The sequence below is a fragment of the Myotis yumanensis genome, unplaced genomic scaffold (genome assembly GCF_028538775.1).
Source record: "Myotis yumanensis isolate MYYU_CA2020_CCGP unplaced genomic scaffold, mMyoYum1.0.hap1 SCAF_1, whole genome shotgun sequence".
In the NCBI taxonomy this organism is placed as follows: Eukaryota; Metazoa; Chordata; class Mammalia; order Chiroptera; family Vespertilionidae; genus Myotis; species Myotis yumanensis.
The window spans coordinates 90034168-90142334 of NW_027223752.1; the positions used below are offsets into that span (position 1 = coordinate 90034168).

At 40.8% G+C, this 108167-nt stretch overlaps 1 protein-coding gene across 1 annotated transcript; it reads left to right on the forward strand.

Annotated features, from left to right (window-relative positions):
- Positions 1 to 29180: 29180 nt before the first annotated feature.
- On the forward strand, positions 29181 to 104323 carry G2E3 (G2/M-phase specific E3 ubiquitin protein ligase). The gene is made up of 16 exons (XM_070427366.1): positions 29181 to 29275; positions 29510 to 29611; positions 49257 to 49297; positions 61448 to 61545; positions 63431 to 63532; positions 67101 to 67225; positions 68245 to 68410; positions 75621 to 75727; positions 76380 to 76496; positions 78026 to 78150; positions 78258 to 78390; positions 80720 to 81027; positions 82083 to 82264; positions 88700 to 88872; positions 99849 to 100036; positions 101169 to 104323. The coding sequence occupies exons 3-16, from the start codon at positions 49261 to 49263 to the stop codon at positions 101423 to 101425; spliced, it is 2118 nt and encodes a 705-aa protein (XP_070283467.1). The 5' UTR covers positions 29181 to 29275; positions 29510 to 29611; positions 49257 to 49260; the 3' UTR covers positions 101426 to 104323.
- Positions 104324 to 108167: the final 3844 nt, after the last annotated feature.

Here is a 108167-nt window from a genome sequence, read left to right on the forward strand (position 1 = left end):
TCAATCCCCAGTGGGGGGCATGCAGGAGGCAGCCGATCCATGATTCTCTCTCATCATTGATGTTTCTATCTCTCCTTTTCCCTTCCTCTCTGAAATAAATAAAAATATATCTTTTTTAAAAAAAAGTGCACACTTCCTCTCTCCCTCTCTCTTCTCCCTGCCACGCAATGGGTTCCTGACATTCATTCCTGTGGTGGGGAAGCACATCCCTGCATCTGTGTGGCTTATGGCCTTGTGAGCCTCCACTCATGGACTATTAGACTTTATTTATTTTTTCTTTTAAATATATTTTATTGATTTTTTACAGAGAGGAAGGGAGAGAGATAGAGAGTTAGAAGCATCGATGAGAGAGAAACATCGATCAGCCGCCTCCTGCACATCTCCTATTGGGGATGTGCCCGCAACCCAGGTACATGCCCTCGACCGGAATCGAACCTGGGACCTTTCAGTCCGCAGGCCGACGCTCTATCCACTGAGCCAAACCGGTTTTGGCGACTATTAGACTTTAGTTAACTTGGATACGAAACTACTCCTGACTTAACATGAAATGGAAGCTCCAGATGCAGGCCTGCTCTTGGAACTCCAGCTATACCTTTTCCAGGACTGGCTTCTCCCAATAAACTTTGGTTTCATTAATCATTTTTGTCCGCGATTTTATTCTTCAACTTCGTGAGAAACAATACCAGGAAGAACTTCAGCTCACCATTTAGGTATCAATAGCAATCAAAACAAACTGAAAAAATGCTCTATATCTCAAATAGCAGAAAAATAATATAGTATTTTTGCTAATTAACTGGCATACTTCTATGGTACTTTTCCACCCACATCTTTTGGCTTCATATTCTTTGAATTTTTCCTCATATGGCAATGATTTCACAATATTCTCTTAGAAAAAATAATGGTACTGCTACAAGTTGTGCCCTACAAGCAGGAATATGAAATATGTCCTATCTCATGCATTTCCTGTTAATAAAGAAAAATGAGTGCTACATTTATAATGGCCTCTGCTCCATTATCAAATATACTAAAGGCCCGGTGCATGAAAATTTGCACTGGACAGGGTGTCCCTCAGCCAGGCCTGCTCACAGTCCAGGAGCCCTCAGGGGCGGGAGGTGACCCCGCCATCAGGGGAAGGCAATGCCCCCATCACACCTCTGCTGCTGCCACTGCCGGCAGCGCAAGTCTCGGCCAGCCCTGGTTACCTGAGCCTCAGGTGGCCCTGGGTAGCTGGGCAGCTGGGCGGCTGACATCCAAGGCTTGCCTGCACCTCAGGCCAGCTCTGGGAGACTGGGGGGCTGAGGGCAGGTCTGGCCACACTGTGCACCTGCCACTGTCCCCCCCCCCCCCCCCCCCCCAGCTGGGCTGAAAGGACTGTGGGACTCCTGCGGCATGAGCAAGGAGCCTGCCACCCCTGGTGGGTTTGAAAGGACTGGGGGATTCCGGTGGGGCTGAGGGGACTGGGTGCTGCCATCTTTGTGATGGTGTGACAATCAATTTGCATATTCTATCTTTATCAGATAGGATTCCTAACAGGAGAAAAATTTTGTTTCGATTGGAGTCAGTAAGAACCAGATTATACAATTTCCCACGTGTAATGATTGGAAGAAATTTACACAGATTAGTTCTAATTGATATTATTTCCAGCATATTTCTCCTCCACTACCCACATATCACTAGTGATAGCCCACCATTACCATCCCAAACAGAGGAGGAACACAGCAGGCTTAAAGAAAAAGGGCAAGGAAGGACTCTGAACAGTGCTTACTCATCTAAATAACATTTCATAGAAAACAGATAGCAAGCAATCATACTGTCCCAATTATTTACTGAGAATGGTTTACCACGAGCAAACCATTTTTATTCTGAGGAAGGTTTTATGCTTGTAGTGGTTTTTTGACATCTGCAAAGTTGTGGAAAGTTTACTCTTCAGTACTTCGGGGGAAAAAATTTTGCGTATTTTCCTCCTTTCCTTTGAAAATCATGCTAACAGGAAATGATACAGGATTTTTCGACTGGAAATGCACAGTGTTTCCCTTGGCAGGATGGTCTCCTGGGCTCTTGTCCCATGGAGTCGAAGAATGAAATCACAGACGAAAGGTGGCATAGCAAAGGTGGAAATTTATTGAAGAACAAATACAGATTCCCGTGTGGGGAGGGGGATAGAGTCCCACTGAGTCCCTTTTCCTTATCTATATATATAAAAGCCTAAGTGACCGAATGACCAAAATGACCAGAGCGACCAGTCACTATGATGTGCACTGACCACCAGGGGTCAGATGCTCAATGCAGGAGCTTCCCCCTGGTGGTCAGTGTGCTCCTGCTGGCAGCCACTCACTCCCTAAGTAGTCTTCCAGGTCCAATCTCCAGAGAATGGGACAGGCACTGACGGACCAGCACCACTGGTACAATCCTGACAGCACTGCCAGCCTCCTGGAAGTCAGCCTTGGGCACCGTAGCCACTTCCCCTACCTAGATACTCTGCAAGGAAGAAACAATATAAAAGCAGCCTCCAGGTGGCTCCCGACAACCGGCGCAAATGTCAGTGGGATGGATCTGGATCCCGGGCCAGCAAGGGCATCTCACCACCTGCCTAGAGGGCTGAAAATGTCCTGCGCTCTCCCCCATCCCCCCATTGCCCCTGGGACCCCACCGTGCACGAATTCATGCACTGGGCCTCTAGTAGTTTATAAAGGCTGCAGATCTTTGTGCCTTGATATCTTTTCTAATTGGTCACTATTCCCCTTTGATTTGGTTTCTATGGCAACTCCTGAGCTCAAAGGTGAACCTCACATGGGATGTGTCAGGCTCTCCTCCCTCAAGGTTCTCCCTCTGGGCTTTCTTCCTCCTTCTTTATTTTGTAAATATAGACATTTTGCTACTCTCAGCTCCCTTATCTTATGAAAATGTAACTGCTGCCTCTCCCAATTCCCTTGTCTTATGGAATGTAACTACTGCCTCTTTTCAGCCTGTGCTTTTTCCATGGACCCTCTTAATTTTAAAAATTCCCTAAACCTGCTTATTTCACTCCTAAAAATTCCTATTTCAGTAACAACATACACCAGACTCTAAATGACCGAGAAGAATTTCTGTGTGTGTGTGTGTGTGTGTGTGTGTGTGTGTGTGTGTTGAGGATGGAGGGGTAAAGAAACAGCTATAGAACTAGCAATGTTCTGTGGATCATGGTGTGGAGAAATGACCTCTCCCCAAAAAATTAAAACCAAAACTAAAAGAATAACATTTCAGGCCTGGAATTTTAGGTGTATGGAGACAATAGGTATTCTCATAACTGCTAAAATCGTATCGGTGGACAGTCCTTTTAAAACCAGACAATCAAGGGGTCCTGGCTGCCTGTCACTACTTGAGCCATGTAAGCAGAGACAGGGTTGAATCATATATGAGCATTTATTCCAACAATGCCATCACTGTGGGAGAGCAGCAGGTCATCCACAAAAATCTGCTCTGCAATCCCCCATAATATATAGGGGAGGACAAAGATTACATGGGAAAGTAAGGATTACAGGCGTGAAGAAGTAGGCAATGGGGTCTGGAGTGGGACTCCATTGTTTGGGCAACAAGGTTGTTAATCTTTCCATGATAGTAGGAAGTTCTTTTTTTAAATATTTTATTGATTTTTTTACAGAGAGGAAGGGAGAGGGATAGAGTTAGAAACATCGATGAGAGAGAAACATCGATCAGCTGCCTCTTGCACACCCCCTCCTGGGAATGTGCCCGCAACCAAGGTACATGCCTTTGACCGGAATCGAACCTGGAACCCTTTAGTCCACAGACCAAGGCTCTATCCACTGAGCCAAACCTGTTAGAGCTAGTAGGCAGTTCTTGAATGAGAATGGACCTCATTCCAAGGTTGACTGCCAGGTCCAAGGTTGATTCCCAGCCAGGTTAGAATGTCCTTTCTTTAATCAGAATAAGGCAATCACGGTTAGCAGAGCATGATTAATATCTCTTCTAACTATAGCTAGTCCCCAATATTCTATTTTTGCCCCTAACAATTTGTTATTGTGAGATCAGTCGGGAGCCAAAAACCAGGATTACAGGCTTTATTAGGGGAAAGAGACCCGCCGGGCTGTCTTGCAAGGGGAGAACAGAAACCTGTGCAGAGGTGGGCACACCTTTTGAGGGGCAGAATGGGAAGGAATGGGGTCTTAGTGTACTTAGCGCACGCTGATTGGTGGCTTAATGTATGGTCCATATAGGAACAAGGGCTTAGGGTATTTGGCAGGTATTGATTGGTGGTTCAATGTATAGTCCATATAAGGTGCCTGGTTAGGTACTCAGGTATTTCCAGGCCGCAGGTTACGTCATACTCTGCCCACCAGTTGGGGGAAGGGAGGATCTATAAGTTATTATTCAGTAAAGAAACGCTGATCAAGCCATTGCTGTGTCATTAATTCTAAAAGAACATGTCCAGTAATTCAGTCCATCTGATGATTTCCCATGCTTTGGGAATATTTGCTTCAGTGTGGCACACAGAAAAGTTATAGCAGATTGGACACATTTTGAGCCACAGACAAAATATTCAAAGTTCAAGTACCTATTGAATTTTATTTGCCAGTTTTCATGGCATTTATCATATCATTATCTAAATGGTGATAGTCATTAAATCCAACCATAGTACACATTTTATATGAGAAAGGCACCAGTATATTGGCAAAGACCCTCATCAAACCTTAGTCAGGCTCCTCTGAACACTCCTCAACTAGATCTGTTTTTCTTTATATCACCCTATTTTAGCAAAAAACAAAACAAAACAAAAAAATAACACGTTAATTCAGTTTATCAAGACTCCCCACTCTGAATGTCCAATCACCTTCGATGTCTGATCAAATTCCTTATCCCCACACTCCCTTAGGTGATAGGAGATCGCTCCGGACTGCCTTCAGCAAGAAATCTACCAAGCGGGTTTAGCCAGAATGCCCCTGACCCTGATGTTTCCTCTTAGCAATTTTCTATCCACTGACCCCACACTGCTCCTTGGCTATAAGTCCACACTTGCTCACGCTGTATTTAGAATTGAGCCCAGTTCTAACTGAGGTCTATCTTCCCCTTTGCCATGGTTCCTGAGTAAAGTCCGTTTTTACTGCTTGAAATACTGCCTAGCTCTGGTTTTTCTATAACAACATGGAAGCTTGCAATCATTAATTTGCAGCAGAAAGTAATGAACACTTGCACCAACTTGGTAAGGCCTTATGAACAGTACTTGAGTATGTTAAAAAATCAGACTGACAGCTTTGAAACACATCGTCCTCTGTTTATCCATAAAACATGTATATGATTGCTACCAGAAATGCTAAGCTTCCTTTATGAATGACCCTCTGTCTGCCCCTCTAGAGAGTGAGAAGAGGGTTCAGATTGCAGCCCATTCAGTTCTTGGCTCCTCTGCTGAGACTGCCAATTAGAGCATTTTGTGATATGGACATCTGTCCGCTGGACTGGGACCAGCTCATCTCACAAAGCAGTTGTCAAATGGTAGCAACTTTCCATGACAACCTGTATTGGATTCAAACCCATGCCCTTCCTTGGGTGACATGGCTTCCTCTTCTACCACTGAATCCCAGAATTTAGGCACACTAATTTTCAAAGCAATCTAATGATAAAATCCTCATTTCTTTTAATTCATGGAAATTTTACTGATGCTTGCTTTTATTATAGAAAAAGTATCCACTAAGTGCATTTTTATTCTTGGAAACCTTGGCACTTTTCAAGTCATTGTGAAAAAATATATATATATGTAACATTGTTTCAGTGAATGCTTTCTGAGTACCTACTACCTGTTAGGGAGTGTGAAGATGCTACCAGTTTCCTTTCTTTTTCCTGAATATATTTGCTGAATAGCTGAAAAATTCATTTTGTCCCTTCTCTATAACTAGTTCTTTCTCTGCTTTTTCTTTTTTAATTCAGCATATAGTACAAGGTAAGAGGAGCAGAAACTTTTATAAGGCAAAAGGTAATGTTTGAAGTTACAGCAGTTTGAATATAGTTTAGTTTCTCAACTATATGTAATTACTTTGAAGAGAAAAATCAGAAGAATAGGTTTATTGTTATATTTTTGCCAGTGGGTGTGTGAAGTGATTTAACTTACAGGTAATGATTATGTAATTGTATTGATACAGGGCATACAGCCTACCAACCTTAGCGAATCATCCACACTGACAGGAGGAGGTGTAAAAATTCTGCCTGCTACTTTTCTGTTTCATATCCCTGCCTTTACAAAGGAGAGAAGTCTTGCTCACAAGTTGGGGAGGGCAGTGATAAGTGACTCATCAAAGCTCCAAGATCACAAATATAAATGAATCAAGACAATGTGTCAATTCTAAGTGATATAATTTTAAAATGAATTGGGTGGCGGTGAAACTACCGTGCCCAAATGCTGACTGAGTCATAAGAGATACAAGGCAAATGGCTGGAAGAAGGTACCTACCATTCAGAAATGAAGCTCTATCTAAACTTTACAAAGCTGAACGAAGATACAAATTAATCTTACTGATCTCTTCCAGGATGTTGGTCCCTGTTTTACCTCTCTTGGATATTTGTTGCATAAACCAAACCATTCATTTGGACAGGGAGGAGCAACATAAGATATAAAGGTCTAGGGGTAGCACTGTATCCTGAGGTAATTAAAATTTCTATTTTTGCAGCCATGGCACCTGCAGCCATAGCTGATTAAAAGTACAAAAATTTACATCTGGAGAATAATTGTGCCAAGGACAATGCTTGACCAAATGTAATTAGCCGAATTTAGATAAATTCTCAATGTGCTTTCTTTAACTTGAATAGAAAAATCACACACTTCATTGAACATGAATGGATTTGAAAATGAACATTTGAATTATATGTGAGGATACTTTCCCAAAATAATAGGCCCAATATATTTCGATGTGCTAAGTAGAAGCTCTTGTTGACCCAAAGACTGTATCAGCCTTCTGCTTATACTCTCAAATTCTATTTGCTGATTTTTGTTAATATTTATAATAACAGAAATAGTAGGTGAGGGAAAGAAAGAGAATAACAGATCCATTTAAATCTTTATTCTTTGTTTTTTCAGTGCTTCTTGTTCTTTTTCTTAGGGATAATTAGAGATAAATGGTATGGTATTATGTTTGCTCAGATAGCAATACAAAAATGCCTATTTCCATCATTTTCAGTAATAGACTTTCAAGCTATATTTTCTTCAAAGTTGATCCTCATTATTCCAGTAATATTTAAGCTATTAATTTCTCCAGAGAGTGCTTTTTGAAAATGGTAAATTATAAGACAAATCCCAAAATTACATTTTCTTTAATTTACAGTATTGTTCAAGCTCTACTGTTAGCATAAATGAATAGTCTGAGCTGCAGTCTGGAAAAAAAGCCTTGTGCATTAAACAGTTGGCTTGGAAACAGAAACATTAAGAATATGATTGAAATTTTTTACAGAAGATGAAATAACAGCATGCGCAAATGCTCATTTATGATAATTCTAACATTTCTGCTAGAGTTATAGAAAAGTAACAACATTTACCAAAACAAAAAAGGAAGAAAGAAAGGTGAAGGGCTTCACTTTCTAACCAACTGCAAAGATATCTGCAATGAAAGTGATTTTCACAGTTATATAGATTTCATTTTTTTCTAAGTTGCAAGTTTACCCTTTGAAGGAACACAAAGGGCTTTTCAAAACAAAAGTCAACTGAAGCAAAAGTTATCATGTTTCATGTTTAAAGTTGTCATGTTATAAAAATACAACAATAGCAATAAATATAGTCAAACAGCATGTTATTCTGATAGATGTTGAAGTCTATAAAGGTTTATAATCATCAGCTATTTATCTTATTATAAAAAGACATGAATTATGCTAATGTGTGATGAAATCATATTAAATTTCTCCCAGAGTATATCTGTTTGCTTTATTTTTTTTTGTCTTTGTTAGTGGTGGGGGGTTTGAGGAAGATAGATAATACTTTTTATAAAATTATGAAGAAGACTAGTCTTCTAAAAGCTATAAATAATCTGAAAAATTGTCAGTGATAACCACCTAAGGCCTAAGTAAGCATTTGTAATTCTTTAAATGAAAAGCTTCAAATTCACTCAGAGACTAAGAATATCACTTCCTCCATCTAGTGGTAACTTACTGTAATTCTCTCAAATTCTAAAATAACATTTCAACCTCAATGTGGGTTTGGGGGACAAGAAGAGATAAACCAAAAAACTTATATATTATATGCATAGTCCAGGACAGGAGCAATAGGGTAGTGAAGAACTGGGGGAATGGGGTAAGGACAGGGAGGAGGGGTAAATGGGGAGAGGGTGGGGAAATGGGAGATATCCATAATACTGTCAACAATAAAAAAATGTATTTTTTAAATGTCATTTTGTTTTTATATTTATGCTAGGGTCATATAATTGTATTTATGTAAGAAATTAAGCTATATTTTGTTATATTTCTGAAAGATTTTACTACAGTCTAAAGAAATGTGGCATTGCTGTCTACAATATTTCACTCTTAAGCCAAAATGAATCAAACATAGTCTTTGTTTGAACCTACTTGGGGAGACTTGACATATATGTATTAAATGTGAATAAAGGCTGGTTTTAATTATCAAGTGAGTGATAAAGGCACATACTACAAGAACTCTGAGGAAGGTATGGTCTTTAATTGTCACCATTGGATTCGAGGAATACATGGAATTGAAATGGTCTTTAAAGAGATGGTAGGAATTACAAAACCAGAGTAGACTGAAAAAGGTATTCCAGGAGGGAGCAACAGTTACAAACAAAACTGGAAAACAAGAATTTAAATGGCTCTGACATTTTTTAAAGACAATGGGTAAATCCTTTCCCTGCAAAAATGAGTCCATATGTATAATCAAGAGGGGTGAGAGTAGGGTACAGTTATTACAGATTTGTTGTAGAGGGTCTTGATGTCAAGATTCTAATACTGAACTACATATCATTAGGTTCAATCCCGGGAATTATGATGGTGGCATCCATGGATCATCTATGGTTCATAATGAGCTTTTTGTGTTCAATAATTTCTTAAAATAAGGAAGTTTTTCTGTGCATGAGCATACATGCATTTCTCTATGGAGAATATCCATAATTATCATCAGATTCCCAATGGGATTCATTGCTCTTATAATAGGCAAATATTCCATCCTTTGAACAGCAAACTGACATGTTGAGGTTTGAGAAGATTCCTTTGGCTTGGCCTGTAAGATAGTTTGATATGGGCAGTTAACTTATTATTTAAGCTGGTAATAGTCCCCCAGCACAAGCAATACTGAAACATCTGCTGCCCTGGTTGTATGGTACTTTGTTCCTCCCCTCTCTGGGCACTTAATACTTCCCTATTAGATGTTCTAAATCTAGAGCTGGTTCTATGATAATTTGCAGACCCATATAAGTGATCCCTTCAAAAAATATCCATAAACATATCTAAAATTTAAGGGTAGTGGGTGTATCTTTCTCACCATTGATGTCCATTCTGACTGCATTTCTATTTGGAACTCAAACTTCATAATGATAGCAGTAATCATAAAAATTTTCATTTGGCCCTAACTGATTTGGCTCAGTGGATAGAGTGTCAGCCTGAGGACTCAAGGGTCCCAGGTTCGATTCCAGTCAAGGCCATGTACCTTGGTTTTGGGCACATCCCCAGTAGGGAGTGTGCAGGAGGCAGCTGATCGATGTTTCTCTCTCATTGATGTTTCTAACTCTCTATCCCTCTCCCTTCCTCTCTGTAAAAAAATCAATAAAATATTTTTTAAAAATTTCATTTGTTAATCTAAAAAAACAAAACAAATGAACAAACAAAACACAAAAACAGACTCATAGAAACAGAGATCAAACTGATGGTTGCCAGAGGGGAGCAGGGTAAGGGGATGGGTGAAAAGGTGAAGGGCCAAATTCTCAGTGATCTTGTGATAAGTTTGTACGATGAAAGATGATTGCAGACGTAGCGTGGTGATCACATTGTAAGGTATATAAATGTTGAATCATTATGAATCATTATATTGTACACCTGAAACTAATATAATATTGTATACAAACTATACCTAATTTTTTTTAAGTTTCCACTTGTTGAAGTCTATACGCCAGGCACAAAACTAGGTACATTTGTTCAATGAATTGAGTGCTCGTTATTTGCCAGGTAGGTTATCAGTAATTCTTATGATAATTCTGCTGAGAGGGGGTGTCCTCAGGGGCATCTACCCGGGCTCTCAAAGATTCCGGTGACATAGGTGTATATGATGAGTTAATGAGTTAACTATATTCCCCAATTAACTATATAATGAGTTAATTATATTCCCCAATTTTATAGATGAGGAAACTGAAGTGTAAAGGGGTTAAGTAACATTACCATAGTCACCTTGTTTATGCCTAGTACAGCTTTGATTTCAACCCAGATCTTTCTGATTCGATAAGATGTGTCAAAGGTGGAATTCAAAAAGTATTTGGCCAGGCCCTAGCTGGTTTTGCTCAGTGGATAGAGCATCGGCCTGCAGACCGAAGGGTCGTGGGTTTGATTTCTGGTCAAGGACATGTACCTCGGTTGCAGACTCTTCCCTGACCCAGGCCCTGGTCAGGGAGCATGCAGGAGGCAACCAATCGATGTGTTTCTCTCACATTGATGTTTCTCTCTGTCTTTCCCTCTCTCTTCCACTCTCTCTAAAAATAAATCAATGGGGACATATCCTTGTATGAGGATTAACAACAACAAAAAATAAGTATTTGGCCAGGATGTACAATTTCTGAATGCATGTATCTTGTCCTGCCATAGCCATACCTGTCCATTTTGTCCCTTGTTCAAACTACCCCTACCCTTCCTAGTTCCCTTGCAAGAAGCCCAAGGGATAGGTACAGAGCCCAAAGCCAGATAAATGTGCTTTCTTTATACACTGTAAAGCTTTTGTCCAAAACCCCAGAGTATGAACTAAGTAGGAACCAGTACCCAAATCCCTTTTCATAGCTTGATGTTTCTCAAACTCTTTTACTAAGAAACTGTTTAATTGGTATGTCATATTAAAGTACCTCATGATCAAAAATATCATGGAAATATTGCATTGTATATTTGATAGATCCTCCCTTCCCCCAATTGTCAAAGATCACATTAAATCCCTCTGGGACAGGATTGACAAAAGACGACGTAACCAGCTAGAAAGGGGTATGCCATTTTTGGCTCACTTACTCCATTGCTCCTCCCACTATTAGGCCCACTGGTATTTATTCTTTTAATTTTGCTCTTTGGCCCCTGTCTCATGCGCTGTTTCACTAGTTTTTTGCAGAACAGAATGCAGGCGTTCGCCAACCAGAAGGTGGGAGAGATCTATATGGCCTTGAATTCAGAACCTAGAGACACCTATATCACCGGAATCTTTGAGAGCCCGGGTAGATGCCCCTAAGGATACTCCCTCTCAGCAGGAAGTAGCTACAGAAGACAGACCTTCGCCCCCTGACCTTGCCCGGCCTCTCAATTTTTTTACTATTACCAAAAGCCTGGAATAATAGATCCTCCCTTCCCCCAACTGGTGGGCGGAGTATGACGTAACCTGCAGCCCAGAAATACTTGAGTGATTAACCATGTACCTTATATGGACTATACATTGGACCACCAATCCACACTTGCCAAATACCCTAAGCCCTTGTCCTATATGGACAATACAGTAAGCCACCAATCAGTGTGCGCCAAGTACACTAAGCCCGTACCCCTTCCCATTCCGCCCCTCAAAAGACGTGCTCACCCCTGCACGTGCTGCTGTCTTCCCTTTGCGAGACAGCCAGGCAGGTGCTTCTTCTCTAATAAAGCCTGTAGTCCTGGTTTTCACCCTCTGTCTGATTTTTCAATATTTTCCTCTTGGCATTTAAAAATGCGTATTAACAGATTAAAAACTGAGACATCCTGCAGAAAAGAAAGATTGGGTAAATCTGCTCAAGACAGTTTTTCTCAAACTTGTTTGACCAAGAACTCTTTTACATAAAACTCCCACTAATACACTGAACAGAAGCCCAGAGTTTCGTAAACTCGGGCTATCACAATGACAGAGTTAGTACCAGCTACAGTGCCTGAAAGTAGACTCCCTCCAGGCTTCATTGGAACAATGGAGCTCCTTCAGCAACTACAAAATGGAGTTTCTCTGACCCCAAACATTTCACATGTTCACTTTTCCCAAATGCAGCATGTGCATTAAAATATATATATATATATATATAATTGCAATCCTCACACTCACAAAAAAGTTACAAGACAATTAAATTCTAGACGAAACGTGACCAGACCACTGCTTCAACAATTTACAATGTAAGCATCAATTACTTGTTAAATATTTCAAAACAACAATAACAATGCAATCAAATCAGAAAATAATAAAATCTAGGCCCGCATGACTCCTACCAGCCATAATCTATAGCAAAGAAAACAGAAGATGGGGAAAGAAAAAGCACTTCTTGGTTCCAGCATCACTGGGGTGCGAGTCAATCCAGGCCAGTTTACCGCCAATCCCCCGTCTGTGGGCTTACATTTCGCTTGGGAGGAAGAGCCCATGAGAAGGTTAACTGTGACCCTGGAATCCCATATCCTAGAGAGGCGGGGGAGCAGATGGGAAATCTATCATTTATACACATTGCCTCTCTCAGGAAGTACTCGAAACACCCCTGTTTTCTTTTTCAAATTTTAGAAATTGCATTTGGGTCACCTCCACTTATGAAGTCTTTCCTGAACCACCCACTGCCCCCCGCCCCCCAAATTCATCACCTACCATTTATTTCATATATTTAAAACCTCAAATTTCCTCTTTCCATCTCTCTCTGGTCCCTGCATTCCTGACACCCAAGTCTGAATTGACAGGGGTCTCCCTCTGGGAAACAGTTGCAGTGCCTTCTTATGAGCATAGCACACCTACATTTATATCAGGCCATTCACCAAGTCCTGGTGATTCATCATCCCCAGCAAGATCTCAGGATATCCACAGTCTATGGCTGCCAACAGGTTGCTTTCTTCTCTAAAAAATCTCAGGCCTATCCTTCCATCTTCTTAGCAGAGGAAGCCCCTTTGTCGCTGAATTTGCCACAGTTGAAAAGAATGACTCAGTGGGTTTCTGAACCAGACCTGCCGGTAGTGATGTGGCTTAAAAGGCCTAATGTTGCCCTAACCGGTTTGGCTCAGTGGATAGAGCGTTGGCCTGCGGACTGAAGGGTCCCAGGTTCAATTCTGGTCAAGGTCATGTACCTTGGTTTCGGGCACATCCCCAGTAGGAGATGTGCAGGAGGCAGCTGATCTATGTTTCTCTCTCATTGATGTTTCTAACTCTCTATCCCTCTCCCTTCCTCTCTGTAAAAAATCAATAAAATATATTTAAAAAAAAAAAAGGCCTAATGTTATTTGATACCCATGTGCTCATGATGCAATCTAGACCTGCATTGCTGTTGTCAGCTGAAGTCTATATAGCGGAAGTCACCTGTAAAAAAGAGATAGATCCAATAAAATGAAAGAGAAACATAGCAAGAGTTTCATGATTGCAAGCTGGGGAAATGAACATTTTTGTAGTAGGGAAACTAGAAGGAATTTATCATGAGAGTATTTTTATTTACCATTATTTGGTAATTTAATGAACAGTATGAAAGGGCCGGCGGGGCACGTGGCCCCGCAGGCATCCGACAGGGAGGATGGCGGGCAGCCATGGCCGAGGCAGCGCCTGACCAGATAGGCGCAGGCCCGCGGACGCCCAGAAGGACCCGGGCCGCCCTCCTCGGCCTCCGAGTCACTTTCGGGCCGAGCAGCGGGCGACCCAAGGGCCAGGCGGGGTGGTGGGCGGCCCGCCTCCCGGTGACGCCCACGGCGGCAGGCCTTGCATGGGAGCCGAGTGGCTGGCTTCCCATCCATTAAGGGACCTCCATTTTGTATGGAACCATGTGCTCAGCGAAGGCTCCTTCCCCCTCGGAAGGAGCCTCTGCTAGCCACACCCACCATTTCTCTGGACTAACCAATGGAAATCAAGGGAAGTGCACGCCATCGCTATGACCACATCCTGTGTAATGGGTCACCAGCTTGCACCTGGCCAATCGGCGGGGGGCACAGCCCCCTCTCCCGCCCCTACTCCAACCCTCTATGAAACCCCTGGTTCGAGCAGACTGCCCTCTCTCTTTGCCACCTGCTGCTGCGTCAGTAAGGAAGGTAGAGGAGCTAAGCCCGGGCTTAAAATAAAAGACTCTTTGCTTTTGCATCGGATTGGATGGCTCCCTGGTGGCTTCTTGGGAATCTTGAAATCTGGGCATAACACAGTACTTTGATTCTTGTTTGGTAGAAAATACAAAAAGAGTTAATGATGTCCTTAACTTTAAAAGACAGTCTCCCACCTTCCATAATTTATTTTGATACTTTATGTATCCCACAGTATTTGCTACTAACACTACATAATGAGTGGCAAGCTCAAAGTTACAATAAATTATGCATAATTTAGTCTTTTGGAAAGTCTATAAATACAGTGTGAAGTGTTCAGCTTGTTATTTGATACAACATCTGAAATCAGATTGCTTGGGTGCAAATGTTTATCCCCATATTATAATTGTGGTGTGAATTCTGAATTTATTTTGTTTGCAAAGAGCATTTTATTAATTAGTTACACCAGTCTCAAGGGTATTTGATTTTTTTAGAGACATCAGTATCAAAACTTCTGCAAATATAAAGTAACTACTTTTTAAAAGAAGAGAAGTTTTATTAAATGATTTTTTAAAGTATCATTTGGGGAGCATAAGTGCTTCTAAGAGGTATATTTTCCAAACATATCTAAGCATTGAAGAATTTACTAATTTTATTATTTATTGCTTTTCATTATCATCCCATGTTCTTTCTTTAGACAAAATCAGAGTGCAAGGGTCTTAGCTTGGTGTTCAGTTATTAAGAACTAAAATATGTAAGAAAGTTTACTTTCCTATATGGTAAAATTATCTATAATTCTTGTTTTTATTTTATGTGTTGTCAAACTATCAATTGTGACAAATCTTTATATAGGACTATGTTGCCTCCATTTGTCCCCATTTAGGGATATAATTTTTATTCTTAAAGGGCGTATAGTTCATGTGTTTTATTATTTTTTTCATTGCAAACTCATGCTTATTGAAACTTTATATATGAAATTGATTTGAGGACTATATTTAAGGTGAGTTTCTTCATGAAGATTTGAATTCATACCTAAAAAAAAATGCCTGTAGGAACTACCAACGGGAACCACTCTTAAAAATAAATTCTCACCTTGGATTTTGGGTTAGGGGGGACACACAGTAGGAATTCCTGCTCCAAACCTACATAAGGGCTAATTTGTGGTTAGTAATACTCAAAGAGATTTTTTGAAATCCCTTCACCCAACATTCTTCCTTTATTCATTTATTCAGCAAATATATTTTGAGTGCCTACTCTGAGTCAAGGAAATAGTTAGCTACAGAGGAGACATCTGAACTTGCCAGGGTTCTCTTAATCAATTATGATTTATCATGCTTCTGTGTTTTTGCACATGTTATTTCTGATGCCCCTGATTTCAGGACCTAATTTAAATGCCACATCCTCTGTCAAGCCTTCCATGACCCCCTTATGGTGTGTCTCTCCTTCCTCTGTGTTTCCTTAAATATTTGCATATAATTTAACATAATACTTATCACAATAGAATATTCAACTTAGCCTACATTTATTAAGTGTCTACTATGTTACACAAAGGCCCTTTTACAGAGCTGCAAACCCAAAAGCTCCAAAGTAGCATTGGTTCAATTGCTCCTTAAGTTTACACTTGGATAGTATTATAAGCATAAAGTTGATTTAAAGCTTTTCTATGTCCTGTTATTTATCTTTGTAACAGGTCTCCCTGCTTCTTCTCTTGACCTACATGAACTCTATTCTCAACACAGCAGCCAAAGTTATATGTTTAAAACATCAGTCAGATAATGTAATAAAATTCAAATCACTATTGTGGCCTAAAGGTCTACATAATCTGGTCCCCAGCTACCTCATCTCTTCCCATTCTGTCTCCTTCACTCCCTTTCAACAAGTTGGCACCCTTCCTATTTCTAGAACACATTTCTGTCTCAAGGTCTCATTCCCTCACCTTATTAATATATCTGTTTAAATATCACTTTATCAGAAAAGACGTTAATGATCTCTCAACTTAAAGTAAAAACTTCCTCCTCTTTGTTACTTTGCTCAGTTGTGTTTTTCTTCACCGCACTTGCTGTCATCTGACATATTACATGTGTATTTGTTTACTTGCTTATTTTGTGTCTTTCACTAGATTGTAGGCTCCATAAGAACAGAGACTTTGTTTACTGCTCTGTCCTCAGGGCTTAGAACAGTACCTGGCACTCAATAATTATTGTTGATGAATTAATGAAATTTTTTTTAAAAAGAGCCAAGACATAAACATCTTAAACCCTGTACTATTGGATTTTGTTCAGTTGAGTCCATATACTCATTCTGATTATAGCCAGGATATTAGTAAATAATGTTAGCTATATGACTTATGCTTCTGTTTATAGAAACACAGGATTTATCATGTCATTTTAATAGGAAACATTGACTACGAATTGTAGATATAAGATGAAAAAATATCATACACTTAAAAAATACAGCTTGAAAAAGCTGAGACATAGAAAAACTAATTTGCAATATTTCAGAGGATATAATATAAAGTTTTTATTTATTTTATTTATTATAAATTTGTTCAAAGATATTTAAAACTTTTTACTATAATTAAAGGCTGGGGAAGCACAAATAATGAATAACATATAATGTTGGGAATAACATATAATGTCATGATCATTCTTGATACTGTTTTATCCATTTCCAGGTATCTTCATCTCTTTGCATAGATCCAAATATCCATCCGGTCTCATGTATACGTTCTTTCTGTCTGAAGAAGTTCTTTTAACATTTTTTATAGTGCAGGTGTGTTGACAATGAAGGTCTGAAGAAGTTTTGAAATACATTTATTTCGCTTATTTTTTCCCCCCCATGGGTTATAGAACTCTGGTTTGACAGTTGTTTTTCTCTGAATGCTTTAAAGATGTTGCTCCACGGGCGATCCACCCTCTGAGCTGTTGGACTATGGTCTGACTGAACGGCCCCCACCACCGACAGCTGTGAATTACTAAATTCTTTTAGCCAAGAAATCTTCTCTCCAAAAGAAATCTGGCACTGAAGGCTAAACAAACATGACTGATAAAGCAGGAATATTCTGGTAAATGTGAAAAACAAAGAACATCTCTCCGAGGCGTCTCAGGGCAAAGTTTAAAATATACTGACTTTCAAGATGAAGAACGAACTCCTGGGCAGGCAGTGGAGCCCAAGCTTTTAGGGCTGAGATCAGAGGCCCTGCTGAAGCTTCAGGCCTTCAACCTCAACCCAAGACTGAAACAGAATGAATACTTATGTAACGCCCTGGACGCAAGCCGCTGTCACAAAGAACCAAGAGACGCTTCTCATGCAAAAAGCAAAGGGTTTATTGTTTCCAGCATGCTGGGACCCACAGCATACTCTGAGCACAGAGCAGCGGCCACGAGCCCCGACCAAGAGTTTAAGCACACATTATATACTTTTTAGCAAACGGGGGAAGTAACCTGAGGTCATTCTACTGGAGATCTGGCACCGTGTGAGTCAACATACAACATACATCAATCTGCTTTCAGTGGGGAGGGAATGTAGTTTGGAATTTTTCACTAATGATCTGGTTTTCTAAGTGAGTTAATGCCTGTCTGGTTTCTTATCAGGCCGTTTGTCCTTCAGTTCCCTCCCGGGCTGCAGCCATCTCCCGTAACCTCCCTGGCTGCAGCTGTCTCCCATAAAAGTTGTTTGTTCCATCTGCCCCTTCTGACCTTTCTGATTACTCTGGTGCCTGTCACTTACAATTCCTTGCTTTCTTGGAATTTGTGCATGATTGACTAAGTGAACAGAGACGACTATCCATCTGATCAGCACAATAGCTTCAGTAGCTGGAAAAAGCATGGCTTTTGAATTTGTTGCAAATATCTGAATAAATTCCAATACAGGTAGGCATTTCTGTTGTGGGAATTATGTCATTTTGTCTGTTATTTGAAGTATAAATATGTTACAGGATTAAATAAAGCACTTTGGTTAATTATGAAGCTTCCCCCCACCCCCATCGCCCTCGGGAGCCACACTTCCAGATCTCTCCAGAAGCCAGGCTGTGCTGGGCCTCTGGACCTTTGTTCCCACGGTTCCTGTACCTAGAATGCCCTTCACAACTCCACCGCCACCTCCGCCTGCTAGACACCCATCATACACCAGACTTCATGAGGCATTATTCTAGGGCAGTGGTTCTCAACCTTCCTAATGCCGCGACCCTTTAATACAGTTCCTCATGTTGTGGTGACCCCCAACCATAAAATTATTTTCATTGCTACTTCATAACTGTAATGTTGCTACTGTTATGAATCATAATGTAAATATCTTATATGCAGGATGTATTTTCATTGTTACAAATTGAAGATAATTAAAGCATAGTGATTAATCACAAAAACAATATGTAATTATATATGTGTTTTCTGATGGTCTTAGGAGGCCCCTCTGAAAGGGTCGTTCGACCCCCAAAGGGGTCGCGACCCACTGGTTGAGAACCGCTGCTAAAGAGGATGGCGTTCAGAGAGTTACCAGGTTTGTAAACAAATGGAGATTTGAGGGAGATGGTGCACCTGGAATGGGTGTAGGGCTATACTTTGCACTAGGCCTCTTTTTCATTTGGCTGTTTCTGAGATATGTTTTTATTATAAACTGGTAATCAGATCAGTAAGTGGGTTCTAAATCTGAGTTCTAAACCTCTGATTTATAGGTTTACAGAGTCCTCTCCTCTCCCTCATCTTCATTCCTTACTCCATCCAAGTTTTTCTTGAGCTCTAGTTTCTTTGAGATTTTCCTCTCTCTGCACCACGGGGCAGGTGAGATAAGAACTGTGAAGAATGTGCATATGAATCACCTGCTGGAGATGACAACCTGGACTTTCAACTGACATCTGAAGTCCAAGGAGGGGGCTGTTGGAACCCTCAATCTATAACCAATAGGTCAGAAGCACAGGTGATAACTTGGACTTTCAACTGGCATCTGAAGTTGGGCTCGTGGAAATGAGCCCTTGGCCTATGGAATCTGATGCTTACTTCAAGCAGACAGTGTCAAATTGAGTTGAATTGTAGGACAACCCGCTGGTGTCTGAGAGTTGCTTGGTGGTGTGGGAAACCGCCCCCCACCCCCATCCCCGACTTCCACATATACACACACGTTGAAATTGGGCCAGAACCTTTAGGCCTCATTGGACATCCTTAAGTTTCCTCTTAGATCCCCTTGGCTCACTTTTTGGTTCCAGAGCACTAGCCACACGAACTCTAGGAAGGTATAGCCTGCAGCACCGTATCTGAGCTGCAGCAAGGCTCACACTTTCTGCCAGACTTCCCTTCTGTCACCATGGGGGATGCCTTTGGGAGCCGGCTCAGCCATCCTGGTGCATCTAAAAGAACCCTTGATAAAAGGGAGGGCAGGAGTTTGAGAACAAATAACCTTCTCTTCTATCTCTCCAGCAGGTGATTCTTATGCACATTCTTCACAGTTCTTCTCTCACCTGCCCCATGGTGCAGAGAGAGGAAAATCTCATAGAAACTAGAGCTCAAGAAAAACTTGGATGGAGTAAGGAATGAAGATGAGGGAGAGGAGAGGACTCTGGTGAAATGGGAATTTTTGGACTGGAACAAGGGGTGTTCCCCTGGGCAGACTGGTTCCTGGGCTCTTTATCCTCCAGAGTCCAAGAATGAATTCATGGACGAAAGGTGGTATAGCAAAGGTGGAGATTTATTGAAGAATAAGTACAGACTCCCGTGTGGGGGAGGGGGAAAGGGTCCCACTGAGTTCCTTTTCCCTATGGCTTATAAAGGCTGCAGATCTTGGTGCCTTGATATCCCCTCTGATTAGTCACTATTTCCTTGGACTGGTTACTATAGTAACTTCTGAGCTCAAAGGTCCAACCTCACATGGGACAAGTAAGGTTTTCCTCCCCTCCTTCCTTATTGTTTTATATTCCCTTTGGGGTTTCTTCTTCTCCTTTTGGATGAAGGGCTTTCTTCCCTTTATTTTGTAAATATAGACCTTTTTCTGTTCCCCGCTCCCTCATTCTATGGAAATGTACCTGTTGCAGCTTTTCAGCTTCCCTATTCTATGGAAATACACTTTCTGCTGCTCTGCAGCCCTGTGCTTCTTCCATGATCCTCTTAATTTTTAAAATTTCTAAAATTTCCTAAATCTGCCCTAACCGGTTTGGCTCAGTGGATAGAGCATCAGCCTGCGGACTCAAGGGTCCCAGGTTCGATTCCGGTCAAGGGCATGTACATTGGTTGCCAGCACATCCCCAGTAGGGGGTGTGCAGGAGGCAGCTGATCAGTGTTTCTAACTCTCTATCCCTCTCCCTTCCTCTCTGTAAAAAATCAATAAAATATATTTTTAAAAATAAATAAATAAAATTTCCTAAATCTGTCTTTTTCACTCCTAAAAATTCCTGTTTCACTGGCATTCTCTGTGGGCTATTGTGAGCATTTTATACATCTTTTTTTTTTTTTTTTTTACAGAGAAGAAGGAAGAGGGACAGAGAGTCAGAAACATCGATGAGAGAGATCGATCAGCTGCCTCCTGCACGCCCCCCACTGGGGATGTGCCCGCAACCAAGGTACATGCCCTTGACCGGAATCGAACCCGGGACCCTTGAGTCCGCAGGCCGACGCTCTATCCACTGATCCAAACCGGTTCGGCTTATACATCTTCATATCCCTCTAATATTTAGCGGAGTGTAGTTATTTAATAATGTTTAAAAATGAATATATGGAAAAAAGTACGGTAAAAACAAAAAATATATATTTTTCTGACCTATAGTTGACTATATATAAATTCTTATGGAAGATCTAATGTATTAGCTGTCTAAAAAAATTGCTTCTAAAAATCCATTTAAAATTAGGAGCCTGGAAAAACACCATGTGTAGTATTTGGCTTCTAGTTAGGTTTTTTATTGAAATAAGTCAATTACTCTACAATGAAAATTTTTATTTACACCTTCCTTGTGCAAACAAAATGTTGATTGGAGGAAGAGAAGGATAGCAGGAGGGAACATGAATAACGGCTGGCCAGGACTCCCCTCCTGCTGACTTTAGTCTTTTCAAAAGGCAAATGAGGAAGTATAGACTTTATTTAGTGGAATTTTTAATAGTTTTTAAAGAGCTTAGTTTCAGTGTAAAAACACTGACAAGGGCTATTGACATTCATTCACTTGAATAGATGGAAACAGTGAAACTTTTATTTCAGAATGTTATAAACAATAAATTTCATGAATATTTATTGTGAAATCTACCAAATTATAATTCGTTACAGTGTATTGTTCACCTAAAATTTCACTGTCATAAAGTCATAGCACAGTCAGAATCAGGAATGTCTGATGTAAATATTTACTAAATGAATTAGAATTGTTAGAGGCAAAAATAGAATGGTGGGAACTAGCTGTGGTTATGGGAAATATAATCATGCTCTGTCAACTGTGATTGCCTTATTCTGGTTAAAGAAAAGACATTCTAATCTGACTGAGAGTTGTGTGCCTGGGAGTCAACCTTGGACTCAACCTGGGAGTTAACTTTGGAACGCAGTCCATTCATTCAAGAACTGCTCATTGTCATGGAAAGATTAACAACCTTGTTGTCCAGGCAATGGAGTCCCACTCCAGGCCCCATCTTCCCCTTCCCTGTAATCCCTACTTCCCCATTTAATCTTTGTCCTACCCTATATAAGCAGCTGGCTTATGGGAGGATGGGAGAGCAGATTTTGGTGGATGACCTGCTGCTTTCCCACACTGCTGGAGTTTTGGAATAAATGCTCATGTATGACTCAATCCTGTCTCTGCTGAATTGGCCAAGTAGTGACAGGCAGTCCAGACCCTTTGATTTTCCGGTTACAGAATCAGGAGAGGTTTCCCCACTATTCTGACTCCCTCTGATACCACCAGGCTTCCTTTCTATTCTGCCACACCCAGAGATACTCTAGGACAGGGGTCCTCAAACTACGGCCCGCGGGCCACATGTGGCCTGCTGAAAACATTTATCCGGCCCGCTGGGTGTTTTTGCCACCGCTGTGTGCATAGGAATTTGCTCATAGTTTTTTTTTAAACTATAGTCCGGCCCTCCTAAATCTGCCCTAACCGGTTTGGCTCAGTGGATAGAGCATCAGCCTGCGGACTCAAGGGTCCCAGGTTCGATTCCGGTCAAGGGCGTGTACCTTGGTTGCAGGCACATCCTCAGTAGGGACAGTGAACTGGGCCCCTATTTAAAAAGTTTGAGGACCCCTGCTCTAGGAGATAAGGGACCCCATCCTCCCATTACAGAATTTACCAAGCGACCGAAAAATACATAAGAGTACCCGGAGATACAGGAAAAAAACCCATTTATTTCCAGATGTACTAGTACCGTGACTCAGGGGAGCCTGTTTCCAAATCCTGAGTAAACCAATATGAAGGAAGCTTTCTCTTTATACCCTTTGGTTTCTTTGTTCCCCAAATAAGGAACAGACTTCCTGACAGGCTTTGCAAAAAGCCAGGTGTGCTGGGATGGGGCCAGTGCTGATAACCTCCTCCAGGGGTTGTGTATGGTTCATGGTTTATGGCCTCAGTAAAATGTAAGTATTTAGTTAAATAGGTCTTGCAAGACCAGATAATTAAGGAAGGGGCAGTGACTAGACTACAGGCTAACAGGAATGTGTATTAGGGATACTGATTAACCAGGTACAGAGTCAGGCTACTAGCCCCCCCCTCAAAATGTCTTATTTTCCTCATCACTCCAACAGAGAAAAGAGCTAACTAGTGTTCTGTTATTAAGAGGGAAGTGCGCATACAGTGCATTCAATCGGATCTTCAATAAAGCCTTAGGATAAAAGTAGGTGTCCTCAGAAGGTGGCAAGGGGCCTTGGTGTTGTGGCGAAAGACCCAGGAGAAGCGACAGCCAACACCCATCAGGAAAGTAAAACCTTTATTACACAGTGCTGCTGGTCCAGGGGACTTTGATCCAAAGCCTGAACTGCCAATGTGGGGAGGTTTTGATACATACATATATCTTCTCGTGATGGGCCCCTCAGGGTGGGCTTTGTAGCTCCATCCAAGTCAGTTAGAATGGGGAAAATTACTGTTTAACTAGATACTGAACTAGGCTACAAGCCCCCAAAGTTGCCCCCCTATTTTCCTTCTCATCCCCCCCCCCCCCCCCCCCCCCGTCTTGTTCCACAAACTAGCCTTAGCCTCGGGGATTACAGAAGACTCAGGAATTGGGGATAAGGTCATCGACTGCTCTAGCTATTTCCTGCTGAAGGAAGGCAACGAAAAGGGGGGTTTAGCACGCCGTGTCTTCATCATCTTCCCCAAGGGGGTCGTAAAAGTAATTCGGAGTAGCTTGGGCAGAGAAGTTCTCCCAGTACCAGTCTGGGGTTTCCGGCGACACTTGTATAAAAACAGAATAAAACTGTTAGAAAAATGAAAACAGTGATTATCCAAAAATACCAAAATCAGGTCGGTCAGCCTGACCTGCCATCTTCTTGAAGATGATCTGCAGTGGGTGGTTCAGGTCAGAGGTCACCTTCCACTCTGGATGCTGATTGTCCAGCTGGTGGGCTGTTTTCACTTGGGAGTGGTGGATCCAGGTGTACAGTCCTCAAACTTTGAGAGCTGAGAGGGTGATTAGTATAACTGGATAAGGTCCCTTCCAGCTTGGCTTAAGGGGTTCCTTTTTGCAATCTTTTACCCAAACCTGGTCCCCAGGCTTGTGAGGGTGCACAGCTGTTCCTAGAGAGATGGGAAATCTATCAGTAACCCATCTGTGGATTTCAAGGATAGTTTTCCCAAGTCCTTGTAGCTGTTTCTGAATTTCTAAGTTCCCTACATTCCTCAAATCTCCCTTTGGCCGAAGTAAGGGGGAGGGTCTGCCATATAGAATTTCAAATGGAGAGAACCCTACCCTGGCCCTCGAGGTACAGCATACCCACAGGAGCACAAATGGTAAGATATGTATTCAGGGTAAGTTTGTCTCCTGGCACAGCTTAGCCATAGGCTGCTTGAGAGTCTGGTTCATGCGTTCTACTTTCCCTGAACTGTGGGGCCTGTAGGCTATATGTAAGTTCCACTTAATTCCTAAGGCCTTAGCTACCTGCTGTACTACTTCAGTTACAAAGACTGAGCCATTACCTGACCCTGTGGTTAATGGCATTCCATACCGTGGAATTATGTCCCACAGTAATGCCTTGGTGACTTCTCTCGCCTTCTCCATGCAGGTAGGATATGCCTCAACCCAGCCTGAAAAAGTGCCCTAATTCTGTAAAGCCTACCTCTAGATTTTCAAAGGGAGCCTGCCCACAGTGCTGAATTCCTATGGGTCCTACAGGACTCTGCCTTGCATTGTTTTGTGCACAGAGGAGGCAGGCTGAGAGACTGAGGAGCATAAGAAGGGGAAACGGACAATTAGATAATATCTTCTTAACAAGGCTTCTAGAGCCATCTTCCCTAAATGGGTAAGTTCAAGCTGCTGGAGAACTACTCTATGAGCTAATTGTTCTGGAACATAGACCCTAAGATCTGGGAGTATCCACCAACCTTCCTTCATCCTCTTACCTCCTTCTCGTTGGCCCATTCTTCTTCTTGAGGGGTGTATTTCGGAGGTTCAGGTAATTCAGGATTCAGCATGATCCACGATAGCGCCGCCCACTCCTTAGCAGCCAGCTTTGCTGCTGTGTCTGAGCATCGGTTCCCTTCTGACACTATTCTTTTCCTCGCTGATGTCTTTTACAATGGATGACTGCTACTTCCTTGGGTTCCAAGACTGTTTCTAGTAACTCCAAGATTTTATTCTGATTTTTTAGTTTTTTTCCTCTAGCCATCAGGAGCCCCTTTCCTTGTATATGGCCCCATGGATATGCAGGGTAGCAAAGGCATAGCGCGAGTCAGTGTAGATGTTGGCACACTTATCCTTACTGAGATTTAAGTTTCTGACTAGGGCCCAAAGTTCTGCCCTCTGTGCTGACCATCCTTCAGGCTGGGCCTGTGCCTCTATTATCTCAGAGTTTGATATCACTGCATACACGGCTTGTCTTTTTCCTTTATCTAGGAAGCTACTGCTGTCTGTGAACAATACTGATTCTGTAGAGGCCTGTCTGTTAGATATGGCCAGCTGGAGTAAACCTCCTCTAGGACTTCTAGACAATCATGCTCAGGGGTTCCCTCTGATTGAGTCATCCAAGCATGAGTCAGCCAATGTTGCCCCTTAGCTTCCATTAGGGCAGCGGTTCTCAACCAGTGGGTCGAGACCCCTTTGGGGGTCGAACGACCCTTTCACAGAGGTTGCCTAAGACCATCAGAAAACACATATATAATTACACATTGTTTTTGTGATTAATCACAATGCTTTAACTATGTTCAATTTGTAACAATGAAAATACATCCTGCATATCAGATATTTACATTACGATTCATAACAGTAGCAAAATGACAGTTATGAAGTAGCAACGAAAATAATTTTATGGTTGGGGGTCACCACAACATGAGGAACTGTATTAAAGGGTCGCAGCATTAGGAAGGTTGAGAACCACTGCATTAGGGTGACAACAGCATGAGGCACTTGAACATTTAAGTTCTGCTAGCGTGAGCTTGTCTGCCTCTTTCACTAATAAGGCTGTAGCTGCAAGGGCCTGAGGCCTGGGGCCACACGGAGGCAACCAGGTCAATCTGTTTGGAGAGGTAGGCTACTGGCCTCTGCCAGGGTCCCAACTCCTGAGTCAGAACTCCTAGGGATACCCCGTTGTTCTCGTGAATGAAAAGGTTTAAGTCCTGTGTCACACCTGGGAGCCCTAGGGTCGATGCCTCAGTGAGCTTTGCCTTTATGGTCATGAAGGCTTTTTCCTGCTCAGGACCCCAGTTAATGGATGCCTTTTCCTCTCCTTTTAAGGCTTCATAGAGGGGGCTTAGCTAGATCTGAGAATCCTGGGATCCAAATTTGACAGAACCCTGCTGCCCCTAGGAATTCCCAAATCTGTCGCTGGGTGCTGGGGACTGCTATGGCACACACTGCCTGCTTCCTTTCAGTCCCCAGTCTTTGTTTCCCTCAGGTGATTCGGAAACCTAGGTATTTGGCTTCCCTCTGACAGATATGAGCTTTCCTTTTGGACACCTGGTAACCTGTTTCAGTTAAGAGTCTTGGAAGGGTTCGTGTTCCTTCCCAACACTGAACTCTCATGGAACTGGCCAGTAGGAGATCATCTATATATTGGAGTAGAACGCACCCCAAGTCCTGACCTGGAAATTTGGACAAATCTGATGCTAGTGCTCCACTGGAGGGAGTCGGGGAGTTCCTGAACCCTTGTGGCAGTCTGGTCCAGGGGAACTGTTTCTTAGCCCCTGTGGTTGGGTTTTCCCACTCAAAGGCAAACAGGGGCTGTCTGGAGGGTGCCAGCTGAAGGCAGAAAAAGGCCTTCTGCCCAGACCAGTGGGAATTCCTTCCCTAATTCAGGCTCTAATAGTGAGTCCTTTGACTGGGAGGTATAAAGTCTCCATTCTTCCTCCCTAGGCACTGCTAAAGACAGGATCATTGGAGAGGTCTCCTCACCTAAGTGCAGTTGTACTGAGCTATCCGGGGCTAAGGTGGTTTCTGCTCCCATTTTGGCTGAAAGGTCTCTGTCCATTAGAGGGACCGGGCAGTTTGGCAAATACAGGAATTCATGAACCACCTGGTGGCCGCCTAGCTGACATCGGAGGGGGCGGCAGAATGGTCTGTGGGTGTGGTCCCCGGCAGCTCCTATAATGGTGACCTCCCGTCCTGAGAGGGGAGCTACTTTCTGAGTGCTCTTTCTGAGTACTACCGAGTGCTCTGCCCCTCTATCAACCATAAAGTTCACAGTCTGGCCCCCAATTTTCATTTTGACCATGGGCTCATGGGGGCCCAGTTAGAAAGAGCCCGATCTGTCCTAGTCGGAGTGGGCTGTCGCTAATTCGATGAGGTCTGCCTCAGGTGGATCTGGCGGATAGCAGCTGGGTGGTTTGGACAGCCTTGCCTGCTTTTTCTGGCAGCTCAGACATTCATTCTTCCAGTGTCCTACTCCTTTACAATAGGCACACTGGTCCCGTTTAAGACCCGTCCTTCCTTTTCCTGACTTGGCTCCTTGCTGTCTCCCTTTCCTTCCTGCCTGAGAGTTCTGGGAGTTAGCTTCTATGACAGCCACAGAGATCAGGGTTGCTTGCAATCTACCCAGCTGGGCTTATGCGCCTGAAAAATTGACTCCAGGAGATCAACCATGGCCTGAGATTTTTCAGAATAAGTAGGAGTGTGATGCTTCTAATTTAAGAGATTGGTTGTAGTGAAAGGCTGGTAGTAAAAGACTGCTCCCCCCTCTTGTAGGTTCCCATCTTCTCCCAATACTGTGGGACCCGAGTTTCTCGGAGAGGCATCTGGAAAGCCAGGGGTGGCCTGGGTCCCTGATCAGCTGAGCGCAAACGTCATCCAACTGGCTCCGGAGAGTCCGGTTGGGGGTGGGGGGTGGGGATGGAAGGAGGTAGTGTATCTAAGCTTCCCTGACCAGGCAAAGGAGCACTGGGTGCCACTTGAGGCACATATGGAGGTGGTAAAACTGGCGGCACTTCCTCAGGGTGGGGTGGGGGGGGGGGGGGTTCCTATAGAACAGGGGCTGAGCTTCCTTCTAAGGGACCTGCTTCTTTTCTCCTGCCACTAAAACCTTATTCAGTCCCTTCTTACACACACAGAGCCAGATCGAAGGAGGCCTGTGCTGAGCTATTTCTAGCTATTGATCTATGTGAGAAAACTGATCAGGATGACCAGGGTCACCCGTGATGACCTCAAAGAGGGCCCTGACAGTTGGGACATCTAGGGTTCCCTCTGAGGGTCAACCCACACCATAGGCTGGCCATTCTAATTCACAGAATTTTCAGGGAACTAGTTTCACACTATAATCCCTGGCAAATTCTTTCTGTAAAACCCAATATTCTATAATATTATAACTAATAACATATTTGACAAAGGCTCCTATGTACCTTCAGCATAAAATTTCCCTTCATGAGAGAGAAAACAAACATTCTAGGCATTTCAGAGCCTATTGGGTTGATCTAAAGCCAATTCTAGATCAAGAGGAAGTTTCTTAAAATTCAAACCCTTCCAGGATTGTCAAACTTGATTTTACCAAAAGATTATATATCAAAGTGTATTAGACACAAACATCCTTATAACTTTCAGAAATAACCAGCTTTAGAAACTACCTTCATTCTCCTTCAAAATGCATTTCTATGCCTATGCTTTCTTTATTACACTGAAGCGATATTTTCCTTAACCTTAATTTTTAGGTGACATGTAAGTAATTAACATTCCTTAGATTAGCAATACATTTATATAATTTTTGTATTTTTTTTGTTTACCATTAGAACAATATCTCATGTAGTGTGCTCTATACATAGTATTAAGTGTATGAATAAATCTGTCAGCTAAAAAAAAAAAAAAAAAAGGAATATATTGTGCAATCCTTGGAAAAGGCAAGTGTCACTGTTGCCCCAAGAATCTCACACATTATCTTTACAATTATCTTGTAAAGTGATCTCTTATGAGAAGAAAAAAAAGAATTGTCGGTTTTTAGCACTGATGGTGGGAATTTTTATTTGGGACCAGTTCTGGTCCTAAACTTAGTTTCAGTCTGCGGCTGAAATAAGGGTGATGACTGCACTTGGCTTTTAGTCTTCCTCAACCACGGGAGGGAGCGAGGTTAAAAGTCCTGTCTCGGTAAACCCCATACCAACCCTGGGGAGGGTGTTTTTACTTCTTGCTGTTACTGCTGTCTACGGACGGGAAGACACTGCTTTTATTCTCTCCATTCCTTGAAGGAATGAAACTTCAGAAACAATAGGGTCCTCTGGGGAGCCACCGGGCAGAAACGCCGACCCTGCGCCCGACCTCGCTGTGCACCGAGACAAGGAGCTGGACGAAAGAAACCGAAGGAACTCGGACACAGTCGGGAGGGCAGCCCGCGGGGGGCGCGCCGCCGCCGCAGCTGCCGCCGCCACCTCCCGCACCGCCGCGTGTTCCGCCCCGAGGGGCGGGGCCGAGGGCCTCTTCCGGGTTGCGGCCGGAAGTGGAGATTTTGAATCTTGCAGGCCGTTGGATGGGGATGTTGCAGTTGTTGCAGCGCGAGAACTGAAAAGTGGCCCGGCGCTTCTGGAACTTCTGGCCGCGCCGTGGTGAGCGGCTGGGGAGCGGGACGAAGCGGAGGGTTCCAGGGCTCGGCCGGGGGCGCCGGGGAGCGGGGGGCCTCGGGCTGCCTGTGGGTGTCGGGGTGGCGGGGCCGCCTGGAGGGACTTGGAGAGGTCGGGGCGCAGGGGAGCTTTTCCCCGGCCGGCGCTCCGGCCGGTTGGCGCGTGCGAGGCAATTGTGATAGTAACGAGCCTCGTGTTTAACCTCTGACTTTTGTCTAGTCTCTGACCTGCTGGTCATGGCTGGTTAGCATTTTCGCCCATTCGGCTCGCGTGCTGAAGCTTCGACAGTAGCGGCAGCCGATTGCGAACGCGTTGCCACAGGTAGGAGAACCCTCCTTTATCGAAGATGGAAGGTTGGCACAGGTTTGGAATGCGGAGGTGCGCGGCGGAGCTCCCGGTTCTTCCCGAGGGGCGCGGCCGCAGCAGGCTGTTCTTCGGCTCCGCGGGGAAGTGACAGGCTGTGGAATGCCCGGTAGGGGTTTAAACTGAAATCTGAGCAGCCTTTGTATGTAAAACCCGGATGTTTTGCTTCCACGCTTGGCATTTTTTTGTACCGCAGAAACCCGAGACTCTTGCCCATTTAAACCGGCTCTAGTAAGAGCAGCGTTCACAGGGGTCGCATTCGATTACTAACAATAGGGATGAGGTTTAGTTGGTGCCACAGACAGACATGCCTCTAGTCTAGCCCCTCTGTTCATTGGCCAACTGGGGTACTGTCGAGTCGCATTGGGAATACTCCTATTTCCAGCGTGGGGTTTTCTTTGTTTTGCTTCGTTTTTATTTTGGTGTTTTTTGTTTTATTTATTTGTAATGACGAACTACCTAAAATAGCAAACTCTGTCTAGCCCCGTAGCAAAGTCTTGCCTTCTGGAATCGTTTAAATGTATGTCGTAAGTGAGTGCTGTACGGGTCGGCTTTCGCTCAAGCGGACACTAAATGAGTGCTTTACGTGTGTGGACATTTTATATCTTGCCTTGTTGAAAACTTCAGACTAATTTTGTCTTGCTTTATAGGAACAGGTATTTTCTGTTCCTTTTAAGATTTTTAACACCAGGGCATCATACTATATAAGTGTATAAGTAGCTCTTACAAGGTAGGACTTTGCATTATTCAGAATAGACATTCCTTCATCTAGTGCTGGCCACTCCCACTCTCCCATCCCTGCTAATGAATTTTTGTTTCATTATTAGCTTGGGGGGGAGGGGAATAGGTTTAAATGTTCTGTATTTATGATCGTTGAAATTTAAACATTTTGTGTAAGACTACAGCAAAGACATTCGCTATACTTTCCCATGAGCTATTCTCATTTTGTGTAAGCTACCAGCACATGGTAATTTTTTTTTAAACATTAGTGTCTACATTTTAATGTATCTTTTCCTTATCTGGATTCTTTTCATTGATTTTTTTGCTCTGTCTCCCTAAATGAGTGAGTTCCAAATTTTATTGCATACACATTACCTTGAAGGATTTATTAAATAACTAGTGGCCTGGTGCACGAAATTTGTGCACATTAAAAGGGAATTAATTAGAGGAAATATATTAATATTGCTATTTTCCCTTTCTCTATAATAGAAGTGTCCAGCTGGCCCCACCCCCATTGGGCGACACCAAGACCTGGCCGGCCCAAGCCCCATCAAGCCCCGCGGGCAGGGGACACAGTCTCACGTCATGGCACTGGGGGGGGGAGGGGGGCGCCGCAGCCTCAGGGGGCCTCAGGTCGCCCACCCTGGCCCGGTGCCACACAGCCTCAGGTCTCTGCTGACCGGCATTATAGCATGATGGCATGATGACCATTTGCATATTACCTTTTATTATGATGATGATTCTAGCACTAGTCAGTTGCTCAGTGGTTAGAGCGTCAACCCAGGGACTGAGGGGTCATGGGTTCAGATTTCAGTCAAGGACAAGCTCCATCCCCAGCGCTGCGTGGCCTGGGCGCGAGGCAACCAATCACATGAGATGCTTCTCTCTCTCTCTTTCTCACTCTCTCCCTCCCTCCCTCCCTTCCTCCCTCTTTCCTTCCCTCCCTCCCCTTCTTCTTCACTTCCCCTTCCACTCTCTAAAAAAAAGTCAATGGAAAAAATATCCTCTGATGAGGATTAATAAATGCTGATTACTTGGCTTCATCAGAGTAGGTCTGGAGGATGGGGTTGGGGAATCTGTATTTATTAATGATAAATTTAACTAGAGAGAATTTGACCAGAGTTTCAAAAACTCTGACATGATCTTTCCTAAAGAGGCTTTATAATATATTGATTAAGGGCATGGAACTGGAGTTAGTTCCATGTCTACCACTTGGTAGCTTTGTGACTAAGAAAGCCATTTAACCTTCCTGTGCTTTGATTCCCTCAGCTGTGTATAACAATATCTGCCTTGTAGGAGTACTGTGAGACTCAAATGAGTTAATACATAGACACATTGTAGAACAATGTGTGGCACATAGTAAATGTTACATATATCTCTTATTGAGTTACTAAGCATTGTACAAACCACATTATATACATTATCTCAATCTTCACAGGTAGCACTGCTATATGTACTACTTTCAGATAAAACTGAAGCTAAGAGGGGCTCAGTAATTTATTCTCACACAACTAATCAAATGTTTGAACTGGGGTCAGAAACTAGATTTAATTAGAAAGTTTATGCCTTTTTATTTTATTTTTTTCATTTTTATTGAATTTATTTGGGTGACATTGGTGAACAATTATACAGGTTTCAGGTGCACAGTTCCATAACACATCATATGTACATTGTATTGTATGTTCACCACCCCAAGCCAGATATCCCGCCATCACCATTTATACCCCTATACCAGCCGTGGGCAAACTACGGCCCACGGGCCGGATCCGGCCCGTTTGAAATAAATAAAACTAAAAAAAAAAAAAGACCGTACCCTTTTATGTAATGATGTTTACTTTGAAATTATATTAGTTCACACAAACACTCCATCCATGCTTTTGTTCCGGCCTTCCGGTCCAGTTTAAGAACCCATTGTGGCCCTCGAGTCAAAAAGTTTGCCCACCCCTGCCCTATACCTTCACCTTCCCTTCCCCCACCTCCCGTTAGCAATCACTACACTGTTGTTTGTGAGTTTTTTTCTCTTTTTTTTTCTGAATCCCACCACCACCACCACCACCACCACTACCACCACCTAGCTCCCCAATTCCCCCTGACCCCCAGCTGTCAGCCTGCTTTCTGTGGGTCTGTCTCTATTTTGCTCGTTAGTTCATTTTGTTCATTAGATTCCACATATCAGTGAAATCAAATGTACTAGTCTTTCTGAGAGTGGAAGAGAGAGGGGGGCAGAGAGAAAGAGAGAGAATGAGAATGAGAATCATGAATGTGAGAGGCACATCCATTGATTGCCTCCTGCACAGGCCCCCTCTGGGGCAGGGCTTGAACTTGGAACCCAGGTAGGTGCCTTTGCCCAGAAATTGAACTCAGGCAACCCTTCACGGTGCAGGCCGACACTCTATAATCAGTGAGCCACACTGGCCAGGGCTATGCCTTTTTAAAAAAGTAATGCTTCCTGCCCCTTTCTGCAGTCTGTCCTTACAAATGTTGCTCCATAAAAATCTCTGATGGCTTCCCATTGCCTACCGAATAAAATTCAAATTTCTTAGCTGTTTTTTTACAAAGCCCTTCTAAATCAGGTTCCAACCTCTGTTTTGAAGCATCATCTTCATAATATTCCACCACCTTTTTCCAACCTGTGACGTTTTATCCATACTACAGTTCTTCAAATCTATTCTCTATCATTTTTATGCTTACTTATCCATTGACCTTTTTAAATTTCCCCTTAAAATTTTCAAATACCTACCTAGATTTCCCTAGCCTAGGCAGAGTGCTTCTTCCACCTTGGATTTTAGTTGTATGCATTGGTAACACTAGATTCTGAGCTCTTGTCCTCTTTGTCTTTTTACCTGCAAATTCTTGATACAGAACAGTGAGTCCTTATTCTCTGAAACTATGTTCAATAAGTGCTAACATTGTATCGTGTTAATTCTGAAAGAATAGAATTCTGTGTAGTGTAGTAGAGAGATTTTAGTCATATATGGTTTGTAAATTCGACAAATATGGAAAAATAAGTACTGAAATCATTGGCTCAGACCTATCAAGTGGGAAAAAATTAAGAGCAATATTTGCTTTATACATATTTTCACACTAATCCTTATAGCCATTTTATTATTTCCATATTAAGATGAAAAAACTGATGCACAAAAATATTTAGTAACTTAAAAATTTTCTTTTGGCATTTAATTTCCATCTAGTACAATTTTGTTTTAACTATAGGAATGAATTAAGTGTAATTTAAAAATTAACTTTATAATAGAAAGCCTTATTTGTACATGAATTCATTTTTGCATCAATTCTAAATTAAGAAAATATTGAGGAATTGAAAACAGATTTGCCTCCCCCCCCCCCCCCCCACCGCCCCTGTTTGAACATTTAAGATTGTTACCTGACCTTGCCCTCAACCTTTTTTTAAAAAAAAAACCTGTCTGACAATGCAGGGACATCATTCTAAGGACCAGTGGGTAGAGGGGTTAGTCTAAGGATGCTTCCATGCCACATACCATCTCCAGCCAAAGTGGTACCAGGTATTTAAATCAGAGCTGAATAGCTGATGTGGGCTAGGCTATTCACATTATTTCTCTTGAATTTGGAATTGGAATACCAAACAACTATTGGGAGCCAAACTAGAAAACTTTTCATGTGCTGAGATGACAATGGAATCAAGAAGAAACACTAAAAAGAGGCATAGGGAGCCAATACGAAGAGGAAGAAGGCAGAAAGCATGTTTCCTGAGAACTAGTTGTAAAGTAACTCAATATAAACTTGTAGTAACTTTATTACATTTTTTTATTAAGACTTTTTTAATGAGCAATTTTAGGTTCACAGAAAAATTGAGGGGATTATAATAGAGATTTCCTATGTACCCTCTGCCCCACACATGCATAGACTCTCTCATTGTCAATATCTCCCACTAGAGTGGTACATTTGTTAAAATTGATGAACCTGCATTGACATGGTAATCACTCAAAGTCCATAGTTTAAATTGCTGTTCACTCTTGGGTGTTGTACATTCATTGGGTTTGGATAAAAATACGTAATGACATATCCATCATTATGATATCATGCAGAGTATTTTCACTGGTCTAAAATGCCTCTGTGCTCCACCTATTCATCCCACCCCCCAGGCAACCACTGATGTTTTTACTGTCTTCATTGTTTTGCCCTTTTCAGAATATAATATAGCTGGATCTTTATAATATATGCATTCAGTGCTGTATATTTACCTCTGAGCATTGCTTTCACAGCCTCCCGCAAAGTTTGATATTTTGTGTTTTCATTTAGTTCCAGATACTTTGTATTTTCTCTTGAGATTTCTTTTTTGACCCTTGTGTTATTTAAGTGAGTTGTTTAATCTCCGTGTGTTTTGGGATTTTTCGGTTATTTTTATGTTACTGATTTCTAGTTGTTTTTTTGCTTTTTTTTCTTTATTGATTAAGGTATTACATATGTGTCCTTATCCCCCCATTGCCCTCCACCCCCACCCCCACTCATGCTCTCACCCCCCTGGTGTCTTTGTCCATTGGTTATGCTTATATGCATGCATACAAGTCCTTTGGTTGATCTCTCCCCCTTACCCTCACCCTTCCCTACCTCCCCTCTGAGGTTTGATGGTCTGATCGATCCTCCTGTCTCTGAATCTGTTTTTGTTCATCAGTTTATGTTATTCATTATATTCCACAAATGAGTGAGATCATGTGATATTTATCTTTCTCCGACTGGCTTATTTCACTTAGCGTAATGCTCTCCAGTTCCATCCATGCTGTTGCAAATGGTAAGAATTCCTTCTTTTTTACTGCAGTGTAGTGTTCCATTGTGTAGATGTACCACGGTTTTCTAATCCACTCATCTGCTGATGGGCACTTAGGCTATTTCCAAATCTTAGCTATGGTAAATTGTGCTGCTATGAACATCGGGGTGCATATATCCTTTCTGATTGGTGTTTCTAGTTTCTTGGGATATATTCCTAGAAGTGGGATCACTGGGTCAAATGGGAGTTCCATTTTTAGTTTTTTGAAGAAACTCCGTACTGTTCTCACAGTGGCTGCACCAGTCTGCATTCCCACCAGCAATGCAAGAGGGTTCCTTTTTCTCCACATCCTCTCCAGCACTTGTCGTCTGTTGTTTTGTTGATGATAGCCATTCTGACAGGTGTGAGATGGTACCTCATTGTCATTTTGATTTGCATCTCTCTGATGATTAGTGACTTTGAGCATGTTTTCATATGTCTCTTGGCCTGCCTTATGTCCTCTTTAGAAAAGTATCTATTTAGGTCCGTTGCTCATTTTTCTATTGGATTGTTTATCTTCCTTTTGTTAAGTTGTATGAGTTCCCTGTAAATGTTGGAGATTAAACCCTTATTGGTGATAACATTGGCAAATATGTTCTCCCATGCATTGGGCTTTCTTGTTTTGTTGATGGTTTCTTTTGCTGTGCAGAAGCTTTTTATTTTGATGTAGTCCCATTTGTTTATTTTCTCTTTAGTTTCCATTGCCCGAGGAGCTGTATCAGTGAAGATACTGCTTCGGTATATGTCTGAGATTTTGCTGCCTGTGGATTCCTCTAATATTTTTATGGTTTCCTGTCTTAGTGTATGTTTAAGTCCTTTGTCCGTTTTGAGTTTATTTTTGTGTATGGTGTAAGTTGGTGGTCTAGTACTGATTTCTAGTTTAATTCCATTGAGGTATGACAGCAGACATTGTATGATTTCTATTCTTTTAAAGTTGTTATGGTCTGTTTTATGGCCCAGAATGTGGTCTGTCTTGGTGAATATTGCATTCAAGCTTAAGAAGAATGTTGGATGAAGTTGTCCATTATGTCCAGTTGATTGATTGATTATGTCCTTATTGATTTCTTTGCCTGTTGGATCTATCCATTTCTAATGGAGAGGGTTGAAGTATCCAACTATGGTAGTGGATTCATCTGTTTCTCTTTGCAATTCTAGTTTTGCCTCACATAGCTTAACACTGTTGTTAGCCACATACTTGTTAAGTATTTTTACACTTTCTTGCAGTATTGATCTCTTTATCATTATGTATGCCCTTATTTATCTCAGATAAATTTTCTTATTTTGAAGTCTGTTCCGTCTGAAATTAATATAACTTCTGCTTTTTTTTTGGTTAGTGTTGGCAGGGAATATTTTTCTCCACCCTTTTACTTTTAAATATAAGTATATTTAAAGAGGGTTTCTTGTAGGTAAAGTCTGATTTTTTAAAATCCATTTTGACAAATCAATCTTTTAATTGGTATATTTAGACCATTGGCATCAAAGTGATTATATAGTTAGAGTTATATCTGTCATATTTATTACTGTTTTCTATTTGTTGCTTAGCTCTTCCTACTTTTATCTGCCTTCTGTGATTTTAATTGAGCAATTTATATTATTTTCTCTTTTATATATATTTTAAAAACTTTGTTAGTGGTTGCCCTAGAGTGCAGTATACATTTATAACTAATACATATTCAAATACATTGTTGCTATTGTTATTTTGAACAAATTATTTGTTAGATCAGTTAGGAATAAGAAAAAAGTTTTTATTTTACTTATTCCTTATTTGATGGTCTTTCTTTGTGTAGACCTGAATTTCTCTCACAAGAACTCCTTTTAACATTTCTTACAAGGCAGGTTGACTGGCAACAAATTTCCTTAATTTTTGTCTAAGAAAATAATTCTCCACTTTTGAAGCATAATTTCACAAGATATAGAATTCTAAGTTGGTTTTCTTTTTTTCCTCAACACTAAATATTTTACTTCACTCTCTTTTTGCTTGCATGGTTTCTGAGGAGAAGTTGTTTGTAATTCCTACCTTTATTTCTTTATAGGTAAAGTGTTTCCCCCACCTCTGGCTTCTTTTAGGACTTTTAAAAATTACTTATTTTTCCATAGTTTGAAGTGATATGCCTTGGTTTGGGAGCATTTATCCTGCTTACTGTTCTGAACTTCCTGGATATGTGGTTTAGTTTCTGACATTAACTTATTATTGTTTCAAATATTTCTTCTGTTCCTTTCTCTCTTTTCCTTCTGGCATTCCTGAAATGTGTATGTTATACCTTCTGGGGTTTTCCCCCAGTGCTTGGGTATTCTGTTCTAATTTTTTTTTCCAGTCTTTGTTCTCTTTTCTTTTTAGTTTTCTAAAGTTTCTGTTATATCTTCAAACTCAGCAGTTCTTTGTTCAGTCTACTGATAATCCATCAAATGCATTCTTCATTTCTGTTACAGTATTTTTTATATCTTTAGCATTTAGTTTTGGTGCTTTTGTGGGATTTCCAACTCTGCTGACATTGCCCATCTGTTGTTATTGTATACTGTCTACTTTATCCACTAGGACCCTTAACATGTTCATCATAGTTGTTTCATATTCCTCTTTTTTTTTTTTAATATTTTAATAATTTTTATTTCTTAAAGTATTACAAAGAGTATTACATATGTCTCCTTTTTTCCCCCCCTTGACATTCCCCCGGCCCCTACCCCCCGCCCCCCCGCCCCGTGTCTTGTGTCCATTGGTTAATCTTATATGCATGCATATAAGTCCTTCAGTTGGTCTCTTAATCCGCCCCCCAACCCTCCCCAGGCTTTCCACTGTAGTTTAACATTCTGTTCAATGTTGCTCTGCTTCTGTATCTACCCCTGTTCATCAGTCCATACTGGTCCCCTTTATTTGTCCCAACCTCACTGGATTAGTCTCAACCTCACCAGGGCCGTCTGAGCCTCACCAGGGCCGTTTCAACCTCACCGGGGTCGTCCCTACCTCACGGGGGCCGTTTCAACCTCACCGGGGTCGTCCCTACCACACCGGGGCAGTTTCAACCTGACCGGGGTTGTCCCTACCATACCGGGGCCGTTTCGACCTGACCGGGGTTGTCCCTACCAGGCCGGGGTCGTCCCTACCTCACGGGGGCTGTTTCAACCTCACCGGGGTCGTTCCTACCTCACGGGGGCCGTTTCAACCTCACCGGGGCTGTCCCGACCTCACCAGGGCCGTTTCAACCTCACCGGGGTCGTCCCTACCACACCGGGGCCGTTTCGACCTGACCGGGGTCGTCCCTACCTCACGGGGGCCGTTCCAACCTCACCGGGGTCGTCCCTACCTCACGGGGGCCGTTTCAACCTCACCGGGGTTGTCCCTACCACACCGGGGCCGATTCGACCTGACCGGGGTTGTCCCTACCACACCGGGGCCTTTTCGACCTGACTGGGGTCGTCCCTACCTCACGGGGGCCGTTTCAACCTCACCGGGGTCGTCCCTACCTCACGGGGGCCGTTTCAACCTCACCGGGGTCGTCCCTACCTCACGGGGGCCGTTTCAACCTGACCGGGGTTGTCCCTACCACACCAGGGCTGTTTCGACCTGACCAGGGTCGTCCCTACCTCACGGGGGCCGTTTCAACCTTACTGGGGTCGTCCCTACCACATCGGGGCCGTTTCAACCTGACCGGGGTTGGCCCTACCACACCGGGGCCGTTTCGACCTGACCGGGGTCGTCCCTACCTCACGGGGGCCGTTTCAACCTCACCGGGATCGTCCCTACCTCACGGGGGCCGTTTCAACCTCACCGGGGTCGTCCCTACCTCACGGGGGCCGTTTCAACCTCACCGGGGTCGTCCCTACCTCACGGGGGCCGTTTCAACCTGACCGGGGTTGTCCCTACCACACCGGGGCTGTTTCGACCTGACCAGGGTCGTCCCTACCTCACGGGCGCCGTTTCAACCTCACTGGGGTCGTCCCTACCACACCGGGGCCGTTTCAACCTGACCGGGGTTGGCCCTACCACACCGGGGCCGTTTCGACCTGACCGGGGTCGTCCCTACCTCACGGGGGCCGTTTCAACCTCACCGGGATCGTCCCTACCTCACGGGGGCCGTTTCAACCTCACCGGGGTTGTCCCTACCACACCGGGGCCGTTTCAACCTCACCGGGGTCGTCCCTACCTCACGGGGGCCGTTTCAACCTCACCGGGGTCGTCCCTACCTCACGGGGGCCGTTTCAACCTGACCGGGGTTGTCCCTACCACACCAGGGCTGTTTCGACCTGACCAGGGTCGTCCCTACCTCACGGGGGCCGTTTCAACCTCACCGGGATCGTCCCTACCTCACGGGGGCCGTTTCAACCTCACCGGGGTCGTCCCTACCTCACGGGGGCCGTTTCAACCTCACCGGGGTCGTCCCTACCTCACGGGGGCCGTTTCAACCTGACCGGGGTTGTCCCTACCACACCGGGGCTGTTTCGACCTGACCAGGGTCGTCCCTACCTCACGGGGGCCGTTTCAACCTCACTGGGGTCGTCCCTACCACACCGGGGCCGTTTCAACCTGACCGGGGTTGGCCCTACCACACCGGGGCCGTTTCGACCTGACCGGGGTCGTCCCTACCTCACGGGGGCCGTTTCAACCTCACCGGGATCGTCCCTACCTCACGGGGGCCGTTTCAACCTCACCGGGGTTGTCCCTACCACACCGGGGCCGTTTCAACCTGACCGGGGTTGTCCCTACCACACCGGGGCCGTTTCGACCTGACTGGGGTCGTCCCTACCTCACGGGGGCCGTTTCAACCTGACCAGGGTTGTCCCTACCACACCGGGGCCGTTTCGACCTGACCAGGGTCGTCCCTACCTCACGGGGGCCGTTTCAACCTCACCGGGGTCGTCCCTACCACACCGGGGCCGTTTCGACCTGACTGGGGTCGTCCCTACCTCACGGGGGCTGTTTCAACCTCACCGGGGTCGTCCCTAGCACACCGGGGCCGTTTCAACCTCACCGGGGTTGTCCCTACCACACCGGGGCCGTTTCAACCTGACCGGGGTTGTCCCTACCACACCGGGGCCGTTTCAACCTCACCGGGGTTGTCCCTACCACACTGGGGCCTTTTCAACCTGACCGGGGTTGTCCCTACCACACCGGGGCCGTTTCGACCTGACTGGGGTCGTCCCTACCTCACGGGGGCCGTTTCAACCTCAACGGGGTCGTCCCTACCACACCGGGGCCGTTTCGACCTGAATGGGGTCGTCCCTACCTCACGGGGGCTGTTTCAACCTCACCGGAGTCGTCCCTACCTCACGGGGGCCGTTTCAACCTCACCGGGGTTGTCCCTACCACACCGGGGCCGTTTCAACCTCACCGGGGTTGTCCCTACCACACCGGGGCCGTTTCAACCTCACCGGGGTTGTCCCTACCACACTGGGGCCGTTTCAACCTGACCGGGGTTGTCCCTACCACACCGGGGCTGTTTCGACCTGACTGGGGTCGTCCCTACCTCACGGGGGCCGTTTCAACCTCACCGGGGTCGTCCCTACCGCACGGGGGCCGTTTCAACCTCACCGGGGTCGTCCCTACCTCACGGGGGCCGTTTCAACCTGACCGGGGTCGTCCCTACCTCACGGGGGCTGTTTCAACCTCACTGGGGTCGTCCCTACCACACCGGGGCCGTTTCAACCTGACCGGGGTCGTCCCTACCACACCAGGGCCGTTTCGACCTGACTGGGGTTGTCCCTACCAGGCCGGGGTCGTCCCTACCTCACGGGGGCTGTTTCAACCTCACCGGGGTCGTTCCTACCTCACGGGGGTCGTTCCTACCTCACGGGGGTCGTTTCAACCTCACCGGGGCCGTCCCGACCTCACCAGGGCCGTTTCAACCTGACCGGGGTTGTCCCTACCACACCGGAGCCGTTTCGACCTGACCGGGGTTGTCCCTACCACACCGGGGCCGTTTCAACCTCACCGGGGCCATCCCGACCTCACCGGGGCCATCCCAGCCTTACCGGGGAAACAGGAAGTTTGGCCCTCTGTCCCCTGCCGGCGGCTCCCCACCAGACAAAATCTCCAGGCGTTCCTGGTGGTTGAACCTCCAGCACTCCTACCCTCCACCAAGTGCACAGACTGCCTGTCTGCTGTCCCCCAGCGCCCCACAAGAGACTGGGACCAGTGGGCATGTTTGTGCGCTTGCTGGTACAGCAGTTCCACAGTGCCGGCCCAGTCAGGCCCAGCTCTGGCCGGCCCCGGATCCGACTCTGCCCCCCGATTGCGTCCCTCCCAGATGCAAGGAGCTGAAATCTGCAGCCTGCTGGGATGGGCTCTGTACTTGGTGCCTCTGCACATCCTACTCAGTCTCAATGCGCTTCTTTCTATGCGAGGAGTTGAAATCTGCAGTTTGTTGGGTTGGGCTCTGTACTTGGTGTCACATCCTACTCAGTCTCAATGTTCTTTCTCTCCTTCCAGTTGTAGAGCTTCCACTGGGCCAACTTTCCCATGGTTCTGTATGATAGGTGTTTGTCTGATATTTGGTAGTTTCGATGTTGTTGTGTGAGGTAGCACGCACAGGTCTCTTCCTTATGCTGCCATCCTGGTTCTCCTGGGTCTGCTTCTTGAGTGTGTCTCCCATGGCTGCGAGCAGTTGAAGTCTGCAATTTGTTGGGATAGGCTGCAAAAGCGCAGGTGGGTCTTTTTGTGCACCTGGCACAGCTTGGATGGGGATGTAAATTGATTAGGGCTGAGTCTCAGGGAGTCGCCATGGCGTAGCAAATAGCACTGGCTGAGTCTCCGCGGCCCCTTGAATCTCTGCCAGGGCTTTGTGTCCCCCAGTGCCGGCGAGCAGCTGTGCAACAGAGTCTCTCTCGCTTTCTGATGGCTGCAAGGCCGTGCTGCCTCTCCCCGTAGGGTCTGGTGCCTCATGATCCCGCCTGAACCAGCTCAGTGGATTTGAAAGTTTGCAGAAGCAAAGGCGTTTCTCCTTGTGAGTCTGGCACAGCCCAGATGGGAATGTAAATTGCGAAGGGCGGGGTCACAGGGAGTCGCCGGGGCGGAGACTCAGCAGCCCCTTGCCTATCCAGGACACCAGGACTTTTCGTCCCCCAGTGCAGGTGAGCAGCCGAGCGCCAGAGCCTCCCTCGCTTTCTGACTGCTGGAAGGCCGTGCTGTCTCTTGCCTTGGGGCCTGGGGCCTCAGAGACCCGCCCGAACCAGCTCAGTGGATTTGAGAGTTTGTAAAAGCACAGTCATTCCCTCTTGTGCCTCTGGCACAGCCCTGAGGGTAGGGCGGGGTCACAGGGAGTCGCCAGCGTGGAGGAAATAGCGATGGCAGCGTCTCCGCGCCCCTCGCCTCCCCGGGACACCAGGACTTCTTGTCCCTCAGTGCCGGCGAGCAGCCGCATGTCAGAGCTTCCCTCGCTCTCCGACCACTGCAAGGCCGTGGCCGCCTCTCCCTGTGGGATCTGGGGCCTCAGGGACCCGCCCCGAGCAAGCCCAGAGGATTCGAGGGTTCGTAAAAAACCGAGAATCCATTTGCAGCCCGCGTGGCGTGTGACTGCGTACCTCTGGTTTTGGTGCCTCCGTAGCTCCCACTCAGTCTCACTGCGCTTCTTTCTTTTCTTCCAGTTGTAGATCTCCCACTGGGCCAACTTCCCCATGGTTCTGAGTGGCGGTTGTTTACTTCATAGTTGATAGTTTCAATGATGCTGTGAGAGAGCAGCACACACAGGTCCGCTCCCTACGCTGCCATCTTGGTTCTCCATATTCCTCTTTTGATAAAATTCCAACATCTCTGCTATGTCAGGTTCTGATGCTAGCTCTCTGTCTTTTTAGGTTGTGCTATTTGCCATTTGATATGCACAGTAAGTTTTTCTTGATAGCCAACATGATGTACAGTGTAAAAGGAATTGTTGTAAGTAAATAGGCTGTTAATAATATGGTGGTAAGGTATGGGGGAAGAGGAAATGTTCTATAGCCCTATGATTAGGTCTCATCTTTTCAGGACCCTATGCTCCTGGACTATGAACTTCACAAGTATTTCTCAGTTTTTTTCTCCCCCATTGTGTGGGTCAGGATGGCTAGAATGGGTTGGGGTTGGATATTTCCTTTACCCCAGATCATTTAGGCTCTGACAATACCCGGGTAGTTTAGGCTCTGCTTAATTAGTTTTCTTGAGACCAGGACATAGTGCTTTGGTGTCTTTCAAAATGATACCTTTTCCCCCTCCCCCTGCCGAAAGTACAAGGAGATTTTTCTCTAACATTTACTGTGGATCCTTGTCAAGTTCCTGATGATAAATCTCACAATATTGTGAGAGGGCCCCATGACTGGGTCCCTCTAGAATTTTTAAATATCAAAGTTGTATGCACTGAGCTTCCAGCAATTAGTCAATTACAGTTCAGGTTTTCCTACCCTTGCACTAGATCCCACAGCAGTTATAGCTGATAAGTCTCTGTTCAGGTAAGCGGTGACTCCCAGTATTCCACTAGGAGTCATTTTTGTATCTTCAGTCTTGGGGACAGTGGTACAGTGGGGCCTTGACTTACGAGTTTAATTCGTTCTGAGACCAAGCTCGTTAAGGAGCTCATTAACTCAAATTACTCTATCAATTCAATGCAAAAAATCAGCCGAGAGACAGCTGGTATCTCAAAAAACTCGTTAGTCGGGACACTTGTAAGTCAAGGCCTCACTGTATATCCCCGGTCCACCCCTCTCTGTCAGATCCAAAAGGTGTTACTCATTATTCAGTCTTTTCAGCTCTTGATGTTAGGATGGAGTGGTGACTTATAAGCTCCTTACATGCGGCTTTTCCTTAATTTATTTTTAAAATTACTTTATTGATTTTTAGAGAGAGAGAGACGTAAGAGCAATACATAAATATCTCAAATGCACCAGACGGTGGATAAAACCTGCAACCTAGGTATGTGCCCTGACCAGGAATCAAACCCTCAAAGTTTTGGTGTACGGGATGATGCACCAACCAACTGAGCCACCCAGCCAAGGCTGTGTGAGTTCTTTATACTGTATTTTAGATAATAGCCCCTTGGAAGTATTGTTTACAAATATCTTCTGCCCTATAGAGATCCCTGGAAACCTCTGTGGTGTAGGTAACAGAAAATAAAAACTTGGGCTTCACCACCACCTACTGGAAAACAAAAGAAAGACCTCTAATTATCAACCAGCTAAACAGTGAGAGTCAAATACTTAAAATATTTCGTGACCTGGCTTGGTGGCTCAGTTGGTTGGAGTGTCATCCTTTACATCAAAATTTTGAGGGTTTGATTCCCAGTCAGGGAACATACCTAGGTTGCAGGTTTGATCCCCGGTCAGGGTGTGTACTGGAGGCAACCAATCGATGTTTCTCTCACATCAATATTTCTCCCCCCACTTCCTCTCCCACTCCCTCCTTCCTCTCTCTCTAAAAATCAATAAAATATATCCTTGGGTGAGGAGATATAAATATATATATATTTCATTTCCACAAATATCCAGACAGAGATTAATCCATCAGTCCAAGGTAAGAAGGGAGTTCAGAAAGAAAAGGAAAAATCTCAAGAAGGTGGATGTCCTCTTTACGACCCAATCTCCTCAGTCTCAGAGTACCACCTCCGTGGTGGAAGTGGCAGGCTATGGGTTACTCGACCAGTGTGTTCCCTGTGCTGCCTTCCTGTAGCCAGAAGCACCTGCAGGGCCACTCCGTCTGAGTTGACCCAGCTGCCTCTACCATGCTCTACCTGAATGGATTAGGGAAGGTATGTGTGGTGGGGGAGGTTTTGCATATCTGCAGTTACATTCTTTCTAGTGGGTTTAGCTGCAACGACAACAGACTACTTAATGCTGGAAAGTTTTTTCTGCCTTTTTACAGTCTTTCAAGTGAGGATTTTACTGCCAGGGAGCCACAGGAGAATATGATGGATAATTTCCAGGACTGCAGATTTCTTTGACCAATAATGATAGGTGGTAGAATGCTGCCACCCTTTGCAGTACTTCTCTGCCCTTGACCCTGGGCTCAGCCTCAGTGTGTGCCAACTGCCCAGGCCTGATTGCTGCCTCTGCCCCTCTGGTTTACCTAGTGGGGGTTGCACCTCTAGTGTTCACTGCTATTGCATCTTCTGGGGCAGCAGAGAACTCTGGAATGCATCTATGGCTCTTGTCTCTGTCCTTTCCTCATCCTGTTGCCCTGTTCATTCCCACCTTCAGATGTCTTAATGCACATATCTCTCAAACGTGTTTGTGTGTTGAGCAGAAAATCTTTTATTGAATTATAGCTATCCAACTTCAAGGGTAAAGACCTGAAGGTCTTTTCGTGCTGCCATGCTGCTGACATCTCAGAATCTCTGTTTTTGTGTTTTTGCTAATTCATTGGGATATTTTCCACATAATATCATGTGTTCTGCAAATAGAGCTATTTTGCTTTCAATTTGGATGCCTTTAATTTCCTTCTTGCCTAATTGTTCTAGCTAGAACTTCTAGTACAGTGTTGAATAGAAATGGTGAGAGTAGACCTAGTTGTTTTCTCCAGATTTTATGTGGAAAGCTTTCAGTCTTTGACCACTGAAGTGTATTAGCTGTGGTGCCCTTTTATCATGCCAAGGAAAATCCCTTCTATTCCTCGATTGTTGGTTTTTTTATCATGAAAGAGTGTTGGATTTTGTCACCGTTTTTTTTCTGCATCAATCAAGATGAACATGTCACGTTTTGCTTTTATTGTTAATGTGATGTATTACATTATTTGACTTTTCTTCATACGTTGAACCACCCAAATCAAATATTCCTGTGATAAGCCCCACTTTATCCTGGTGTGTAGTTCTCTTAACAAAGATTCAGTTTGCAGGTATCTTGTTGATGATTTTTGCATTTATATTCATAAGGGGTACTGGTCTGTAGCTTTTCTGTGATGCCTTTAGCTTTGGTATGAAGATAAATGCTGGCTTTATAGATTGAATTAAGTGTTTCCTCCTCTTCTGTATTTTGGATCGGTTTGGAAAACATTGGTGCCAGTTCTTAAATACTTGATAGAATTCATCAGTGAAGTATTCTAGGCATGGACTCCCTTTAGTTTGGAGATTCTCGATTTGTGAATTTTTCAGCATTCCTTCTTTCATTTTCTTGTTGGCCATGTTGAATTTCTTTTCTAAAGTGTGCGTTCAACTCCTGGATATCAAAACCAGATAAGGACACTACAGTAAAGCTACAGGCCAATATTCCTGATGAGTATGGATATAAAATTTCTCAATAAAATACTAACAAACCAAATTCAACAGCACATTATAAGGATCATACATTATGATCAAGTAGGTAGGATTCATCCCTGAATGCAAAGATGGTTCAACATATGCAAATCAGTAAATGTGATACATCACATTAATAGAACGTGAAATAAAAATTAAAGTCATCTCAATAGAAAAAGCATTTAACAAAAAACATTCTTTCATGATAAAAATTCTCAACAAATTAGGTATAGAAGGAACATGCTTCAACATAATAAAGGCCATCTATATATGCAAGCTAGCATCATACTCAATGGTGAAAGGTTGAAAGCTTTTCCTGTAAAATTAGGAAGAAGACGGATGTGTACTCTCATCATTCCTATTCAACATGGTACTAGAAATCCTAGCAGAGGAGTCAGGCAAGAAAAACATAAAACATATCCAAATCCAAAAGAAATAAGCAAAATTGTCTGTTTGCAGGTGGCATAATCTTATATATTGAAAGCCCTAAAGATCCCACCAAAAAAAACTGTTAGAATAGCTATCCAGCTGCCATGAAAGGGAATTTGGCTTACTTTATTGCAGTAGTTAGTTATTGCTGTGTAACAACCCCAAAACTTTGTGACTTGAAACAATAAACATTTATTGTTTTTACCATTTCTTTGGGTCAAAATTTGAAAGCAGCTTAGCAGTGTGATTCTGGCTTAGGATCTCCTAGGAAGTTGCTCCCAGACTGTCAGCCAGGGTGCAGTCAGTCCTATGAAGGCTTGATTGGGGCTGAAGGATTCACTTTTAAAATGACTCCCTTATAAGGCTTTGAGTAAATGCCTCACTTCTTTGCCAAGTGGACCTCTTTAAAGAGCATCTTGAGAGTCCTTTATGACATGGTAACTACTGTAGCTTCCTCCAATGCTGATGACCCATGACAGTAAAGTCACAATGCCTTTTATGACATAGTCACACATTGTCATTTCTGCCAGGCTTTGTGGTGGAAGTTGCTAAGCGCAAGGAAAGGGAAATCAGGCTCCACCTGTTGAAGGGAGGAGACTCAAACTGTGAATATCACTAACAGACCAAGTTGGGGTAAGCAGTGGAAGAGACTCAAGAATACCTCTAGACAGTGGCTTTCTAGATTGCTTCGTTAAATTGTTAATGATGTTAAGTTATTGTTAAGACTTGAGCTGTTATTGAGAGCCTTGGCCGGCCCTCACAGCCCCTCGGAGCCTCGGCAGGTCCTCGTAGCCCCTCACAGCCCTCGCAGCCCCTGCTTCGTCTGGAAGGTCATCCAGACAGTCGTCCAGAAGGTCGTTCTGCTGTTCGGTCTAATTAGCATATTAGTTCTTTATTATATAGGATATACTTACACATAACATTGTCGTCCCCCCCGCCACCCCCCAACTTAGGGCATCTTAAAATTCATGTACTGGAAGGAAAACAAATGATAAAAATCCAACTAAAATGTATGAATAATCCTTAATTTTTTGCTGAAGCTTTGTTTTGGAGATGGTTGTTTGAAATAAAGCAGTCATTAATCAGATGCTGGGGAATAGAAAGAAGGCTAAGTGAATTAGTCAAAGTATGAGTTATATAATGTCTTTAGAACATCCAATTTGGGGTTAACTTTTATTTTTTATATAATTTTAAACAGAGAAAAGTTAAAATAATAGTATAAGGTACTTTTATATATATTTTATCCAGATTCACTGGAGTTTTTTTTATGACATTTGCCTTATCATCCTTCTGTTCTAAATAAAACCACCAGTGATGTGTGATAGGTTTTTTGTTTTGTTTTGTTTTGTTTTGTTTTTCTCTCATTGCAATGAAAGAGATTGCTGACCAGAAGAACTACAGGGCTTCTAACCAAAGGGTATGTAAATGGTTGAGCACTGTACTGGAATTAGAATGTGACTATAGCAGTCATATGCTTGCAGTTCTATATAGAATGCTGACAAATATAACAGCCACAAATATAGCCGGATGAAGAATTGTTTTTCAGGCTACTTAAATATGAATAGCATTGCTATTGATGATGTGATTTTTTTTTCTTAAACAATAAACAAATCTTGGTAAAGTTATGAACAAAAATAACATACAAGTTTCCTTGACTTTACATAGGAGTAGTAGTTTGGAAATATTCATTTTGTCCTAAAATAGCAAGAACAAAAAGATGATATTTATAAATAATGGAAAGACTCATTTTGTCCTAAAGTAGCAGGGGGGAAAAAGTCTATATGTAAAATGGCTCAGGTTCTGGGTTAATGTAATTATAGATAGGTTTGAGGGTTTTTTGGTTTGTTTCTTTGTTTTGTTTTGTTTTAACCTACCTGAATCCTGAATATCCATCTGGAAATTCAGAAGTTTAGACCAGGATTTTTTCAGTCATTATGCCGTGGCACACTGGTATGCCGAAGAATTTTTAAAACGTGCAATACCTGACTATTTAGTCAGGGTCACTGACCTCTTCTCCCTTAGATTGTCAAATAAAAAAGTGACAAGGACCAAGACAACAATAGCTGTTGATGTGAATGAATCAAAATTATATCTGTGTTTTGTCATATTGACAAAAAATACTATGTTTTTTTTGTGTGCTGAAGAATTTAGTAAAAAAAAAAACTTGAAAATTGCTGGCCTAGAATGTTCTTTGTTGTGTAGGACTGTTGGGTGCATTGCAGGATGTCTTGAAATCCTGGCCCCTATCCTCTAAGTACAAGTAGTTATCTTAATCTTTTGATAACAACAAAACATTCCCTCCAATTTTAACAATGTCCACCACCTTTTGTCCAGAACTATCAGTCTTAGTTGTATAAAAAGTGAGGAAGTCATGTATTAGAGTATGAAATAATATGCAACTTATTTGTAATTATGCACTGACTAAATTTAAAATGGATAATTTGAAACTTTTAAAATTAAGCTGGCTGTATTATGTTCTTATTTTTCCTAGTAAAATGAATGAAAATAAACCAAGTGACTCACGGACTCTCGGTAAGTAACAGTATTTAAAATATTTTCAAATACAATTTAAAATATTTTACTCATGCTTTTTTATAATAAATCTCTTCAAAATGCTACTCAAACTATAGAAATGAATTCCCCGATTCATGCTTGCTTCATATATTCATGTATTAAAGTATAACATTGTGTGTGTGTTAATTTCAACAAAATTTGCTATAGGAAGAAAATTTGCTATATTTTATTTGTATTCTCTATATGTATTTATCAGGCATTGTTTATATCTTAATAAAATTATTTATTTAATAAATAAATTTTTTCACATTCCTTTACAAAAGGAAAAATGTAGGTGAGAACGATTTAAACAAAACATGAAAGTTTAACATGAAAAGCAAAAGTTAACTTTGAATGGTCACAACAGTCTCCTCAAATAGATACAGACCTTTGCTTTTAGTTGTTTTTTCTTCATTTATATATTGAACTTAAACAGTATTTATTGACTTGTTACCATGGAAAATGAAAAATTTAAACAGTTACTTTATTTATTTAAATATATTTTGTTGATTTTTTTACAGAGGAAGGGAGAGGGAGAGGGATAGAGAATTAGAAACATCAATGAGAGAGAAACATTGATTCAGCTGCCTCCTGCACACTCCCTATCTGGGATGTGCCCACACCCAAGGTACATGCCCTTGACTAGAATTGAACCTGGGACCCTTCAGTCTGCAGGCCAACGCTCTATCCACTGAGCCAAACCAGTTAGGGCTAAACTGTTACTTTATACTCTTCTGCTACCACTCCTCCTCTCATCTATCCCTTTATAGATTTATTTTGTTTTAAATATATTTTTATTGATTTCAGAGAGGAAGGGAGAAGGAGAGAGAGACAGAAACATCAATGATGAGAGAGAATTATTGATCATCTGCCTCCTGCATGACCCCTACTGGGGATCAAGCCCACAACCCTGGCTTGTGCCTGACCTGGAATCAAACTGTGATCTGGTTCATAGGTCGGCACTCGACCACTGAACCACACCGGCCAGGCTATAGATTTATTTTTTTATTCCCTTTCAATTTAACATATTACACTTAGAACTCTATGGCTTGCCTATCCTTTGTAGAGAGTATCTGTGGACTCCACATCATGTTAGATAAGGAAATTTGTGTTCTTTTTTTTTTTTTTTTAAATATGTTTTATTGATTTTTTTTACAGAGATGAAGGGAGAGAGATAGAGAGTTAGAAACATCGATGAGAGAGAAACACCGATCAGCTGCCTCCTGCACATCTTCCACTGGGGAAGTGCCCGCAACCCAGGTACATGCCCTTGACCGGAATCGAACCTGGGACCTTTCAGTCCGCAGGCCGACGCTCTATCCACTGAGCCAAACCGGTTTCGGCGGAAATTTGTGTTCTTAAACTTCCCTCTGCTTTCCTGATTTTACTTACAGACTTCTATCAACTATGCTAATAGTTCTGAAACTTAGTAACTCATAGAGTACCTTCATATATTTGCCAGATGTAAATACTACCTATTCTGTTATTACTTAATTTTTTTGCTAGGATTGACTCAATTTTATATATGTACTAGAGGCCTGGTGCACAAAAATTTGTGCACTGGGAGGGGGGTCCCTCAGCCTGGCCTGTGCCCTCTCGCAATCTGGGACCCCTCGGGAGATAATGACCTGCTGGCTTAGGCCTGCTCCCCGGTGGCAGAGGGGAGGTCCAATCCCTAGTTGCAGCCCCTGGTCGGGCTCAGAGCAGGGCCGACTGGGGAGTTGGGGCGCCGCCCCCTGTCATGCACAGAGCAGGGCGGATCGGGAGGTTGCGATGCCACCCCTAGTTACGCTCAGGGTAGGGCCGATTGGGGGATTGGGGCAACACCCCCTGTCACACTCAAGGCAGGGTCAATAGGGAGGTTTTGGCGCCACCCCCTGTCACTCACAGAGCAGAGCCGATCAGGGGCTTGGGGCGCTGCCCCCTGTCATGCACAGAGCAGGGCCGATCAGGGGGGTGGGGCTCTGTACCCTGTCACACACAGAGCAGGGCCAATCAGGGGTTTGGGGAGCTCCCCCCTGTCATGCACAGAGCAGGGCCCATCAGGGGGTTGAGGAGCTCCCTCCTGTCACTCACAGAGTAGGGCCAATAGGGAAGTTGGGGCACTGCCCCCTGTCACACACAGAGCAGGGCCAATCAGGGGGTTGGGGCACTCCCCCCGTCACACTCAGAGCAGGGCCGATGGAGAGATTATGGCTCTACCCCGTCACACACACAGCAGGGCCCGTCCGGGGGGGGGGGGAGGGGGTTGGGGCGCCGCACCCTGTCACACACAGAGCCGCAGGGCGATCAGGGGGTTGGGGAGCTCCCCCCTATCGGGCACAGATAAGGGCTGATCAGGGGTTGGGGTGCCTTCCCCTGTCACGAACAGAGCAGGGCAGATAGGGAGGTTGTGGTCCCGCCCCCTGTCACACACAGAGCCACAGGGCGATCGGGGTTTGGTCACTGCCCCCTGTCACGCTGATCCTGGTGCCGGGAGGCCTCGTTGCTCTGCTGATCCCGGTGCTGGGAGGCATATTACCCTTTTACTACATAGGATAGAGGCCTGGTGCACGGGTGGGGGCTGGCTGGTTTGCCCTGAAGGGTGTCCTGGATCAGGGTGGGGGTCCCGCTTGGATGCCTGGCCAGCCTGGGTGAGGGGATGATGGCTGTTTGCCCTTCAGGGTTTGGGTCCCCACTTGGGTGCCTGGCCAGTCTGGATGAAGGTCTGAGGGCCGTTTTCAGGCTGGCGGGTGACTGAAGCTCCCAACCTCTTTTTTTCTTTTCTTTTTTATTCTGGGCCAGCTTTAGCTCTGAGGCTCGGCTCCAGCTATGAGACCTCCGCTGCTGAAAGCAGGTTTCTGGCCTTTGTTTACCTTCTGTATTTGAAACAATGTTGCGGTCCTGCTGGCTGAAGCCTGGCTGACTGAAAGCTGGTTTCTGGGGTTTTGTTTAGCTTCTATATTTGTTACAATGTTTCTTAGAGAGCAGCTGAGAGGCCGGCAAGGCAGGCGGGGAACCTGGCTTCCTCCATCACTGGAGCAAGCAAGTCTCCCTGTTTGCGTCAGCTGCCTGGCTGCCGGCCGCCATCTTGGTTGGCAGTTAATTTGCATATTGCCCTGATTAGCCAATGGGAAGGGTAGCGGCCGTACGGCTAATTACCATGTTTCTCTTTTATTAGATAGGATATCCTATATAATAAAAGGCTAATATACAAATCAAGTGAACAGCAGAACAACTGGTCGCTATGACACACACTGACCACCAGGGGTCAGATGCTCAATGTAGGAGGTGTCCCCTGGTGGTCAGTGTGCTCCCACACGGGGAGCACTGCTCAGCCAGAAGCCAGACTCACAGCTGGCTAGCCCAGCAGCGATTGTGGGAGCCTCTCCCGCCTACACTGCAGCGCTAAGGATGTCCAGCTGATGGCTTAGGCCCGCTCCTTATGGGGAGCGGGCCTAAGCCATCAGTCAGACATCTCCTGAGGGCTCCTGGACTGTGAGAAGGTGCAGTCTGGGCTGAGGAACCCGCCCCACCCCCAAAGCGTGAATTTCGTGCATTGGGCCTCTGGTATATATATAAATGTGTTTATTTCATAATCTACACTAATGAAAGAGAAAGATGTAAATTGACTTTCCCTTCATGACGCCCATCAGCCAATCAGGAGTGGGTATGCAAATTAACCCAACAAAGCTGGCAGGCCTGTGGGCAGTGCGCATGCACGCAGACTACGAGCGCCTGGGGGCAGGGCAGGATGCTTGTGTTGTTGCCATGGCGACAACGCAGGCATTCTGCACCACCCCAGCCGCTCCGGGCCTCTGGACAGTGTGGGAAGGTGGAAAGGTGGCTCTGGGCCAGAGTGAAGGAGGAAAGGCAGCTCTGGCCGGAGTGAAGGCCGTGCCGGCAGCCAGGGGAAGGAAGGCCTATTCTTGTAGGAATCTTCATGCATCGGGCCTCTCGTTATGAAATAATATCATTTGCTATAGTAGAAGATGATCTTACATACAATGAAGTCAGAACAATTTTACTGAATTCTAAACATTAAAATTAAAAAACAACAAGTACAAATAAAAACAGAAGTAATCTATTTATAAAATCCATGCCGAAAACCTATCCTGTCCTGTATTCAGGGTCTGCATACTGGGTGGAGGCAGGAGGGGAACAAATTGAAAGCTGCAGGCTCACAGTATATACCAGATGCAGCTTCATCTAAGCATATATCATGAGGACTCCTCTTTTGTAGTGTAAGCTAATTCCTTGTGTTTCTCTTTCTCTTGATAGCTGCATGCCCACTTACAGTAAAAGTGTAGGCACTAGGGATGAAGACATTAAGGTGGGAGCTGCTGTTGTAAAATGTCCAATAAACAAATGGCAATTTGCTGGAGTTAATATGATCAATTACTTTATATGGGGCAAGGCAGGGGAGCTAGACTCTTTTAAAAGATTGGAGGAAGGGGCTTTCAGGTATGGCTTATCTCATTAAACTGGAGTGAGGAAGGTAAATATAGAGGGGATATTTTGCAATATAATATTGGAATCTATTTTGTGACTAGCCTAGATAACAAATATAGAGCACCTTTTTAACATATAACATTGATTGTTGATTAGTTAAGGCAGGGATAGGGAACATCTAGCCCATTGTCCCTATAAGGCCTGCGAAATCATTTGGTCTGGCCCTGCCAAGACATTATGGGTGAGTTAATTAAATGTTTAACCAAATATAGCAGGCTAATTTTGCATGGCCTGGGAACGATGTTATAAATATCCAGCTCACCCTTGGCTGGAAAAAGGTCCCCATCCCTGAGTTAAGGTAAATAAGACTAGCTGCTACTGTTATAGGTGATCCCTAAAGTCTTAATGGTTTAACACAATAAAAATTTATTATGTGCTCATGTTACAGTCCAGTGTGGATTATTTAGTGGAGGTGGGGCAGACAGGGAGTTTCAGCTCTGTGCACTCATTTAGAGAGTTAAGCTCCTTCCATCTTGTATTGATCTACCACCTTGAGATTCTCGGAGGCTTTTCTCTTCAGCTAGTAATTTTCTCATTGTTTTATTAGTATGTTATAAATTTTCTGTATAAGTAAACATCATGAGATATGAAAGATTGATAATAATTATACTAACTCTTCCTCAGTTCTATGTGCCACGCCCTTTTAATTATATTACTATATACTATATCATTTAATCCTCATTAAGACTCAGTTTGAGGTTGGTACTGTTGTCCTCATTTTTAAGAGGAGGAAACAGAGGGAATGCAGGGGAGAGTGGGGAGGGGGAAGAGATCAACCAATGAACTCATATGCATAACCCATAGACCCAGACAATAGGATGGTGACGGTTGTGGGGGAGGGATGCTGGAGAGGGGGAAAAAAGGGACATATTTAATACTTTCAACGATAAAGATTTATTTTAAAAAAAGGAGGAAACAGAGCCATAAAGTATTTATGTGACCTGTCTAGGGTTATACAGTGAGAATGTAGATCTGAGTCCTAACTCACATGTCCCTGACTCTACAGTTTGCCTTTTTAAAAAATATATATATTTTATTGATTTTTTTACAGAGAGGAAGGGAGAGGGATAGAGAATTGGAAACACTGATCAGCTGCCTCCTGCACACTCCCCACTGGGGATGTGCCTGCAACCAAGGTACATGCCCTTGACCAGAATCGAACCTGGGACCCTTGAGTCTGCAGGCCGACGCTCTATCCGCTGAGCCAAACTGGTTAGGGCTACAGTTTGCCTTTTTAAGATTATTTTTATTTATTTATGTATTTACTTTAGTCTTTATTTATCTCGCTAATATTTATTGGAAGTCAACTGTGCACTGGAAGGAATGTAGATGGTAACCTAGAGATCTTACACATTTCCTACCTTATAGTAGTGAAAGTAAGTCATATCCTATCTAATAAAAGAGAAAAATGGTAATTAGCGTACGACCGCTACCCTTCCCATTGGCTAATCAGAGTGATATGCAAATTAACTGCCAGTCAAGATGGCGGCTAATTTGCATACTGCAGGTAGTAATGGGACAGTGCTATTCTGCCTGCCCCGCCGCCATCCGGGCCTGCTATCTGTGACCCTGATGGCGGGTGACCCCTGTGCAACCCGACCCAGGGCTGGCAGGCGTGACCCCAGCGATCTGCCACTGGCCAGGCCCCCAACCGGCTCTCCCTCGGGAGATCCCCCGGCACTGATGGGAACTGCTGCCTGTCAGCCAGCAGTCACGCCCCCAACAGGCCCTCCTGCCAGGGATGAGCAACCAGAGATCCCACAGCAGGAAACGGGGGCCTGCAGCCAGCCCCTGTGTGCACCTGCCCGTGGGATCTCCGCGGAGATCACGAGCAGGATAGGGCGGCCTGCAGCCAGCCTCAGTGTGCGCCTGCCCATGGGATCACTGTGGCGATCATGGAGCAGGAAAGGGCGGCCTCCAGCCAGGCCCCCTATGCGCTTTTCCCTGGGTAGCCCTGGGGATCCCACAGCAGGAAAGGGCGCCCCCTGGCCACAGCTCAAGGGGGAGTACAACATGCAGTGGAGGCCAGGTGCCTGAGAGATCAACAGAGAGGGGCGCCTGCTCGAAGCCTTCAGGGTGTGGCTGGAGGTAGGCTCCCAGCAGAGAGAGAGAGAGACACACACACACACACACACACACACACACACACACAGACACACACGGGGACGGCTGCACCGAGCCTCTGCTGCCAGACTGTGGCCATCAGTAGGACATCCACTGAGTGCTCCCGGACTGAGGGGCAGGCTTGGCTGAGGGAACCCCATCCCCCAGTGCACGAATTTCGTGCACCGGGCCTCTAGTATATACAATAAAGGCTAAAACCAAGCAGCACTATAAGAAATCTCTTGGAGGAGGGTTTTGCTCTTAGAGTTGCTATGAATTCAAGGAGCAGAGTGAGATGTTTGGGTTAAGGTGATGTTGGGAGAATTTATCTTGGAAGTTGGAAGCCTAGGGATGATCCAAAAAACAAACAAGAAAGGAAAGAAGAGGACACCTTATGCTTGGACGTTGCCCATTTCTTCCCAGCACACCTAGTTTTTCTCTGGTCCTACTCTCAGAGAAACATGGAAATGTCAGCATGCATCTGTGTGGCCCAGTAATTGAAGACTAGTGCTAATTTAAACAATGGTTATATTTGGTTATATTTCCTGTTCTGTTTTCAGTCTACCTAGACTGGGATTTGTATTCAGAGGTAAAGGAAAGAGTTGCACATTTCTCTGAGATCACTGTTGATTTGTGTAAAATACTAACCTGACTTCGTAGGAAAGGAATGAAATGGGTGAGGGGCATGCTCATTGGTGAGTAAAAAGAGGTAGAGGCAGGATTTTAAGCTGGTGTGGATTCTTTCAGCCTTGGGAAAATGCAGCTGGGAGGCTCTCTGTACACTGGCAATCTGTTCCTGACATGGGTGAACTGAAGAACCTGTAGTTTGTGTGGTAGCTCCTCCTGAAAGCAATGATCTGATTCACCATATGATTTCCATTCTTTATGGACTATAAAAAAGACACTTCACCATTTTCTGAAAGGAATATGAGCAGGAATGTTGGTAGCTTATGCATTATTTAGAACCTGCCATCTTGCCTCGGTCTCACAAAGGAAAATGACAGCATTGTCATGATGGTTTCAATGTATGTGATGGGAATATAAGATGTTGGATTTTGGAGCTTCTGTAAATTGCTGAGGATATTAAACCCTCAATTTTTTCCCATCCATTATTGCAGATAAATATCTGGTATCATATTAAAAATTTATATTGCATGTACATTTGAGAAATATAGTATACTGTTAACAAAATTATTAACTCCAGCTCATTTTTTATCCAAAGTAATACATATGAAAGATTACAGGACATCACATGGCCACAGATGATAGCTAGATTTGGCTCACTCTTATTTCCACTAGTGTCACATAGAACAATTTTGTTCATTTTGAGACATTTTCATGAGACACTTGGAAATTTGGATAAGACTATTACATCAAGGCACATAGATAAAATGGCTTGGCAGCAGCACCATCTTGTATTTACATAGTTCCTCTTTTCTTTTTGGCCACTTGTGAGTCTCTTTTATTTCAGTTGCTCTAGATTCTTGTAGTCTTTCTCCTTTTTCTTTAGTAACACATCTTTGGTTATACCTCTGCCAATTCACAGATCTTCATTGACTCCTATTTGCACCCCAAATAAATTACAAACTCCTCAGGGTAATAATTAGGGTCATCCTGTGTAACCACCCTCCAGAACAAAAAGTAGAATAGAAATAGCACCCAGAAGTCATCCTTGTTGTTGCTGTCCTCATGCTGTCCTATTATCCTTCCCAAGAATAATATCTGACTCAAAGTCTTCTTTTGTTCATCGTTATGCTCATGAGATTCATCCATGTTGTTGGTTATAGTGGTATTTCATGGCTGTGTAGCATTATTTGCATACCTCCATCAGCAAACTTTATGTGTATAAGGCTCTTCCTAGATATGGCTTGGAGAGTGATGAAGTTCAGTAAAGCTTAAGCTAGTCATGCAGACTCGGAAGTTCAATATGGCCCTGCTGGGACCCTCAGTTTCTGTCTAGACCTCCTCAGGAGCCAGAAACAGTGCACAGGATAGCATGAATGAGCACTTTAAAATTGCTCTTGCTTAGAGCTGAGCTTCTCAAACTTCTTTCTAAATTTGTTATTTTTGTGGTAAAATGCACATAATAGAAAATTCACCATTTTAACTATTTTGAAATGTACGACTTGGTGACATTATGTACATACACAATTTTGTGCAACCATCACTGGCTCCAAAATATTTTCATCACTGTCAAAGGAAACTCTATACCCATTAGGTAGTCACTTCTCATTTCCTCTGGAAAACATCAGTCTGCTTTTTGTCTATCTCTGTAATACACCTATTCTGGATAATGAAATCTTAATATAAATGGAATCATGTACGTAACCTTTTGTGCTTGGATTCTTGTATTTAGCATAATGTTTCAAGACACATCCATGTTGTATGTATCAGTACTTCATTCCTTTTTCTAGCTAAATAATATTCCATTGTATGGATATACTATATTTTGTTTATTTATTTATCCACCTATCAGTGAACATCCCCTCCCCCCCCCCTTTTTTTTGCTATTGTGAACAGTGCTGCTATGAACATGAGTATAGAAATATTTGTTTGAATATTTATTTTTTATTTCTTTGGCATGTATACCCAGGAATGGAATTGTTGTGCCATGCAGTAACTATGTTTAACTTTTTGCAGAACTGCCAGATTATTTTCCAAAGTAGCTATACCATTTCACATGTACACTAGCAGTATATGAGGGTTCCTGTTTCTCCGCAGCCTTCCAAACATTTCTTATTATCTGTTAATTGTTACTGTAAGTGTTATTACTTTTGTTGTTGTTAATCCTCACCCAAGGATATTTTTCCATTGATTTTTTAAGAGAGAGTGGGAGGGGGAGAGACAGAGAAAAGGAAACATCATGTGAAAGAGAGACCTCACATCAACTTGTTGCCTCTGGCATGCGCCCTGACCAGGAATGGGGATTGAGCCTGCAACCAGAATCGAACCTGGGACCTTTCAGTCTGAAGGCTGATACTAGCCACTGAGCCAAACCGGCTAGGGTGTTTTGATTATAACCATTCTAGTGGGTGTGGAGTGGCATCTCATTGTGGTTTAGATTGTATTTCCTTAATGAATAATGATATTAAGCATCTTTTAATATGCTTACTGACCATATATCTTCTTTGGAGAAATGTCTATTCAGATCTTTTGCCCTATTTTAAAATTGGGTTGTATTTTTCTTATTGAGTTGTAAGACTTTCTTATACATTCTGGACACTAGACCCTTAACAGGTATATGATTTCCAAATATATTCTCTTAATTCTCTGTACATTATCTTTTTACTCTCGTGTTATTATCCTTTGATGAACAAATGTCTTAAACTTTGGTGAAGTTTAATTTCTCTATTTTTTCTTTGATTACTTTTGTTTTTAGATCTTGTGATATTTAAGAAACTATTGCCAAATTCAAGGTTATGAAGACTTACCCCTATATTTTCTTCTAAGAGTTGTATAGTTTTGACCCTACAATTAGGTCTTGGACCTGCTTTGAGTTAATTTAATTGTTGTATATGGTGTTAGGAAGGAGTGTGATTATATTATCTTACATGTGACTATACAGTTGTCCCAGCACCATTTGAAATATTTTTTTGTTGATTGGTTTAGAGAGAGAGAGATGTCATTCTGTTGCTCCATGTATTTATTGTTTCATTGGTTGCTTCTTGTATATACTCTGAGCAAAGATCGAACCTGAAACCTTGGTGCATTGAGACAGTGCCCTAGCCAACTGAACTACCTGGCAAGGGCCTGCCATCACCATTTGTTGAAGAGACTTTTCTTTTCCCATGGAATGGTCTTAGAATCCTTGTTCAAAATTAATTGATCTTAGATATATGGGTTTATTTCTGGAATCTTTTTTTCCTTATATCTATATGTCTATATATCTTTCCATTTCTCTTATGCCAGTACCACACTGTTTTGATTTTTGTATCTTTGTCATAAGTTTTGAGTCTTCTTTCTTTTTTTTCTAGGTCAATCTAAAGGTTTCTCTCTTTTATTGTGAGTCAGTCTAAAATTCTGTTGACCTTTTCAAAGAACCAACTTTGCTTTTATTCATTCCATTGTTTTCTTTCTCTTTCATTTTTTTCTGCTCTAATGTTTATTATTTCTTATGCTAGTTTTGGGTTTACTTTATTCTTTTTTTTCTTCTTCTTAGTTCCTTAAAGTTAAAATTAAATTTGATTTTTATAGAGGCTTTCAGGAGCTTCCTGACCAGCCAGAGGTGGAAGCGTAGTTTCTGGGTTTTTCCTGAGTATGCACCCAGCCCTGAGCATGTGTGTGTCCTAGATTCCCTCACTATATGTGGGAACTTTTCAAAGCCATTATTTCCCCATGTATCCCCTATTTCCAGCCTCTTCTTTCTTAGGCTTTTTAGTCTGTCACCTGCTTGTCCTGTCAGTTATCCTTTGTTTCAAGCTGCTGCAGTTAGTATATTTGTCTAAATGCTTTTGATAATGGTCAGACTCCAGCCCTGAGAAAGTTCTGATGTAGGCAAAACAAAGGCAAGCATCTGAGCCCATCCCCTCAGGGAGCCTCTACATAGGTCAAAACAAACAGTAACATTTCTTTGAGAACAAAGTCCACATTACCTCCTCTTGGACAATCCACACCAGGGACATGGGCCATTGTACTTAAGGCCATTGCCCAGCTGGAGATTGGGAGGTGGGAGGTGATGGGTGAGTTAAAATACCATAAAGTTCTCATCAAATATAGCAACTTGTTTTTTTATTAAGCACTAGAGGCCCGGTGCATGAATTTGTGCATGGGTACGGTCCCTAGGACTAGCCTATGATCAGGGCCATCTTTGCCAGCAACCAGCCCCGCCTTCTTGCCGCCACCCACTCCAGTTCCCCGTTCACCATCGGGCGATTGGAGCCTGAAGGCCAGGGGGAAGGATCGAGAGGTCGGCCGTTCCCTCCCGCTCGCCAGCCCTACCCCCGCTGCGGGTCACCCTCTGTGTGTGGGGCAACTGGCAGGGTGGGGACCTTGGCCTGGTGCCACCCGCACCCTCCACCACCCACCCCCAGGTCCCTGTTCACCATCGTGCGATGATAGCCTGCCAGCCGGAGAAAGGGATTAAGAGGTGGTCAGTGCACCTCATAGTGACTGGTTGAGCAGTCGTTCTGCCGTTATGGTCGCTGGGCTTTTATTATATAGGATCCTCCTAATTGTTGTAAGATTTCAGAGTTGCTGAAAAATTGATTCTGACAGTTTTTGGCAGTTTAATCGTTGCTTTAATAGAGTTTTGAAGACTCCTAATCCATTGTTTTCAGTGATGTTACCTTCCTGGTTGCCATTTTATCTATACACTGGAATTCATCATTAAAGATTAATGAATAAAATATAAAGTCACATTATTGTTTTAGAAGTAGGTGTTGAAATTTTAAGTTATTGATAACAACATAATGTGACTTGCTTACACAGAAAGAATTGAACATATCAATTGAAAAAAGCACTAATTCCATAGGGTGTTGCTGTTTTTTTTTAATTTACAAAGTATTTTTCCTATCTAATTTACTTTTTCACTGTTAGCTTGTGTTTTCTGTCGAAAAAATGATGATTGTCCTAATAAATATGGAGAAAAGAAAATTAATGAGAAATGGAATCTCACTGTACATTACTATTGTTTGGTGAGTATAATTTATATGTAAATCTTAGAAATTTGATGTTCTTCTAAAGAAGAGGATTAGATCCTGATGATTGGTTTCTGAGAATTAGATAACTTATTTAACTATTCTGGCTCTCATTTTGCCTATATGTAAAAATAAGATTTTCATTAAGACCTGCCATCATTACATATTTATTTTTGCCTAACCTTTTGACTAAAGGTAATAAATATTTGTAGAAAAGGAAATAAGTTAATTTATGATGGGTCACTCAAAAGAAAAAGAAAAGTAATTTCATACTGAAAATTAGTCTCATTTATTTCCCCATTCCCTCCACCAATTTCTTGATTCACTGAATCTGTGTCTTAAATTCTTATTTTCTGGGTACCGCTTTAGGGCTGTTCACAGCATGGAATCTGGCTTCTTCCAGAGCAAGTGAAGAAAAAGAAAGAGGGGATAGATACATACACTATCATGGAATCATGTGACCTAGTCTTCACAGTCACATATCACTGTCACTTTTGCTTTGTGCTCTTGCTTAGAAGCAAGTCATTAAGTGTTAACTCACACTCAAGGGGAAAGGAATTAGACTCCACTTCTTAAATGAAAGAGTATCAACTAATTTGTGGACATATTTTTATACCTACCACAGTATCCATCTTAAAACTCTTTAGATGCTTCCTTAAGAAAACATATAACATATTTCTTAGTGGTTCTGTAAGACTAGTTTTGTGTCTCAATTACCCTATGAGTTAAACAAACTTCTAGACTGGCCTAAGAACCTAATTCCTTTGTAACAAGAGTTAAGAAAAAATGAAATTGGCATGCCAGAATTTTTTGTAAATTGGAATTTATTATATTTTGCATAACAAGAAAACTTTTTCATTTTTCTAAGAGTTTATTTTACTTTTTATATAGAATTAAGAGGGCTATTTTATTAGTTTGTTCCCCCTCTCCCCCCATAACTAATTCCTAAGTAATGTATATCACTTGGTTTTCTTTAGGAGATATACTGATTAAGCCTCTTTAAGCACTTTGATATTACCAATACTTTGAAGTATTTTTGAAATATTTAAATATATTTAAGTTGATCACATTAAATTTTTTATATTCTCTTATTTTATTAGCGAGTATAATAATTCGAAGAGATACTGACCCTAGACTCAACATTTATAAGATTCTATTTCACTGTGAACAGAAAAGAGTAGTAATGTTACCAATGGCAATGGAATGTTAAAGTTAAAAGTGACTTATTGATAATCTAGTCCAGTGTTTTTATTTTTGTGTTTAAGGTCATTCATATTAAATTATTTGCTGAGGGATCTGGAAAGTTGGATACAGAGCCTGATTTGCAAGCCAGGGCTTGTTATTCACAGTCCCATGCTTTTTCTTGATTCATGCTCCTTTAACATGTTTAAACTAAAGTTAAAAATCAGATTTTAAAACATTTAAACACTTATGTTAATTACAATTCAGTAGGTTTCCCTGTAAATATGCCTTATATGGTTTAGAATCCAGCTAGATTTACAGTTAGCCTGAAATATCACTAATAATCTGTATTATCCCCCCTCATATTTACTGTTATTACATTTACACCTTTCAGTATTTACCACTTTTCCCCCATAAAGCTTAATTATAGGTATTTTTTGTTTTCCTTCTTTCCTTTCTTCCTTTGACTGTTATTTCCTGAAATATTTTAGAGACTAATTTCATTATATGAACTATTAATATACAGTGCCTTTCAAATAAAATGTGAGTAGCCTCTTACTTTGATCATAAAAAATAACTATTATAGGTAAGAGGTACTTGAAATTTTAGTTGTTTTATTTATTAAAATATTATAGATAAATAATTTTTATTCCAAACTAGTTTTTTAGAGTTTATTTTCTAATTGAGAACATATTCATAGTTGATGTCAAGTGGAATTTGGCAAAGAGGTAAAGAAGAAGAAGGAGTTTATGGTTTCCTGATAGAAGACATAAGGAAAGAAGTGCATAGAGCTTCTAAACTGGTAAGTAAATTATTTTACTCATTTTAGTAAATACTGTAAATATTGTCAATACTAGGGAAGTCTTCTTTATCAGTTTCTCCACTAGAAATTTGTAAGACTTCTATTTTATGTTCCAGTGCTTACTTTGTCAAATATGATGAATTTAGAACATTTGTATTTTTGCAAGTGAAAGGGAACCTAACCACCCCTGGATAATATATGTGACAATATTGATTTTCACTTCCTTATCTTATTCCAACCAACCCATCAATTCACCCACATTTATCATCAGAATTATGAACACAGTAATACTCCGCTGTTTTTCAAACTTCAATACTGAGTCATCCAGACATTCACTTTTCATTCTTATACCTCAGTTGTTGGTTTGAAATGATGGGTTGAGGTAAAATTACACAAGTATGAAGACCAGTCATTTGTGATCTCCACACCTCTGTGGCCCTTCTGTGACTTTGTGTGCTTTTTTCAGTGCCTTCGCCTGTTCTCCAAGATGAGTATTCTAAACTTTTAACTCCTCACTCATTTCATTATAATACTAGAGGCCCGGTGCATGGATTCATGCACCGGTGGGGTCCCTTGGCCTACAGCCTCTCACAATCCGGGACCCCTCAGGGGATGTCAGATTGCCGGTTTCGGCCCGGTCCCCGCAGGCCAGGCCGAGGGACCCCACCAGTGCATGCCTCTAATATGCATATAGGATCTTTGGTTACTCTCTTCCCACCCTCCCCCCCTTCCCACTGAGATGCATCAGTCTGTTCCATGTTTCCATGCCAGTTCTTTCAGTTTCTGGCCCCTGGTGGTCAGTGTGCATCATAGCTACTAGTCGAATGGTTGAACGGTTGCTTAGGCTTTTATATATATAGATGAGAATCTACTCTGTGATAGCTACTAGATGATGTGCAAGGAAAGGACTGTGGGTTTCCAAGTGGTTTGAGTAGGAATAATGAAGGTCAGAGAATGAGAAGGTTAAATATGAATGTGCAGTAATGGCCTACAACCTGCAACAGACAATTAAAATAATGTATGTTTGTCCCCCTTCCTGTCCATGTCCATATCCCAGTTACATCCCTGGGCAAGTCTGGAATTTAAGGAGTATTTCTTAATTATGTGTTGTTTTCATTTAAGATTTGAATGAGACTTTCGTGTATAGGCATTATGTTTATAAGTAAGTAGCTTTATTCAAGACATTTTATAAGGGAAGCATGTAGAGACCTTTATTTTAGTTGAGGCAAAGAAATGGAGGCAATTTTTTAAAAAAATATATATTTTATTGATTTTTTACAGAGAGGAAGGGAGAGGGATAGAGAGCCAGAAACATTGATGAGAGAGAAACATCGATCATTTGCCTCCTGCACACTCCCCACTGGGGATGCGCCTGCAACCAAGGTACATGCCCTTGACCGGAATCGAACCTGGGACCCTTTAGTCCGCAGGCTTACGCTCTATCCACTGAGCCAAACCGGTTAGGGCGAGGCAACTATTTTTTAACATGTTGAGGTTGCAGAGGCTTAATGGTAAAGTAGAGGTTCCAGAGCATAAGGAAAAAGGTTGGGAGAATGGGCATCAGTAGGGTATCTAAGAGTCAAAGGTGAGTATTAGTATCAAAATTCCTCAACTTCCTGATAGTGAATATGTGGTGAGAGGTGGCCTCTAAAGGTCTCCTTACGGTTTGGAAATACCTGTTTTCTTAAAACATCTGAATTCTCTCTTGAGTATACTGTATTGTGAACCTTTAAGAATATCTTGATCCTGAAGAAGTATTTCCATTTGTGACCTTAAATTAGAATTCTCTATATCATTTTACTGAGAGAGAGCATCAGGTTGGCAAGGTATCCTATTTAATAAAGAGGGGATATGCTAATTGACTCTCATGCCATCGCAAAGATGACGGCGCCACAGCCAATAAGGAGGGAATATGCTAATTGACTGTCCTGCCCTCAGATGGCGGCACCCACAGCCATAAGGAGGGAATATGCTAATTGGCTGCTATGCCCTCAAAGATGGCAGTGCCCACAGCCACAAGATGGCTGGCAGGGGAGGACAGTTGTGGGCGATCAGGCCAGCAGGGGAGGGCAGTTGGGGGTGACCAGGCCTGCAGGGGAGGGCAGTTGGGGGTGACCGGGCCAGCAGGGGTGGGCAGTTGGGGGCGATTGGGTTGGCAGGGGAGCAATTAGGCGTTGATCAGGCCAGCAGGGGAGCAGTTAGGGAGTGATTAAGCTGGCAGGCAGAAGTGGTTAGGGGAAATTAGGCAGGCAAGCAGGCAAGCGGTTGGGAGCCAGCAGTCCCGGATTTTGAGGGATGTCCAAATGCTGGTTTAGGCCTGATCCTATGGCAATCAGATATCCCCTGAGGGGTCCCAGATTGGAGAGGGTGCAGGCTGGGCTGAGGGACACACACACACACACACACACACACACACACACACACTCTACATGAATTTCGTGCACCAGGCCTCTAGTTCTCTTATGACCTGGTAGTGATTGAGGGATCAGCATTGACACTGTTTAATCTCTTCATCAGTGACCATTATAATGGTCATTTCAAGGATTTCAAGATACTTTAGGTACTGCTCTATATTTTAGTAATGATTGATTCATCTAATAGTCTTTGTTTGTATACCACTGTTATATTTCAGTTAGTAGCAATGCTATTGTGTTTGTTTCCTAGAGCTGTCATAATAAATTACCATAACCTGGGTCACTTAAAATGGAAATGTCTCACAATTCTGGAGACCAGAAGTTCCAAATCAATCTGTCAGAATTGATTCCTTTTGGAAGCTCTGAAGGGGAATCCATTCCTTGCTTCTCTCTGAGCTTTTGATGGCTGCTGGCAAGCTTTGCATTTCTTAGTTTGTGGCAGCATAACCTCAGTCTCTGCTTCCATCTTCATATGGTCTTCCCCTCTGTGTGTCTGTGTCTTAAATCTCCCCCTTCAAAGACATCAGTTATTTGAATTAGGAACTCCTCTAAATCCAGAATAATCTCATCTTTAAATCCTTAACTTACTTCTACAAAGACCATATTTCCAAATAAGGTCACATTCATTCAGGTACCAGGAATTAAGACTTGAATATATCTTTTTAGGGATCACTATTTAACCTATTATGATTATCTAATACTTTTTCATTTGGTTAGGATAGAGTGATCCTAGCCATTTCTTTTTACAGATTGGTTTTTAGTATTGTGAAACTATTTTCCTTGGTGAATATTTCCTAATTATGTGTTTTCATTTGAAATTTGAATGAGACTTTCCTGTATAGCTATTATGTTTATAAACCCTTATTTTTTTGTAGCAAATAAGAAGGAAAAGAAACTTTTTTTTCTCATTCATATGTTAGGTTACAGATGTTTACTATATCAGAAATTATTGTAGGAGTGAATCTTTAGTGTCTTTAGGTTGTTTCTGGGTAGAACAATTTTTCAGGAAATTTCTTTTATATACTATCACCACAGCTATTTGCTATATGATTAAATTAATTTTCAGGCTCCTCAAAAGGAATATTTATTTATACCTCAGTTATAGTGCTCAATTTTTCTATGTTATGCTCCTATTCTTTTTTGTTTTTTTCTAGAAATGCTGTGTTTGCAAGAAAAGTGGTGCTTCAATTGGATGTGTTGCACCTCGATGTAAACGAAGTTATCATTTCCCATGTGGACTTCAGAGAGAATGCATTTTCCAGTTCACTGGCAATTTTGCGTGAGTTAACTGTTGAACATGAAAGATGATGGCCAAAGAAAAGTCAGTAATGGATATGGATATTCCAATTATATAATTACTTTGTTAAATTTTTTTTCAAAGCTGCACTGAATTTATACAGTGTGTGTGTGTGTGTGTGTGTATATATATATATGTATATATATATATATATGTAGAGAGAGAGAGAGAGAGAATATATATGCAGTCATTTCTATCTGCAAAGTCTTAAGAATAGCCGTATCTGAAATGGGCTTATTTACCTTTAGCTTTCAGCTCTAGAGTATAATATGGAACTGTTAATGTGTATTCATAGTGAAAATTTTTACCTTATATAATTCTATATTTTTATATCACTCTTTAGATTTATCAGTAATAGTCCAGTTTTCTTTCATGGAGCCATATTTACTTCTAGTGTAAATTGAAGGCATATAAATTTGGAATCCAAAAAATAAATATTGCTCCCCTGGATGCTCCTGAAAGTACTGGTTCTTGAATCCAGCTGTAAACATGAAATTTTTATAAATTTTGATATTAGGTATCATGAGTGTTTTATTTCTTTTAGTCCTTGTGTTCTTGACCAATTTAATGATTTTTTCCTATGTAAAAAAACTGCAGTTTAGATAATACAAATGGAAATAAATTTAGTGGGTTAGGAATAAGTTATTTTCATTTTATCTGTTATATGATTAAATATTTAAATGTTAAGTTCCTTTAATTTTGTGCAGTTTTTACTGCAATGATGTGTGTATTCTGTTGCTAACAATCTTATATAGGATTCTCAACATAATATTAGTTCCTGAGATTCTGTGAGGGAAGGCTTACCACCAAAAGGTTCACATTTTGAAAGTTCAGTTAAACATGCTCATAGATGATGAAACTGACTTATAATGCCAAAGTTCCAGTCTGTTGTAGGTTAGTTATGAGAGAGAGAGAAATGAAGTTTCTCTTATAAATGTGAATTGTAATGCTATCCTAATTGTGCTTTGTAATTTATTAGATGTTGGTTTTAAATAATTTAGGTCATTTTGTTGGAACCATCGACCTGTTCAAATAATTACACCTAATAATTATAGAGAATCCTTACCATGCACCATTTGCTTGGAATTTATTGAGCCTGTTCCAACTTATAGCATATTACGAAGTCCTTGTTGTAAGAATGCTTGGTTTCATAGAGACTGTTTACAGGTAAGATGTTTTGTAAGCTTTTTCTGATATAAAATTTGTTGCTTACTGCTTAAAATTTAAAATTTGAAAGAAATAACATGTGTATTTTAGCTCATACTACTTGTAACTTTTTAAAACATCTTTATTAAAATATCTTCTTGACAAAAATGCCAACTCCATCTTTAATATCAAGGAAATCTGATTGTCCATATGGTACCATAGATCTGTTAATATGTAACATGTTATTCAGTAACCTGCTGTATAAAATTGTTCATAAGCCATATTTTAATGGCTTAAAAAATGCTTACTGTGCTCCATTTGCAGTATAACTTCTAATATAACTTGCAATATAACTTTCTGCTATGTGGTAGGAATTTGAAAGAGGTAATGAGAGGCAAAAGATATTAGAATAGCAAAAATGGCCCAACCTGCATGGCTCAGTGGTGGAGCGTCTGCCTATGAACCAGGAGGTCGCAGTTCGATTCCAGGTTGGGGCTTGGTTCCTGGTGGGGGGCTTGTGGGAGGCAGCCAGTCAGTGATTCTCTGTCATCATTAGGATTTCTGTCTTTGAAATCAATAAAAAAATATATATATATATTTTAAAAGTAGCAACAGTGTTTTTATGAATTAACCTTTAGTAATGGCAATAAGATGTGAATAAAAGTAAACTATTGTTATCTAAAAAAATAGAAACGTTATTGAAGCCTATTTTACATTAGGGTAACTTCACCCTAATGAATTGTACAATTAATATTTTAATACTTTAGATACGACTTTGTAATCTATATTTATCTAATAATTTTATTTGTTTCACAATAAATAAAACATATTTATTGTCAAGTTATTTACATATTTAAGCTTAGAAAACCAAGATATTTGAAATGATTATGTAATTGTAAGCTAAGATATTTAAATGTTAGAGGCCTTTCCTATTGTATGTCAAACCTGATGATAAGTTTTCAAGTAAATGAAATAACATGAAATTTGACATTAAACAATTTAATATTATTTTATTCAGAAGATATTTGAAAGTTAAAAAAATCTCAGTTATTAGTAATATTAAATATGTAATATTCATGTAGTAAAGTGCCAACTGATAGTTATAGTTCATAGAATGCCAAATAACAAAGGATTTACTTGCTTTTTAAACCTTGGGTTTTATTATTGTTTACTAAAATAAAAGGAGGTTACTACTGATTATAGATTATCCACAAATTTTTTTTCCCCCTTTTAAGTTAAGAGATATTGCAAATCATCTTATATATCAACTAGAGGCCTGGTGCATGAATTTGTGGATGGGTGGGGTCCCTCGGCCTGGCCGGCGATTGGGGCTGATTGGGGCCTTCTCTCCCAGTCCCAATTGGGGATTATTCGGGCTGATTGGGGCTGGCCATCCGGGAGGAGGGACCACGGGATGTTGGCTGGCCACGGGTGGTTGACTGTTGGAGTGCACTGACCACCAGGGAGCAGCTCCTGCATTGAGTACCTGCCACCTGGTGGTCAGTGCACGTCATAGTTATCATCCGGTCGTAATGGTTGCTTAGGATTTTATATATATAGACTAGTGGCCCAGTGCACAAAATCATGCGCAGGTAGGGTCCCTAGGCCTAGCCTGCAATCAGGGCCATCTTCTTCCCGCTCGTCAGTCCCCAGTCCGACCCTGCCACCACTCACCCCAGTTCCCCATGGTTCCCCATTGGCCATCCAGCGATCGGAGACTGCAGACTGCAGGGAGAGATCAAAAGGTGGTCAATGTACCTCATAGTGACTGTTTGATTAGTCGTTCTGATCATTACATCTTTACAGTCCCTGGCCTCTTATTGTATAGGACTAGTGGCCTGGTGCTAGAAATTCATGCATATTTAAAGGGAATTAATTAGAGAAAATATTTTAATATTGCTATTTGCCCCCCCATTGGGCAACACCAAGACTCTGCTACCTCAGCCCCATCTAGCTCCGCCAAGAGGGGGACACAACCTCACGTCCCAGCGCCAGGGTGGGGGTGTGGCCTCAGGTCCCCTGTCAAGCCCTGCTGAGTGGGGGGCGCAGCCTCAGGTCCCCCGCCCCAGCCCGGCACCATGCAGCCGCAGGTACCTGCTGATTGGTGTGATGGCGTGATGACCATTTGCATACTAGCCGTTTATTAAAATGATAGTCTTAAAAGTACTAACAGTAGTTAAAGTAGTAAAGGTTAAATGATTACTTTCAATTTTTTGTATGAGCCTTGAACATTTATATTTAGGGCTATTCAGTGAAAAGTGGCAAAATGGAACCAATTTTGTTGGGTAAATATTAGAAATTCTGTTAATTCTTACAAATAAGTGTTTGTGAAAGAATCCAGAGGGTGTAGTTCATAAACATCATGAAGTGTTATCTGTACCTATTGAAGAAGTTCACATTCTATGAGAATCTTTAAAAAGTAATTTATCTTAATTAAGGGTTTGTATTTGGATGAATGTAATTGCTGCCAAATGTATTTTATTAATTTTGTAACAGTATGTTATTTTTCAAGACAAATAAGATTTGCTTCATTTATCTATATATATATTCTATCTACACTAATAAAAGAGAAACACGGTAATTAGCGTACGACCGCTACCCTTCCCATTGGCTAATCAGTGAGTATATGCAAATTAACTGTCAGCCAAGATGGCGGCCGGCAGCCATGCACTGAAGCGAGCAGGGAGGCTCGCTTGCTCCAGTGACTGCAGACTCCAATGTTCCCCGCCTCACTTGCCGGCCTCTCAGCTGCAACTCTAAGCAACTATGTACTATGTTGCAAATAAGAAGCTAAACAAAACCCCAGAAATCGGCTTTCATTCAGCCAGCATTCATCCAGCCAGACCACAACATTGTATCGATGTTTTCAGCAGCGAGGCCTCAGAGCTAAAGCTGGCCCAGAATAAAAAAAAAGAAAAAAGAAAACAAGGCGCGGTTGGGAGCTTCAGTCACTCGCTTCAGGAAAACAGCCCTCAGCCCCTCACCCAGACTGGCCAGGCAACCCAGTGGGGACCCCCACCCTGATCCAGGACACCCTTCAGGGCAAACCAGCCAGCCCCCACCCATGCACCAGGCCTCTATTCTATATAGTAAAAGGGTAATATGCCTCCTGGCACCGGGATCAGTATGACAGGGGGCAGCGCCCAAACCCCCTGATCGCCCTGCGGCTCTGTGAGTGACAGGGTGTGGGACCACAACCTCCCTATCCGCCCTGCTCTGTTCATGTTGGGAAGGCACCCCAACCCCCTGATCAGCCCTGCTCTGTGCCTGATACGGGGGAGCTCCCCAGTCCCCTGACTGCCCTGTGGCTCTGTGTTTGACAGGGTGCAGCGCACCAACCCCCTGATCAGCCCTGCTCTGTGTGTGACAGGGTAGAGCCATAACCTCTCCATCGGCCCTGCCCCGAGTGTGACAGTGGCGGCGCCCCAACCCCCTGATCGGCCCTGCTCTGTGGGTGATAGAGGGTGGTGCCCCAACCCCCCTCCACGGGCCTTGCTCTGTGTGTAACGGGGTAGAGCCGTAACCTCCCCATTGGCCCTGCCCTGAGCGTGGCAAGGTGCAGCTCCCCAACCCCCTGATCCGCCCTGCTCTGTGTGTGACAGGGGGTGGTGCCCCAACTCCCCTATTGGCCCTACTCTGTGAGTGACAGGGGGGAGCTCCTCAACCCCCTGATCGGCTTTGCTCTGTGAGTGACGGGGGGGAGCTCCCCAACCCCCCTGATCGGCCCTGCTCTGTGCGTGACGGGGTGGCACCGCAACCTCCCCATCAACCCTGCCTTGAGTGTGACGGGGCGGTGCGCCAACCCCCCAATCGGCCCTACCCTGAGTGTGACTGAGGGTGGCATCACAACCTCCTAATCCGCCCTGCTCTGTGCATGACGGGACGGCGCCCCAACTCCCCAATCGGCCCTTCTCTGAGCCTGACCAGGGTCTGCACCTAGGGATTGGGCCTGCCCTCTGCCACCCAGGAGCAGGCCTAAGCCAGCAGGTCGTTATCTCCCAAGGGGTCCCAGACTGCGAGAGGGCACAGGCCGGGCTAGGGGACCCCCCCCCCCCCCCCCCCCAGTGCACAAATTTTTGTGCACCTGGCCTCTAGTATATATATAAAAGTGTAATATGCAAATCTACTAGATGGCGGAATGACTGGTCGGCTATGATGTGCACTGACCACCAGGGGGCAGATGCTCAATGCAGGAGCTGCCCCCAGCCTGCAGGCCCTGATTGCCCAGTTGAGGCCTGCCAGCCAACCTCTTGTTCCCTACCCCCAGCCGGCAGGCTCCAATCGCCTGATGAGGAACTGGGAACCGGGGTTGTGTGGTGGCAGACACAAGTGGTGCCAGTGCCCTGATCACTCTGCTGGTCACCCCACACACAGAGGGTGGTGGGGGGTGGAGGGGGCTTCTGCCGGCAGCTGGGGCAGATCGGCCATGATTGCAGGCCAGGCCTGGGATTTTGTGCGCCGGGCCTCTAGTGTGTTAATAATGAATCAGAGAGAGGTTCTCAAATGACCTAGTATTCACCAGACTTTTTGTGAACACTCTGAAGATACCAAGTTTCTAATTCTGTCATTAAAACATAGAAATAAGTCCTAGCTGGTTTGGCTCAGTGGATAGAGTGTCGGCCTGAGGACTAAGGTTCTGGGGTTTCATTCTGGTCAAGGTCACTTACCTCAATCCCTATTCTGGAGGCAACCAAACGATATGTCTCTCCCCCATCCACGTGTCTCGCTCTCCCTTCTACTCTCTCTGAAAATCAATGGAAAAATATCCTCAGGTGAGGATTAACAACAACCAAAAAAAGAAATATTATTGCTCACAAAATTGTAGGTCTACTTTATGCAAATATAAAAATATAACCACCTTACCCTGGCTGGTGTTTAGTGGTTAGAGTGTCAGCTGTGCACCAGAGGCTCTCAGGTTTGATTCCGGGTCAAGGGCATGTACCTGGGTTGCAGGTTTGATCCCTGGCCCTAGTTGAGGTTTGTGCTGGAGGCATCCAATCACTGTGTCTTTCTCACATCGATGTTGCTCTGTCACACCCCAACCCTCCCTTCCACTCTCTCTAAAAAAAAAAAAAAGAAAAAAAATCAATGGAAAAAAATACCCTCGGGTAAGGATTAAACAACAACAAAAATACAGCCACATGGATACCTGTCTATGATATAAGTATTAATAAGCAATTGTTACTTGACTGGAGTTCATTCATATTCTCTATAGGAGTTCCAGTGGCTTTTCCACTCTAGTAATAGAATCTTAATTGAAATAATAAATGGAATCTGCCCTATCTAGATAGCTACAATAATACCTGAATAATTATTTTAAATATCTGAATTCACTAATATAAAAGAGTCAAAGGAAGAACAAACTTAATGCAATAGAATGCAAAATTTTGAAAAAAAAACCTATGCAAAAATTTCATTGTTTTTACCACTACAAATGCTATATTATACATTGGGATTTTGTGAGAAGAGACTATAGGTTAATACAAAAGAAATTAATAGACCCCAGCTGGTGTTACTAAGTGGTTGAGCATCAACCCATGCACCAAGAGGTTGTGGGTTCAATTCACAGTCCCGGGTTGCACGCTAGATCCCCGGTGGGGGATATGCAGGAGGCAGCCAAGTCAATCAATGTTTCTGTCTTCTCCCCCTCACTTCCTCTCTGAGAAATAAAAACATCAATAAAAACATATTAAAATTAATGGAAACTTTTCACTCTGGCTATGTAGAGAATTGTCACTATTCTTGTTCATTTTGGATTTCTCCTTCATTGTTCTGGTCTTGGTATCTTCCATATGCCCTCTGGTGTTTTTTCCTCCATACTAGACACTTACTTGTTGTATCACATCCTATATTTAGTATGTATTACAATTGCTTGCAGACCCTTTAGGTTTAGATTTCAGAAACTTTTTGCTTTCCTACCACATGGGTATGTGTGTGTGTGTGTGTGTGTGTGTGTGTGTGTGTGTGTGTGTTACTTGGTAGTAGTTTGAACCTGGGCTCCTATTTGTTAACTTCTTTCTTCACCATCCGAAAAGTGTGTGTGTGTGTGTGTGTGTGTGTGTGTGTGTGTGTGTGTTACTTGGTAGTAGTTTGAACCTGGGCTCCTATTTGTTAACTTCTTTCTTCACCATCCGAAAATCATTCCCGAACCCAAGTATGTCAGGTCTACCTAATAGATATTTTTGTGTATACTTTTTCGTTGCTCTTCTCTCCCTCTATTTTAACTAGACTGTTGTAGGAGCTTACTGAGCTGGTCTTTCTCCTGCATGCCTTATTTCCTATAATTTCTTCACACTATTGGTTTTGATTTACCTGTTTAGCCTCCTTACTTAGTTCACTATGGCCAACCTGTCATCCTAAGTTTATTAATTAGTTTTCTAATCACATTGCTTACTTGTTTTGATATATGCTTGATTTGATATATGCTATTTTTTAGTTTTGTAATGTCTTTTGTCCCATTTTCCTGGCAGACTCCTGTGTCTTCTTCCAAAATTAGCTTTGACAGTTTTGTCAGGCTCTTATATAGACTGAGGTACTTCTTCCTCTCTCTTCCATGTATATACTTAAAAAAATTTTTACACTATATTAGAATTGTATTCTGTATGCCTACTCATAAGTCATTTTATATTTCTGTTTTTGGTACATAGCATAGTGTTTGCTGTCTATATAGTAGGGATTAAATATTTGTTAATGAAGGAGTGCTATTAGTTTGAGTTATAGTTTTCTGTTTCCCTCTGCATACCCTCTGCCTGCTGCCTTTGTATTTGTAGTTATTGAAGAGTGAGAATAGGTTTTATACTTCTCCCTCTTAGGAAGAAAACTAACAGAGTGAGTTAAAAATAGAACCAAGGATACTTTTTATGTAGCACTTATTTAAGTATATTTCCTAGATGCAGTAACTCAAGATTTTTACTATTTTATTCATAGACATGGCCAACACAATATTTGGGAACAGAAATGATATTAGACACCAAAGGTTAAGAGGAATGTATGTGTGAATATATAGTAAAGCTAAGAACAGTCAATTCATTAGCTTAATTTTTTTTGGCAATTGGGAAAAAGATCTCCAAATTTTAGCAGTGGGATAACTTAGTTTATCAAAGTTTGAGAACCATTAGTGTACAAAATAAGATTTCATTATATATTGAGTGAAAAGTAGCACATGTTCTGTTATAAAGTTCATAACCTAATATATTGTTAAATTATTAAAGATTTTCTATTTTTACTACAGGTTCAAGCAATAAATGCAGGAGTGTTTTTCTTTAGGTGCACAGTATGCAATAATAGTGACATATTTCAGAAAGAGATGTTGAGAATGGGAATTCATATTCCTGAAAAGTGAGTACCACGTTTGACAAAAGATATTTTATAAATAGGATTTAATGACAGTGAAAATAGTCATTTATGTCTAATTATGTAATGATGGAGAAGCAGCCACTTCAGATGGGGAAATGTAAAGCACCCCTGCCACCTCCTCTTTCTCCCCAGATTGCTAGTTCTTGAGAGCAGGGACTATGACTTAAATTCTCATTAGTTGATTTATAGTCTCTGAATAAACACCTCAGTTGTATGTAATGTTAATTGATTTATACACAAGTATAGTAGGCTTCAAAATGGTATGTATAAATTAAGAGAATCAAGATGTGATTTAAAATGTCTAAAAAGAATTTTGTTAGTACTTAAAGATGAGGAATCCTGAAATAATGGTACTAAACTTGAAATAAATGGAAGTGAAATGTTAAAAATGTAAGTTAGAAAATTTCTGCTTAATTTTTCAGTTAGCATTTGAAAATTCACTGTGAGACTAAATGTAGGCTAAAATGACACTAAAGGATTTATATCTTGAAGAGAATGATTAATCTTAAAAAACAAATTTTAGCCTCATTCCTGAGTACTATTATGTGAAAAGTTTTTATTTTTAGGTTCATTACCAACCCTTTAATGAAACATTTTAGGTCAAAGTATATTTTATGTCTTGCTTCATTTACAGAGATGCATCTTGGGAATTAGAAGAAAATGCTTATCAAGAGCTTCTGCAGCACTATGAGCATTGTGATGTACGAAGATGTCGTTGCAAGGAAGGGCGAGACTATAATGTGCCTAATAGGTATACCGGGAAGTTCACTTGTGCTTAATTCGTGTTCTTATTGAAACTTTCAGCTTAGAAAGCAGAGTTATAGTTAGTGAAATGTATTTGCTCTTCGGATGTTTGAACTTTTAACTTTATTGTATATTTAAATCTGTTTACAGAAAAATTATTGCACTCAGCATAATTGCAACTTATTTTCTTGGTGCATTTTTGTGAGGCTCTATTTTCTAGTGCTGCACTGGTCCTATATGGTAGCCACTAGGCACATGTGACTATTGAACACTTGAAGTGTGGCTGTTCCCAATTTAGAGTTGTTGTGTCAAATACACACTGAAGACATAGTATGTATCTTAGTAGGGCTGCCATACAAAATACCACAAACAAGATGGCTTAAATAATAGAAATTTGTTTCTACTACTCACAGTTCCAGAGGCTAGAAGTCCATGATAAAGATATCCACAGATTTGACTTCTGAAACTTCTCCTTGACTTGCACATGATTCCCTTCTAGTTATATCTTCACATGATTGTCCCTCTTTCTATGTCCAGGCATATTGGATTAGGGTCCACCCATTTGACTTTATTTTATTTTAATTATCTCTTTAAAAGCTCTATCTCCAAACACAGTCACATTGTGAGATACTGGGTGTTAGGACTCCAACATATGAATTTTGGGGAGACGCAATCCAGCCTATAACAGTTAAGAAAAAATAAGTGAAAATATCTTAATTTTATATTGATTACTTATTTAATACTAGAGGCCCGGTGCACAAAAATTTGTGCACTGGGGCGGGGGATGTCTCTCAGCCCGGCCTGTGCCCTCTCACAGTCCGGGACCCCTCGGGGGATGTTCACCTACTGGCTTAGGCCCGCTCCCCGGGGGATCAGCTGGCAGTCAGACATCCCTCTGGCGACCCGGGAGCTCTTGGGGGATGTCCACTTGCCAGCGGGGAGCAGGCCTAAGCTGCAATTGTTCATCCTTAGTGCTGCTGAGGAGGCGGGTGGGGCTCCCGCCACCACCGCTGTACTGGCAGCCATCAGCCTGGCTGAGAGGAAACTGATAAGAGAGAGAACAAATATGGGCTTGGTAGTGAGTCTGGGTCCTGAGGAGCTGCACAATACCTGAATTGTCTGAGCAAGCATTTTGTAGGAAATAATTCCTCATCTTGGATAAGAAAGATAATATGTTAGGTAAGGTAATATATTTACTGAATGCCTCTTCCATATTAGATACACTGGCATAGTAATTGCCAAATATAAAAAAAAAATGTTCCCTTCTTTAATCATAGTCTTTCTGATGTTTATGTGTATGTGCATGTTCATATACACGTTGATACTTAGAGAATATTTAATGAAAATTTTAAACATAAATAATGAAATCGAAAAATATTCTTTAAGAAAAAGTAATGCAGTAACAATGCAGATAATCTATTTTTCTTCCTTTGGGTTTGTTTTGTGTGTGAGGTGGACAGTGAGGCCTGTGGCAGTGTGGGAATTTGACTAAGTTAATATCAAAATGTCAATATTTGCTTCTCTTTATCTCCTCAGCAAATGGGAAATAAAGCGTTGTCAATCTTGTGGTTCTAGTGGAACACATTTAGCCTGTTCCTCACTACGATCATGGGAACAAAATTGGGAGTGTTTGGACTGTAGAGGTATTACCTACAACTCAGGTAACATTTTGTAATTTTGAATAAAGATGTTCTTATTTAAATGCATATTATTTAAAAGATTCTACCTATATTTCTGTTAATGCTCACACTGGATTTTAAATCTGCAGGGGGTTTCCAAAAAGCCAAAAAACATACATTACCCAACACTAACAATGTTGGAATAAATGATTGCTTGTTGGAAGAATCGTCACCTAAATTACCCAGACAGTCACCTGGAGCCCAGCAAAAAGATCTGCTGAGGTGTGTATTTTGAATTGGAGAAAAATATAAAACACTATTCTGAAAAAATTAATAGGAAGTGGCTGTATACACTTAGAATGCTAGCTGATCTTTACAGTAGTCTGGAAAAATGTTTTTCAAACAGCAGGACCCAACATTTGATCATGAAATCATGCAGTCAGCACTTATAAAAGAAAATGAAACAGGATAGACTAGAATATAAAGTATCATATTGCACTGCAAATAGAAAGAATGTGTGTAAAATAATTTTAGTATTTAATTGTATATGGGCTCATGATGTAGAACACATTTTTATTATAGATAATTTTCAAGATACTTTGAAAACACATATTTGGAAAGTGTGCTTAAACTGTTATTTGGTTATAGAGTTAGGAAATTAAATAACATGAATATCATGTTACTTTGTTAAAAGAAGGAATTATATTTAATATAGAGTTAACTTTATTTTGTAATTATTTGCTTAATACTATAATACTCACTATAAGTATCAGATAAAATGTCGTCTTTGTAGGAAGCTTAAGGCATATGGACAAGTATTTTTTTGTTAATACCTAACTTTTCATAAGACAGCAAAATGAGTAACTTTGCAAATCATTCTTAACCATTTAAATAAGACTAGAATTACATCTTCATACTGTGTTAGGTATTTGTCCAACTGAAGTTAGGATTTTTAAGTATATGTATAGCTTAATAAAAGAAAGTTCATAGAGCCTTGTTGTTGCCAATAGGGAAAAAATAGACATAAGTAATATTAGTAGCTAAGCATGAGGAAGTACTTTCTTATTAAAAATAATACCAAGTTAAAATTTAGAAGGACGAGAGAATTTTTGTGAAAATATTTGATAACTAGATTTTCAAATAGAAGTGATACTATTTAAGAAGTGAAGAATTGCTGTTTTAAAATACCACTGTATTAACTGAAAATTTGTTACAAATATTTTTATACTAGAGGCCCGGTGCACAAAATTTGTGCGGGGGGTGTGGGGGTGTGGGATGTCAGCCCAGCCTGCACTCTCTCCAATATGGGAACCCTCGGGGGATGTTCAGCTGGTGGTTTCTGCCTGATCCCTTTGGGCCTGGTTGCCCCTAATTGCCCTCCCCTGTAGACCTGGTCACCTCCAACTACCCTCCCCTACAGGCCTGGTTGCCGACAACTGCCCACCCCTGCAGGCCTCATCACCCCCAACTGCCCTCCCCCGCTGGCCTGATCGCCCACAGCTGGCCTCCCCTGCCAGCCTGGTTGCTCCCAACTGCCCACCCCTGCAGGCCTGGTCACCCCCAACTGCCCTCCCCTGCTGGCCATCTTGTGGTGGCCATCTTTGACCACATGGGGGCAGCCATCTTGTGCAAGGGTGTGATGGTCAATTTGCATATCACCTCTCTATTATATAGGATTTTTAGTATAAAAAAGATGTTCATGTTAGTTTTAAATAATTTTAATGTTTAGGTTTCTAAAGATGTTATGCCAGGGAAGTTTGAGTCCTTGCACCTGCTCTAATATGCCATCATGTTTAGAAGAACAACATAGTATTTCCAGTCCAGACAGGAGCAAGGAATCAACTTGCAACAAGACAGTTTAATTTTGAAGGATTATCTTCCAAAAGATTTTGATTTCATTCAACCCGGGTTAATGACTATGGTAGGGGATTGTGTGAAGAAAGAAAAAAACAAAACCTGGCCCACATTGGGACATTATAATGTCTTAGGATGGGAAAAATTTATACTTAATGTATAAAGATGATAATGACATTGCCCCAAACAGGATCATTTTAAGTACATCAATACCAATTACAGATGGAAAAACTGAGGCAGGGTTGCAAATTCTCTTCATATTATTAGTTCTACTGTTAACTTTATGGCTAAAAATACATTGTAATTTCTTAAACCTATAGTTCTCTTGTATAATAAGCAGAGACTATGTTTGCTTTATTTTTTAAAGGATCTAGTAAATATGAAATCAGATACAGTTTAATAAGTGTGTAGTAGTCATTGGCCAGAAAGGTCAGAGTTTGAGACTCTTACTCTTTCTTATACCTAAATCTACTGAATTGATCAAATTTGAGATCATCATCTATGAACATTCTCATAAATCAGTTATGACATTAGATTATTCTAATTTGGTAAGATATTGGGGAAAGAGAATCAATAATTTTGAACTAAAGTTATTAAATAACTGTTTTGGGTTCCAGTGGCAGCATTGTCTGCTTTTGGGTGAGAGATGGGAAGAACTTTCTTTTAATCTTTTTTTGTTTCTTTTTAACTGTATATTGCCATGTCACTTAAAGCATTTTAGAGTCTTTACCTCTGTGTTTAAATTCATGTTTTATAGGCAAGGCAACAAATTTAGGAGAGACATTTCAACAATAATTATAGAGCTAGGATTTCAAATTACTAAAAAAACAAAAAGATTATATATCAACAAAGCCGATATCTGGAATAGTGCCTTAAATGGATTCAGAAATCAAAAGTTTAATCCTTCATACACAATTGAAGTTGCATATGTTAATGAAAATGATAATTTTGGAACAGAGCATCCTGGATCAAAGCAAGAATTCCTAAGTCTTTTAATGCAACATCTTGAGAACTCACCATTGTTTGAAGGGTCCTTGTCAAAGAACTTGTCCCTAAATTCTCAAGGTAATTATTTATTATTGTACATACTGCATATACCATGTGTAAAGGAAGAAATGGCTGGTTAAAATTGATATTCAATACATGTGGTAAAAATGTATAATTTACTTTGTTAATAAAATACTGATAGAATCACAGAAAAATGAGGATGGGGCAGTAATAGTTTTAAAAGTAAATTTTGTAGTGAAATATTTTCTTTAAGAATGTTCTTAATTTCTTTATAGCAATATCCTGCTTGATAATGATTCCATAATTAACTGCAACTTCTTAAAAATGTATTTTATATTCATTCTAATTTTATTTGAATAGAGTGGGCAAATGGATGGATGATTATTGGAGCCCTTCCTGTTCAGACATTTGTAAATTGCAGTTGGCACGTTTCTTCACAACCTACGAATTTTATAACATAATTTTCTGGTCCACATGTAACAGATTTTTAAATGTATTTTTGCTTGCAAGAATTTTTCTTACACAATTATGTATATGATACTTTTATGTGTTTATTTCTAGGGAGGAGTTAATATGATTAAAACAGGAATCTCAAAACTCTGGTTAATTCTAGCATTCTTTTTTAGTAACTTCTATACCATTGTTGCTATAATATAGGAAATTTGAAAGTGAGAAGACATTTCAGTCCATTTAAATTCCTTCCTATATATTCTCTAGAACATCTTCGCTATTTCCTGAAGCATGATTGAAATAATTGAGAAACTACCAAAGATCATTTGTACTATATATACTACCCACAATTTAAATATAAACTCAAAAAAAATATTTAAGTAATTAATAATGTTAATTCAAGGCATTTTGGGTTTATAGGTGTGTTTTTAAGAGTTTCTGTATTTTTTTTCTACAATAAGTTATTACTTTATATTCAGAAAAAAGAAATTTTGTGTGTTTTAGGTGAAATTTATATTTTATACATGTTATAGCTTCTATGAATTGTTATTTTCCCATTTATCTAATGCTTAGATTATTTTTAATTTATTATAGATGTATTTATTATATATGATGTATAATAATAATAGGAGTGTACTTAATGTATTTCCATCTATTTACAGCTCTGAAAGAGAATCATTACTATGAAGCTGGCAAAATGCTTGCCATTTCTTTGGCTCATGGTGGTCCTTCACCTGGTTTTTTTTCTAAAACTTTGTTTAACTGCCTTGTTTTTGGACCAGAAAATACCTTTCCAACTTTAGATGATGTTTCAGACTTTGATGTGGCACAGATTTTAATGAGGGTAAGAAATGTGCATGTTTATTAAAATGTAGACTACATTCTAAGTAGATTTGAATATAAATACTATATTCACAATAGAGTAATAATATTCTGTGGAGTACCTAAGGGGTATCAATATTACTGTTTATCAGCAGAGTACACAACCAGTTAAAAGATAGATGTAGAATATGTTTATTAAACAGGCTCCAGCGAGCTCCCTTACCTCTTCTACTACATAGAGACAAAACTGAAATACAGCCATCTATGAACCAGGAGTATCTCTTACTAGACACCAAGTCTGCCAGCACCTTTATCTTGGACTTCTCAACCTCCAAAACCCCGGGAAATAAATGTTTGTTCTTTAATAATAATAATAATAATAATAATAAAAGATGTGAAGGTCAGACAGCTAGAGATCAAAGTGCCAAGTTTAATATTGATAAAACCAATTGGATAATGTGACTTCAGTCTGTGTTCAAGATGGCTTGCTAACATTTCTCAGAACTAGATGGATTTATCTGTCCTGCTGGAGACAATATAAGCAGAGCAGATAAAAGTATTTTTTCTTGCAAGGCAGTGGATCTGAAGAGAGCAAGGACTTAGTTTACCAGTCAGAAAACTTGTAATTCTTCCTATAGGGAGTTATGAGTGCTAGGTTGAATTTTTTCCATGTGGAAATTAGTGGGTAGACTCAATGTTCCCACCTAAAAAGAGTTAACATTTATTGAGACCTATACTGCACATGTTACATGTACAAATTTAATTTAGTTATCGTATGCTGGCTGCATAAGGATCATTGCTTACATCAGGCATGTCAAACTCAAAGGCTAACACGGGCCAAATAAACAAGGTTTAAGTTTATGTGGGCTGCAAAAAAACAAAACTTCAATATTTATAGAAACATAGGTTTATTTCGATAGAGACATGCTGAATACAAAGGGCTGAAGTAAATGAGTAATCATTAACATAAAATAATAGAACATTTTAATAAAATTAATATTTTTTCTTGAACATTAACTTACCCAACACTGAATAACTGCACAAATTAATAAATGTAACACAAATAAACTATTTTTCTTGTTCTCCGAAAGTGAAATATTTCCTGTTCTACACACCAAACAAGTCAGTCCAAGACATGGCAATCAGCTGTTAAATATTTGCTGCTAGTATTAGTGGAAACAAATGGTGTGCTTGTGCGTAAGAAGCGTAAGGGAAATGAATGCAACATGATTATAGTAATCAGTCATTAGCAACCGCTGTAGTTTGTTATTAATAATCCTATCTAATAATAGACAAACATGGTAATTGACCGTACCTTCACTACGTCTCCGTTTGACTAATCAGCGAGATATGCAAATTAACCGCCAACAAAGATGGCGTTTAATTTGCATACATAGGCGCAAAGCGGCGGAGAGAAGACTGAAGCTGGCTCTGGCCAGAGCAGCGAAGGCTTGAAGGCAGCTCCAGCCTTAGCGAAGGCCTGGGTCCCGGGTTCCGGAGGAAAACCGGTGCCTGCAGCCAGGGGAAGGGAAGGCCTATTGCACGAATCTTTTCGTGCAACAGGCCTTTAGTTATATATAACAGGATATTGTAAAAATTTATGAAATTGTTATTAAAATGTTTCTTACATACATTATATTAGCTGGGCTTCAAAAATATTCGTTGGTGGCTGGTGGGCTGAGAGTTTGACAAGCTTGGCTTACATGTTACTGATTTGGAGATAATGAAAGCCATTCAACTTTTCTTCCCTTAACCTCCTCTATTTAGTCACTGTCTCATTTAATTAGCCATATAGTTAATGGTTAAAAGCATACAAGTCAGATTTTAGGTAGAAATAACTATAAACTATAAGCTGTGTGACTTGAGCAATGAAGTTATGCTTAGTTTTGTTAAGTCTAACTTTATTGTCTCACTTACTCTTTTCTATGGATATCTTAACTTTTAAAAAAATATATATAGTTGTTTATTGATTTCAGAGAGGAAGAGAAGGGAGAGACAGATACAATTTGGATGTTGGTACACTTGAGGTTGTCCCAGAGGCTCCTTGCACTATCTTCATATATTTGTATTCTTTTTTTCCTTTTGCTTTTCTGGTTGTGTGTTTTTTGCTTCTTCATATTTCAAATCTTTCACTTGATTCTTGGGATCCTCTAGTCTGCTGTTGGATCTCTGTATATTATTCTTTATTTCAGTCAGTGTATGCTTAATTTCTAGTTGGTCCTTTTTCATATCCTTGAGGGTCTCACTATATTTCTCAGAGGTTTCTAGAAGATTCTTGAGTAACCTAAAACTGTGTTTTTGAACTCTATATCCAGTAGTTTGCTTTCCTCCATTTCTTTCATTTGTGACCTGTTTCTTTGTCTCTGCATTTTAGCTGTTTCCCTGTGTTGATAGAGTGGCTTTGTGTGCTAAATGTCCTATAGGGCCCAGTAACTCAGCCTCCCCAATTACCTGAGGTGGACACTCTTGGTGCACCCCTTTGTGGGCTGTGTGCACAGTCTTGTTGTAGTTAAGCCTTGATTGCTGTTGGTATCACTGGGAGGAATTGACTTTCAGGCCAATTGGCTGTGAGGACCAGCTGTGTCTGCAATGGAAGAGCTGCTGTGCAGGAGACACCTTTATTGGGTAGGACTTGCTTCAGTGGGGCTTTGGCGATCACTGAGTCTGCCTCCTTAGTGTGTTTCTTATGGATGTGAGGAGTTGTTATCTGGATGGTCTCACACTGACCACTAGGTACACTGGCTCTTGGATCTCCAAGAAGGTGCAAAGTTAGTCACTGCCTGAGGCTACCCAGCAGGAGCTACAGAGAGATCTGCAGATTTCTCCTCTTTGTTTGGGGTTTGGAGGTGCCCAGATGAGGCGCAGCTGTGAAGCCGTGCAGGCTGCTGACGAGCCTTAGGCCTTCTTTTGGAAGCTCTGGGGTTCTCTGACCCAGCTGCAGTTTGACAGCTTTTTAGGCAGAGAAAGGCCAGGCCATTCGTATGCAAAAGCCTCTGCATACAGCTTGGGTGGGGTTGTAAATTGGGTGGGGTGGGTTCTCAGGGAATCACCAGGGCAGAGCAAACAGCAATGGTTGCCTGTCGGCCCTCTCCCGATAGGTCCCTGGGTCTCTGTGTCCTGTGGCTCCGTGCAGGAACAATGACCGCTGCAAGCACCTCTGTGAGAAAGTTGCCCTCCCCTCCCGGCCCTATGCCAGACAGTCCAATTTCTCTCTGTATGAGTCTGGGTCCCCAGATTCTGGCCCGGAACAAGTTCAGAGCAGTCGGGAGCTTGTATCTCCCTCCCGATTGAAAAAGACAACAGCATACCCAGCTGCCAGCCCCTTTAGCGCTCGCCTCCCTACCTCCACACTTCCACACCTCTGCTGCTCCTAACGGACTCAATGTGCTTTTCTCTTTCCTTCTAGTTGTAGAATTTCTACTCAGCCAGCCTTCCTGTGGTTCTGGATGCTATTCATTTTGTCTTTTAGTTGTAGTTTTAATGTGGTTGTGTGCAAGTTCAGGTGTTTACCTATGCCGCCATCTTGGTTGTCTCTACTTGTCTTTTTTAATGCTTCCTCTTCCTACCCCTGAAAGAGGTATTTTTCAGTGTTGTTTTAACAGTCCTCATTTTATAGTATTTGGAAAGCTTCTTTTCACCTATAACCTTTCTGAATGATTCCCAGACCTGTATTTTTGAGCCCCTAGATTTTGTGTGAAGATAAGATCTGGTTCTTGCTCGCACATTGCGCTCAACAGAACTAAATTTTTTCCCAGAATTTTTCAGCTTGATTTTCCTTTACTTTTCAAGAGATATCTTGTGTCTAAGACATGATGGAGAAGGGGTTGTTTTCATTCTTTCACATTCCCTTTATCAGTCTGTGTCAAGTCATCTGCCTTTCCTTATTTTCAGTGTGCCTACTCTACCAAACTTAATTATGTCTGTGTGTAAGCAATTAGGACATCATTCTGATAGTCTTATTCAGGGTAATTCAAAAGTGCAATTTTGACCACATTGCTTTCTCAGGAATACTCAATGGCTTCTCATTGCCTATTGAACAAAGTTCATGTTATTCATTAGGTCATTTAAGACTTCTAACTCTTCTCATGGCTTTACCTATTTCTATTTCTGTATTCCTAAGCAATGTTTGTTTATTTAGTAAATACTATGTACCCAGTACTGTTTTATCACTGAAGACAGAGTAGGGAGCCAAAATTCCTATCTCCTTGAAATTCCCTTTTAGAACAGTGGTCACCAACCGGTGGTCCATGAGATCCAAAAGGTTGGCAACCACTGTTTTAGAGGGAATACAGGAGATAAATAAATATATAACATACTAGTGTCCTGGTGCATGGATTCGTGCACATTAGAAGGAAATTAATTAGAAGAAATATTTTAATATTGCTATTCCCATCTTGCTAATGAAAAGATTGTAGGATTCTACTGAGTCTCCTATCTTCTACTCCAAGACTTCTATGAAGATCAAATGAGATGAGGCATGGGGAAACGCTTCACAAACATTTGGTTAAACTGTAAAATGTTTGTATCTGGCTATAAAGCAAGTCAGGATCCTGGGCTGAACAAACTCCAAGGAGGCTAGTCGCTAGGAAAAGGAAGCCAGGCGTTGCTATGTGATGTCATTATCCTGCGTCCATAGCCACCATTTTGGGCTGGGCTGTGGGCTGCATTTTGCGCCATGGAATGTTGGCTGCGATTTGGTGGGGTTTCACTCCAGAGTGGTGGCGAGGCCTGTGTCCCACTTTGGGGAAGCCAAATGTTGGATTGTTGGCACCAGGTCCGTGGTGCTGTTTGTTTTTAAATGGCCAGTGCGCAACATGGCAGCTCCTGCATTGGGCAGTATAGTTGACCTTGCAATACATGGGGGTTACGGGCACCTAACTCCACACAGTCAGAAATCCACATATAATTTTTTGTTTGCCCAAACTTAACTACAGTTGTCTCTCAGTATCTGCGAGAGACTGGTTCTAGGATCTCCAACCTGTGCAGATACCAAAAACTGCAGATGTTCAAATCTCTTATATAAAATGGTATAAAACAATGCATAGTATTAGCCCTCCTCATTTGCTGATGCAAAACCCATCGATAGATACAGAGAGCTGATTGTATTGAGAGAGAGAGAAATCTACGTGTAAGAGGACCCACACAGTTCAAACCCATGTTGTTCAAGGGTCAACTGTGCCATCATGTAGTAAAATATATTATTAAAATAAAATATATTATAAAAATAAAAATAAAAAGTATGAGAAAGGAGATAGATAATGCTTGGGGTATAATAGGTTAGAGCTGAGGCTAAGCTGCTATAATATAGACACCCAAAAGACAGTGTCTCAAAAAAAATGGCAGGTATTTATTTCTCTCTCAAATCTCTTGTTTAGATTTTAGGGGTTAGGGTTGGCAAACTATGGCTGTAGGTCAAGTCTGGCCTGCTGCATCTTTTTTGTAAATGCAGTTTTATTGAAACTACACACCCATTTTTATATGTCTATGACTGTTTTTACACTATAATGGTGGAGTTGAGTAGTTGTGACAGACATCTACACACAAAACATAAAATGCTATCTGGTTTTTACAGAAATGACTCATTTTAGAGTTATAGTAGTGGTACATCTGGTCATCCAGGGAATTGGATTCCATTCTCTCATTGTTATGTAATCACTTAGGATAGTGTTTGCATCTACATGACTGAAGCTTGCACTTAAGGGAGAAAAAATGGAAGTAGAGTGGGGAGGGGTTTGACACGTTTTTACTCATCCCATTGGACAGCCTTAGTCACATATAGCAAGGAAAATTTGGCTATGCACCTAGCTAAAACTCAGTGTGGTGGATTTGGGAGGATAAGGCAAAATATATTCAACTATTATTTTGAACCAGGTAGTCAGGAAAAACTTTGGAGAAATGCAGAGACCTAATATAAATGAGAGAATCCATGTAAATCTCTGGGAGAAGAGTTTTTTGGAAAGAAGAAATAGCAAGGAAATTTTCTATTGACTGCCTTGTATTTTTATCTTTCTCCTTCTGTAAGTGTTCAAGAGCTAACCTATATGAAAGCGTTGGCACATAAATGGTCAAGAATTTTTCTGTTTATGATGTTCCCTGAAATACTCTTTTGGTTGTAGTCATCTAAGTCTCAGCTGATATTCTTTCTCTTTCATGAAATCTCAGGTCATTTCTCTTGCCTCTCCAGGTCTATGTAACTGTTCTATGTCAATTATTGCCTTTTATGTAAGTAATGTCCTATATTAAAGGGGCATTATACTCAAGGTTTCTTGAAAGAAGAAGTATACAATGTTTATTAAACTGGATTGTCAGGTATTTGTTCTAGAAAAATAATTTTTGGTATACTTTCATTCCATTCTGGTGTACTCAAGAATTGAGTATGAAATAATGTGTCATTTGAAATGTAAGTATCATTTACAAGTGAAAGTGGAAACTGGGTATATTTTCTTCTTCATTACAGATAAATAGTGCAACAAATGTAGCTGACTTAAACTCAATTATGAATGAATGCTATAACTACCTAGAGCTTATTGGATGTCTAAGAATTATAACATCATTAAGTGACAAATATTTATTGGCAAAAGACATACTTGCTTACCATGTAATTAAAAGAGTCCAAGCACCTTTTGAAAGGTAGGTTATTTATATGTGGAAGATTTACTCAAATTACATGTTAATTATCTTATAATGTGAGATATATTTGATAAAAATTTTAAATAATTTTAAAATTAACCTGTTAAGGAAGACTACTGTTCTGACCATACTATATAGAATTGCATAAATATACGATGCTTATGTAGGAAGCGTAATCATCATCTCAATTTATAATTATTTTTCTAAATAAAAATTATTTTAAAAATTCTTACTACTTAAGCCAACTATTTTATCTCTCCTCATTAATTTAATAACTATATATTGAGCACCTGTTGTCTGTTGGGTAATAAGTACTGAGCGTTCTTTGATTAACAAGGTAGATGTGATTTTTTAAAAAAATTCTTAATTGTTTAAAATATTACATAAGTCTCCTTTTTTCCCCCATTGACCTCTCTCTGGCCGCTCCCATCCCCCAGCACATGCCCTCACCCCCCTACTGTCTGTGTCCATTGGTTATGCTCATATGCATGCATACAAGTCCTTTGGTTGATCTCTTACCCCCTCACCTCCCACCTTCCCTCATAGGTAGGACAGCCTGTTTGATCCTTCTATGTCTCTGGTTCTATTTGTAGATGTGATTCTTGCTCTTTAGCTTTAGAACACTGGTCTTTAAACTTTTTGTTCCAATAATACTTTTAATTAATTTTGAAAACTTACATATGTCCTCATACTCTATTTTTTAATAATGAAAAACAAAATATATTTGAAAGTAGGAAGAATGTTATGGCATGTAATCATCACCCATATCAATCAACCCGTGACCAGTCTTGTTCATTCAACCTACCCTTGTTATTGACTCAAGTATTATTTTCAAACTATTATCAGACATCATGTTATCTCAAAAGTAATCAGGTTTTTCTTTAAATTTTAGTATTATTAACCCATAGATTTAAATATACTTGTGTTGAAATTGTTACAGTTATCTTTACTGAAGTTCAAATTGTCTCATCTTTTGCCAGTATAAGCCTAATTATGTTTGAGTTTTTTTTAGGTTGACCCCTAATGGTCTTTGAGAGCCACCTTGCTATGTGGTATAGTAATATGTTTCAGTCTCATTTTGTTATACTGTGCTAATGGACCTTTGTTTCTTTGAATGGGAAATGATATTTCAAAACCAGAGTCTGGATGCTAGGGATGCTCATTTTTGCCAGGTTGGTCATTGTTTCTAGGCCTTTTCAGTGGACTAAAACTAGGAAATACAGTGCTTTTTGTTGGTTTTAAGATAGAATACATTATGAGTTTATACTGATACTTCAAATTCACTACTACAAGATGTTTAACTTTCCTTTGTCTCATGTTGAGAATCCTAGTTCTCAAAGTCACTGGAGAATTAGAATCTATAATAGTTAAAGTATAATATGCTAATTAGACTAGACAGTCGAACGACTTTCTGGACATCCTTCCAGATGAAGCCACTGCGGCGGGGGCCGAGGCAGAGGCAGTTAGGGGCGATCAGGCAGGCAGGCAGGTGAGTGGTTAGGAGCCAGCAGTCCTGGATTGCAAGAGGGATGTTCAACTGCCAGTTTAGGCCTCATTCCACTGCAGGATTGGGCCTAAACCGGCAGTCGGACTTCCCCTGAGGGATCCCAGATTGTGAGAGGGTTCAGGGGCCCTCCACCCCCCGTGGATGAATTTTGTGCACTGGGCCTCTAGTCTGTATATATACAGTAAAAGCCTAAGCGCCCATTAGGACCAAAAAACCGGAATGACCGGAACGACCGGTTGACCAGTCACTATGATGCACACTGACCACCAGGGGCAGATGCTCAACCTAAGAGCTGCCCCCTGGTGGTCAGTGTGCTCCCACAGCCAATCTCCCGCAGCCCCTCCCCCCCCGGTCACCTGGCCAACCTCCCATGACCCCTTCACCCAGTCAACCATCCCCCAACTGGAAGGCCAACCTCCCATGGTCCCTTCCCCTGACAAGCTGACCCCCCGATAGGCCTCGATTGCTGGCCAGGCCAAGGGACTCCACCTGTGCAGAATTTGTGCACCGGGCCTCTAGTATGAAATAATTACTCACTTGACATATTCCATATTTTATAAACAGTAGTCTCAGAATAACAGTACTACCGTAGACAGTTTGACTCAGTGGATAGAGTGTTGGCCTGTGGACTGAAGGGTACCGGGTTCGATTCTGTTCAAGGGCACATGCCTGGGTTGTGGGCTCGATCCCTAGTGGGAGGTGTGCAGGAGGCAGCCAATCAGTGATTCTCATCATTGATGTTTCTATTTCTCCCTCTCTCTTCCTCTCTGAAATCAATAAAAATATACTTAAAAAAAAAGAATAACAATACCAACAGTATCACCAATAACAAATATTATTGAAAACAGGTTAAAATTGTTTTTCTATTTTTTTGTTCTAGGGCAATAGTGTCAAATTACAGTGTCTTAAAGTCATTTGTAATAGTTATATTTTGTGTTGTTATACTACCAACTGGGTATACTTCTTTCATTTTTTATTTTTAGTGTTTTTTTAATTAAAATTTTATTTTTAAAAAAGTTATGTAAAATATTTGTCAAATCTATAATGAAACTATAGTACACTGAAAGAACTCAGCTCTGTGATACAAATTGTATTCAAAGAAGTATAGCTTTTATCTTTATCACATCTACCTTCCATTCATCATGACATAATCATTTTGGTGGCTTTTATTGTTTATTCTTTCATTTTTTTTTTTAAATAATAGCAGGTAACTGTATAAGTGTATGTGTACTCATTTCGCTTAGATAAGATATCATTCACCTTTTTTTTTTCTTTTGTTTTACTGGGCAAAATATTCTGGAGATCACTCCATGGTAGTAAATAGACATAGTCCTCATTCTATGTTACAGTTCTATAGAACTCTGTTGTTTGGATATATCATTATGTGGGGTTTTTTCACGTTTCCTTTTTTTTTTTTTTCAACCAGTTTTCTATAGATGGACATTTAGGATGTTCCCCAGCACTCTCACAAATTAAAATATAATACCATAAACTTGAATATAACTCCCAATATATTTTTAATATTGCAATTTAAAAATAAGTTACATAGCTCTTTTAAATGTATCCAAATGTCCTGACTATAGGCCTCTCAAATAGTAAAATTTTATATGAATAGAATTACCATTTATAATTATGGTTAATACACAGAATAACCCCATATAATATAAATTTTGATGTGGTTATTTTAAAATTTGAAGTGCATCTCTTAGTGAAAGAGATGTTTATTTCCCCAAGTAGTTCATGTATCTTCAGGATGGATTTTTCTGATTGCTAACTCAGAGAATTTATAATTGTTTATTTCTTCTGTTTTGTTTTGTTTTTATAGATATGACTAATCTAGATGTCAGTAAGTGCTTCCTAATCTGTTTAATTGGTGTTTAAATTAAAACTGAATGATAAATAGGAGTTAGGTAGATAAAGATGAAGAGGACAAGATAAAAGCGGAAGAGTAATCCCTCCTGTGTAAAAGATAAAATATCATATAATGAAAAAAATTGTAAATATGTATCTGAACTCATAAGAGTCTTATAGATGTCAGAAATAACAAGGAAACCAAAAGCCAAATTCCCTAGCTGTCATATGAAATCAGAACCCTCAGTTTGCACAATCTTGGGTTTGGCATCCTGCATGTACACTCATCTGAAGCAAAGAAATTAACAAAGTAATTGATTTTAGGATTCATAGAACTTGTAGAGTGCCAGGCTAAAGCAAATACATAGCAACTGTGTTTGGAAATTGCTGCAGTCTGGGCCTAATGGGAGTGCTAATGATAGATACATTGCTAAAGAAGAGGCATTCCATATAGAAGGCAACACACAAACATCGAAAAAAGCAAGTATTGGGAATAGCACTCAAGAATTTAAATAACAAAACAAACTAAATGAGATAAAATATTAGTATAGTAAAACCGCAATATAATGGACTAATTCGGGCGTGGGGGAGTTCGTTAAAGTCGAAAGTCTATTACATAATAAACTAGGTTGTCTGATTGTGTGTATGTTAAAAAATTGACGAAGTAGTTTACCTGTTTTTACTTATGTAGAAATGTTTATGTAATTAAAATTAAGTATGTATAAAAAGTTTGATTTCACAGAAAAGTTTTCTATATGTATTACAGTAATTTTAAAATCACCTGTCACCCCGAGTAAACAAATGCACACGGGTGGTGTCATGTGGTATGATCATATGCTAATCATTCACCAAACACTGTTTATGACTGGTGACTCTTGGATTTAAATATGTAAACTATAGTTGTAGATGTGTAATTTTTATTTATGTTGACAAAATTATTACAGTGTTTTTTCCAACATATAGCCTATTCACTAAAATTTGTTAAAAATAACAGTGAATTAATACCAAAAAATAACCAGCTAATTTAATTGTAAGCAAATCTTGGTTAAAAGCATTTTAGAATTAACAGGGTGTTAATTTTTACATATGACATATGGACCAGAAACTTGGTTTCTTAAATCTAGGTCTGCAAAATCGAGTGTTTAGTATAGTGATTTAAAAGAGAAAACAAACAATTGGAAAAGAAACACACATAAAATGAATCAAATAGCACTTCTATGTTGGAAAATGACCACATGTACTTCTGTTAAGTACAGTTAAAAACCTGAAAATTAAATGTAAAATGAACATAAGACTGAAAGGTGAGGGGATGAAAGCAGACCAGCTGAGGATCTCAGAACCCAGGAATGACACAGCAGAATGAATTGGAAATCTAGACATTCTTATCTGAAGTAAAACTAAGAGAATTTGTCACCAGCAGACAAATTCTATAATTTAAAGTCTATAATAAAGACTAAAGTCTATAATAAAGACTAAAATAAAGTCTATAAGAAATTTTTGAAACAGAAAGCAAATTATCAAAGGTACTAGAGGCCTGGTGCACGAATTTGTGCATGGGTGGGGTCCGTCTGCCTGGCTGTCGATCTGGAGCCGATCAGGGCCACCTCGCCCAGCCCTGATTGGGGCCATGGGGGCCGGCCGGCTGGGGAGTTACTGTGGGAGGGCTCCAGAGCATGTCCAGCCCTCTCACCCAGTCCCGATCAGCCAGACCCCAGCAGCAAGCTAACCTACTGGTTGGAGCATCTGCCCCCTGGTTGTCAGTGCTTTTCATAGCGACTGGTTGAGCAGTCGACCAAATGGTCAACCAATTGGTTGGACACTTAGCATATCACGCTTTTATTATATAGGATAATTGTGAAACATTGGGAAGGATGAAAAAATAAAAAGAATAAAGGCATGTTTTCTTCTCTTGTGTTTTCTAAATCATGTTTCATAGTTGAGTCAAAAATTACAGTAACATTTTATGTGGTTCAAATGTATGTGGAAGAAGTATTTAGGAAATTACATTATGTACAGGGAAAGGCAAAAAGAACTTAGAGAGAGGTAAGACTTATAAAATGTTGATACCAGTAGACATATTTAAAAAGAAAACATGCAAAAAATACACTCAACAGCACTATAGATAAAAAAGGAATTTAAAAATTCAAATAACCCATAGGAGGACAAGAAAAAGGACACAAAAATAATATGGAAATGAAAAATAGTATTTGTTAAATGGTAGGCAGTTCAAGAAATAAACTAGTGATCTGGAAGAGGCATATGAGGATTTGTTCATAACAGAGAAAGATTGAAAACGAGGTTTTGTGAAAATTAGAATAAGAGAACCCAAACATATATTTAACTAAATAAACAAGATGGAGGCCGAGCAATATTATAGAAAACGCTGCTTAAGCCCTGGCCTAGAGGCTCAGTTAATTCGAGTGTCATCCTATACACCAAAAGGTTAAGGATATAATTCCTGGTCAGGAGGCGTCCAGAAGGCAACCAATCGATGTTTCTCTCACATCAGTGTTTCTCTCTCTCCCCCAAAATCAATAAAAACATATTCTCGGGTGAGGATTATGAAGTAAAATAAAATAAAATAAAATAGAAAATGCTGCAGAAAAAGTTCTTGAGGATCACAGGGCTTAATGAGCCAAAGTAGTGTAGTTTGTGGTGAAACTGCATTCTTGAGCCAAAAGACACTTGTAAAAATGAGTTATACTGAAAGCATTTTGTGGTGGTTTTTTTTCAGTAATGTCAACAATGAAAACAGCCCTGGTAATAACTTCACAAACTAGTTACATTATCATTCAAGAGTGAGAGAAATAGACATTTGGAGACAGTTTATTTTTTCCTAAAGAGATTAATTAAGTACATATTTAGGGAAGAAAATTGAACCTAAAAAGAAAAAGATACAAGCAGCAGCAGTGAGCATAGGTATGGGGAAAATATGAATAAATAAAAATGAGCATTGGCCATTAAAAAACAACTAAATTTTGGTCAAATGGTTAAAATAATTAAAATATTAGTGAAAAATTAATCTGTAAGAAGAGAATGGATATTGTTGGGTTTATTGTTTTAAGGGACTTGTATTGCTGAGGTAGTAATGAGGAAGCACCAATTAGCTTTAGATTATTAAATCAAGTATGTATCTTTTAAATTATGTTCTAAAATAACAGGAAGAGCGTATGTAACTTCCAAACCAGGTTGGTGAGGTCTGGGGGCTAAATAAAGAAGATAATGGGCCCTAACCAGTTTGGCTCAGTGGATAGAGCGTCGGCCTGCAGACTCAAGGGTCCCAGGATCGATTGCGGTCAATGGCATGTACCTTGGTTGCTGGCACATACCCAGTAGGGAGTGTGCAGGAGGCAGCTGATCGATGTTTCTCTCTCATCGATGTTTCTGACTATCCCTCTCACTTTCTATAAAAAAATCAATTAAAAATATATTTTTAAAAAAGAAGATAATGGACAGAAAATAGGATAAAAACAAGCAAAGAAAACACATGTTCAGAGAAAGCACACTATAAAGTAGGAAAATACTCAAAATTTAGATTGGTAAGAATGACACATAAATAGCTTAGACTTTTGTGTATTAAAAAGATAGGATCTTAAATTGCATTTTAAAGAAATGACTTTAACACAAAACAAAAAAATGAGATTCTAATCTTTAAAAAGAAGTCTTGTCCTTAAATGACTCTAATAATAGTGTAAAAAAGAACAAATTCTTTAGGAACATTGAACAGTTGAATCTATTTGTACCTTTAAACATGTCTCAAAGGAGTTAGTAAGTTTAAGCATACAAATAATTAGTGAGGGTCTAAAATAGCAGTGGTTAAAGTATTTGTTTTTGAAAAGGGTTTATAAAAGGAAGCACGTTAAAAAATCTTTACTGCAGTGTACCCCACTAATAGATTAATGGAACAAAAAACATCCAATCATACAATTTTAGATGCAGAAAAAGCATTTCATACATTTATACATAATTTTAAAATAACAATTTGAAATACCATTATAACAAGTATCTTCTAAAAACATTCAGCAAACATCCCTAAAGGTGAAATGTTACCAGCATTCCCCTTAAGGCCAGATAAGCCTCGAATATACATAATTACTCTCTTCGTTTCCACAATATGCTGAAGACCCTAGCAGAGCAACAACAAATGAATAAGTGAATGTTATTAAGGATTAGAAGAACTAAAATTATCATTTGTAGCCTGCATGATTGTCTAACCTAAAATAATGTAAGAAATTCTTCTATAAAGTGTTTAGCAAGGTTACTGGATACAAGAGGTTAAAGATTGTATCAGGGAGGTTTGCTAGTGAGAAGGAATGGTAAAGAAATTGGTAAACAGAGCAACTAATTGTACAAAAATGTTTACTTTGGGAGTTTATGAAACTAAGAAGAATTTTTAACTAGCATAAGAAGAGTGAGAGCAATTAGTTTTAAGTGTTATAAGGTCTTTGTATTGTTTAGGAAGAAGGTAAACACTAGTCCCTCCCAAACCCCACCCATGGTTTCACTTTTCTCAGTTTCAGTTACTCTTGATCAATCACGGTTCAGAAATATTAAGTGGAAAGTTCCATAAAGAATTCATAAATTTTAAATTGTACACTGTTTTGAGAAGCATGGAGAAATCTTACACTCCCTGAGATGTATATCATTCTTTTATCCACCTTATCCATGCCTCTTAGTAGCCATCATGGTTTTCAAATGGACTGTCAGAATATTGCATTGCTTGGGTTCAAGTAACCCTTATTTACTTAGTAATGGCCCTAGCGTGCAAGAGTAATAATACTGGAAATTCAGATTGCCAAAGAGAAGCCATAATGTGCTTCCTTTCAGTGGTTCTCAACCTTCTGGGCCTTTAAATACAGTTCCTCATGTTGTGACCCAACCATAAAATTATTTTCGTTGCTACTGTTATGAATTGTAATGTTAATATCTGATATGGAGGATGGTCTTAGGCGACCCCTGTGAAAGGGTCATTCGACCACCAAAGGGGTCGCGGCCCACAGGTTGAGAACCGCTGCTTTAAGTGAAAAGTCGAACATTCTCAACCTCAATAAGGAAAGAAAAAATCATGTTGAGTTGCTACGATTTATAGTAAGAACAAATCTGTGAAATTGTGAAGAAGGAAAAAAATTAATCCTAGTTTTGCTGTATTGCACCTCAAATTGCAAAAGTTATAGCCACAGTGCGTGAAAAATGCTTAGTTAAGATGGAAAAGGTATTAAATTATGGGTGGGAGACATGAACAGAAAACTTGTTCTGGAGAGAATCGAAGATGGCGGCATAGGTAAACACCGGAGACTGCCGCCGTGGACAACCACTTCAAAAATACAACTAAAAGTCGGAGCGGACATCAACCAGAACCACGGGAAGGCTGGCTGAGGAGAGTCTCTTCAACTAGAAGCAAAAACAACAGCATTCCCACGCTCAGCGGAGGCGCAGTGTGGAAAATTTAAAGGTACGGCGGTGCGGTGGTGAGGGTGCGTGCGCAAAGCGGGCTGGCGGCTGAGGGCGCGATTGTCGTTTTCAATCAGGAGCGAGTCTCAGACTCTGGGCTACAGATCCGGGCAAGTCTCTAGGGACCCAGACTCAAACGGGAGAAGCGGGACTGTCTGGCTACGGCCCCTCCGAGGTTTGCAGCGATTGCTGGGACAGAGAGGCAGAGCCCCTGGGGAAGGACTGAGAGCGGCCATAGCTGCTCCCTCCCCCCGCCCTGTTGAGCCCGCCCCGCCCAAACCCTGCGCACAGCCATTTGCCGATCGCCTCAGGCAAGGGCTGGACTAGCGCCTCCCCTGAGGACTGAAGTTTTCCCACAGCTGATTTCCACAGCCAGTCGGCCTGGTGGTCAAATCCCTCTAGTGTTAACTACAACAATTAAGGCTTGGCTAGAACAAGACTGCGCACAGAGACCACAAGGGGGTGCACCAAGAAAGCATAAAAGATGCGGAGACAAAAAAACATGACAGAAATGGAGGATATGGAGCTAAGAATCGCAATTTTGAGGGCTTGCCATAAATTTGTGCAGAGCCTCACGAAAACTAATGAGACCCTCGATGCTACGATAAAGAAATTAGAAAGTAAGCATACACGGACTGAAATAAAGAATATTATACCCAATAGCAGACCAGAGGAGCACAAGAACCAAACCAAAGATTCGACAAAAAACACCCAATTGGAAAAGCAAAATGAAAAAAGAATCCGAAAGTGTGAAGATAGTGTAAGGAGCCTCTGGGACAGCTTTAAGCGGACTAATATCAGAGTCATTGGAGTGCCAGAAGATGAGAGACAGCGAGATATTGAAAACCTATTTCAAGAAATAATGGCAGAAAACTTCCCCCACCTGGAGAAAGAAATGGACTTACAGGTCCAAGAAGCGCAGAGAACCCCAAACAAAAGGAATCCAAAGAGGACCACACCAAGACACATCATCATTAAAATGCCAAGAGCAAAAGACAAAGAGAAAATCTTAAAAGCAGCAAGAGAAAGAGGCTCAACTACCTACAAGGGAATACCCATACGACTGTCAGCTGATTTCTCAACAGAAACTTTGCAGGCCAGAAGGGAATGGCAAGAAATATTCAAAGTGCTGAATACCAAGAACCTACAACCAAGATTACTTTATCCAGCAAAGCTATCATTCAGAATTGAAGGTCAGATAAAGAGCTTCACAGATAAGGAAAAACTAAAGGAGTTCATCACCGCCAATCCAGTATTATATGAAATGCTGAAAGGTATCCTTTAAGAAGAGGAAGAAGAAGAAAAAGGTAAAGATACAAATTATGAACAACAAATATGCATCTATCAACAAATGAATCTAAGAATCAAGTGAATAAATAACCTGATGTACAGAATGAACTGGTGACTATAATGAATCAGGGACATAGAAAGGGAATGGACTGACTATTCTTGGGGGAAAAGGGGTGTGGGAGATGCGGGAAGTGACTGGACAAAAATAATGCACCTATGGATGAACTCAGTGGGTGGGGAGTGAGGGTGGAGGGTGGGGTGGGAGCTGGAAGGAGGGGAGTTATGGGGGGAAAAAAGAGGAACAAATGTAATAATCTGAACAATAAAGATTTAAAAAAAAAACAAAAAACTTGTTCTGAATGATGGCAACACGTTGCACCAGAAAGCATTGCGCTTATATGAAGACTTCAGTAAGGAATCCCTGAAACAAATGTCACCAAACCATTTACTGCAAGTAAGGGATGGTCGCACAGATGCCGGAATAGGTTTGGACTGAAAAATACAAAAATTACTGGAGAGACGAGGCTATCTGCCCATGAAGAAAGTACTGCCATATTTCCAGCAGAGTTAAAGAAGTTGATTACTAAGAAGAAAGGTATGTATATATAGGAAAAATAGTATATTAGGGTTCAGCACTACCCACAGTTTCGGTCTTGGAACATATCTCCCAATAAGGCGAGACTACTGCACATTGATTCACTTTATATTTTAAATTTGCCTATTAAAATCTTAAGAGGTAACTATTTAAAAAAGAAGTAGTATGACTTTTTAAATAGAAGATCAATTGGAATTTAAAAATAAAGTTAGAAATGTTAATTCCCTATTGTAATATCAAACACATGTTTGAATGTTCTCTCAGTACTTTTCTTCTCTTAAGTTTTAAGCAGGGTCTGAAAACTCTTGGAGTTTTGGAGAAAATTCAGACTTATCCAGAAGCATTTTATAGCATCTTCTGTCATAAACCTGAGAATCTTTCTGCAAAAATGCTTAGAGATCTTTTTACAGTACACACATGTGACGCACAGTCTTTGGGATTTTGGAACAGTTACTTACAGGCTGTTGAGGGTATGTGGATGTTTTATTTTTATCTGTCTTACAATGTTTGTTTCAGTATATTAGTTTATTTCTTTGAGTTTTGCATTTTGATAATAAGAATTTTCATTGGCTAACCCCATATTTACAAAACATTTAAAAATAAGTTTGTGTGATTGAGTTGAAATTGATGAGGAAAGGTTAAGAATAAAATTATAATTTACAATGTTTCTTTAATATAATTTGAGGTAAGAGGCAGTCTTACTAGGAATTTTAAATATATGGATGATGGCCACTGCATAGAATAGTATAAAAGATAATTGTCTGTTTCATCTTTTTCAAACTTGTGAATTATTCATCCATTGGTTAGGACTATGATACTGATGTTTATCATTGAGCATTAGCAGTGTAAAATCTTTTTGTTTAATAGAGTGGAAAATATTTTAACTTTCAGTTGAATCTTCTTTCAGACAAGTTTTTATTATTGTTGTTGTTTTACACAGTTTAGTTTTTCTCTGCATGTATTGAACTAATTAAGTGATTTTCAACCAGTGTGCTACAAGAATTTTTAAAACATGCAGTGCCTGACTAGTCAGGGGCACTGACCTCTTTCCCCTTAGATTGTCTAATGAAAAAATGACAACAGTCAATTCAACAATAGCCATCCAGTGTGAATGAGTCAAAATTATACTTTTTTGTGTGTCAAATTGGCAAAAAATATATTTTTTGGTGCGCTACAGAATTTTAGTAATTAGTTTATGTGTGCCATGAGATGAAAAAGGTTAAAAGTCACTGAACTAGTTTATCAAATAATAACCTAGAAGTAGTGTATGATATATTAATTGTTTTTAGAATATTATATCCCCAAAAGACGGAATTTCATAATCCACTGAGCCTCTTGGATTCTGATAACTTTATATTAGAGAAGGCATTCAAATATACAATGAGTAGGTCAACTAAGTGATTTTGTGAGTCCTACTTTGAGATTCAAACATTTATTGAATGTACTGTTTTCCTATTACTACACTTTATTTAGTTCTTTAGTTTGCCCAAGATAGATGTGGGAATCTCTGCCTTTCAACATTCCCAGTCAAGACGGGGAAGAGTCTATGATGGTAGCAATATATAATGAACTTATTTTTCTTCTTTTTGGTAAACTTTTCAGATGGTAAATCTGCAACAACATTGGAAGATATTCTTCTTTTTGCAACTGGTTGCAATTCCATTCCACCTGCTGGATTTAAACCCACTCCTTCAGTTGAGTGCCTTCATATGGATTTTCCTGTTGGAAACAAGTGTAATAACTGTTTAGCTCTTCCAATCACCAATACATATAAAGAATTTCAAGAAAAAATGGACTTTTCCATAAGAAACACTTTAAGACTAGAAAAAGAAGAAAGCTCTCACTACATTGGACATTAAGATGTTTTGAACAAAGAGATGCTTCTTTAAAGCTGCTATTGATATTTTTGTTTCAGAAATCTGTCCATTATCACTTTTGAACAAACTTGTCAGCTTCTTGGTCCAATAAAATTTATGATGTGAATATTAAGGAATGTTTTGGCCATTTAAACTAAAAAAAAATTTTGTTAAGGTATACCATTTAAAGTTGATGTTTTTCTATTTTGTTAGTATACATGCTTTATAATGTTCAATATAAATTTTTTTAGAATGGCTGTTAGACTTTCTTCAAGCATAGTAGCATGGTATATATAAGAGAAAAACTTGTACTCACTATTTTTGTAAATTTGGATTAGCTATAGGATGCCACATTTCAAATTATTATTTTATTTTAAAGCGTTAAATGGAAAAGCTAATTGATAAATTCTGTTATATAAATCAAAGGCACATATTCTGGGGTATGTGTTACATGTATACTTTTCTAGGATGGCACTAAATTGGTTGTTAAAAATGTTTTTTTTTTTTTTAGGTTACTGATTATATTAAAATAGACCCACACTGCAATTAGATTATGCCTAAGGAAGTATGTATTACAGAAAAAGCGGAATTGCACAAATATTCTATGATCTATGGATATTCCATAGTCTTAAAAATACTCCTGAGGTGGATAAAAATATATTAAAAAGTGTATTCTTTAAAGCCTTGGCTTTAATCATAGGAGTTTTTCCCCATGTTAGATCCATACTCATTTCAGGTATCTGAATAATATCTGTGGGTTGTCATATGGTGGTTTGGCTATTTGACAGGTATTTATTTTTAAGATGATTGTATGATAAGTAAGCTCGCACCATTGCTTTACTGCTATCTTTTTTGCTCTTGAAGGTATCTGTTATTTTATAGGTAATGTAGAAATATGTAAGAAAGAAATACAAATAGAATGAAAAACCCACTCTAATCTCACCATGCAGAATTAACTGATGTGTTTCCGCCTATCCTTCTACACACTCTTTTGTTCCATTTTGTAACTTTATTAATGTTACTAAAAGTAACAAGAAACTATGTAATAACAATTTGAAGTTTATGTCCCCATCCATAGTCATGTCACCATAATTATATACACTTTCACAAAAGAAGAAATTGGAAAAGTCTAATTTCTGTAATGTTATCAAATATAAATGGGGTTTCCACCAAAGTAAATCATATGAGAGGTAAATTGCTTAGTTGCAACCACATTTTTCTTTTTCTCTTTTTAAAATACTGATTTCAGGGAGGAATGGAGAGAGGGAGAGAGAGAAACATCAATGATGAGAATCATTGATCAGCTGCCTCCTGCCCGCCCCCTACTGGGGATTGAGCCGGCAACCCAGGCATGTGCCCTTGACCAGAATCGAACCCAGGACCCTCCAGTCCGCAGACTGATGCTCTATCTGCTGAGCCAAACCGTCTAGGGCCACATTTGTCTTGATGCACAAAATAGGTGTCAGCTATCATCATATTCTCATTTTCCCTGAGAAACATCCCTAAGTTATTGATTTTTGTTGTTGTTAATCCTCACCTGAGGATATTTTTTACATTGAATTTTTTAGAGAGAGTGGGAGGGAGGGAGAAGGGGAAAGAGAGAAAAGGAAACATTGATGTGAGAAAGAGACATTGATTGGTTGCCACCTGCACATGCCTCAGCCAGCCAGGGATTGAACCTGAGACCTTTCCATGCTTGGGCCAGTGCTCTAACCGTTGAGCATGCCAGCCAGGGCAGTTATTGATATTTTTGAAGAAAAATAACAGGATTGATTTGATATTGGTAATATATCTCTTAATACCAAAAGAAAACTAAAGCATAGTCCTAGTGTACTTTTCTTTGTTATACTTACTAACATACCCAGCAAATTAAAGTTTCACTTTCATTTAAAATGTTTAAGAACATTAAGGCATTTCTGTGTCTTTTGTTAAATTTTTAGATTATTGAAAGTAATTAAAAGGACCTATTATTAAAAAAGGGTTTGAATATCTAATATAAACCTCAAACTTGCCATATAGCTTTTATTTAAAATGTTTTGATAGATTGGCTACTTCATTCTTTAATCTACCCAGTTTTATGAACTTTAAAAAGCCACTAAAGCCCTGACTGGTTTGGCTCGGTGGATAGAGCGTCGGCCTGTGGACTGAAGGGTCCCAGGTTCGATCCTGGTCAAGGGCATGTACCTCGGTTGTGGGCACATCCCCAGTAGGGGGTGTGCAGGAGGCAGCTGATCGATGTTTCTCTCTCATCAGTGTTTCTAGCTCTCTATCCCTTTCCCTTCCTCTCTATAAAAAATCAATAAAATATATTTTAAAAAAATAAAACTCAAGAAAAAAATCTTTTTAAAAAGGCCACTAAAACAGTACAAACAACATCTAAATAAATTTCTGGTTATTTGTAGTTTTAATTAATTTCCCCTGCAGCAGTAATTTAGCTGATGATTACTGTCACTTTTTAGGTGGGAGGGATGGGAGAGAAGAAGGGCGCTTGGTTTGGCTACAATTAAAAACATTATGGTATTTCAATTCCTCCTTTCACTTATTTTATGTGTAGACAAGGCCTTAGGGATAAGGTGGTATAAATAATCATATAGGATAGGCACAGTTTAAACTGAAGCATAAGTATTCATGTTGAAAAATGTTTTCTGCATGCCATTTAAGGATGTTACATTAGTATGATGTTTTAAAGATTAATCTATTTAATCAGGGCATATCAGAGAAACTTGTAGGTTGTTTTCTGCAGCGTTACAATGTCAAGTGGTATTACGGTTTTTTTCTATTGTTATAGCCAGTGCACAATTCTTACTAATGTTGATTTTAAAAAGGAATAATGCTATAATCCTTTGTAAATGTGTGTATGTCTTAAATATCTTAAACTAAATGCCATATATTTCAAGCTTGTTTCCTATTGTTCTCAATGTCAAGGAAAATCAAACATTTGCCTATTATGCATGTATTGTTAATGGTCTTTGGTTGATTTTATATTCATTCTTTTAAAAGCTTTACACTTTTTTGGTGTGAGAACTTCATTTGAAAACCTTTTACATAATTATCTACAATTATACTTGGTCGTTTTAAGGTAAATATTCTTTAAAATATCAGAAACTAGCTTATGATTTTATATTTTGTCATATTTAATTCCTATTTTATGAATAAGCCATTCTCTGTTTGGGTCAAGTAAAAAGCCTTCATTTGATTACTAACTTGAGAAATAAATCATTTTGGCTTCTACTTTATATCAAAACTTTCAATAATCTTTTTCCCTAATTATGTGGAAGCTAGTGTAACTTTTGTACTCAAAACTAAATTCTAAGGGGAGTATAATAGTTAAATTTTTCAGTGACTGCCTGTAGCAGTCATTATTATTAGAACAAGATTCTATTTATAAATCTGTAATCTTTTTATGTAGTGATTATCACGTGCTTCATTGTTACTTTTACAGTAAGCTATTAAACTAGTTTTTATGCTTCAAGTATTACAAAGTTTTATGCTTCAAGTAATGCAATACAAATCATAAGAACACACTGAATGATGGATTGCTTGATTGTGTATTAAATGTAGTTTAGGAATATTTGGGTTGCTTTGAAGAAACCCAGTTTTAAGTTCTCATTTTGACTTTTTCAATTGCCAGACATATTCTAATAGCTACTGTATGTGAACAGATATTGTGCTAGGTGATATTTTATGTGTCAGCCTATTTCTCCCTTTTTTTGAACACATCAGATGTAGCCAAAAAACATGACACTTAAGTGAAGTTTTTTAAATAAATGTGTTTATGCTACTAAAAGTGAAGTGCTTATATAAACTGAACTTGTCAGAATTTAACAAGATTAAATTTCCAAAATTATTTAGTAGATAGAAGATTCCACATTTGAGAGATCCTGCAGTCGCCTTATGCCTAGTAAACTCTTAAATGAGCTGTTCTGAGATATGCTATGTTAAAACTGTCCCCTAATGGCCTATTAAGCATGGCGTAGTGGTTGCCCTATGAACCTGGAGTTCAAGGTTCGATTCCTGGTCAGGGCACATGCCCCAGTTGCAGGCTCGATCCCCAGTACGGAGCGTGTAGGAGGCAGACAATGATTCTCCCTCTCCCTTTTTCTCTGAAACCAATTAAAAAATATATTTAAAAAACTATCCCCTAATGAAAAATTATAGTTTGCCAGAATAAATTATTTAAACCAAAAATCTGGGTAGGTAGAGCTGGTTAAATGGGTACAATAAATTAGGTTAACTATTACTCTGAAGCCATGGTTTGATTATTTCTGATTCTGACAATAATGTAACAAATAAATACCTTAGTCTTAGCTTTACAGAGACTACTTGTCTACTGCCAATCATCTGTGGGGCATATTTTTTAAAAATTTACATTATATGCACTCCTTGTTCAGGACAGGTTTTTATCATTTTTATGTAGATACTATATATAAATGTCTAGCATTTTCTTAACGTTTTTGTTTTATTTTAATTCTCATCCGAGGATCTTTTTCCATTGATTTTTAAAAAATTTATATTTTTATTGATTTCAGAGAGGTAGAAACATCAATGATGAGAGAGAATCATTGATTGGCTGCCTCCTGCACGCCCCACCCTGGGGATTGAGCCCGCAACCTGGGCATGTGCCCTTGACCAGAATTGAACCCGGGACCCTTCAGTCCGAAGGCCAACCCTCTATCCACTTAGCCACACCAGCCGGGGCTTTCCATTGATTTTTTAGAGAGAATGGAAGGGAGGGGGAGAGACAGAGAAGGAAACATCTATGTGAGAGATACCAATTGGTTGCCTCCCACATGTGTCCCAACCAGGGCTAGGAATCCAGCCTATAACCGAGGTCCATGCAGTAGTGAACCCAGGACCCTTCCTTCAGTCTGCAGGCTGACACTACTGAGCCAAACCCGCTATGGCAGTGGTTCTCAACCTGTGGGTCGAGACCCCTTTGGCGGTCGAACGACCCTTTCAAGGGGTCGCCTAAGACCATCCTGCATATCAGATATTTACATTATGATTCATAACAGTAGCAACATAACAGTTATGAAGTAGCAACGAAAATAAGTTTATGGTTGGGTCACAACATGAGGAACTGTATTTAAAGGGCCAGAAGGTTGAGAACCACTGGGCTAGGGCTTTCTTAGCATTTTAATGTGACATGTAGTCTTAGAGAGAAGTCTGGTGGAGCTGAAATGGTTAAATGATAGATTTGCATTTGAGAGAATTACCCAAATGAACAAGATCGGGCTCTCAGATGTTGGAAGATGGGCAAGCCTGTACATTTTCTATTCCATGGACACAAAAACTGAAGTAGACTTTCCAAAGGGCAGGAACTGTCATTTCTGTTTAATTAAAACACACCTAGATCATTGGTGATTCCTTCAAAATACTGTGATAGCACTGGCCAGGTGACTCAGGTAGTTGGAGCTCTCCTCTGACACCAAAAGGCTGAGGGGTTTGCTTTATGTTGGGTGTTCCTTCCCTGGTCGGGCACATACAGGAGGGAAGAGGTAGATGCGTCTCACATCAATATTTCTCTGTCTCTTCCTCCCTCTCTCCATCCCTCCCTCGAGTCAATAAAACATATCCTGCAATGATGATAAAAATAACTATTAAAAATATTAGTGATAGCACTAAATAAAGCAGCAAATATTCCAGTTAATTTCTTAGTGACTATGCCAATTAGCAAATGAGAGATAATTTAATTCTTAAAGGTTCGTAACTTTTACCAACCTCTCCCTATGACCTCCAGTTCCCAGCCCCTGATACATATAAGTCATACGATTCAGTAATGAACTTTCACCTTTAAGATGAATAAGGTCGGAGGACCTAATATATAACATAGTAACTGTAGTGATAACTACATTATGTAATTGAAATTTGCTTAGAGTAGAACTTAAATGTTCTCATATATATGGTGATGGATGTGATAACTAAAGGGGGGAATCCTTTCACCATATGATGTACACTTCAAATATCTTACAACTTTTGTCAATTATTCCTTCATAAAGCTGAAAAAAATAATAGGTGACACCAAGACATTAACTGCAAGAAAGAGATGGTTACAGAGATTCAGGAATAGGTTTGGACTGAAAAAATCACACAAGAAAAAAGAATGTAGGCTCACTTCCAAGATGTTTCCTAGTGGTGTTTAAGATCACCTGTCTTCATTTTCATAAAAATAAACAACTTTTATTTGTGAAATAGAGAAGTTAATGTTGTGTTATAGAAATGTGCTTTTCGTGTAATTGTTAGGGTAATTTTTAACTTATTTCTCATATAAATTTGAACGTTGTTTTCAAAGCAGATTTTGAGGCACAGGGTGTATGATTTCATTTCAGAATGAACATGCTCCACAGCTCTTGCAGTGGCATCAATGAACTCTATTAAACATAGGGGAGATGAGCTGTCATATTGTATCCATTTTCACATCCAATAAAATATGGATTAAATTAGGAATCATCAACATTGGATACATTTGATCATCAAATGGCTTCAAGTGTACATTAAAACACCAGCCTTATCCTACTTACCCACTCTCCCCCAAAGCAATGGTTTGTGATTTTGCAGTTACCTAAGGGATGGGAGGAAATACCACTTGGCCATCTTGCACCCTTCTGGCTCCTGTGTCCACGTAAGCAAAACGCCACCGTAAAACTGGACCATTGAGAAAAACATCGCTCCAAAACTGCCAGGAAAGGGGAGCCGGGAGGATACAGAAGAGGGAGCTGGCATTTAAGTGCCTCCTTTGTTGCAG

Bases quoted from the DNA above. Each gene is read 5' to 3' on its own strand.
- G2E3 (XM_070427366.1), top strand. From the start codon at position 49,261: ATGAATGAAAATAAACCAAGTGACTCACGGACTCTCG. The intron at 78,391-80,719 runs GTGTGTATTTTG...CATGTTTTATAG, and splicing joins CAGCAAAAAGATCTGCTGAG to GCAAGGCAACAAATTTAGGA. The intron at 81,028-82,082 runs GTAATTATTTAT...ATCTATTTACAG, and splicing joins CTTGTCCCTAAATTCTCAAG to CTCTGAAAGAGAATCATTAC.